The sequence below is a fragment of the Sphaerodactylus townsendi genome, linkage group LG06 (genome assembly GCF_021028975.2).
Source record: "Sphaerodactylus townsendi isolate TG3544 linkage group LG06, MPM_Stown_v2.3, whole genome shotgun sequence".
NCBI lineage: Eukaryota > Metazoa > Chordata > Lepidosauria > Squamata > Sphaerodactylidae > Sphaerodactylus > Sphaerodactylus townsendi.
The window spans coordinates 78,433,954-78,541,480 of NC_059430.1; the positions used below are offsets into that span (position 1 = coordinate 78,433,954).

At 40.6% G+C, this 107,527-nt stretch overlaps 5 protein-coding genes across 15 annotated transcripts; 4 read left to right on the forward strand and 1 right to left on the reverse strand.

Moving 5' to 3' along the window:
• The first annotated feature begins 205 nt into the window (after window positions 1–205).
• Window positions 206–13,136, forward strand: LOC125435386 (secreted frizzled-related protein 2-like). The gene is made up of 6 exons (XM_048501586.1): window positions 206–239; window positions 4,727–4,814; window positions 5,360–5,674; window positions 7,784–7,953; window positions 10,863–10,955; window positions 11,855–13,136. Exons 1-6 carry the CDS (start codon window positions 206–208, stop codon window positions 12,163–12,165), a joined length of 1,011 nt encoding a protein of 336 aa, XP_048357543.1. The 3' UTR covers window positions 12,166–13,136.
• Window positions 13,137–17,634: 4,498 nt separating this feature from the next.
• LOC125435596 (phospholipase A2 inhibitor and Ly6/PLAUR domain-containing protein-like) lies at window positions 17,635–28,871 on the forward strand. The gene is made up of 5 exons (XM_048501817.1): window positions 17,635–17,726; window positions 22,142–22,258; window positions 24,540–24,695; window positions 26,957–27,100; window positions 28,338–28,871. Exons 1-5 carry the CDS (start codon window positions 17,672–17,674, stop codon window positions 28,544–28,546), a joined length of 681 nt encoding a protein of 226 aa, XP_048357774.1. The 5' UTR covers window positions 17,635–17,671; the 3' UTR covers window positions 28,547–28,871.
• Window positions 28,872–31,400: 2,529 nt separating this feature from the next.
• Window positions 31,401–57,886, forward strand: HDAC10 (histone deacetylase 10). 7 transcript variants are annotated; one of them, XM_048499583.1, is made up of 22 exons: window positions 31,401–31,509; window positions 32,010–32,648; window positions 32,896–32,986; window positions 34,973–35,107; window positions 37,529–37,625; window positions 39,844–39,941; window positions 40,032–40,136; window positions 40,221–40,289; window positions 42,083–42,209; window positions 44,251–44,316; window positions 45,177–45,236; window positions 46,435–46,524; window positions 47,207–47,313; window positions 49,145–49,212; window positions 50,368–50,620; window positions 52,672–52,762; window positions 53,400–53,485; window positions 54,193–54,246; window positions 54,856–54,937; window positions 55,347–55,532; window positions 56,154–56,313; window positions 57,026–57,886. In XM_048499583.1, exons 3-22 carry the CDS (start codon window positions 32,922–32,924, stop codon window positions 57,049–57,051), a joined length of 2,025 nt encoding a protein of 674 aa, XP_048355540.1. In that variant the 5' UTR covers window positions 31,401–31,509; window positions 32,010–32,648; window positions 32,896–32,921; the 3' UTR covers window positions 57,052–57,886. The 7 variants fall into 7 exon arrangements, with proteins under 7 accessions (XP_048355540.1, XP_048355541.1, XP_048355539.1 ...); XM_048499584.1 differs by having other exon boundaries at window positions 32,010–32,133; XM_048499582.1 differs by having other exon boundaries at window positions 32,010–32,071.
• Window positions 57,887–59,368: 1,482 nt separating this feature from the next.
• TUBGCP6 (tubulin gamma complex associated protein 6) lies at window positions 59,369–89,152 on the forward strand. 5 transcript variants are annotated; one of them, XM_048499576.1, is made up of 26 exons: window positions 59,369–59,539; window positions 62,394–63,219; window positions 64,804–64,967; window positions 66,312–66,522; window positions 67,409–67,582; window positions 68,892–69,013; window positions 72,012–72,075; window positions 72,610–72,719; window positions 73,264–73,355; window positions 74,362–74,501; window positions 74,863–75,012; window positions 76,202–76,283; window positions 76,383–76,471; window positions 76,628–76,743; window positions 77,484–77,622; window positions 77,858–77,974; window positions 79,486–80,743; window positions 81,241–81,299; window positions 81,720–81,915; window positions 82,861–83,029; window positions 84,544–84,685; window positions 84,976–85,170; window positions 85,392–85,524; window positions 85,845–86,058; window positions 87,468–87,667; window positions 88,656–89,152. In XM_048499576.1, exons 2-26 carry the CDS (start codon window positions 62,488–62,490, stop codon window positions 88,745–88,747), a joined length of 5,160 nt encoding a protein of 1,719 aa, XP_048355533.1. In that variant the 5' UTR covers window positions 59,369–59,539; window positions 62,394–62,487; the 3' UTR covers window positions 88,748–89,152. The 5 variants fall into 5 exon arrangements, with proteins under 5 accessions (XP_048355533.1, XP_048355534.1, XP_048355536.1 ...); XM_048499577.1 differs by having other exon boundaries at window positions 81,244–81,299; XM_048499579.1 differs by having other exon boundaries at window positions 79,489–80,743.
• Window positions 89,153–91,035: 1,883 nt separating this feature from the next.
• SELENOO (selenoprotein O) lies at window positions 91,036–104,976 on the reverse strand. Its single transcript, XM_048499714.1, is given in 9 exon segments — window positions 91,036–92,980; window positions 95,347–95,503; window positions 95,914–96,099; window positions 96,331–96,481; window positions 97,987–98,273; window positions 98,716–98,846; window positions 101,124–101,322; window positions 102,103–102,306; window positions 104,432–104,976. Coding segments are annotated over 9 exon segments (2,019 nt in total). The 5' UTR covers window positions 104,959–104,976; the 3' UTR covers window positions 91,036–92,803.
• Between the last annotated feature and the right edge of the window lie 2,551 nt (window positions 104,977–107,527).

The window sequence follows — 107,527 nt, forward strand, 5'->3', positions numbered from 1 at the left end:
TGGATTCAGAGGATGAAGATGCCAACCACAGAAGATGCCAGCCACAGATGCATGTTAGGAACAAAATCCACCAGACCACGTCCACGCAGCCCTGAAAACTCACCAGAACCATTTGAATCCGGCCGTGAAAGCCTTCAACAATACATCTTAATCATTATTTCATTATTATTTATTTATTGAATAGCTAGTTAGCCAATTCCGAAAGATGAAGGAAGAGAAAGCAGAGAAGAACTGGCTGAGTTAGTTTCACTGCTGCCAGCTGATGCTTAGTCTGGGTGTAGCCAGAAATGCATACCCTTCAGCACAAGCCAAAGCCCTGGGCTCTCAGCCTGTGTCTCACAGACTGGGGTCTGTGTTATCTGCCCCATTGAATCAGAATATGTCTGTTTAAACTGTATTGTCTGTTTAAACTGTACTGACTGTTTAAATTGGTTGTTTGTATTGTATTTTGGTATTTTCTGTATGCTGATTGATAGTGGAATTTTAAACTAAGTTACACACTTTTAAATCCGCTGAGAGGATTGCACTGCAAGGTCCCTCTGTGATACAAAAGTCACATGAAATGCCCAAATAAGTAAATAAAATATGGTCAGGATTCATGCTGACAGAGGGAATGGAGAAGGTTTGGACTTTTGCCTCTCAAATACAACTCCAATGCAATGTGGCAAATCACTATTGAAATACCCAAAGCAATTTGTAATATGGCTGTAGGAAATCTGCTGTTCAGAGATAGGCATGGGAGGCAGATGAGTACAATATTCCCACTAGTTTGTGCAAACATTTTTATTATAGCACTAAAACTGTGCAATTCTCTCGCCAGCAAAGTTCCTCTCTCTCTCCCCCTTTATCATTGTCTTCTGCCAGTGGGTGTAGACTTTTGTTGTTTATTTGTTTTGGCATTACCTTATTGACCCTTGTAATGGACTTCAAAAGAAAATGTGATTTGAAAAGTGTAGGTTTGTCTGAGGCATTCAGAATGAGGCATAAAGGCCTAAGAACAGGGGGAGCCACCTGATTGGCTGTGGCATCCTGGACTCTGGCTTAATAGCTGGATGATTCAGAGGAGGTTAGCTTTGTGATAGAACAATTTGAGAGGCCTTTGGACTTTAGAATTCCTGGAGTTAACATTTAGCTGCCTAACTGTGTTTAAAACAAAACATCTCTGAAGCAGGTAGTTCAGTCAAGGTGTGACTGGATTTATTGATATCACCCTGCCATCTGTGAAATGAAAGTGATAACATACACCGACTGAGAGAAGTGGTGGAGGGGTTTATGGAGGGGCTAAGCTGAAGGGTCAGTAAGGAATATCTTCAAGTGAGGGAAGAAATCCTGGGTACCAGTTAGTTTGCAGTATTGGGTTTTGCTTTGTGTTTCCTCAGTAGAGTGTTTTATATTTTAGTTTGGGTTTCCTAACTGTGAAAGCTGAATGAGGGTACTTAGTATATGTATTAAGTCTGCTAGAACCCTGTGTGTTTGAATAAGCCATTAGCCATTAGCCTTACACATAAGGAACGATACCATCTAAGGCTGATTCCATACGGGCCAAAAACAGCAGTGTGAAAACGGTGTGAAAATGGTGTAAAAGGGTTTAAAATGGTGTAAAAGGGGTTTATACTGTTTTTACACCGTTTTCACACCGCTGTTTTTGGCCCATGCGAAATCAGCCTAAGAAACAACTATATAACACCTAAGATGAACTGTAACTGATAACTGTAACTGAACAATCTTATTAAGTCTGTGCTTAAAGAACTAAATACTGAAATCTCTGTGCCAAGCTCTAGTGTATATGTATATTTCTCCTGCCTTATTTGTCTTATCCATTCCTTATCTCCAAGTTATTTATTTCCCTTTTCCATCTCACCTCTGTTAAATAAACCTTTTATTCTGTTTAAGTTTAAAATCTGCTTCAGTATTATTATTTTGTGTGCCTTATAAAGGAATTTACCTAGCAAAGGTTTTAAATCAACAAGCATCCTTCACCTTTTAGATAAGTTGCCTGGCTAAGAAAAAGTGTTTATATAGTTTACCATATGTACCATTTCTTAAGCTCTTCAGTTCTGAAGAGGAAAAGGTGGGAAAAATCTGACACACAGATCAGTGAGTGGTTCACTGCTTGAAGAAATTAAGAAGGTATGGGGGTCTGTCTCAGCCCTCTTTCCGATTCATGTTCTAAATGTGTGTATTGCTTTAAAGTTAGGATTGCCAGCTCTGGGTTGGGAAATTCTTGGTGATTCAGCAGCGGAGCCTGAAAAGGGCAGGGTGTGATAACATACATTCTACCCTCCCCAAAGCAGTGATTTTCTCCATGGAAACTGATCTCTGTCACCAGAAGATCCATTGTAATTATAGTAGATTTCCTGGCACAACCTGGAGGTTAGCAACCTTACCCTGAAGCCCATTCAATGTTTTGTTTTAAAACATTCTGTTTTAATAAATGTTGTAAAATAGATCTAATGTATATCCAGAGCCATCTCTTGAAATCAATTCTTACATAAAATCTATGTAGAATTGTTTGGCTGCATCAGCCTCATAACCAAGGACAGACATAAGTTCAGAAGGATGCCTTCATCTAAAATGTGTGGGCGGACCCATTAGAAAAATGTCTCCATTGGTATAGCTGGCAGATTTCTGTGCCTATGTAATAAAAACTTGTGGCAAGTTTGGTCATATGGCATTTTAAAACTAAATATTATTATCATATAAGAAATACTTCTAGATTTAAATAGTCTCACCTTATTCTTGGTTAATTATATTTACCTCTTATTTTTAATAGTCATTTATAAATGGTTAACAATTTTATGGTTTTCTTGGCACATCTTTCATTCTATTATTCTGGAACTTATCTTATTTTATTCCATTTTTTACTATTAGTCTTTGGCCATAAATAAATAAATCTGACTGTATAGCTGTTCATAATAGAATATGAGCCATTCTAATCTTCTTCTGTTGCTAATGCAGATTCCTTTTTTTTCTTTCAAGAGAATTCCAGGCCCTTTTCCTATAAGAAGGTGCTGATTGGTGGCTCCTGAGTAATCTCTGCCAGTCTCCCAAGGCGAAACCAAAGGAAGTGAAAGAAGAGGATAAGAGAAGGCCTGGCTCCAAGGCATAGACAGGTTATCAGGATCCATCAGCAGGCAACAGTCTCTCATGCCCTTGAACAATTAAAAACAAATGGGCTAAGGGGACAGGCCCAGCTATCATTTGAAAAGTCTAGAAGACAATGAATATAAAGGCAGAACCCTTAAGAATGTCTAAAACATGGAAATAGCTTTTGAAGAGCCAAATGGCCCATAAGAGAAATCCCTGATTGGATTCCCAATGGTTAATTTAGTCACAAAAGGGTCTTATTATGTATCAGAATTGTAATGTTGGGGATTAACTCTTTGCACCTGTACCACTGTCTCAGTACAAATGTTCCACATACTTCTTTAAGACCAGGTAGTATGAAGAAAAGGTACTTTAATAAGGGTTAAAGCCAGTGGTTGGATTCAGCAGGTTTGCACCACTTCAGCAGAACCAGTTGTTAAAATGGTGCTTGTAGACAACCAGTTGTTGAATTATTTGAATCCCACCACCAGAACCGGTTGTTAAATTATTTGAATCCCACCACTGGTTAAAACCTTAAGAGATGTAGAGGTGAGAACATTGTTTAGTTGGGTAAAATTGCACAAGAGTAAACAGATTGTTGTGAAGATACTATCAACCACACCTTTGCATAGCAAGTTCCACCCAAACACTTACTGATTGGTTCCCTACCTGGGGACATGACAATTTATACCCCACTAAAATATTCCCTTCTCACTGGACACAGCGTGTAACAGACTTCCCTCTGTGATACACCTCTGAAGATGCCAGCCACAGATGCAGGCGAAATGTTAGAAACAAGATCCACCAGACTACGGCCACAGAGCCCAGAAAACCCACCACAATCAGTTGAATCCGGAAGAGAAAGCCTTCGACAATACAGAAGAAGAAACGTTTGGATTTATAGCCTGCTTTTCTCAACCATAAGGAGACTCAAAGTGGCTTACAAACCTCTCCCCTTCCTCTCCCCACAAGAAACACTTTGTGAGGTAGGTGGGGCTGAGAGAATTCTGAGAGAACGGCAACTAGACCAAGATCACCCAGTAGGAGTGGGGAAACAAACCTGGTTCACCAGATTAGATTCACCACTCTTAACCACTGCACCATGCCAGTAGTAGAACCCAAATCATAAGATACAGACTATTAAGATGTTTTTCTTTTCTATGCTTCCACTATGAGACACCTGTGTGTTTTCAATGGTGATAGAGACACTGTTGATCAGCTCTTGGTTTTCATAATTTTAGTTTCAGGAAGGTTATTCCTGCTGTCCAGATGGCCAAATGTGACAACAGCTCCATTTTAATCTTTGCATACTTGCAGAACATTCCACACCAGATGCTTACAAAAAGCCTTAAGAACACATTTTCCTACATTCCTCTCTTTTTGAAAAAGCACCTAGCCTGGTGAAGAGTTCAGTAGAATATGGAAGCTCAAACTCTGGTTTGTGCTATTTAGTTGCTTTGGAATTTTGTTTTGGATTCATGAGGCTATTTGCCATCTGCTGAGAATAGAAAAGAATTTTTACAAATCGTTATTTGTAAAGTGTTTATTTAGCATTTATGACCCTTAATTCAAGTAACATTTCTTAATGTGCATATGCAACCAGAGTCATATTTTTTATTTATACATTTCCTATAAACAGAACCTTACAATTCTGTAGCCACTACAAGTGTCATTAACATTCTAGAAAATCTGACATTTGTCAGAGGACCAGTCCCTTCTGAAATGAGGTATGTTTTGTCAAGTGTTTCCTTGTGAGCAATATCCTCTTTTTGGCAGACCGCTGTCTCCTTCCTGCCACTTGAACACATCAAGGAAAGTCTTCTTGGATGCTTCTAAGTACAGCACAAGAAGACATTGGGGCAATTAGCAAAATCAAAATGTTTTCACTTGATAACCCAGCTCCTTTGTATTTTCTAAAGCAGTCAGGTCTGAAACCAGCTGAGACAAACCCAACCCAGGAGACAGGCTGTCTGCCCCCACACTTTTCCAGAAGCCTTAATTCAAGTCTTGTATGCCTCAAGTCTCGTATGCCAATCACAGTTTCATCTGATGTGCCACCCTGAAAGCACACACACTCCAGATATTATAAGTGAAAAAAATGAGTTAAGGAAATTATTCCATATTTCTGGAACTGTCATGCTGGTTATCTTCACATCAATCACTTAAATGAGCAAGAGGCGGAACTCTTCCCTTGAGTGTTTGATAAGCAGTTGATAAAGAAGAGAGCCCTGGTAGGCTATAAAGCCTGAACTAAGGGTTGCCAGCCCTATAGAGGAATTTTGCATCCCCTCTGCATTTTGGAACACAAAAAGATGCTTCTGGCAGCATTTTTGCTCATTTTTGCTCTGAGGTTGGCAGTGGGGTTGGACCTAGGGCTATCCACAAAGTGTGTAGCTATTCCTCAGGAAATGAGCATCTGCCATGATGTCGGATACTCAGAAATGAGGCTCCCCAATCTCATGGGACACACCAGTTTGGCAGAAGTTGTTGCAAAATCTGCTGGATGGCAGCGTCTCATGCAGACCGGCTGTGATCCTCATGCAAGGACTTTCCTCTGCTCTCTCTTTGCACCCATCTGTTTAGACACGTAAGTACAAAGCTGTGTGTAAAGAAGCTGTGTAAATGACTATTTTTAAAATATCATTTGAAAGGTACCTAGGCAGGAATGGTACTAGGGAATAAACCAGAGGCAGTTGAATGATGATATTTTGCCTCATTGTAGCAGATAAACTATACTGAGTGTACCTTTAGGTAGTGTCTTTTGCTAACTAGAATTAGTCCTACTTCAGATTGACTAAAAGTGTGTAGTGTCTTTTAAAAAAAGAAAAGAACTGTCTGAAAGCTAGAAGTTCAAATGTCAATCTATTTGGAAGTTTGAGAAGGACAATTTTTAACTTTTAGTTGAAGGGCAGATTTGCTTGATTCGATTTTAATAATTCTAAAAGTGATGACAAAATAGTAAAGATAATTTTTATTTTTTCATTGAGTGATAGTTGCTTGTTAAGTTGTAAATTATTTCTAAAATTATTTCAAAAACCCTCAATAATCTGCCTGTATTATTGCTTTGATGTCTGGATTTACTAAAATTTAATGTATTAGTTAATGAGCAAGGCTGTTAATGATAGGACATTTTGGAGAAAATTAATTCATAGGGTCACCATGAGTCGGAAATGACTTGATGGTACAACACCCGCATAAAACAACTACTTGGACAGTCTCTCTCTCTCTCTCTCTCTCTCTCTCTCTCTCTCACACACACACACATGTACATACAAATCTAGTCTTTAAAAGCCATTCATATCTCACTGATGCCAACTTTTTCTGAGGGAAAATGCAGAATCAGTCTTTTTATTCTATATATAAATAATGAAATGCTACTCAGATTGAAACAATGTTTCTTCTAGAAAGTGAAACAGATGACAAGGCAATTGGTTTGTTGGGTTGAATGACATCTAAATAGGCTTAAATGTATCTAGTAGTGACAGTGATGGTAGCAGTTTCCCTGTTATTTACTTTCAGTGCTGTGCTTGGTGCTGTACTGAAAGGGAATGGTTGTTTGCCTAAATGATCACAGATGATGCCCCCAATATTTACATAGGTATATCTGGTTGCTATTTTAGCTTAGCATTATTTTCCTAGATCCAGGCATAGCCATTTAAAATACTTAATATATATTTGAGACCATATCCAGTTGGGAAAGTTCCTCTCTGTGCCCAGTTCCTCAGCCTCTTAAATACTTCCTTATTTATAATATATAGGAAAGAGATCTTATCTGCAAGCACAAAAGCTTGTATATACAGACTGGAGTGTCTCATTAAAATAAACAGGAATAGGACCGTCAAGAACCACTTTGCCCCTCAACAAAGATTTCATCTGCCACTCTTTCAGTAAAATGCACACACAATGCTTGATCAAAACAGGCTTGCTGCTTCTATTCTCCAGTGGTATCCTTCTAAGCTCTCTGTGACCCATGAGTGATCGAGCCTTTTAGAATATGTTATCCCCCTCCTCCTTTGGCAGATCTGAATGGGGAGACCCAGTTCATGTGTGAATGGATCAGGATGCAGAACTGTAACATGAACAGGATTGATTGCAAGAGGATTGAAGAGCACAGCTTTTTATAAAATAGTCCACAGTAGAAAAGGCAGAAGAAAGGCAGGTACCATCAGAGGAAGCAAATGGCTGTCAAAAACTCCACTATGCGTATGAAAGCTTTTGAAATTCAAGAATAGTAAAAATGAAAAAAATAAGAACAGCTTTTAGGGTTAACTTGATAATTAAATTAAATGTCAGTTTTTAGCAGGTAATTATAAAATCTTTTTTTAAAAGTAGCTATGTTGACTAGTAGCAAAATAAAAAATGTAAAGCTCCATATGTTTTATTAAAACCACTCTCTCCATAAAACACACAGCGCAGTATGCAAACTTTTGAGTTCTCCAGAGTTCTTCAGCAGGCTGGATGTAAAAATGCAAAGGGTGGAGAGGTTCTCTGTATTCTTTGTAGAATGCTTTGATGTCTCCAGTGGGCACAGTATCTGGCAAATACCAGGTAAACTGTTTCCTGTAATAACATGATTCTGTTCCGCTTTACAATCACAATTAGAAATGGGAGGTTTCACAGAAGAGTTTGCAAATCCAAGTATTTGAATGAAACTGCAGAAACTAATTTGGCTATATCTAACATGTTTTTCAAACAGTTTCATCCAGCCTTGCCGAAGCATGTGTGTTGCAGTTCGAGACAGCTGTTCTGTGGTCCTGGGATGCCATGGAAGTCACTGGCCCAGCAGTCTGGACTGTGATCGATTTCCTGCAGATGAAGATGTATGTCTAGGATCCCTCAGCGAAGAACAGAAACACATTGTCAAAGGTACTGTCTGATTAAACATTGATTTTTCTAATTCCAAGGAGCTTATGGTAGCCTATGGATCAGGAACTGGGAAACTCAGTTTTGAATTCTCATTTTGTCAGGAAAACTTGTTGGGTGACCTTGACTTGGGCTAGTCACACTCTCTCCCTCTTAGCCTCAAGAACCTCACAGAGTTGTTGTGAGAACAGAATGGGATTGGTGTTAGGCTGGTTGCATGGTTGTAGCTTAGTAGTATTATTTCCGAGCCTGTATTTAAGTATCTTCAGAGGATCCTCTGAAGATGCCAGCCACAGATGCAGGTGAAATGTCAGGAGAAAATGCTACTAGAACTCAGCCATGCAGCCTGGAAACCACACAACACTCCAGTGATTCCAGCTGTGAAAGCCTTCGACAAGAATGTGGAAATGTTGTAGGTCACTTTGGATCCCCATTGATGAGAAAAGTGGGATTATAAATGAAGTAAATAAATAAAATAAGACTTTAAGAGAAGTGAGGCTGAGAAGTTCTGGCCCCAGGTCACTCAGCGAATATTACAGCTGAGTAGGATTTCAGTCTCACTTTCCCCAACCCTAGTACAGCAATCTGAACTGTTGCACATCACTAGGTCTATATGTTTGGTACACATATATATATTAGCAGAGTAGAACAAAAGAGAGATTCTCAGTTGTTTTTTATATATGAGTTTACTAGCTATAAAGGGAGGGTTACATGGAGATAATATAAGAAATTCTTTCTTTCCTGTTACACATCTACGTTACTGTATGTTTGGTTACATCTTGCTACCTAGCTGCTGTCTCACATAATGCCGTCTACCTCGTGTCTGGTGTCATGTCTGCTCAAACAAAGAAACAAAGTTAACTTTATAACTTCAGATGTACATACTCACTAGCATGTAAGCAATGGCTATCTCCCTGACCAATAGCTAATCAATAGATCAGGTCATAAACAGTGACTTCAGCAACTTGTTTACATACAGTTAACCCTTTTATAACTGAGTTGTGACAGATATTTGGAAAATCACAACACTGTATCAAATATTATATTGAAAAACACAGAGTATTTCCTCATATAAATGGGAAATAATCACATTAAAGCTAATGGTTTTAGCTTTAACATCTCCTTTTTTGCTAGTTTTCTACACGCGAAAGACTTGTTTTAAAATGTAAGTAGAATTAAGTATATGACCTAGTTCTCAGTAGAGTGAAATGGTTCACTCTAAAAAGAATGCTATCATGTGGCTTGCCTGAACATGCAGTTTTGTTTTCAGGGGCAAATCACATGTTATACGCAGAATGTATATGAGAACATGGACAACTTAAATTTACTTAAGAAAGGTAGTTTCAGAAAGGTGAGAATGAAAGCCAAGAAGTGGCACAGTGAGATGTAGAAGTTGCCTGCCTTCCGTTTCCACACTACAAATTGCAGCACATCACAATCTGAATCCTCAGATCTCTTTCCCAGTGAATGGCCATTCATTAGAAAGCCTCCATATCAATCTTGATGCTCAGATTAAAATTATGCAATACAATAACATTACCTGCTTACCGAATCCTTAGTATTCTTCTTCAGTGTTTCAAAATATGAGCCAAAGTTTATGGATGGTCACAGGAAAATTACCATGATTTTGGAATATGCCTTGAATTTCTATGGCCGTTTCCGCACGGCCCCCCAGGCGCCCCCACTCCAGCAAGAATTCTGCCGGCGTGGGGGCGGAGGCCGTTCGCACGCAAGTGTGCAGGCGGCCTCAAGAGAGGCCGGTGGATGACAGGCGGTTCTCCAGGGGTCAGAGGACAGTGAGGGAGGGGTTTCAGAGGCCAGCAGGCCGACGACGGGGACAAGGTGAGTGGGACAGGGAAGGGAAACAGCGTGTTCCTGGCGGTGCTGTTCGCACCGCGCCGCCGGGAAGACGCTGTTCCCTCAAAAACAACCCTTTAAAGGGTTGTTTTTTAGGGTGGCCTGACGCCGCCCTGAGGGAGGGGAAGGGCAGCCAGGTCGGTGCTGCTGCATTTCAGCAGCGCCGCCTGTGCGAACGGTGGCCTGGGGGCAGCGTTTTTACCGCCCCCAGGCCGCCGTTTTTGGCCCATGCAGAAACGGCCTATGAAAAACAAAATTGGCACTTTCTAATTGGATCCTTTGGAAAAGTACAGCTTAGTGGGCTAGGGACAGGTAAGCCAAATAGAAAGTGATTCATAGAATTGGAGACTGGCCCTTTGCAGAAAAGTTCCCAATAGGCTAGTGTCCTGGAGCCAACAACAAACCAGTAGTCAACAGCAAACTAAATTAATTGGCCCCTATGATGCTGGGAGCGCCACAGGGTGCAATCACTTCGGACCCAGATCATTGTTACCATGACAGTGGATGCGACTATGCCTGTGTTCATTGCTACAATATGAGACCAAACTGAGCATGTTCTAGTGCTCTGCAGTGGCCAGTTGGCTTGGCTTGCTCCAGGGCTGTTTTGACATTGCAGTGTGTTCCTGCATATAGCATATAACATTCTACCATGGTAATCACTGAAAAAGTGCCATGAGGTACATATGGATCATGATTAGGGTTGCCAATTTTGGGAAATTCGGTGGTGAGGTTTAGAGAGGGTGGGGATTGGGGAGGAGAGGGACCTCAGCAGGCTAAAATGCCATAGAGTGCCCTCTAAAGCAGCTATTTTATTTGGGGGAACTGATTTCTCTAGTCTGAAGATTACTTGTAATACCAGGAGATCTCCAGGCCCCATGTGGAGGTTGGAAGCTCTAACTATGATTCCCATATTATCCCCAGTTCAACCATATGGCTGCACAAGAACTCCTGACTTGGGCTTATCTTTGTTGTTACTGCAAAGTAACAGATCTTATGGTTTAATTATCTAGAATCCCATGTATACCCATCATCAAAACATCTTCTCTGCTTTCCAGCCTTTCCAAAGCCTACCTGTCAGATTTGTCCAGCAGTTGAGGAATCCCTTTCATATAAGAATGTGGTGGACCTTCTTTGCATCAATGACTTTGGTAAGTTTTTATATAAGCAGACTTAGAGCGTGAATGCATAGGCTTTCATTTTGAAACTTATTCAAAATGGCCATATACAATGGTTTGGTGAGGGAGGGTGAGATGAAAATTGGATCTTATTGAAGTTAGAGGAGGTTGTAACCAGGTGTATAAATTTGATGCAGATAAATGTCAGAGTATTTGAGACATTCTTATACATGCTAGAAATGAACCAAAATCTTTTCATTGGTCAGATGCACAAGAAGAGCTCAGTTGTTGTATTGCAGTGATTTAGCAAATAATACGGCAAAGGTGCAAGTATGCTGCTTTGTAGAACTTTACTAGATAACAAATAAAGTTACACTAAACATAGGAACAGCCAACTCTGTTTCTGCAAGTGTTTAGTCTGGGTGTATGTGCAGTCTATATGTGCCTGTGTCTGCCTTTTGCTGCTTTGGCTGAAAGAAGAAGCAGAGAGACATTTCCAGAAAATCATATGATTCCAACCATGTGATTTCAACAGTTAACTCTTGCTTGACTGAATGAAGCAGGTACTTGTAAAATCTTAACATAAGTTCAATATGAAAACCTCCTTTTGTTTCTAATACAAACTATTGGCTTGGAACCAGCAAAGGTTGTCTGCAGATGGCAGGGAACAGTATTCACTAATTTGCCAAAAACCTCTTATGCTGTTCCTGGGAGTCCTCTGTCCCAGCAACAGCATTTCAAGGGCCATTGGGGCTGGCAAGGTGAAGAAGAAGCATGAAAAACTTTCTCTAGTAACATAAGTCCTTTATATCAGTGGAAATTACTGCTAATGCAGAATTGTCCATTATTTCTTAACTAGCCACATTCACAGCATTCTGCAAAACTGCTATAGGAGAAGTGGCCCACACATTTCTTTCTTTTTCCTCTCACAGCAATGAAGGTGAAACTTTCTAGGAAACGAATTGTCTTCAGCATTCAACAATATAACGTCAACTGCCAGGCAGTATTCATTACTCCAAACTTGGTCTTGCCTTATGATGCTTGCAGTGTGATGGAACAGTGGCTGCTGGTCAATGAAGATTGTACTCAGAAGATGACCCATTCTCACCATCCCATGGTGTACCTCATTGTGGGGTCAACTGTGGAAAGTAATGTGTTAGTGCACCGAGTGTACCGCTGGCCAGAATGGAATTCCCAGCTAACCCTGTTAACATGGAAGTTGAGGCAACATAAATGTATATAGCTTATAATTTTAGGTTTTGTGATTTGTACACTTTAGAGTTCTACAAGCTTAGCATGAAGCTATGAAGCTATGAACATATTGAGGACCCCCACTCATTTAAATTAAAGGAGCCAATCTGAAGATCATTTTCTGTTGATTTGAGTGAGGAAGACACTGAGAGAGAGCAATTACTTGAATCCAGTGGAGAATTTCTGTGAATGGAAAGGTCGCTCATTATCATTGAGCTGACCCTCCTGTTGCAGAACTCCGACTCTCCATCTCACTCCGTTCCTGGGATTCACTTTTCTACCAGGAGAAGCATTTCAGGGGATATTATGAATTACAGAGGGAATGGGGAGGAGGGAAGTCGCTGTCTCCTGACAGAAAACCCTATGGAAATTACCAGTGCATCAAAGCCTACATCCATATTGGATCTCGTTGCCTAGAACAGAGCAACAGATCAGGACAAAGACAATTTTGCAAGTGCATTAAAAGTTGAATGTAAAACTTTTACCACAACTTATGTTTGTGAAGTAAGATAGAAGAGCAAAAGTTTTCTGCCTTGGTAGCATTCTTAGTGTGAACATTTTTCTGTGTGTATGCTTCAGTAAGATTTCATTTTAACAAAATGTATAGATATTCTTTCATCAGGATCTTTTTGGGAAAAGTACTATATATTTATAAAGTATTGTTAGAAATACTTATGAAATTCATAATGCTTTGTGTTACCTTCATAGTGTTGAGATATCTACTATTTTATTTATCTGTCTATGAAGTTTACAATATATTCAAGTACGAAAATGGAACAGCCCTCTCCTCACATATACCCCTGTTGACAAATTACGCACAATGAGCATACAAACAACATACAACACTATAACCATTACACTCAGCTAACTGTAAATTGTTTACATATTGCCACATACCACTAAGGTTCTTGTGGTGGTATACAAAAAGGAAAGTAGTCAATAAAATGAAAGATGATTCATGTATGAAAAATGTGTCACTCTCCATATGTCACATGTCCATGGACAAATCAGCAACAGAATTTTCTTGTGGAAGTTAAAATGAGAATCAATCCTAGCCCTAATTATCACATTACTCTAAATTAACCCTTGAAACAAGCAACATCTGTAGACAGTTGCCTGAACAAAGCACTGACTTAAAGTATATAATCAATATATTTTCCTCAATGCAACCTGGCAACCAAATTCAACCATGTGACAACAACAGGCAATAGCTACCTGCTGCAGATTAGCATTTCTATTTCAAAATATTTTGGCTGAGGTTTTGTCAGGTTAACACCTGTATAGTGAGTGAAACAAGTAATCCCAGAGGAGATAAAACAGAGTTCTGCATATGTATTCTTCATAGGACTGATGTTTTCTTTGCTCAAGAACCTGAGACCACAGAAGGTGAAAGCTATTGGAAGATGGCAATTTTAAAAAACCCAAATTGGTTAGTTCCCCTCTAGCTTTCTAGAAGAACTCTGTAGTATCATTGTTAGCCGTCTTAGGTGTTGATACTGGGACTAAACTGGGATATAAATAAGAGCTCTATAAAGAAACAACCATATACATCACATTTTTATCTTCCACGGAGCTCAGGACAGCGATAATTATTCTCACCTCCATTTTATCCTCACAACCATCATGTGAGGTCAATCAGGTTGTAAGTGTGACTGCTCCAAGGTCATCTACTAATCTTCATGATTAAGCAGGTCTCAATGGTTCTAGGGGTAAACAGGTCTACCCACCATGACTGTTTCTATTGCTGAAAATGATCCTGGAGAGCAGGGGCGTACCTAGGCAAACTTGAGCCCTGGGCAAAACCTGAGTTTGATGCCCCCCCCCCCCACGGGTGGCCCCCACCATGACCAAACAATAATTTTTTCCACCAGGTCGTTTCAAAGTCACCATCACATTATAGAACATCCCCCAACTCACAAATCTGAACATAGCAATGGGCCATGCCACACAGTCGAAATAATATTTGGAAAACATTTTTCAAAAATGCTTTCAAAATGTTTTATTACTGCTATGAAGTAAACATTTTGTATGGTGTGTTGTATCCAGTCCCCCCAATTGGGGGAAACAGCATCACTTTCAATGTTATTTAGACTGGGGGGGCCCAGACTCCTCCCTTTTAAGGTGGATTTAAAAGGAGAATCTGGGCTCCCTGGTTTAAACAAGTGATGCTGGAATCCACCCCCAAACAGCAATTTCATTTTTTTTAAATGGTGTTTAAACTGGGACCCTCAGATCTCTCCCTTGAAATCCACATGCCTAAGGGGTAGATTTAACAACAACAACAACAACAACAACAAACCCTTTATTAGGGCACTCGAGAGAATAAAAAGAAAAGAAAGAAAACAAGCATTGGTGGGAAGGGAGTGAATTTTAAAAAAGAGAATCTGGGGAAATTTAGGGGTGCTCTGTTGTCAGGGGTGCAATTAGTTAAGATATAGCACCAAAATTTCATCAGAGGTGTCTTTTGTGAGACCCTTACTGATGATAACACCCAGATTTGGTGTGAAGTTTGTACCAGGGGGGTCCAAACTGTTATGGACCCCTCAAAGGTGTAGCCCCCCCATCTCCTATTAGCTCCCATTGGAAACAATGGAGGATGGGCACTCCCTTTGGGAGTCCATAACTTTGGACTCCCTAAACCAAACCTCACCAAACCTGGGTGACATCATCAGGAGAGTCTCCCAAAAAATCCCTGAAATTTTGGTGCTGCTAGCCTAAAATCTGCGCCCCCTGCAGGCCAAAAACGGAAAAACACTGAAAATACAAAATCCCTCACAAACCTGCAATTTTCTCGCCCACCACAAGGTGGCGCCCAGGGCAGCTGCCCACTTTGCCCAATGGGAGGTACGCCTCTGCTGGAGAGAAGCTTGAAGCTCTTTCTCCTCCCTCACAGTACTCCCAAACCTGATGGTGTAGCAAAACTCTTTGAAGATGAATCCCCCCATCATACATGTATCCTGAACCAAGACCAGCCGTGTGTCACATGTGTTGTGTATTTTGGATCTAAATAAATACATTGTAAAGTGAAGGAAGGAGTGAAGGAGTAAAAAGTGAAGGAGTAAAAAGTGAAGGAGAAAAAAGTGAAGGAGAAAAAGGAAACAACCAAAAGGAAACAACCAAAGCAGGAGGAAGAGAGGGAAGGAAAAGAATGAACATAGGCAACTAGGGTTGCCAGGTTTTACTGGCCATGTATGGAGTGGGGTGGGGGGTAGGCTGGTCAGATCCATGTTGGGATTTGGGGATGGAGCCTGAGGAGAACAGGGACCATAATGAATACAGTGCCACACAGTCCACCCACTAACACATACATTTTCTCCAGGGGAACTGATATCTGTAATCTGGAGATGAGCTGTAATTCCAGGAGAGCTCTAGGTTTTGCCTGGAGGCTATCATCCCTATAGGTAACACAAAATAATTGTAAATGGTAAAAGCAGACACTCTGCAAAACCTATTCCCCTGCTTTGAGTCAGAAATAGATAGTCATAGAAATACATATAGAATTAGGATAAGGGTAAGGTACAAATTCTAGGATATTTGAAGGCCTCCAATTTTTAAATTCAATTATTGCCACAAAGACAGGAAAACCAGTCCAATCTATTTTGACCAAGATAAATTCACTACTTTCTAAATACAGGCTCACTTTTAAATTTGTAAGCGCACAGTGAGTCAGTTGTGCTGCTGACCTCAACAAAGAGTGCCGCACAAGTGTAGGCACACCTGCTAAACTGACCACATTCCTCTATTAATGTAGAAACTGATTACATTGAGGACACTTGGACAACTGGCAGCTCCAGCCAGGATGTAACTCTTCCACAATTAAGGGCCCTGACATGCCTGAGGAGGGAGGGGCCAAGGTGGAGTGCAGATCAGGGCCAGATTTCCTGTTTAGAAAGAGGTGGTATGTGGGTGGCAACAAGGGAGGAAACTGATGTTTTATGCTCAGGAAGTCTCAAGCTTGTTTACATGTGCCTGTCTGATTGAAAGGAAGGAAGACTGGGATTCCTTGGTCTTTATACTCTGAGCATAAAATTCACACTGACCTGTCTGTATCCAGTTTTGAAGCAATATTGTTTTAATATAAATGTCACAAAAAGTTAACTAGGCAAAATTCTAGGAATGTTTTGCTAGTATTAATAGCCAGCATGGCATACTGGTTAGAGTGTCTGGCTAATATCTGGGAGATCCAGGTTCAAATCTCCACTGTGCTGTGGAAGCTTGTCTGGCTCTCAGTTTTATCTACCTCCAGTAAAGCAATATAATTACTGCAGCAGTCCCTTGTCAATTTCCTCCTGCAAAAGCAAGTTCCATAATCAATTTCACTTGCTCCTAACAGCTGACACATTGTAACTTCACCTTAAGGTGACATCACTCATTTGGGATGAAATTGACAAAGCTGATTCAATCAACCTGGCTTGTGTCTGTGCCATTATATTGCTACTGTGACAGGAAATTTTTAAAAAATGCAAAAATTTTGGATAAGTGGGAGGAGAAAATGACTGAAAGGGAGGTTGGGCGACTACCCAGGAGTGTAAATAAGGTGTTTTGTGGGGCAGGTGTTTTGTGGGGCAGGAAAACAAATACTGTTTCAACCTGATCCCATGCTCAAGGGAAGCTGGCTTTGAAATGGATCAAAAAACATTGTGGTAAAAGTGCCCAGGAGAATAGCTCGTGTGTGTGTGGGGTGTGTGTGTGTGTGTGTGACAAGGAAATGTTTACAGAACCAAATGGAGGAAAAAACATGCAGAATCGAAAGAAAAAAACAGCATTTGGTGGCAAGATACATTGTAAACAACTTATGTGGAAAAGACCCCAGTATGGAGGGGATTCCAGAATGCATTTCTGGACATTACAGAGAAGTGCAATGAACAAAAGTTTCACAGAGATTCCATTTCTTTTCCACTTGTATTACTCTCCATAATACTTGGGCAGCTGTACCAGGTGGGCTCTTAAAAGACAGTCCCAAAATGTTTGTCCAGATCGCAGTTATTACAAGAAGCACAGGAGGATTTGGCCCTCAGTCAGTGCAAGGTGTTGCCAGTAGTACAACTGGAGACATTGCTCCCTGTGGTATTTTAAGAATATAAATGTCCCTATTGACGAATTACATAGAAATTATCAGGTTTTCTCCAAAGAAACCCACTATGGATATTTTCATGGAGCCATCTGCCTAAAGAACTCAGTCGCTGCGGGTTCTAGTTCTTGAATGGCAGCTAGCTCTGGGTGACCCTAGGTCAGGCCTTTTCTCTTAGCTGTAGCTTCTTCACAAGATTATTGTGAGGATAAAGTAAGGCATGTACACTGTCCTGGAATCCCTGCAGGGATGCTGTAAAATGTAATCAGTAAGGTTTTGTTGCACAATTTCCTCTGTCAGCTTGCCCTGAGGAGGAAAGATGTTTTGGAACACACCTTTCTCATTTGCAGTAATTGTTAGTATGACTACAACTCCCAGTGAAAGAGGTGGCCACATTTGAAGTGAATCCAATTTTGATCCGGCAACAATGCAGACGATTCTCAGCTTGAGCTTATGCCTCTTCTTAACACTTTTAGCCAGAGGTGAGTATCTCATCTTATATTTTATTTTAAGTTGAAGTCCTATGCAGACTGTGTTGTTCAGATCCAGGACAAAGGTTCTAATTCAACGATATTTTTATTTCAAAATTTGATCATTGTCAGGTTAAATTATGTCTCCCAACCCCCAACTGAGCAGTGTCCCACTATGGTAAATTGACTGTGAAATTATTTTAAAAGAGACTTTTGAGGCTGTTTATTCTAGCTTTTCTGATGTGCACTTATAAACCAGCTAAAGCAGAAGCATTACTGCTCCCTCCCATCTGTTGGCATGGGCTGGTAAGCTGTTTTGAGCATTTTGGGGAAAATGTGGCTAGCAAATGTTCTCAACCCATAAATAAAATCTGAGTTATCAGTAATGGTGAAGGGCCTTGCATTGCATTTCTGGGCCTTCTCTGGAGTCAGGAGACAAATCCAGGAGTAGGAGTCTGAAAAAAAAAGCTGTGGGTAATAGATTTATGGATATGATGTCAAAAGGCAGGTAATTCTTGAAAAAATTGGGTGGTTATCCCTAGATCAGATTTCAAGCTGATACCTATCAGTTTGGTTTCACTATACCCATTAGTGGGACTGCTATGCTCTGAAACAGAGTGTGTGGTTTGCCTAAGGGCAGCCACCAAGCATTACTTAGTTCAGTATATCTGTTTTATCACATTTCATCCTCACTCCCAGAAAACAAGCAAGAGTCCGGCTTCCTTCGCTTTCTTTCCTTTCTCTTCTTCTCTTCTTTCTTTCTTTTCTCTTTCCTTCTTCTTCTCTTTTCCTCTTTCTTCTCTTCTTTCTCTTTCTCTTTCTCTTTCTTCTTTCTTCTCTTTCCTTCTTCTTTCTTTCTCTTTCCTTCTCTTCTTCTTTCTCTTCTTTCTCTTTCTTCTTCTTTCTTTCTTTCTTTCTTTCTTTCTTTCTTTCTTTCTTTCTTTCTTTCTTTCTTTCTTTCTTTCTTTCTTTCTTTCTTTCTTTCTTTCTTTCTTTCTTTCTTTCTTTCTTTATTTATTTCTTTCTTTCTTTCTTTCTTTCTTTCTTTCTTTCTTTCTTTCTTTCTTTCTTTCTTTTCTTTCTTTTCTTTCTTTCTTTCTTTCTTTTCTTTCTTTCTTTCTTTCTAAGCAGACTTGAAAATGTATGGGGCATTTAATGACAACAAGTCAACATTTCTGAAGCCAGAAAAGAGACATGGGATTTTTAGCCACTGAGTAGGGGGAAGGACAGGGCTTCAATGGTTCTACACAGTTTACAGCTCTCTCCCTGTCATTAGGAAGCTATATAAAGTATGAAAATTGGTTCAAATTAATCTAATTTGCATAATATCACAGGTCTTGGTGGCTGAACATTCTCCTATACATACTGATTCTTTCTTACAGTAAGCATACACGGTTCTGGAGACAATTTTGAGAAATAGGTTTACAGAATGGCTTGCACAAAGCAAGACAGAATGTTTAGTAGCTGATGTTGAATAGGCATTTGACCTCTCCGCTGATTATGAATTTTCATTTTGCCATGTTTATTTAACTTGGATTAATCATAACCTGATCATTCAAGTTTGCCCTGTTGGAGTGATCATACATGTCCTCATCAGAACATGCACAAGTGGGTGATTCACAAAGACTGGGGGTGGGGGGATCTCATTTTCCTTTATATCCCTTCTCCTTTATATCCCCTTATATCCCCTTTTCCACTTTCCCTGGCAGCCCCAAAGCTTCTCCACAGTGATGTATGTATAGATTTGTTACCGGTGTGTGTGTGTGTGTGTGTGTGTGTGTGTGTGTGGAGGGTGAGGCCACGCTCCCACCCGCCCCTGGGGGCATGGCCACAGCTCCCCAAGCCCCTCCCCTGGCCTCAGTGATTATAAAAGCAGCTCCCCAGGGCCAGGGACGGCAGACTCCCCTGCCCTGCCCGCCCCTCCACTAGCTGGGCTCCCAGCTAATAGCTGGCAGTCCCTTCTCCCTCCCATCCAGGCAGAGGTGTAGCTAGGGAAAATAGAGCCCGGTGCAAAATCTGAGGTTTGCACACACACACCCCCCCCCATGGGCAGCTGCTGTGATGCTGGAATCCACCCCCAAACAACATCACTTTCAATGGTGTTTAAATTAGGGAGCCCAGATTCTCCTTTTAAATCCATCTTAAAGGGAGAACCTGGGGGCCCCAGTTAAAACAACATTGAAAGTGCTGCTGTTCTGGGGTGGATTATCCCCCACCCTGAAATAGCATCACTTTCAATGTTTAAACTGGGCACCTCAGATTCTCCCTTTAAATCCATGCCGAAGGGATGGAGTTAAAAGAAGAATCTGGGGAAATTTTTTTGGGGGGGTGCCTGCTGTCAGGGGTGCAATTGTTAAGCTAGCAGCACCAAACTTTCAGGGTATCTTTAGGAGACTTCCCTGGTGATACCACCCAGGTTTGGTGAAGTTTGATTCAGGGGGTCCAAAGTTATGGCCCCTCAAACGTGTAGCCCCCATCTTCTATTATCTCCCATTGGAAACAATGGGGGATGGGGCACCCCTTTTGGGAGTCCATAACTTTGGACCCCCTGAACCAATATTCACCAAACTTGAGTGGTGTTAGCAGGAGACTCTCCTGATGATGCCACCTAGGTTTAGTGAATTTTGGTTCAGGAGGTCCAAAGATATGGACCCTCAAAAGAGTAGCCCCATCTACTATTAGGTCCCATTGGAAACAATGGGGGATGGGGCACCCCCTTTAGGGGTCCATAACTTTGGACCTCCTGAACCAAACTTCACCAAACCTGGGTGGTACCGTCAGGAGTGTCACCTGACGATAGCCTGAAATTTTGGTGCTGTTAGCCTGAAAACTGCGCCCCCTGCAGGCCAAAAAATGAAAAAACACTTTAAAATACAAAAAACTCAAAAACGGGCGGGCGGAGCTTTGGACATGCAATGGGGGGAGGTTGAACCCGAGAACCCCCCCTTACCTACGTCCTTGCGAAGTTCTCCATTTTCCTTATTGCCTTTTTTTCTTCCCAATTACCAGCCAACCTACCACAGCCACACAGCCTGGAAAAGCCACCACAACTACCTTCATCTATTCCTGTCCTTCTCTCCCCCTGCTGGCAGACCCAGGAAAAGTGTTGACTTGTATTGTGGATACAATCATTGGCCTGGGTTGTATAGGTAGTGAGTTTCAGTGGTTGTCAGTGGGCTTGTCCCCAGCATCCTCCCCCATCAGGTGATGTGACAAGGAGAAGGATGAGAACTTTTCCAGCAATAGTTTGACTTCTAATTTATAGAAATGTAAGCTTGGAAGGCTCAGCAGCAGCATTGTTGTGGTTGTCCAGAAAACTCCAAAATGAACATAGAGAGTTCAATGTGCATTCTTTTAATAAAATTAGACATTGCTTTGATTATTATTATTTTTTTGCAGACTAGGGACTATCTGTTCTCATTTTTTTGCAGACTAGGGACTATCTGTTCTCATTTCCATTTTGTGGATCTATTAATCATATATGCTGTGGTTCAATTTGAAATTTATATATGAAAAGCAAAAGTTCCACAGCTCTCTTTCTCCAATTTGCAGTTCAGCCTAGCCTAGCCGAGAGCATGTGCCAGGTCTGAAGGTGAGACTGTTTGAACTCAGTCTGAGCTCATAAACATGCCTGTTTTTTGAAAGAAAAATGGATTGGGACTCATTTGTAGGAACCCCCCCCCCCACACACACACACACTGTGATGCACCTTTTGCTCCTAGTAGAAACCAAAAATAATACCTCATGATGTCGCTCTAACCTAAGGGAGGTAAAAATCAGTCCTCTGTATTTTCACTTCTTTAATGTTAAATGCAATCACAAACAGTTTATGTAACTCACTTTATTTTCCTGTCCAGCACTTAAGACACACAATTATATACTCAGGTTGCCAGTCCCCACCTCCATCCCAAGAGACAGGAAATCCTCTGCCCCTGGTTCTTATTTCTGGCTGCCACTTGGAGTAAATAAAATGGCCTTTGGGCTGATGTCATTTCTTGGGAAATCCCAGAAGCGGTGAAAGTCTTCTCTAGGAATTGCAAGAAATACTGTGGTTTTCCAACATAGTTCCTGGTGATTCCTAGGTAAGATATCACTTCCAGGTTTCTTCAGAACTGACATCATGCCATCAGCCCAATGACCCTCACCGTGTGCCTGTCCACTGGTCTCCCGCTGGTTGTTAAGCCATTCCTGGTAACCCTAATGCACACTCATCTGTTCAACTACCAACTCATCTGTTCAGTATAGGGATAGTTTTGTATCTATGGTTCAACAAAATAAATGTAAGACCTTAAGAGAAACTTCAGACCTTTGTATCTAGTTACATGCTGTTATTTCTTCCCAGTAGGGTAGCGAATACTGGGGAAATATCAAAAATAAATAAGGTAAAATGAAGCAGGATAATATGTAGCCATTATTTTATTTCCTAGGGACTGCACTGCAGTGTGAAATCTGCACAGGCCTAGGCCACAACTGTACTGGTAAGATAGAGACCTGTCCTCCTGATCATGACTTTTGCGGCACCACATTGTTTGAAAGTAAACATGGTAAGCAACTGAGATAAAATTTCTTTCTTGCTCAGATTTGGATATGTTTTTAAGGTTTTACGTTTATAATTTGAATTTTTAAAACCATAACTACCTGAAATAGTAATATTGTTATATCTGTTTAAGGAAGGATTGGTTAAATGCATAGCCCTACAACCATTTCCCCAGAAATCCTGGGGAAAGTAAAAGCAAGAGAAATAGTTCAGACCTTAACAGCTAAAGAATAACAGCTGGAGAAATGTCAATTGAGAACATGACAGTTAAATATAAGTTTACACATCAGGAGACATCTGGGAGCGGGGTGCCACTGTACAATGCTGATAAAACCATAGAGATTTAGGATATTGCTAGAGCATCACAATGATACATGATGTCACTTCCAGTTATCCAACTGGAACTGATGTTGTAGCTTCTTTTTGGAAAGAATACTGTCCTCATGGTTTATAATGCTATAGTGTTATAGCAGTAATAAAAAATGCCCTCTGGTGGAGCATTAGGGAAAATAACTGTAAAGAAGAAAGTGCATAAAATTCCACCACCACCACCACACAGTGGAAACTCCATTGGCAATATGCGTGCTTCTGCATTTACACCAGCAATGAAAGCCACATGGAGAACCTTCACTGGGTTGAAGCATTCTTTTGAGTTGTAGGCCGCTTTCCGCACGAAAGGCTGTGTTATGAACGGGCCGGGTCGGCGCTTTCCAACGCCGACTCGATGTCGACGCTGGGACCGGGCCCGCGACGATCGACGTTCTTGAACAGCCGGGCAGCCGGGCGCCATTGCAGAGCGCCGGGCGCTCGGCCGCATTTCAGAATATCCCCGGGCCTCCGGGTTAGTCAATGGTGTTCGACACGCCCCTGGTCTCTGCGCCGCCTGCTCCAGCGGCGAAGGTCCCAGGCTCGCGACGCTTTCGAGGCCCGGGACACTGGCTCCTGCGCCGCCTCAAGCTCCAGCGTGCAGGGTATGTGGTCCCCAGGCCTCCGCGACGCGCCGGAGGCCCGGGGACAAGGTAAGTGCCGGGTGGGGGAGGCGCTGTGAAGCCGCTGCCGTTTGCTCGGCAGCGGCTTCACGGCGGCTTTTCCCCAAAAAGAGCGCTGGGAAGCGCTCTGGGGAAACGCCGGCTTCAGGCCAGGCAGGCGGCACGAGGGCGGCACGGCTGCGTTGCAGCTGTGCCCCCCGTGCGAATGGCGGCCTGGAGACGGTGTTTTTGCCGTCTCCAGGACGCCATTTAATGCCTGTGCAGAAACGGCCTCAGTATATTGAGATGTGATATAGTTAATTTACATGGCTGAGAAATGTAGATGTAGAAAATTGAATGTTAACTTCTGGAAGAAATTGCTCATGGTATTCTGAAACAGCTTTTAATAGTAATATAACCCTGAATATTTTATGTGCATTTCTTTATAATGAATTCTTTCCTGTTAAAGAAACTGTTCAAGAGTAGCTTCTTAACCTCCCATGCCTATTGAATTGTGTGCAGAAAGTGATTTGTCCTTAGAATGAAACTTGTACAGAAAACTTGACCAGGGATAATGTGGTATACTCAGAGACACAATGTAAACAAGTGCTTTGAGAGTTGGCAAGAGAAAAGCATGCACAGTTGAGTAGTATGAGAAAAGCATCCTACCAACGCAAAACAATGGCACAGAACTTCTGGCTCTTTTTCCCCCGGCAACACTGCCAAACTGTCTTGTACAATCAGTGTCTAATTTTCAAAACCACAGAATGCAAACAAAATTGAATACTTTTCCAAACCAACATTTCATTGTTGTAACTTGTAACTTGCTGGAAATAAAGCCTTCAGTATAATAGCAGTTTTTCTGCGCTATTTCCTGCCTGGGAGGACCAGCGACTGGAAATGTGTGTGACTGGAAGCCACCAATTGCACAATAACAAATATGTATTTGTAATATTAATTTTAATTATTGTGGCTCCACCTTCTAGGTTCCTAGTCTGTTTTATGGGTTGGGTATAGCTCCCCACTTTTGTTGTTGGTTTTAGCTTGCAATAGTCAAGGACTTTTTCACATTAGCTCATTTGATTTATCCATTTTCTGTGTGTTTCTTTTATGGTTTGCTTGGTGAGCTGTTTCACGGTCTGAAGGCTGAAAATCAGATTAAGTATATTAGCAGTAAATAACATTGCAGCATTACAGAAGAGGTAATGGAAGATAGCAAAAACAGCCTTTAGGTTTTGCATTTGGAAGAAGTTATTCACTTTTTAGTCTTTGTGTCGCATCATTTGCTAAAAATTCCAGGGGTTTTTTGTTTCCCTGCAGATGACAGATTAGTTCATGGCATTATTAAGAATTGCATTTCATCCAGTGTCTGTGCAGCTGGTTCTGCGGATATAAACTTGGGCAATAAAGGAAGATCGAAGAGTCATGTTTTCTGCTGTTCGGGTGATACTTGCAATGCAGCCATTGCAGCCAAATGTAGGTATTTAATCATGTCCTTCTTCCTAACCCTGCTCTTGCTCTTCATGAGCAGCAGGTGAAAAATGGGGGTGAGGTTTGATGCTGCTGTTTCTTTGATGTCACTTTGGGTCAAAGATCTGTAAGTGAGATCTCTATCCCACCATGATGTGCCAATAACTTACCTACTGTTCATGGTATTTACTATAGAGTTGTAGGGGATTCCTAGAACTTCATGATGTCAAAGCATCAGTAGTATTTTCCCCTCCCTTGTACCCAAACATTTTCCAGGGAATGCAGGTGTGGGCCTGTTATCTTTACTGCTTAGATTGCTTCTGTTGTCAAGCATCTGACAACAGAAGCCAGTGTGGGGTAGTGGTTAAGAACTGGTAAACTCTAATCTGGAGAACCACTTTTAATTTCCCACCCCTCCATATGAGCAGCAGACTTTAATCTGGTGAACCAGGTATGTTTCTCCTCTTCTACATATGAAACCTGATGGCTGACTTTTGTGTAGTCATAGTTCTACCAAAACACTCTCAACTTAAGGTGTCTGCTGTGGGGAGAGGAAGAGAAGGCATTTGTAAGGTGCTTTGAGATTCCTTATGCTTGACAAAAGTGGGGTATAAATCTAACCTCTTCTTCTTCAACTCTGGAACCCTGTAGTGCAACAGAGATGCTTCTGAGAATGACATCCTCTTTGTGAGCAACTCTCCCTTCTTGGCTGTTATGTATAGTTGGAGAAAGCTTATGGTCAACATGTTCCAATTTTGCCAAATCTGACCCATGGGAATCAACCAATGGTATGGAGTAGAATAAAAAAGTACACAATGTCAGTAAGAATAGCAGGAAATTATTGGGTGAGGGGAAGGGTAGAACTCCCTACAAGGAGTGTTTTCAATACCATTTTAGTATCAATGTTATTATTGGCTGACAATAGGCAAACTTCCTTCTGAGTTGGCCGGAGTGGAAACAGCAAAACTGGGCAATTCTGAAAGGCTGAACCAAAACCTAGTAATGACCTCAGAGGTAATGCAGCTAAACTTGCTCCTTCTCTCTATCTATTAGCTATTGATCCATCTATACAGCTTAGTGAGGACACAAAGGAGGCCCATAACAGATCTCTGCAGTCTGTTTTTTGCCAGGATCCATTTGCCTGGTTGCTTCTGTGGAATCCCCAGTCCATAAAGGTGGACGTAAATGAAATTTAGATTATTAGCTTCTCAAAGGAGATTTTTTTTCCCTTTATCACTTGTAAAACTCCATTCATGTCATTATATAATGATTTGGGAACCTGTAAGGAAGTTGTAGACCATAGTGAAGAGGAAGAATGATTGATTCTTTCTCTTTATTTTTCCTCTACTGTTTCCCCAAGCAGGTTAACACAATTTTTTTCTATTTATTTCCAAGCCAGTTTCTCTTGAGCATATGACTATGTTGAAACAGTCTTTATTTCTCCACCCTTCCAAACACTTTGCACTTATCCATGCCCCTACATAGTTGTCCAACTTCCTCTTCACCCATAAAGGTTTTTTTAAATTTATTTTCTCTCTTTGTCATACTGTGTTGGCAAAATAATATAAAGGCACACACACACAAGCCAGGTTGATTGGCTCAGTTTTGTCAATTTAACCATATTAGATAGACTGTGTCTGCAGTCAGGAGCAAGTGAAATTGACCATGGAAGTTGCTTTTGCAGGAGGAAATTGACAAGGGACTGATGAAGTAACAATTATGTGTTACTTCAGCTCCATGTTGGCTGAAAAATGTGTGTGTGTTTTGTGGGGGGGGGGGGGAAGGACATGTTTATGTGCCTTCAGGTAATGGCGCCTGCTTTTTTTGGCTTCCAGAGGCTCACACTTTCTTTCTTTCTTTCTTTCTTTCTTTCTTTCTTTCTTTCTTTCTTTCTTTCTTTCTTTCTTTCTTTCTTTCTTTCTTTCTTTCTTTCTTTCTTTCAGTGATAGAAATGGAGACTGAGAGTTTTTTAAAAATTGTAACTTCAAAATGTAATTGCACAGTAATGCTAGGGCATCTGCACTAAAGAAAAAGGGGGTGAGTGACAGATGACATCCCAGCACCATTAGAAATTATACATTTTCAGCAGTAGCATGTGGGATAAATACAACTTGAAGAGACAATGTGAAAAATGATGGGGTGAATCGAGGTATGTGGAATGATTTTAAGGAGAATGTTTCCAACACACAAGGTTTGATTGCTGGAAAAATCTGTGGTAAGTTATGCAAGTAGAAAAGGCCACTGACTTTCTCTTTCTGTTTGTTCAGTTTTGCCTTCAGAAGCCAAGCACAATGGTCTGCAGTGCCCTGCTTGCTATGCTTTGTTCGGTGACACATGCAGTGATGCAGACATAGTCAACTGCGTTGGATCTGAGTTTCAGTGCATTGATTTGGCTGGATATGTCCATTATGGTAAATCAGATTTGTCTATTAATTTGGCTTCAGTTTCTGTCATTCAACATTAACTCCAAGTCTGTGTGACTCTTCAGTCAGATAACAGCCAAAGACATTCTTCTGTTAAATGAGGATCCTTCTTTTGAGAGAGGGAAGGGGTCCTCCATGGGGAAGACTCTCCATGTAGTGAAGTAAAGCTTTGGACTTATCTCACTAACTTCCGAGTAAACAGGTTATTGGGATTTATGGATTTGATGTTCTGAAATGTTGTCACATGCTCAAAATATTTGATGGGATAGAAATCAGTACCTCTTGCCCTGATCTAGAGTTTCCACAAGCATTCAGCTCTCTTGTGCACAAAGGTTTCTCCCTTCATTTCATCCAATTCAATTTGCATGTCAGGAAATGAATATACTAATTATGTTTCTTCTCTGAAATTAATAAGGTCAGGTGAGCACTGCATTTATGCATAATAGTTCCTGTGACCCAATGCAAGTGCACAGCTGGCAGTACCTTCCTAAGCAGAGTTACACCATTCTTAACCTAAGGAAGTCAAAGGGCTTCTTAGTTGGTTGTAATTCTGCTTCAGGCTGCACTGTTAGACACTGTTTTTTTCTAGCACAGTGTGTATTCAACAGAACATTTCTTCTCCTTTTGATATTATTTTGGCATCACATACACACAACATATACACACACATACATGTGTAAACCATTTATAATATTATGCTGAGAAGATAATTTGCTGGGGAGATAATTTGCTCTATTTTCCACTGCAACAGAAAACTGCAGGGGTAAAACAATGGAATTGGATTGCTTTCAATATTGTTGATTATTTTATATTATGTAATTATGTAATTGCTATGAACCCAAAAGGGGAGGGGCAGTCTAGAAATATTGTGATAATAAATTCTTCTCACCAGTTCCCTGTGCAAAATGAAACAAAAGTCCATGGGCATTTTTCAAGAATAAAAACATTTACTTCAATATTAGCCACAGCTCATTTCTTCAGGCATGTGATCAACTATTCCCTCTGTGAAGTGATATCCACTGTGAAGTGATATCCATATGTTAGCACTTAGTTGCTTTGTGAACAAGTTTTACCTTGGCTTTAGATTCTAAATGAGTCACAGTTATACAACTCATGTGAGTTGCATGAATTTGAAAGAGGAAGAGAGCAAAGCAGAATGGCTAATGGGATTATTAATATTGTGACAAACAATCTGTTATTTTGTGTCTTGTTCTTCTGATACCAGGTGAATTGTCCCAGAGAATTGCCATGAAGGGTTGTGCCACCCATTCAGTTTGCAGTGCTAGTGTCGGAGGTGCGGCAGCATTTGCAGGCGTCAGTTCAGCGATAACGAAGCTTGAGTGCACACCAGCTTCCAGCACAGCCAGAATATCTTCTGGACCATTTGGACTCCTTCTTTCAGCAATTGTTGGGTTTCTGCTGGTGAAGCTCTGATCCCTTATTGATTGATTGTCTTTGCTAATGCATTGAATGGACATTCTAAGATAAGGCCTGCGCTGACATTAGGCTCTCTCTTAGTATAAACAGACAAATAGGGTGACCTGCAGTTCAGCCGTTTTGTACATTAAAGCCCGAAGCAGCAATATTATGATTTTTTAAACAGTCTTAGATTCAATTTAATGAAAGATTTTAATTACCCAGTTTAGTTTTATTTATTTAAATATATTATTCACTACAAAGATATTGCAGTGACTGTAGCGATGGAGCTCAAGCCCTATCACATTGCTATCACAGTGATGTTCACAATGACATTAATAAATAATCTACCCGCTGCTTGTCTAATGGGATCATATGTGGCATATTATAATTATTTTATCTTATTTTATCTTTGATACCTGTTAAGCTATTTACTTAAAAAAAAAAGGTGGCGAGGAAGAAAGGTGCTAGCAGCCACATCTTGTAGCCTGAAGATTCCATCCCGTAATCCAAGAGGTTCTGGGCATGGCTGAGGTTGCTCATTGTTGAGGATTAACATTTTGCTCTAGAAACTATAAACAATGGCAAGATTGTTACCAAGGCAGCTTTACCTAGAAGTCAGAGTTAGAAAAAGAACACGAGAAAGTAGAGACACTGAGTAATTCATTAGTTTATTGATATAAATTCAGCATGATCTAGATTTTAATTGCTACTAGCGGGATGTTCCCTGGTTGGTGGATACCTCTCTGGAAGATTTACATGATTCAGTCTTTTTGACACAGGGTGGGTGGAAAGAACCAAGTAAAATCACACATTTATCACCCTTGATTTTGATTAATCATCTCGGTAATACCTAAATTATAGGAAAATCCTCCTTCTGCACCTCAAGTTGTCTGTTACTGAATGTTCTTCCAGCAGCTGACATTCTCAAAGAAAAATTCATCTTAATATTTTGAAATGTGCAATTGAGTAATAAACGTACAAGCTGACTTTTCCTCTCATTTTATCTAAGGAGTTTTAGTATATGCACATTTCAGTCACTAGGCACAGCTTGTACATGACACTCTTGCTGCCACAAAACACAAAATGGCTTCTTAGAACTAAAATGGATTCTTCAGTCTTCTGGCCTGTTCTTCAATCTGGCTAATAGTAGCTGAGTTGGTATATTGTTGATTAGCATAAATATGAGTTGTTGATTAATATAAAATATGACTGTTAATAGGATGCTGCCTTCAAAGATGTAGACTTATCACAAATGCTTCTGTGCATACACAGATTGTTTCCCCCTTTACACTAAGGGCCAGTTCACACAACTTGTGACAGCTGTCGATTTTGACAAGGCTGTTCTGCTAGCGACGGAAGTGGTCATTGGCCTTTGCAACACCAAGCACTGAAGCCCAACTGTGCTTTTCCCCAACATCAGCATTCTCCAGCTTTTTAAAATGGGCTATGCCTATATCTGTATGGCAATAAAGCATGGCCACAAATGGATCAAGGGTTGTATTGACTATTGTTTGGATTCTGACCTTTTCTTTAGCTATTAATTAAACAGTAAAATCAATCAGAGAATGAAAATATGGGTGTGTATTTTACATCCTCTTTTCTAATTTGTAATTAATGTATCATTTGATAGATTACAACAATCAATTAAAGCTTTCAATTCTATTTCCCATTTCAGCAATCTATACTGAAACTCAGACCAGAGCAGTCATATTAAACATATGAGCTTTCGATTTACTATTTGAGAAAGATGTATAGCGAAGCCAACCATAAGATGTGATATTCCTTACAAAGTCCTGCTTCTGGCTACCATTTGCATATCAAATGTATGCCACTATATTCCCTGTTTATAGTCACATGCTGCCCAACTGGGTATTTGATGGGCGTGGCACTCAAGAGCAAGCCTCAGGCAGGTTCCATAACTGTGAAATCTCTTATGTGAAGTGGGATTTACATCAGTTCATTAGTACCGCCTTTGAATGCTGTCTGTTATTAATAATATAACTCACTCAGTGAGACTTGCGCAAGGCTAGGTTCACGAAGCATATTCCATTCAAGTAATAGGTATCAATAGAACAGAACACTCAACGAAGCCAGCAGCTATGTGAAACATAACTGTGATCCACTTAGACACATTCAAATAAACAGCAGTCCCCTTTCGCAGTCCCCCCCCCCCCCCGTTTCCTGCTGCAGCTACCAATTCAGTACATTTGCAACGGTCGATTTCTTTGCATTTTCCCTGCTGCAGCCACACCGCCAGCTGCCATTCTCTTATTTGCCCCAGAGGGCTTGAAAAACGGCTCTTGATAGATTACTACAGTATTTCACTACTTCCTAGTGTTCTCTTTAAGTCTCTCTCCTATCAGTAGTTTTTGTGTGTTCAGATACAAAACCGAAGTGCACCATGTCAGATAGCAAGCGTATTTTCCCTTGAAAATCACCGTTATGGTTGAAACCCTATTGAGGAACGGTTGCAGGAGTTTAATTCACGAATCGTTAAAAACACACACACACACACATACACACACACACACACACTGAAAAAGAGAGAGAGAGAGAGAGTCATGCCTGTTTCGCCTTTCACACACAAAAACCATTATGTACGTTCTTGTAGGAGTCAATCCGGAGATGTTTCCAGCACATGTTTCAGGCAGTATCATAGTGATTCTGTCCAGGAGACTTCAGTTTCGGAGGCGGATCTCTTCCTTGTGGCTATCGGCAGAGAAGACTAGCTGACAATCCTGTGGCCCAATCAGGGATGGGCTCACAAAGAAAGGGGGGGGGGAATTCGCTAGTTTTTCTTTAAAGAAACCAGACCATTTCTTCTCCCCGCCTTCTTTTCTGCTTCGCATTTCTGATTGGCCTTGAGTAGTGTCAACCAAGTATTCTTTATGCCAATCAGGAAGTGCAAGGACTTTGTTTCTTTTGTGTCTTACCGCCGCTGAAGTGGTCCGTCTTTTGTTCTTAAGTTACTTTTCTGGGTTAGTATGTCATTATTTTAAAATGGTGTTAGAGAGGATTATTGGTTTCTAACGGGGTAGGGTGAGGGATTTTTTAAAAGTTAGCAATAAAATCAGTAATAGAAAAGGAATCACTGGCTCTGAGAAGCCGCCTGGCTCTCGCTGTGGTTGCTTTGGTTGGATCTCCACATATGTTGCATTATTGCAGTTTCCACCGTGGTGGCGAACCTATGGCCATGCTGGCAGGGGCTGATGGGAATTGTAGTCCACGAACATCTGGAGTGCCATAGGTTCACCTCCACTGGATGGTATCCAGTCACATCTGGATGCAGCCTTAGTAAACAGGAAGAAGCACTCTTTACATGCTTAGAGGGACTCTTCCCATGATGAGTGTTGTTCAGTTCAGGGAGTCATCCCTGCCTCGGACCGAGTCTCAGCCTTCAACGAATTTGGTGACATAATAAATGCATAAAATGCATGCACCATTGCAGATCCTTCTGTCTTTTGTATCCCTATTTTAGCCTTGAGCATTCCTGCCTCTATTTCAATCTATGAGGAGTGTGGTTTTGAAGATAAGAAAGAGGTGGGCGTGGAGTCATCATTCCTTCCTAAGTTGACTGGTGGCCAGTACTCAAGGAGGATGAGGTTCAAGCCTGTTTGAAGACATTCATCCTACTATTCTATTGTCAGGGCTATGTGGGCAATTTGTACATTTTCTGTGATCTATGGGGAATTCCTCAGCATATGGGGAATTCCTCAGCATATGCCAGTGGTGGGATTCAAATAATTTAACAACTGGTTGTTTACAAGCACCATTTTAACAACCGGTTCTGCCGAAGTGATGTGAACCTACTGAATCCCACCACTGGCTCAGAAGCACTTTCCCTTTAAATTAACCGATACTTTTGGCAGAGGTATTGGAAGTCCTCTCTTAGGGACAAGCCTTGTGAATTGTGCCGAACAGGTAAAATTGCACTTAAAGGTTGAGATTGTGCCGGAATTCTGCACCAGTAGCATTGAGAAAACTGTCATTTGCTCAGGCTGCTTCACCTAGGGTGAAAGGGCATGAAGATCCTGATGATATTCTCTGCCAGAAGATCAAAATTTTGCAGCCTCCCCCCTCCTTGCTCCAGCCCACTGATCTCAATCAAATGCTACCGGTAAGGAACAGGGGATTCCCATGAGCAGCATGAAAGATAGATTAAAATTCTGGAGGGGAGAAGCATCAAAAATTTCCCCTTTCTGTTAGTTAACTTGAAAGTTCTCCAACTCCCAGTCTTCAGGTAAGGTAACTATTTTAGTATCTCTGCTTTCCAGCATCTTTTGTGGGAGTGCTAAACAGAATAAATCAAGTGATTTTTAAAATGTTCTTTGTTTTGAAATATGTCTGATCTGAAACTTGTGCAGACGATCCTTGTTCATTCATTACAACCATGGTTTCTGGAACAGCGTTGGTTTACGATGATGAAATGACCAGCCATAAACTACTTTGGGAGGAGTAAGTCATTTTGTTTTTCTAGCTTGCAGTTTGAATTATGGCAGTCATTTCTTTTAAAAGAAAAGAGTTTTAAGTAGAATCCTGTTTTCTGCTATGTGATGTTCAACTGAGTGTCAGCTTTTGGGTCTCTTACAGTGTTGTCCCAATAAAGCTTTCCCGAGAATAAGTCTCATTGAACAGACAGCACATAAAAAGCTTGAAAGTGTTAGGTCTGAGTAGGCCTGTATAGATTGCTCTACTAGACTACAGTGAGGCCTGTCTACCTCAGCTCTGCCTTATTTGACCTTCTAATATGGTCAAAGGTCTGTTTTTATGGTTTATCTTTTTGTTCTGGGCTGGAATTTTAATACTTTTAATTAATATTTCTTCATTTTAGTTATTATCTTTAAAAATGACTAAACTGAGGCTGTTGTACTTTGGTCACATTATGAGAAAAGAGTCCCTAGAAAAGAAAACATAGGAAAATTGAAGACTGCAGGAAAAGAGGAAGACCCAACTTGAGATGTATTGACTATAAAGGAAGCCATGGCCCTCTGTTTGCAAGATCTGAGAAGGCTGTCGAAGGCTTTCACGGCCGGAATCACTGGGGTGCTGTGTGATTTCCGGGCTGTATGGCCGTGTTCTAGCAGCATTCTCTCCTGACGTTTCGCCTGCATCTGTGGCTGGCATCTTCAGAGGATCTGATAGTTGGAAAGGAAAGCAAGTGGAGTTTTCAGCCAGAAAAATCAGCAATAGCAGAACACATAATAAACCAACCTGGACACAGAATATTATTTGAAAACACAGAAATTCTGGACCACTCTGACAACCACTACATCAGACTACACAGAGAAGCCATTGAAATCCACAAGCACATGGACAATTTCAACAGAAAGGAAGAAACCATGAAAATGAACAGAATTTGGCTGCCAGTTTTGAAAAACACTAGAGTCAAGACAGTGACTAATCAGCTCCACACAGACACAGGATGACTAAAGACAATCAAAGGGAACAAAGGCCAGACTACTTCTATTCCAATACCTCACCTATTGACCTTGGTATCTCCATTGTTACTCACATGCTACACTTCATGGTTACTCTCTTGCCAGGCCATTCCCATTCAGATGCCCTCACCTATTGACCTTTACTCACAGGTATATATACTCCACTTGCTTTCCTTTCCAACTATCAGATCCTCTGAAAATGCCAGCCACAGATGCAGGCGAAATGTCAGGAGAGAATGCTGCTAGAACATGGCCATACAGCCCAGAAACCACACAGCACCCCTCTGAGAAGGCTGTTCGATAGACTATTGTGGACATTAACTCATAGGCTCTCCATAAGTCAGAAGCAACTTGAGCACACTTAACAGACCTATGAAGTTTGGTTTTTACTGTTTTTATTTTGTAAACCTTGGTTGCTGGAGAGCTGGCATAAAATTTTGTAAACAAATAAACATAGCAATCCTATACAGAATTTGTGCCGTCAGGTTGCAACTGACTTACTTATGACAACCCAGTAGGTCTTTTAAGGCAATAGACCAACAGAGGAAGTTTGCCAGTGCCTTCCTCATCATAACAACCCTGGTATTTCTTGGTAGTCTCCCATTCAAATACTAACCAGTGTCAACCCGGTTTAGCTGCTGAGATCTGATGAGATTAGGCTAGGCTGGGCAATCTGGTATTACATTCTGCATTCTTATATTCTAAGACTACTGACCTCAATAGAAGGGTGTATTTCCTACTCAGAATTACACCCTTCTATTGAAATCAGTGGTCTTAGAATAATGAAATTCTGCTTATAGTGAACAGACATGACAGACATTATGTTGGGGAGCCAGCATTCTCAAACTCAGCATGGCCCAATTGGACTCTAGAACAAAACATAATTGAAGTGCCTCTTCCCACTGTGTCATGATTCTGAGCTGAATTGGGCCTTGGATTGCTTGGGAACACTAATTCCCTGATACAGTTCCCTAATACGGGCTTTATTTGTTGTCTTGTTTAGCCCCATTTGTGCCATTGAAATCCCAGAGAGGCTTTCTTCCTGCTTCAACAACCTCCAGCGCTACAGTCTGGTTGAACGATGCCTGGCTGTACCTGTCCGAGAAGGAACGGAAGATGAGATCACATTGGTCCACAGGTCTGCTGTAATGGATTTCCTCCATGGTTCATATTAGTGAAATAATAAGAAAGTCATTTGCTCCTCGGTTTAATGATTTTTTTGTTCAGTGGACCTACAAAATATAAAAACAGTATCTTGTACAACATATATCATACATCCAATTCAGTTAAATAGAAAAAACATATTTCTAAAACCTGTAACATTTACTATTCATAATTATACATTCATAATTTTACTGCTGCTGATGTCTTAAATCTAATTTTTCCCGATAGTTCAGAAAGAGAGAGAGCATGGTGTCCGCTCCATACACATCTCCTGCGTTCAATGTAGCAAAATGCAAAGTGATGCACATAGGGGCAAAAAATCCAAACTTCACATACACGCTACAAGGGTCAGTTCTATCAATCACAAACCAGGAAAGGGATTTGGGCGACTTAGTGGATAGTTCCATGGGAATGTCAACTCAATGCATGGCAGCTGTGAAAAAGGCAAACTCTATGCTGGGGATAATTAGGAAAGGAATTGATAATAAAACTGCAAGGATTGTCATGCCCTTATATAAAGCCGTGGTGCGACCGCACTTGGAGTGCTGTGTTCAGTTCTGGTCGCCACATCTCAAAAAGGATATTGAAGAGATAGAAAAAGTGCAGAGAAGGGCAACGAGGATGATTGAGGGATTAGAGCACCTTCCTTATAAGGAGAGGCTGCAGCGTTTGGGGTTCTTTAGTTTGGAGAGGAGACATCTGAGGGGGGATATGATTGAAGTCTATAAAATTATGCATGGGGTAGAAAATGTTGACAGAGAGAAATTTTTCTCTTTCTGACAATGCTAGAACCAAGGAGCATTCATTGAAAATGCTGGGGGGAAGAATTAGGACTAATAAAAGGAAACACTTCTTCACGCAACGTGTGATTGGTGTTTGGAATATGCTGCCACTGGAGATGGTGATGGTCACTAACCTGGATAGCTTTAAAAGGGGCTTGGACCGATTTATGGAGGAGAAGTCGATTTATGGCTACCAATCTTGATCCTCCTTGATCTCAGATTGCAAATGCCTTAGCAGACCAGGTGCTCAGGAGCAGCAGCAGCAGAAGGCCCTTGCTTTCACATCCTCCATGTGAGCTCCCAAAGGCACCTGGTGGCCTCTGCGAGTAGCAGAGTGCTGGACTAGATGGACTCTGGTCTGATCCAGCAGGCTAGTTCTTGAGTTCTTATGTTCTTATGTTACTAAACATCTCTTGCACCTTACTTTTTTCTCCCGGATTTTCTTACATATTGTGATTTTATTCATCAGCACAATATGCCATGTTAATGCAATAGGCTTGGCTGCTTGCAAGCTTCTGTTTGTGCTGCCACAAAAAGATTTTTAAGCACATACTTTTTCTTTGTGGTGCATCTTCAGACAAAATACTTAGGTGAGCTTTCGTTCCTTATTAAAGGGCCTTAAAGTTGAAATATACCATTTGTTATTTATAAGAAAAGAATATGGCTTTAGGCCAATTGCGCTTGGGTGGGGAATGGCTGAATAGAACATACCCTCTTGTGGGAAACAGGGAAACCTACACAAGGTCAAAACAGAAAATTAGGCCCTTTAAGTCTTTCTCCATAACTTTGGCCCCCCTGAACCAAACTGCACCAAACCTGGGGAGTATCATTAGGGCAGTCTCCAGATGATACCCTGACATTTTGGTGCCAATACATCAAAAAATGCGCCCCCTGCAGGAACATCCCAGAAATTTGCCCAAGAATCTTTGTTCTGCATTGAGTTTTCTGCATTTCTGTCAATGGGGGTTGCAGGCTGCGGGGGGTGGGGGGGGCATTTCTGAAGGCACAGTTTCAAAACTTTCAGGGTCTCGTCAGGAGACTGCCCTAATGATACTCCCCAGGTTTGGTGCAGTTTGGTTCAAGGGGGCCAAAGTTATGGACCGTGCCCCCATTCCCCATTCTTTCCAATTAGAGCTAAGGAGATGGGGCTACCCTTTTGAGGGTCCATAACTTTGTCCCCACTGAACCAAACTGCACCAAACTTGGGGGGTAGCATGAGGACAGTCTCCTGATGAGACCCTGAAAGTTTTGGTGGCGATATGTCTAAAAATGCACCCCCTGCAGGCACCAGTGACCTGGTGTAAAAAAAAATTTGGGGTCATGGTGGAGTGGCTGCCCATGCGGGGGGGCATCCAACTCAGGTTTTGCACAGGGCTCCAGTTTGCCTCGTTACGCCCCTGAATCTTACAATTTGTTTTAGGCTTGTAACCTTGAGACTTGTTTGAGCTCTCAGTTAGTGGGTGTCTGTTTGAGCCATCTGGGGACTATCACTGAGGTTCAGAAGCAGTTGCTTGTGTTTTGGGGTCACTATCACTTGACTGTCTGGCCACCATAACTGATGTGTTCTTCACCTGAACTAGCTTTTAAGCATTGAAAATATTTTCCTCTTTCAGTTTGAATTACTTGGAGGTTGTGAAAAATACTCAGAATATGGATGAAGAAGAACTCCACAAAGTCTCGACTAATTATGATGCTGTTTTCTTTCATCCAGTATGTATACATGATAATGGTAATTTTATATCAGAGTTCATATGTCTTAACCTTCCTATGTGGTTTTCTGCATTTTGAATTGCTTTTCCTATTCAGCTTAGTAGCACGCTGTCAAGAAACTAGTAACAGACTGCATATTGGGGAATCTTGTGACTTTTTCACTATGCTTTCATTGTAAGAGTTGCAAGGAGCAAAATCACAGCAGGGCTATCTGAATGCATGGATGTGAGCAACTTTAATAGCAACAGTTCCTCCCTGTTCATCAATCCTATTTGCCTGCTTACAAATCACTCACTGTTAACTGGCAAGTAGAAGCTGTGCATTCTGTGCAATTAAGGTACAAGGCTGCATCATAGCCATCTGGCCTGTAGTTCAGTCTAAGCCACATTTATCGACTGATGCCAGTTTTGCACTTCAATTGAGACTAGTTCTCTGCCACACTGAAGCTCAGAAAGGTGTAGCAAACACACTGGGTGACCCATCATGCACACTCAACCCTATGTACCTCACAAGGCTGTTGTAGGAATACAATGTAGGTGTGGAGAACAGTTTAAGCCACTTTGGATGCCCATTGGGGAGAAAAATGAAGTTTAAATTAAGTAACTAAATAATGCTTATTGTTTGTACCACCGTGGTTCTCTTGGAGCTCTGTCTTGAAGGTCGGTAGTTCTCACTTTCAGGCCATGGAATGTCCCCTGCAGCCACAGTGGAATGCTTTAGAGAAGACCCTGCACATTGAGTACAAAGCTCAGTCCCATATTAATTGAAGTGAGCAGCATAGAAATTGAAAGCTCACCTAAAATGCTACAAGCTGTTGTAAAGCGAATAGTGCTTAACTGAGAGATTAGCAAAGGAGATTGAGAGATGGCCAAAGATGACCAAACAAGTTCTTGCAGTTTAGTGAACACCTTGTAGTCTTAGAGGTAAAAACTGTCATCGTAGCACTTTTTCATTCATTGACCTTTAATGGCATAAGTAAAATTTTACATCAAGAGCTCAGTTAAAATACAGTAGGCAAAATTGAAACAAGGAATCCAGCAATATCATTGGTCCGACTTTTACTAGTATCATTTAGAAACAGTAATTCCTAAATTTGAAGTAGGTGGGAGGCTATTAATATGGAGTTCTATATATTGGCTTCTCTGAACTTTATGTTTAGTAGCACTTAAAAGATTTTAATTTTTTAATTTAGTTTATTTATAGCCTACCTTTCTTACTTTTACCCAAGGGAGGTTACAGCATCCCAAAAGAGAAAAATGTCACTATACAGTATAGAATCTCTGATGAACAATTCAATAAGACCAGAAGTACAAAGTCAGAGGATAGTGAAAAGTCATTTTGGGGACAGCGCTGACTGCATGATAGCTGACAGGACCAGGGGTGCTGTGGAAGTTCACAGGTAGAATCTGAGTAGTAAAAGGGCCAAAGGAGAAAGTAATCCAAGGAAATGAATGCAGTGGTGCAGAAATAGCTAGGCAGCTGAAGATGAAAATTATTACCCCTTGCTTTGTAATTTGTGAGAAGTCTGAGGGCTATTCCACACTTTATAAAGTCCCTGTCCACTAGAGGTACTATTGGAAACATGTTTGAGTAGTTCCTTGCCTAGAACTTAATTCCCAGATGTATGTAGGTTTGATTCAGATTGGGCAGGCAGAGTGGACAGGCCCATTGCTATTTTCTTGACCTGTAATGTCCCCAGGAAGCCACCCCTTGACCCATTGAGGAAACTAATGTGTAATTTATCAGCCCATCAGTAAAGGTAGGCTTCCTCAATGATGCAAGCAGTAGCTGCCTGGGGCTATTTCAGTTTGGGAAGACAGCATGGGGAAGGAAAGGATTAACTCCAATGAGGAGGGAAAGGATTAACCCATGTGACATAGTCCTTCTGAGTCTGGCTCCTGTGTATTTCGTTATTAAGTTCCAGGCACAGAAGTTGAAATGTGCATCTGTTGACAGAACCCACAATGGGCATTTGGGAGGGGGGGCAGGGCAAGGTGACATTCTAACATGTGAAGTTACCATAAGTCTTTAGGAGATCTCCAATCTTAAGAATTGTCTGGGATTTCAAAGGCCTGCCAAAAAATCACATTATAGCTGGATGAGATATGTAAAATAAGCACAACGTTTATGCCTTTGTATGCAGGCACACTGTAGCAATTCCTGTTAAATGTAACATGGTCAGCATTATCTTTTTAATTTCACTAATGAATTTCCCCAGACCACATATCACTGTGCCAAGTTAGCTGTGGGAGCAACGCTGCAGCTGGTAGATGCTGTGATGTCAGGAACAACATGTAACGGGATGGCTTTAGTAAGGTAACAGTTTTGTAAGTGCCTAACAACGTAAAAATCCTTCACTACCTCTAGTTCGGTTTAATGAAGAAACTAAGTTATGTTTTCTTACAGGCCCCCAGGTCACCACAGCCAGAAAAATGCTGCCAATGGTTTTTGTGTGTTCAATAATGTTGCTATTGCAGCAAAATATGCCCAAAGGAAATACGGTGTACAGAGGTAAAGTCGATGTCTATTGGTCCATATTTATTTCACATTGTAAGGCTTTCCAGCTCTTAAAGTGACGGTTGTTGTTTCATGCAGGGTTCTCATTGTTGACTGGGATGTGCATCATGGACAAGGAATTCAATATATATTTGAGGAAGATCCAAGGTTTGTCCTTTGCTTGTTTGTGCACTCTGGAGCCACCTTGTCAGGGCACAGTGAGCCCAGGCCCAGTGCAAATGAGCTAAACATGATGAGACCTTTACCCATATTTGGTCTGTCCCAGCAGAACTTTTTCCTAAGGTAAGGGAAGGAGGGGAAGACAAAGGCAGGCATTAAGTTCTTGAATACAGGAGTACAGGTAATGTTTATTTAGCTCCCACAAGGAAAAAAACTATCCCAATGTATTCCATTCATACACAGGTGTGCCTCCATACACACCTAGGCTAGCTTTATAGGCTTCTGACACAGTGTGAATTGAGGAATCCTGTTAGGTAGTGAATGCAGTTCTGCTCTTCCCTTGCTTTTTGATGGGTTTATACCTATTTGTGTCTCAGACCCCACATGGTTTGCATCCTTCTCCTTTCTAGGAACAGGATCAGCAGATTCAAGTGGGAATTGCTTCAGCTTTCTTGGGTCCCCCCTGTATTTTTCTCTCCCATTTGAACGGGGCCACTTGGCACAATACCTGTATTGCTTAATAAACCCTGTTCAAAGGAGAGCCATAATGCTCGCCAGGTTTAATGTTATGCCTTCTGCCTTGTTACATGGCAGATTTAATAAGCAAGAAAAGGCTAAAAGATTGTGCCCATGTAACGATGGCTCAGTTGAATCTCTGGCTGATCTAGCTTTCTTGGGAAAAAATGGCCTTCTCTTTGAGATAGCCTGGTGAAAACTGCTTTTTTTCTTATCTGAAGGTTGTGGTGGGCCGATTCTGGAGACTTGGTGACACCTGATCCAGGGTCACTGTCAGTATCTCAGCCAAAGGTTGCCTGTACAATAGCCAGGATACCATTATAGAAGGGCTGCAGTGGAGGAGATAGTCATATGTAGTGTCCTTTTGAGTTCCGTGAAAAATGGGGAAATAATTGTCCACTTGTTAAAGCTTATCATTGCAAGCCTTCAAGCGGACATAATTGCACCCAGCCACACTTATCTACATGTTTATGCCTTCAGCCTAACATTCCATGAAACAAAGATCAGCCAGTAATGAGAAACACAGGCTAGCAGGTAGAGTTTTTAAAAACATTTTTGGGCTTCCCACTCCTCGGGATAGCCCTCTGGAGTGGGCAGAACGGCGCTCAAGCAGTGCCGGCCCCATCCACCCAGCAGCTCTGGATGGAGCTGTAATAATGCTTTTTAACAAAACACAGTCTTCAGTTGTAAATGTGTATGTTATTAAACCAAATTATCAATGTGTCTGTATGTATTAATTTTAAAAATATGATCAGTTAGCAATTGTGTATTTTTTGTTTTCTGCCCAGTTTTTGAAAAAGAAGAATTTTCATCCGTTTTTGTGTGTCTAGTTTTTACCTTGAAATTCTTCTGGAAAACACTGTCTTTTTTCATGCAAGGGTATATAGTAAACCATTTCTAAGGTTGACCTTTGTTTAGCCCAGAGAATAAAATTCTGGGCTTGTGGATGTTAGCTGGTCTGGTAGGAGATTAACAGTATAATCCTTTGATGATTTACTCTAGTGTAAGCCTGTTGATTTCAGTGGGCCTAGATTGAAGTTACTCTGCACAAGATTGCACTGTCACCCTTGGAGAAAATGGCTTATTGATTTCCAAAATGGGAACAATCATGGGGGAACTATCTGTGGTTCTTATGACAACAAGTACTAGTTGTAAAATATGTTGTACAAATTATGTACTACAGATTCATTTTCCTTGGTGATCCAGCATGATAAAATGTTTCATTTGAGTTTTAATGCTTACTTTTGTTTGACTCTTTCTTTCAGTGTTCTTTATTTTTCCTGGCATCGGTTTGAACATCAGAGATACTGGCCTTCCCTCAGAGAATCTAATTATGATGCGGTTGGTCGGGGGAAAGGAATGGGATTCAATATAAATGTACCCTGGAATAAGGTGAACCTTACTTAATAGCACAGTAACGTAAAAAACATAAGAAATTTCCTTCTGGTTCATACTAGTGGTTCTTTTAATTCAGTTGTCCTTTTTCATATAGTGGTCAACCAGAGGCGTAGCTGGGCCAAACTGCGCCCGGAGCAGACTCTGTGTTTTCCACACACCCCAACCTCCCGTGCCCCCCCACCCCCCACCGGCGGCCTTCCCCTCTACTTACCTTAGTTCAGCCTGAAAAAAATTCAGGCTGAGAAACCAGCCTATTCAGTTCAGGCTGCAAAAAGCACCCTGGTGGGAACTTCATTTCCCAGGAGCCGTTGGGGCTCACAAGGTCTCCTGGGTAGTGTAATTCCCACCAGGATGTTTTTTGCAGCCTGAACTGAATGGGCCAGTTTCTCTGCCTGAACTTTTTCAGACTGAACTAAGGTAAAAGTGTGTGTGTGTGTGTGTGTGTGTGTGTGTGTGTGTGTGTGTGTGTGTGTGCGTGCCATGGGGGGAGGGGTCAGGGGACGATTTTCCGCCCTTCAGGCATGCACCTGGTGCGTGGTGCACCCCCCGTCCCCTTATAGCTTTGCTACTGTGGTCAACAAGTTGTCCTGGAGGACCAAGAAACAGGGCATAGAAGTCCAGGCCATTCCCTGACGTTGCCTTATAGAACTAGTATTCAGGATTTTATTGTCCGTGGGTATGGAGATTCCCCTTAGTCACTATGGCTTGTAGCCCTTGTGCTCCATGAATCTGTCTAATCTCCTTTAAAGCCATCTGTGCCCAATGGTACTGACTTGCAAGTTTATTGACTTAATGAATGAAGAATTTCTTCTCATTTTTATAGGTCTCTGTCATATTCCTCCCACTTCCTTAGTCACCATTTTTTTCAAATCTGAATAAATCCCCAACACTGTACCCTTGCTTTATAGGAAAGATTTTCCAACACCTTAATAATATTGGTTGACATGGCAGTAAGCTCTAAAGTGGCACCTCTTGCACATGCTAATGGATTTCCCAGAAGGTGGTGTACTAAAAATAAGTAGAACTATCCCTGTTCCATTTCTTCTTGTATGTTGTCATTTGTGTGCTTACTTGTGTGCTAATTTTATGCATAATACCTTCCCCATTCATAAGAACATAAGAACTAGCCTGCTGGATCAGACCAGAGTCCATCTAGTCCAGCACTCTGCTACTCGCAGTGGCCCACCAGGTGCCTTTGGGAGCTCACATGCAGGAGGTGAAAGCAATGGCCTTCTGCTGCTGCTGTTCCCAAGCACCTGGTCTGCTAAGATATTTGCAATCTCAGATCAAGAAGGATCAAGATTCAGCACACAATGTTAGGATATGGCCATATTGATAAGGGCAGAAGCCACAGCTCTGCCTTTCTATATCAAGCTTGCCATTTTCTGTAAGATCTTAATAGAATCTCCAGAATGGTTGACTGCTGTCTTTAAAAATATTGTTATTATTATAGAAGAAGGGGGGGAATGTTGTTTTTCCTTGCCAGGAAACTACCTTATACTAAGGATTCCTTGGTAAATATCCACCACTCAAGGACATCTAAAGAACATCTAGATCAGTCAGGGTGAGCCTATTGAGTTCAGAGTGTCAAAAATTCACACACACATATCCCGCCAAATAAAAGAGTCACAATTCATTACATATTCATGTATTTAAAAAATACATTGCAATCATGTTTGGTGGTGTATTATATAAAAGAAATGTCAAATAATTATAAAAATTACTCAGACAGGGAGAATAGTTGTTGTTGGGTGTTGATGAATGCTGGTGTGTTGTTGCAAATGTTGTGGTGTGTCACCCTTGACACACGTGTTACAGGTTTGCCATCACTCGACTAGCACATTGAGAAGGCATTCCTTTAGTATGGTACTAAAGCAATGATGAAGTGACAGGGCAGAAACCCTAGCAAATACCTTAATGGTCGATTATATAGGGTTATGTGGTGTAGCACACAGGAAAAACAGAGAAATATCACATAGAAGTAAATTGCAATAAGTGAAGCCAATAACAATTATCATTGCTCTTTGCTTTGCAGATTGGGATGAAAAACTCTGATTATTTAGCTGTATTTCTTCATGTGTTGCTTCCAGTGGCATTTGAGGTAACTTTTTCTTTATCCTTACAAACAGCATTTACATCATAAAAAAGTGTCTAAAAGCTGTTGAACCATAATCTTGGTACTAAGAAATAATGTGTCAATTTCCCAGGTGTCAAAATAAAGGAAAACAAGTGAAGTTTCAATTTGATATTGTTTCTAGAAGTAGTGTTTGTGTGAACCATGGCAACTGTTGGATGAAAAATGTCATCTGTGTTTAGCTGGTATGACCTCCCACCACCAAATATGCAGATTTGTTATTAGGAGGCCTTGAGGTGTGTTAATACTTTGAGTGGCTGCTTATAGGTTCCAAACAGGTTTACTGTGGGCAGGACAGTGTCTATTGCACAGCAACAAAATCTGCATTTAGCATTTGCAGTGCTCAATGATGTGACAACAAAACTAATGATGACAAGCAGTAAAGAGAGTTTTTACAAAGATTTTAGAAAGATTGCACAGATGCAAAAGAAGGAAATTTATTGTCTAGTGCCCCATACCCCTAGAAACGTTTGATTAATGTTTGCACACCCTACAAAAGCAATATCACATTTGAAAATGAAGAAGTCTAATTTCTAATTTTTGAACCACAAATTCAACCACGTACAATACTGTGGAGGAATAAATTGAACTTAAAAAATAAGATAAATATTCCATTATGTGGGTTCTCAATCTAAATATTCCATTATGTGGGTTCTCAAGAAATATGGTAAGATATTTGCTCCTGTATTCTTTACCTGACACTTGTTATCAAAAGTCACAGTATAATCTAATTCTTTCTGAATTACTATCAGTTGTTTTGTTGGAATACAAAATGGCACATAACTATATCTTAATTGACAAGTTTGGTTTTTTCTTGTAAATCACAGTTTGATCCAGAGCTTGTTCTGGTCTCTGCTGGTTATGATTCTGGAATTGGTGATCCAGAGGTAAGGAATTGATAGAGTCTCTCCCCCGCACCCTGGTGTCCTTTTTCCTGAATATAGTTTTTAAAACTCCACATGTAAGAAGGAGGGATATAGTGATGTAGTTGCATGGTCATGGAAAGAAGCTATTCTATTAAAAAAATAATTCAAAGGGAATATACAACATGAAAGTCCTGAATTAGCAGTCATCAAAAATAAAACACTACTTATCATCTTGACTGAAAAAGAGATTTGGATAATCTTGCTACAGCTGTAATAGACAGGACCACTTTTTAGCAACTTAAACTGATGGTTCCTAACATATCATATTATAACCTTGTAGTGATATCAGTAGTTTTTTTTAAGTTCGGAAAGCTTCTTCCTGATCAGTTGTATTTATCCTCCTTCATAACATTATTTGTTCCCCCTCTGACCCCTTTCACGATTCATTATGTGTAGTCTGTCTACTCCCTTACACAAAGAATCATGCTTGCAAGGTTTATTATGATGGAATTCACACCCCTGTCTGCCTCATCCCCTCCCAACATTCTGTAATTTTCCCCATAAGATTTCCCAAAATGATTTTCATCTATTAGAAGTGAACTGTGACTTATTTATTTATTTTATACCCCACCTCATACTAGTGTCCTTAGGCAGCTTACAAAGGTTTAAAAATGATAAAAACATCATGAATAAAATATAACAATTAAAACAACCACATTAAATAACCCCCACCCCAACCCCTCAGACCAGTTGTAGAAGAGGTTTCCAGGGAGGCTAACCAAATGCCTGGGTGAAGAGAAAGGTCTTTGCTTCAGAATCTCTGAGGGAAGACTATTCCAGAGCCTAGGGGCAATCACAGAAAAAGCCACCCCCATGTGCCCAGGCTGGTACATGCAGGTACAGGCACTCCTTCAGGCAGGCAGGGCCCAAGCTCACAAAAGTTAACATTGGAATTTAGTCTCTAAAGAGCCATTGGTCTTTTGTTTTATGTAATGGTAGAGCATCTACTTTGAATGTAGAATGTCCCAGTTTCAGTCCCTGGCAACTCCCAATTAAAAGAATCAGGTAGTGGGTGATGGAAAATCCCTTGGAGAGTGGCTGCCGGAGTAACACTGCTGACCATTATAGACCAATTGTCTGTCCAATAAGGCAGTTTCTTGTGTTACACAGGTCAGGCTTATTGAGACGATGAATCCTCGGTTTGTTTTCAATTTTCTAGGGTCAGATGAGTGCTACACCAGAATGTTTTGCCCATCTTACTCATTTCTTAATGCATTTAGCAAAAGGAAAATTGTGTGTGGTCCTTGAGGTAAGCTTTTTCAATATAATGATTCTCTACATACTCCTTTCCTACACTGTTTTCTTCTTCGTCAGTACACATTGGCATTCACCACATTTGAGATGTTCACATTTGAACATGCTAATTAACCTGGTTTCTAGAGTTCCATCAAACTTTTATGTCATTGTTAGAAACAGTTCAGAGGAATGACATGCTCATGAGGGGATAAGGGCTATGTAGAAACAGCTGGCTCAGTTAACAGGGACTTGCTTTGAGTTTTACAGGGCAAATTAAATCAGCTTGACTGTAGGACATATGGTTGGAGGGGACAAAGATTGTGTCTTGGTCCAGAAACTGGGTTATAAGTTTTTTGTTTCAGCTTTTCTCAGTGGTCATCTCAACTTCTGTATAGTACAATAAATGTTGTCTGAAGGAACAGCATTGCAGTGTAAGCAAATACTGTTTTCTAACCCTGGCTACCTCACAAGCCATTGGGTACATGACTAGGCCTTCCTGAGGGTGGCATTAGTTTCTGCACAGCCAGTCCTTACCATAAATTGTTGTGGTTGTCTCTTGGAAGCTTTGTGAATAGTTCTTGTTTGTTATATAGTACTCAAGTCATTGCCTACTGCAGTATTCATGCTGGAATTTATTGTGTTTGGAATGCGGTCTTATGCTTTGTGTCTAAATGAATAAATGTTTGCTCCCACAGGGTGGATATCATTTGCGGTCACTGTCTGAATCTGTATGCATGACTATAAAAACTTTACTTGGGGATCCTTTACCCCCTTTGTCTGGAGAAATGAAACCATGCTTCAGGTATCCGTGTGTGTATGAACATAACTGTGTGTATATGGCTACAAATCAAACAATGTTAAGCGTTTTAAAGACCCTATTGATCTGTTAGGAAACTGACCATATTCTATTATAATTATAAAGATTATTTTTGACTGTATCATAGCCAGTGTTGATATACCAAAGTTTCTGGTGCGTGAAGGACACTAGTAGTATATTTGGAATCAATATGCTGTTTAGTAAATGTCTGATTCTTCGTTTTATGGCCTTAAATGCATAAATCAAACTTCTCCAAAATGTAAGGGGCAAAACAGAAATCAAATTTTACCCTGAATGAGATTGTATAGTAGTTAGAGAATTGAGCTAGGATCTTGGAGACCCAAGATCAAATCCCCACTCTACCATGGAAGCTTGATCTTGGACCAGTAACACCCTCTTGGCCTAACATACTTCATAGGGATATTGTGAGGATAAAATGGAGAAGGAAAAAATGTTGTAAACCACTTTGGGTCCCCACTGGGGATAAAGGCAGGGACAAATGAAGTAAATAAATAGGGGTGTTCATATATTTCCCACTGCGTCTGTAGCACATGGTGTTAGGAGTTCTGTCATCTTTGTGTGGATTATAGTAATGATTTGTTTTTATTCTGTTCTTTATTCATGGAGTTCAGGACAGCATTCCCCCCTTCCTTTAACCTTACACCAACTGCTTAAAATATGCTAGGCTGGTTCAAGGTCACCCAACAGATTTGTTTGTTCAGGGGTTTGAACCAGGATCTTTCTTTCTAAATCCAGCATGCAAGCTACACTGGCCGTCAGGATCAGGCTGGGGCATAAGAAACAAAGGGACCTCTGTTATATTTATGAGTAAGTAGGGCTGCCTGGTCAATGACTGGCTTAAGGTCGCCTGGTAAATTTAATGGAAAGCATTGATTGGAACCTGAGTCCTAAGATTTTAGCCATGGATTCTAACCACAACATCACAGTGGATCTCAGTTATCATTTTATTCCATTGTTAGGATGACACAAACTCTTGTAAGATACAAAATTCACTGCCTTAGGAGTGCTTAGTGTGCTTAGTATTTGTGTGCTTAGTAGTTTTAGCACACAATTCTAAAATAGAATGAAAATATGGGAAGAGTTTGAGATCTCAGAAAAAAAAGGAGCACTGGCCAGGTATCTTCAGCAGTTTCCCACCTCTCACCATTTTCTGTTCCCATGTACTCCCCACATCTGTTACTTTCTTCTTTTGCACTCCTTCAAACTTTGTGCAAACTGACTTTTTTGCTCGTTATCATTGGTATGTAGTTTTGAGCACTGCTCAAAAGTATGCCAAGTACAGTTTTTGTTGTTTTGTAGTAGACAATACTTGGTTAATTTGCTGGAAAATGTATTTTGGTACCTGTAATCATCCTCAAGTATAACTTGTTCAGTGTGATCTAACTCCATGATTGTAGGAAGCACAGTCCTATGTTTGGCTGTCGTACCAAATCCTGTGGATTCATTCTCCTTGTCTGGGGGTGCTAGGCTATATATAGTGCCATCCTACACCATTTTACATCCATAGATGTCAAGGGGCTTAGAAATATGTAATTCTACTTAGAATACAATTGTTAGTTAATATAGTCCACATAAAACAAAGCCACACCACTAGCACTGCAGTGTTCAAATCTTTCAAACTGCATTTACAAATCAAGTAACACCAAAGTGCTAATCTCTGGGCACTTATACAATAGGTTAGTAATCTGTATTGTTAAATCTTAGCAGATCCTTACTATGTTGGGTTTTTCTCAACAATGTAGAGATCAGGTAGCATTTTAAAAATGAATAACCTGTTTTGTACTTTCTTTTGCAGTGCGATAGAGTCCATGCACAACGTTAGAGCTGCACATCAGTCATACTGGAAATGTTTGTCGTATGAAGGTACTATAATCTTCCACTATGATCAATGGGTGAATCTAAATACCTTCACTGGAGGCTTCTTCCAATTGAAGTGTCTTGTCCTTTGTTGGAGCTAGAACAGGGGTAGGGAACCTGCGGCTCTCCAGATGTTCAGAAACTACAATTCCCATCAGCCCCTGTCAGCATGGCCAATTGGCCATGCTGGCAGGGGCTGATGGGAATTGTAGTTCCTGAACATCTGGAGAGCCGCAGGTTCCCTACCCCTGAGCTAGAACTTCCTTGCTCTCCCTTTATACTGTAGCACAGTTGTACCTGGAAAACCCATTTCTAAGGTCTGACTTTTGGGAATGGTGGAATGCAGCACAGGAAACTGCCATGGGCTAGAGAGAACTGTGAAAATATATTTGTCCCCCATGTGCCTTGCACAAGCAATAGCTCCTTTCATTTATGCAGGGTTGGTTTAGGTCAAAACTCAATACAATGCGAGTTTTTTAAAAATCTCATTGAAATTATACATGACACATGTTTGAATGCAGTAGTAAATATAATTACTTGTGTGAGCAGAATTGTGGAAGACCTGGGGTCTCCAAACCTTTTGATCCTGCAGAGACCTTTGGAATTTTGAGAGGGAGTGGAGTGACACACCCCAAAATGATTGCAACAGGAGATGGAGTCAGATCCCAAATGGATTCTGAAGGAGCTGAAGCCAAATGGAATGCCTCTCTCCTTACACTTCTTGGAAAAAGGAACATCTGAAGAGGGATGGTCCTCCTGATCCTCCAATGAAAACCCTTTCCTGTGAGGACAGCCAATAACAAGACCTACTGCACAATGGCCCTGCCCACTTTATGAAAAAACTTGTCAGATACCAAGGGAGCACTGGTAGATGTGTCATAAGGCCATGTTGGGGAATACTGTACAAGATAAATGCCACTTACCCTCTGTCATTGCTGCTTTCAATCCCTGCCAAACTGTGCTTAAGAGTGTCAGTGATTCTGAAGGAACAGTGCAGGGAACAAATTGAGAGTCTTCAGGAAGAATAGTAATTGGCAAAAAAATTCCCTCCCTTCCTTTACATCTGGAAAAAGCCATGCCTGCCTGGGGATCCAGCTTTCAGTTTTCCCACAAGTTGTGTTTTGTGTTTTCCAAAGATGTATTTTGTGGTGTTGTTCTCAGATCTGACTCCCTTGAAAAATCTCAGCACCAAATTGTGCCAGTTGGAGCAAGTTCAAACTGGTGTACCACTTGTGGATCCGCAGGAAGCTGGAAAGGCAAACAATGATGAAGCCACCAAAACAGATACGTTTTTGGAACTGCATATGAAAGATATTCTGTCTCTGGAACCTCCTGCAAGAACATCAGTAGCTGTTGCTGAAAGTAATGTTGACCTCGATAATGGGGACATCGATGAGCTGAATGCCATAGTCCGGTTAGCCACACTTTTGTCTGTTTTACAACTGGGTAGAACATGAAGGATCAACCTGAAACCCTTTTACATACCACTGATTCCCGTGATCCACTGAAGTACGTGTTCAACTCTCTGTCTTGCTGGAATCAGTGGAGCTAAAAAGTGTTTATGAATTTATATCCTGCACCATCTCTCCTCAGGGGACTCAGTGTGGTTTAAACTGTAGTTGGTCATAACAGCCATTTGAACCTCCAATTTGTATCACCCAGTTAATGTGAAGCCTCTTCTTTTAAACCTTTGATTGTGTTCAGAAAAAGTTACAGCGAAACACCAAGTGTAAATTGAAACGAATTATAATTTCCCACCAAAGATCGGAGCATTCTCACACAAATTAGTCTTGGTGTGTCGAAGTATAAATGTCAGTATATCTTCAAGGAGGTTTTATATGCATAGTTCATAGTTGTTATTTGTATCCCATTTTTATTCCATCAGAGAATTCAAGGCACCATATGTAGACCTCTCCCATCAAGGCACTAACCAGCCCCAGCCTTGCTTGGGTTCAGCTTCATGTAACTTTATAACATATGAATACCAATAAATTTTATCATTGGTAGTTCTGGTGACAAATAAAACTAAACAAGTAGGCTATATTGTTTATATTTTAATAAGACAAACTGCCTTTTTCTTGTATATAATACCCAGATTATTTCATACCACTGAGCTTTTGTAGACAATCCTATTTTAGTATTTTTTTTAAAAAAGCAATGAACAATAATGTCCAGACTGCATCATTGTATTCAAAAGTGGTTATTTATTTATAAGGAGAATGTATATTTTGCTTCTCCACAGATCTAGTCAAAGCAGGTCTCAAGTATAAATGAGACCATAAAATCATTACAAGAACAACATAAATTATCAATATTAAAATCCAGCCAAGGGCATAAAAACAGCATAATACAACCTTTGGGCAGGCTAAAAATAATCCATAAATCCTTGCTTAGGCTGTGTGCGTTCAGCATATTGGTGATACCCCACTCTACAACCACAGGGTAGACCTCTCTGTTCCACCACCTGTGGGTTATTACTCTGAAGCTCCTGGTCCTCTTTCCCCTAGCCTGAGATTCTGATCCTGAATATGAACCTTGACTAGACAGAAGCGTTTGAGGAGAAGGACTGCAAGGAAGTAAGCCATCAAATGTTGACTGTTTAGCCACCAATTGACTATATAACCCTTCCTTCTGAAATCAGACCCTAACACTTTCCTGCTTTCTGTGCCTCTGTCCTGTCTAGTGTGGTCTGATCAAGCACCATTCTTCATGCAATAAAAGTAATCTTTTAAAAAAACGCAACCCAAAACCTGAAATAGCACACAGCAGGTATTCAGAAGGTTCCAGTTCGATTGCTGACATCTCCAGTTAAAAGGATCAGGTGGTAGATGATGTGAAAGACCTCAGCTTGAACAGCTGCTGCCAGTTTGAATAGGCAGTACTGGCCTTGATGGACTCTGGATGGACCAAGAGTAACTCAGTATAGAGCAGATTCATATGAAAATGGTTGTGAGAACTTCTTTTCCAAATGTGCTAGTTCTCTATTTTCAGACAGTTGTGTAATCAGGAGAGTATTCAAACATGGTATCACCCACTGATAGACTTAGGTGATATAATCTATTATTTTGCCTTAATCAGCTTGTACAGGCTGGTCTGTTCTCTATCTCTGCTTATTCTCAGAAAGGCTTAACTTTTTTGACAGTTCTTTACTGAGAAAAGGTCCCAAGCTGCTTATGACACCTTTGCCTTGTGGGACGTTGCTGGCTATTATGAAGTTCATCCACAATTTCTGCTGCCATGAAATGTCTCAGTCAGTTAATGCTGAAGCAAAGAAAGTGGATATAAAAGGCAGACCTGCTGTGACCTCTGTGAACTTGTCTGGATTACTTAATTTTTTTCTTGCTTTGTAAAATGGGCAATAGTAATAGTTCACATTCTATAAGTGAAGTTTTGTGTGTTGATCAGCATGCACAGCTGTTTCAGTCCTTCAAATTTGCAACCTTTTTTAAAAAATGTATTTTTCAGTGAGTTTGCTGGTGGGTTTGTAAAAGAAGAAAAAGACTTAAATGCGCTGAGGAACATGTTGGCTATCCTTGAAAAAATAGTCAAAAAGAAGGTAATGAGTAGTACATCCTTTTTAAAAAAATCCTTCTTCAATTGTAGACTCTGAGCAATTATTGCAACTTTTCTATTATTTTTAGAGATGCTGTAGATAAGCAGCTGTTCACAGTTACAGCTGATAGTTGTCCGTAGATTAAAGACAAGAGAAGACCCTTCACCACACCACTGCCTTTCTTAATCGGGTTCACTGATTTGACATATTTGGAATTTAAATGTATAATCATGGCTGCATCAAGCCTTGTGTGCCAAGGATAGTGGAAAATAACATACCACATCTGTACCTGACCTAGGCATAATATATGTTTCAAAAGACCTTGCTTTGATACAACAGTACTATATTTGCACCATAAGCATTGTGTTGGCCATCCCTCATTCTTTGTTTCAACTATCTGTTAATAATGAAAGTTATTGCTTATGTCTCAGTTTCTATAACTTTTGGGCATATCATAACAACCTTGTGAGGTAGGTTATGCTGAGAGTGTGCGACTACCCGGTGAAATTCCATGGCAGAGATTCCATAGGGATTTGAATCTATATCCTAGTCCAACACTCTAACCACTATTTTCTCTTCCAATGGTTGAAGTCAAGGCATCAACATTCTGTTGATTAACTGTTTTATTTTTGATTTTCAGGTGACCAGTGGGCTTGTAGTATCTCGAGAAACTTCAGTTTCTTCTGCTCTTGCTCTAAAATACTGCCATAACCAGAGGCTCCAAAAGTGGGTAAAGGTGCTGTTTTTGTACAGTTAATGTGGTGCAATTACCGTAAAAAAGCCACCTCTTTAAATTTCTGCTTATTATGAATATTAGAATACTGTACAGTGGTGCTTGCTGCTGTTTTGGGGATCAGTCTTGACAGTGTTTAAAAGTTGTAGCTACTTTGTAGTATGTGTTTCCAATATGGGTACTGAAAAAGTTTCAGAACAATCCATCCTTTATTTGCAACTCTATTTTGGGTAGATGGGCCTCAGAGATGAGAACAGATGGGGGGGGGGCGAAACAATTTTGCTCCTTTACAGTATGTGAAGAGCCTTGACAAAAATACATGACTCACAGTGCAACCATTCAGGATGGCCATGGATTTGAGAACATTGTCTCAGTGGTCGTAATCCTGAGATTTGGTCGTAATCCTGAGATTTGAAAGCACATCTTCAGAGAAATGTCTCTAGTGTGTAAAAACAACTGGTATCCCTGCAACTTGGGAGAGAAGAGAGGGGTCATTTATTTCTGTGCTATATTTGTTTGGTTCCTTTTTTTCTGCAGCCTACTATGCCACTCTTTACTCAGATCTTATGGGAAGATTTTGTGTTTGTCCTCACGCTAATTTCTATCGACATGCTATATATTTTTATTGTACTGTTGAAAAGCAAGTTATACATTGTCAAATGCATCAAATTTTATAATATTGGCAACATTTGCCCCATAGAGTCCTGTGCATATTTATTGGTGAAATGGATATGAACATTGATTTGGATGATGGGTAAGCATTTTGGCCTTCTCTCCCCCCTCATACACACTTTACATTTGCAATCTACAAACCATTTAATCAAAAGCTATGTTGTGGATGTAATGGAAGAAAGAGACCTATTATTAGAGCTGTAATCCTGTGTCCACTTGCTCAAGAGTAAGCAAAATCAGCAGGACTTACTTTTGGGTATGTGCAGGATTGAGCTGCAAATCTGTTTTTCTGTTGTCTAAGCAACTACTTTCCATCAGTGCCAACTGAAGCAATGCTCTAAGCCCACTGCTTTCAATGGACGTAATTGTATGATGTATTATGAAAACATGCTTATAAGGAATGATCCTGTTGGCTGTCCAGTTTTGTTGTGGCAGTTTCTCCAGGCTCTTCTGCATCTCTTCCCCAAATGTGTAACTTATCCAATCTGTTTACTGTCATTTCTTTAAGATTTGTTTCACATGTAAGCATTTTTAGTTTCTCCTATATAATTCCCACAACAGTCTGGTTGGTGATTCTTTCATGCATGCAGTATTTCTGTTGCCTACAGCAGAAACCATTTTTGTTAAAATCATTTAGAGTAATGTTTTCATTATAAATTTCAGCATTTTGAAATACTACTTTTATTTGCAGAAAAGTCCTCTTGATCAATATTTGTGGTAAACAATCTGAGCAAGCTAACACAAAATACAATATTTCTCTAAACTGGAAGGAGGTAAGCTACTGTAAGGGGGTTGCTGCCTTGGCTAGCGAGCCTGCAGTGAGCTTGCCTGTCGAGATCAGGACTGGAGAGGGGGAGTGGCCTTGGCAGGTTCAGCAATGGGGGGAAGGGATTCCCTTGCGAGTTTTGTGGGTCCTCACTTATAAAATATAACACTCATTTGATGTTAATTGATACGCGATTGATGCATTTTATGTTGGGATGGGGGAAGTAGCAAGGGGTTATTTTGTACAAGAGTCTCAGAATTTAGAAGTGGGTTCCATTTCAAAAAGCTAGTGAACCACTATATTAAATGGTTACAAAATGTATATTTTCCTTTTTAAAATGTATTTTATAGGAAAAAAGACAACACTGATTATTTTCATTAACTTTATACAACTACTTTTTGAATTTCTTCTTGAAGGATGCTGAAGGAAACACTTTCTCCTCTGTTCTGTTTGGATTCATCCTTCCAGTAGTATACAGCTATCAGCCTGACCTAATGGTTTTAGTGGTTGGATCAAACCAGACCTTTGGCACAAATGGGATTTTGTTGCTTATTAGCTTACTGCATGGGTTAGCACAGTCTCGAATTTTTGCTCTGATCCAGGTAAGGCATTGTCTGGTGATAAAATTAAGATAGTGATTTAAAACACATATTAAGGTGAAAAATCTTGAGAGAATGGATCCCTAGTGAGAAAAGGGCTTAATTTTTCATATCCTTTGAGTCTGCAAAAAGTTGGATGCCTCAAAGATATTGTTTTGTTATTTATCCCACTTACCTGCTAACACTGGAAAACCTTATTTTTGTGTTCAGAAATCTGGATAGGGAGATAGCACTGCTTTGTTTCTGAACCATCTCTGCCTGTCTCTTGACTGAGGTCTGATTAGCATACATATGGGTAGAACTCAAGGTGCTGGGTAGGCCAGGGGTCTTCAGGAGTGGCTGCCTGCTGAACCAGTTACTGAGTAGGGAAGGCTGCAAATGTGGGTCAGCCATCTGTTGTGGTTTCTCTAGCTTTGGATCTCCTGCATTGGGTGGGATACCCGACTGGTTGACCTGTAAGACCCCTTCCAGGTCTAGGACTCTGTAGTTGCTGAGACACTAGACTCATGTGTCCCATATACTGCAACACAATTACCAGATGGTATTTTGGATAGCATATCTTATTTTGTTGAAGCTCATCTGTTTTGAGCCGTTGTGTTATACAGTTGCTCTGATTTTTGGAAGGATACAGAGGTACAACTTTTGGAAGATATATCTAAACTGTTGATGGGCGACATTTCACCCTGCTTTGGAACCTATACACCAGCTTCCCAAGAAAAAATACAAATGATAAAAAAATTAAGAGAGCAACTTCAACAAGAATGGGAAATGCTTCAGTGTTCAGGCAAGTAATCAGATACTATTAATTATAAAAAGGGTTTTCAAATATATAATCCTACTATTCAACATAATTCAGTCACCGTTGCAAGACTGAGGCCCCTTCCGGACAGCAAATGTGTAACAGGTTGCCTTCAGGATGAAGGAACCTATTTTCCTGTTTTTGCATTCACATGCATCTGTGCAGGCATTGATTGGAGCCCATGGAAATAATCCGGATTGCTGTTGTGCCTTTGCAGAGATGCATCTATTTTTTTAAATTACTTCCCGCCCATGCATAGCTATATAGGGATGCACAAATGAATCCCCAGAGCCATGCCAATGTCCCATGATACGACCATCTGTACCTGCGTAGCTGTGTAGCTATGCAGATGCAACCCACAAAATAAAAAAGGAACACAGAGACAAATAAAGCACCTCCTGCCCAGCCATTTGCTTGCTGCAACCCAAGATTTTTTAAAAGACTTGCTTGTTTAGCAATTCTCAAAAAATCCAGGTTGGGGGAAGTAACATGGGGCAGACTTGTTTTGGGAGCAGGATCTGTGCAAAGTCCCTCCCCGCAAAAAATGGGGTTTTTAGTGTCCTACACCCATCTTTATTGGCCCGTGCAGAACGGGCCTTAGTTACCTTTCACTGTAGATTTAGACAGTAGATGAGATGTCTGGAGTTTTATGTATCAGAAAGTTTGACTAATTTTATTTTATTTTCTCCTTGTGTAGTAAAAGTCCCTGTGACTGAAAAATGAAATTGCTTGGCTGCCATTTTGGTAATTTCCTTCTACCTAGAACTAATCAACAGTATCACATCAATCCTTATAATATGCAAATTGTCATACAAAGAAAAACCATAATTGAGATCAACTGCAATTCAGCTGCGTGCATAGATCAAGAAGACCTGAACGATAAAAAAAAGAATAAAGGCAGTGCTATGGAGAAGGAATTATACCACAAGAAACCTCACTAATTTTATCTTGAAACATTAGCATGTTGTTAAATGTATATGTATGTTTAAAATTTTGGAAGTCTATGATTATAGCCAGTTGTAGAAATGGGAACCATTAGTCTGTGATGTCCCACTTGTTTTAAGTGCTAGCAAGGTAAAAAAAGAGTTGGAGCAAGTGTGCATACAATGCTCCTAAATGCACGAGCACACATAAAATTGCTCTATACTGAGTTAGACCACTGACCACTATCAGGGTCAGCATTGTCCCTTCTGACTAGCATTTGACTCTCCAGGGTTTCAGAAAGAGGTCTGGCCCACCACCTACCAGGTCCTGCTAACTGGAGTTGCCAGAGATTGAAACTGGGATCTTTTGCATGCAAGGCAGATGCTCCATCACTGAATCATGGACCTTCCTCTTAAGACGAATGACTGAGATGCCATCCAAGGACAGCTCTTCTTACTTGTTTTTGTTTACTGTGACAAAATGTTAAGGCAAGGGAAGAAACATTGTTATAAGGTCATATTGCTCTCATGAAAAATTACAGCAAAAACAGGAATCTTTCATGTAACAATCAGGTCTTTCCTCTATGTAAAGAATGTAACTTCTCATAGATAATTAAAACTCTTACTCCAGTGTATTCACTTTAGCTGGTATTTGGGCTTTTTGGAAGTAGACTTGCAGAGAAAAATTTACATGGGAAGAATATGAAACCTGAACATTGCTTCACATCTCACACTGTTTGAAACTAATTTTTAACTTGCAACAGAAATTGGAGGCTGTACTGTAAAGTCAAAAGGACTAGTTGCAAAACTTTTCTTACAGAAATATATTTTAAATCAAGCAAGGGAAAAATGAACCCATTGCGACCAAATGACTACATTTTTCTTTTGAAGATGTATACTACCGTGAATACTATTGGCATACAAGCTTGTTGAGCTAAACCTTAGACCTTCAATGGGCCTTTCTCAATATAAAATGTGAAGCAGTTGGTTTCCTGTTATGGATTGATCCTAACAGAAGACACATTAACAGAGCTAAATTATGATCTAATTAACTTCTTCTAGCTTGTTTTTTACTTTTCATGCAACCACAGATGGATTCATCTAAAAAAACAGCTGGATCAATAAAACATCTATGAATTGCTTAATAATTGAGGTGGGCTTCTAGTTTACCACTGTGCCATTCTAAGCAACTGTTTTCCCCAAGCCAGGAAACAAAGGAATACATGGAATGGCAGTTGCTAAACATTTTTCTTGTTTGTATCCAATTTCTGAAAGATGGTGGTTCGCCTTTTTTCTTTTTGAGCACCTAAAATGTACAGAGAAGTGTCTGCTGTAGCCCTTTAAAACTGAGCTATTAGAAGTAAGTTCTATCTTACTGCTGGGGTGGGGGTTTAGAGAAACCATTAGAAGCCACAGTGCTGTGGTAATCTGCAAAGTATAGACAAAAAAGTCCCTAGGAATTTGTACTGTTTATAGGATGTTATCAACATATTTTCTAGTACTGTTTTCTGTTCTTCTGGAAGGCTGATGATACATCAGTGGAGCCCTAAAGAAGTGCTGAAAGAATGTCCTATTGCAGGTTCTTTCTGAGCTAGGGATACATACGGGGGGAGGGGGGATCCAGATTTAAACTCTAGTACTGCTCTGGATTTTTTCAGTTCAGAAGAGTTAGAACTAGGAATGATAACGAGAATGCTTCTGACCGTGTTTACAGTGCCAACTTCACACTTGTAAGATTTCAGTACTCGCCTGCCAGCTGGGGTTTACAGGGAAACCGTGTATCCATTCCATCCGTTTTTCTTCTGCGCTACCATCACAATTTCTAAAAAAATTCCAGCCCAACTTCTCCTTATTCAAACTTTAACAGCAGTCTTACTGTCTTTTCTTCACTTCTGCGATGGCCCTGTTCAAATGTGGCACGTGCGACCTAGTGCTAAACTAGTATCCTTCTGAGCTTGTGCCATGCATATTCTATGGCATTAAAAGTTTATTTAGTTTATCGCCTACAGAAACGAAGCACAGCCCCATGAGCACTTATTCTCGCCTTCCGACCCTTACAAACTGATACTCTCGCCCCGCCCTCCTTCCTACGTCGCTTTCTTGTGACGTTAGAATCTTTGCGACTCACTGACGGAGTCCGCGTTTCCATCTCTGTGGCGATACCGAGGGCAGCGAAGCGGGAGGTTTTTTTTGCCGGTTTCTCCGCTATGGCAGGTGGAGGAAGGAAGATGCGGAGGCCCGTCGGAGGAAAAAGAAGCGCTTTCCGCACGGAGCGCGGAGCCTGCTGGGTAGGAGCGGTTGTCATGGAAACGTGTTTCGTTGGTGAGTGTTGGAGGTGGCTAAACGAAAGTGGATGCCTCACAGCATATTTATTACGAGTTCATTTATAACAGCTCATAAATATGCTGTGTGGAATCCACCCGAGAAGCCGTTTCCTTCCAACCCCCGTGCGGGGAGCCTCGTCGTGGCTTCTCGATGTTGCTGGACAGATCCTTGGCGTGAAAAATAAATGGGAAGCTTGTGGCCCCGTTTTTATTGTCCCGCAAACTTCCGTGGACAAGAATTGATGGTATCGCTCCCTCCCTCCATCCGAAGAGGTGTGCTCTGGTCCTCGGAAGCGTCTGCTGGAATAAGCATGTATTGGTCGTTAGGATATCTCAAGGGCCCCATTTAATTTTTCTGCAGCAAACCCACGCGGCCACTTCTCTTAAACTCTTATTAGTAGATTTCTTTTTTTTTTTTAAATGTAGCTTGTTTTCACGGGTTTCAGAAATGGGAAAAGGGGTAACCGAATAATATAGGGCATCCAATGAGGGGTGTAATAGGATTGGGGATGCAAGACTGAATTCCTGAGTGAACATCAAACTGTCTGGGCTGGTGTGGTGAACCAATGCAAAATGTGGGATTACAAAGATACAATATAATGCATTACCCTCTGCCATATGAAGGCACTGATCCAGTCTGTTCCATCTCAATTCAGTTCTAATTTCACTCCAGGAATGCTGTGCTGAACATTTCTGTTTTGCACATTTGGCATATTGATAGTACTGTGTGGGCCTTGATGTGCTGCAGGATTGAACCCTGTTGTTGAATATTCCTCTTAATAAACGGTAGTTATTGTCCTAAAGTTATAAATATTTTTGTAACTGTATATAACATCATTGTTTTATGAAAGCTTCAGGAAACTAGCAAATGCTGATATAGAGTGTTGGCAATAATTTCCCTATTACTTTTCAAAACACTGTCTGGTATACTGTATACCAAAACAATCTGCCGGTGTGGGAGGGGGTCACATTGGCGCCGACCTCCTCCTTCAAGAAGCCCACAGCCTGGGGGTCCACCTGGATTCGGCTCTTTCAATGGAGACCCAGGTGGCCCATATAACCCGGGTTGCTTTTTTCCACCTTCGACAGGCCCGTCGGTTGGCTCCCTTCCTCTCCAACACTGATCTAGCCACTGTGATCCATGCAACAGTCACCTCCAGGCTAGACTATTGTAACTCGCTCTACGCGGGCCTTCCCTTGCGTCTGATTCGGAAACTGAAACTGGTCCAAAATGCGGTGGCTCGATTGCTCACAGGTGGCGCCTTTCGAGAACATATTCATCCTGTGCTGCGCCGCCTGCATTGAAGCCACCGGTTGAATTCCGAATCATTTTCAAGGTGTGGGTACTCGACCTTCGGCGCCTTACGCTGCCTGGGAATTCTTCGTGACCTTCGGGACCGTGATACCTCTTATGTTCGACTCGCACCTCTGGGCGTCAGCAGAGGCCAACTTACTGGAGATCCCTGGCCCCTCAATGATGCGGCTGGCCTCTACTCGGGTCAGGGCCTTTACAGCTCTGGCACCGGCCTGGTGGAACACTCTACCACCAGCTATCCGGGCCCTGTGGGACCTTGGAGAGTTCCGCAGGGCCTGTAAAACCGAATTATTCCACCGGGCCTTCGGGGAGTCCAGCCACTGATGGTGCCCATGCCCGTGCCCGTACCCCTGCCCCCCTCTGTTTATAAGGGTCTTTAACACCATTGAGACCCATCGTTCTTCTCTGAGGGGGGCTGTTTTTTGGGTTTATATGTGGGGTTGTGGGCTACTATTTTAGGATGTAACTGTTTTAAATTGTTATTTTACGATGTTTTATATTGTTCACCGCCCTGAGCCCTATTGGGATAGGGCGGTATATTAAATCTAATAATAAATAAATAAAAATAAATACTCTGGAGCCAATCCCATACACATTTACTCAAAAGTAAATCCCACTTTGTCTGATTGGGACTTGTTTGTAGATTAACAGAAAAAGGCTGAACAAATCTAATTCTTTCTTGGGGATGGGGTGTTGATCTATCTAGCTGCTAATCTACCTACTTATATATATGATGCAGCTATTGAAATTACAGCTTAGAAGATAAGACTAGGGAGAAATGGGTATTTTAACACCCACTTTGTGAACTTGTTTTATGTTGCAGCCTTCCTTCCAGCTGCTTTACCTCAACTACAGAAAGCAGTTTGAGCAGTAATGCGCCTATATTACATAAAAGGAAGTTCCAAAAACAGTCATGGAAATACACATAATATGAATTTTTGCTGTTAGCGTGACAAGCTATTTGTGAGAGTGGTTAAGATTTGAACAGTTTCTTTGTCCAGTGGGTGGCAATTTTGTGATCTCAGAAAAAGAGACTTATGGCTGCTACGTATTTTGAAGCTTCAGAGTGCTTCAAGTGTCCTGTCATTTATGCTTCTGTAGAACAGGACTGTACTACAGTTTGGAAATGTGAGCCTTGACGCACTGTTCATACTGAGGGCGGTAATGCAGTGATTAAGAGTTCAATAGACTGTGCAGTGAGTAACACTCAGCAGTAAAGTAACTCTGCAGTGCTTATTGTATGCAGTGCCTCGCTTTGACTGCATCTTCTATCTTTGCAACTCATTTTTTGAATTATGGAATGTCATGCCTTATGCTGGTTTTGTTTATTTGTTGTTTGCATTATATAATCTTAGTCCTACTCCGTTATTATTGGATGTTAATTTTTTAATTTACCTTGATTGTCAAGGAAAAAGGAAGGCAATTATGTAATAAATAAAATAGGATTACACTGTAAAACCAGTAAAGGAGGAATTTCACAGTTAACTCTTTTTTTTCTCCTAGCCTTCCAGATGCTGTAAAGGAGCTCTATCAGATGCTTAGAGCTAGATTCACACGAATGTATCTTTAGGAGGATAGCCAGTAATTTACTACTGCCATGGAGAGTATTACAAAGCTATTTGGTGACTTGTGTGAGGCCCACAACACGTCAAAGATGGACCATCTGGGCAGAAGGAGGAAAAAGTCAAAGAAAAGTCTCAAAAGGATTGCATATAATGCTTTATTTGCAAATCTTTTCTTGGATGAGGCTCAGAAGATACAACCTCACATTTGCCGACTTCCAGTGAAGAACAAGATTTTGATGTTGTCTTTCAATCTGAGAGTTGCTGGAATGAGCCCAGAAGCAGACAGGATGGAAGAGCTCGTAGATGAGCTAGAAATGTCTGCTTCTTTACCATTTACCGAAATTAACTCTGTGTTGGATCTTCTAGTTCAACTTGCAGGAACGGGGCCACCTCAGTGTGTACCTCCCAAAAGGGATTATTTTATGAATAACAAGTATGTTGGAAGAAATATTAAATATCAAGGTTATGATTATTATGATGTCAGTGTATTTGAAGCCAATGTACAGACATTTATTGTTAATCAGGAGTGTCAGTTTAATGATACAATTCAAAAGATGCTGCAGGTCATGGAGGCAGCACCAGGCACAGGTCTTCCTACCATGGAGTCATTTTCACAGAGCTGCCCGATAAGTGACAGGTTTGAGAGGGAAACTCGTGTCTCGCTTTTTGGTGCTCTTGTCCACAGCCGCACTTATGACATGGACATCAAATTGGATCTGCCGCCAGTGCCTGACAGTGCAGATTTGTCTGGACTTGCAATTAAGGTGTGGACCTTCTGCTCTTCTTTTTATTTTATTTATATTTCAGGCAATGGTACATGAGGATACATTGGGTTGGATCTAGTCAGCTTTTTGCTTGGTGAAAAAGGAAGCCATGCTGGGGCTCACAGAATCTTTATGAATAAAAGCCATGTGGGAAAGGAGTTGTAGTTGGGAAGAGAATTGAGCGAGATTAAGTGAAAAAGCTGGCTGGATCCAAACCCCTGTTCTAGTTGTATTAAATTATGGCTCCTTATTAATATGTTCTTTTGATTTCAGTGAAACTTTCATGAGCAAAGCAGTCAGCACGCTAGTCTTTGTAACTTCATTGTTGTTCATTCATTCTGTTGTCCGTTTTTACATTTCTCCTTCTGGATCATTCTTTCACCCTCGATCTCTTACCACAATATAGGGATTCCTAATGGGTTTGAACTGACTGACTGTTCAAATCCTTTGCCTAGTGTAATTCCTGTTATTATTAACGTACCTTTAAAGTCTGCAGTGTCTTGCACTGTAGCAATAGTTTTTCAAGTGTTATGTTGGATTTGTATACATACAGACCCATTTTGTTACCTTTGTATTTTTTCCCTCCTCCTTGTCATACCAGCTCATTTGCAAAGCCATTTCAGGAACAGCTTACGATGGGCAGGGACAGTTGTATTATTGGGGGGGGGGGGGGATCTGTGCCAATCTGCATGTGTGAATGATCTTCTACTCTTCTTATTGGTCATTTTGGATCATAGTCTGAGTTCTCCATAATAACCTTTCTCACACTCTTGTTCTAAAGATGCAGTAAACTAAAGTTGAGAAACTGGCAAATTGACAGCTATTATGTCTGCATGGATTTGGACCGCAAAATGTATAGCATGAAGAAGTCTGAGAAGTTTTTTTCATTTTTTTTCCTATAGAAAAATTGCAGCAGAGCACTGAAGAAACCCTTGATGAAATATTTTCTCTTTTCAAGAGAGAAAATCCTTGTCTAACAAAATATTTCACTCATTCTATATGTACAACATGAAAAGGATTGAGAATTTAGCCAGTGGGGAAAAACACTTATATTGCAAATATATACAATATTTTCCTAGATTTTAAACATTGAATTAGTTCAGAGGGGAGGACTCCACCTAGATACAGGACTATCAGCCCCTGCCAGCATTGCCAATTGGCCTTGCTGGCAGGGGCTGATGGGAATTGTAGTCCATAACATCTGGAGTGCCAAAGGTTCGCCATCACTGAATTAAATGATTTGGTAACAATTAATATGCTGTAATGTTTTCAGTGATAATACATTACCATTTTATATGCTGACTAATGACTCATTTTATGTTGTACAATCATTAAAAGAAGTTTAGGTTTGATAGAAAAGGTATTGTTTTGAATATTTCAGTTTCCCTCCAATTTTCTGTTTTTTCCCAATAGCTTCAAAACTTCCAGATATTTTATATGTCTAGGTAGGTGTGCAAAGAAGGTGATAATTAAAGGAGCTGACATTTTCTCTCCAATGATGGAAATGTACTATACTGAAGGAGAATGGGAAAATAATAGCCAATAGTTTATGTATATGAGTTATATGGCTCATTTAAATTACAGGTTCCGCAAAGCATAGATCCTTCGGAAGATGAGGGATTCCAGTCTGCATCAAACCTCACCCCTGACTCTCAGTCAGAACCCAGTGTGACTCCAGATATTGACCTCTGGGAAGCAGTGCTTACCTATGGACCTAGTAAGCGAAGATGCTGGGAACGGATTGGCTGGTGGGTGCCTGGCTTTAAACGTCACAGCTGTTGCATTTGTAATCTGAAATGATTGATGGGAAGTTTGTTTGACTAGTTGTGTATCAAATTGGAAAGGTTCAATTCCCAAAATGATTTCCTATGCCATCACTGAAGGTCTGTTGTTTCCAATCTTGTGAGGATCTGGGAGTACCATCTGGAAACAGACTGGGATTCAAAACACTAAACATGTATTTGCACTTTTTAGCCTCCACCTGTTCTCTAAAAATTGAACTTGTATGGCATCCTGGAACGTATTCAATATATCGGTAGTTCAAGTCACCATTGTAACAGAGCTCACTGGCTTAGGGCCATGGTATCTAAGATTGAGTGTTTATAATTCTGGTGTTAACCACTCTAATTCTAAGTTGCTTAAACAGAATATGTCCTAAGCAATGACAGCTTGATAGTTTTTAAGGTATTGTGCAGTTTGTTGAATGTTTAATAGAATATTTGAATATTTAATAAATAATGCACATGAAAATAAGTGTGCCCATGTTAGGTGCTTCTAGCCAGCAATGACTTATTTGTACAGTGTTGTGTTTCTGGACAAATCATCAGGTTGACTTAGCTTTTCAGTAGCTTTTGGTGGTGTGTCTCTGGGTGGTTTTTAAAGTTCTGATAGCTTCCAGAACTCCAGACACAGTTCATAGGTGCTGCATTATGTATAATGTATTCTGGTTTCTACCTTGTGAAACTGCCTGCCCGAGAAGGCTGGGACGGCTCCCACTCTCCTGATTTCCTGAAAACTATGCAAAACTGAATTATTCAAAAGGGCTTTTCTATGCAGGCAGTAGGTTACAAAATGATTCACAGTATTCTATGCAGTGATTCACAAAATTACTTATATAAATTATTAAGGACTATGATCTACTACTATGCATAGCTTGCTATAAGTAGAATCCTATTAGGTAATTTTTGCATTATTTAATGTGTGAAGTTAATACTTAGATTCTGCTTCAGTTCTGTTTTTAGATTTTTGTTTGCTTCTGCAACCTAATTCTGTTACATAGTTTATTGAATGTCCCCTCCCATTGATTATATTGACTCACTCTGTAATCTGCTTTGAGTCTAAGTGAGAAAGGACGAATGTAAATAAATAAATGGCCAGATACCTGGTTATTGGTTATATTTTGATGATTGTATTCTGATTATTTTCTCCAACCTGCGAGCCAGCTTTTATTTACTTTAAAATGTCTATCCTGCCTTTTGCACTCAAAGTGGCTTAGAGAATTAGTCTCCAGAGTGTTAGCACAATTGCTACAATACAAGAATAATTGCTTGGGTTTCACAATCTTGATTTTTAACTTCTGTGATTTTTTTTAGCCCGCCTGGAAAAAAAGAAGAACCATATCTTTCTGAAGCTGGAAGAGAAGCCTTTGACAAGTTTTGTCGTCTTCAAGAAGGGGAGTTACAACTCTTCAGCAGCACAAAGCTGCAGCTTCCACAACGGGTGCTAATAAAAGAGCTGGAACTAGTGAAGGATGTTCTCAATGTCCTTATTGGAGTTGTGTCTGTTTCGTTCTCATTTAATCAGGTACCCAGAAACATCTATAGATAAATCACTGCTAAGCATCATATGTCATCTCAACCTTAGTTGTGCATGTTTACAGCCTATGGAATTAACAGATGGTTAGTATACACGTACATTCCTGAAAGAACACATACTTTTCAGATTCATATTCTTCAGCAGATGCATGTTCTTGAGTTTTGTATATCAGCAAAGGCTTCTGGTATTTGGGGGGTGGGTGGAATTTATTTTTAAAGCTACAAATACAACTAGCAAACTCAATTTGTTTTTTTTGAAGAGCTGCTAAGACACCAGACTTAATTTCACTACTTTGAAATTATATGTTCAGTCTTGTTACTATAGCAGAAGATTTTAAAAAGCACCCTCTTTCACTAGTTGTTATTTTTAGATTTAGGTGTAAATAGGGTTGCCAGTGGGCCTGGAGAAAGAAAAATTGATCCTTCGAGTCTCAAAGGTGATGTTATTTATCTCCATGTCATGAAAAGCTTTAGCTGTTCATTTCCATACATTAAGCTAGTTCTCCAGACTAATTGGCAACCTTTTCTGCAAAAGACATCATACATGTGAGAGTAGAGCTCAAACAATTCTGCGTAATTCTTCATTCACTGCTGTAAAAATGATTTGTTAGCTGAATTATAAAGCACAATGCTTTCCATGTTTCTAGTTGTGGATTTTTTTTTTGTCTAATCGCAACCTCACATAATAGATGTTACCATATTATCTTAAGTGACGAACCCCGTGATTACTTAGTTAGTTTCTGGCAACATATTTTTCCTGAATCAAATTCTCGTTCTGTTTAGTAGCTGTAAAATGATGGTGTCAAGGACATGTACATTTATTTTGTTTTGTCTTGTATGTTTTAATTGGTGACTTCTGTCCTTTAACTCTGTAGGCAGCTCAGATATTTACAGTCAAGCAGGGCATATATGTGTCTGGAACATCACCTGAAAGTATGCACCAGCTCTTGTCAGAAGTTGCTCAGTATGGAACTTATTATACACGCCTGAGTCATTTCTCTGTCCAGCCAGTCTTAGACTCCTCATACAACAAAGGACTGGTGTTTCAGGTAGCATGCTTACCATTTGTCTTGATCTAATGTTCATGAAACATTTACATTCCTGTATTTATTTGGGTATACCTCTTTACATACTTTTTGATTACACCATTCAAGTCAAGCTTTTGCAATACAAAGGTGTCATCACTACTCTGAATAAAATTTGGGATGTCTAGAATCCATGTGTACATTTATACACTCACCAGGTAGTGCAATACCTTGATTTGTGTTGGGGTGGTGATGAAATGACAGCTTAGTTCAGTGAGCATAACAGTGGCCTGTTTTTTAAGAGGTTGTTGTTTCCTTGGATCTTAACAACAGGATGTATTGTAAATGACTTTCATTCAATAAAACTGTTATTTCTCTTTATAAAGATGGATTGTTTGATTTTGGGATGATGGAAGGGAAGACTTAATTTAAGGATCTTTTGAAGTTTCAGGGAGCAACATAGATGGTGATGCCTGTGTTTATTCAAATCAGAAGGGTGGTTTTGATTGCACTGGCGAAAGTTAAATGATCAGTTGCCTCTGTAGCTTGGGCTTAGTGCCTTTCTAGCAGGGATGGTAAGTTTGTAAAATTGATGTACATCTATTGCAGGCACATGCGACCTATTGGAGTATACAAATAAGTGTGATGGTGGGGAAAGACATTTTTGGGGAAGCAAACTCCAAAGAACTTAACATACCTGGAAAGAGGAGGGGAAGAGTTTTGTATCCTAGGCCCCTTCCGCACACGCAAAATAATGCGTTTTCAAACCACTTTCACAACTGTTTGCAAGTGGATTTTGCCATTGCACACAGCTTCAAAGAGCACTGAAAGCAGTTTGAAAGTGCATTATTCTGCATGTGCGGAATGAGCCCTAGAGACAGGATGTTTTTCAAAGGGTTAGTGGACCTATTTAGAAGATATGGAAGTTGTCCTGGGTAAGAGGGAGATTAGGCACACTGGGGGAAATAGCTGGTGAGTTTTATGGCCCTTTGCTCTTTTTGGCTCTTTGCAAGCAGCAACCCGAGACCTGAATCTTTGTCTGCCAGAAATTCTACCATATCCTGGTATGGATCACATTAACCTGAAAAAATCTGCTTTTCTCCTCTTTTATTGTTTAACATCTGGCCTGATTAAGAGTCCTGGGGAACTTGACAGCTTGCTTATTGTTATGTGTCATTGTGTTAGTTCTCATAAAATGTATTAAATGAATGGCAGGCTTGGCTTTTTAGTGGTCTTGTGCCTGTAAAGTACGAAGAACAGTTTCTATTTCAAGCATATATTAGATGGAAACAACTGTTAATAGTGGAACATCTGCCTTTTTTCCTCTTGTCAGGCATTTACAAGTGGATTGAGGAAGTTCCTCCAGTACTACCGAGCATGTGTTTTGTCAACGCCATCTACTTTAACTCTTCTAACTATCAGCTTTCTCTTCAGAAAATTAGGACGCCAGCTAAGGTAATATCATGGCATGAATTCATTAAAGGAGAAGAAGCTTTCAAACCTGATCTTTGATCATAAATACAGATGTTCTTTTTACACTTTGGCAGCATTCCTAAGACTTAGGCATACTTGCTAAGGCAGGACCATATAGGTAGCTTAGCTAATACCAAACACTGTACTGCCTTGGCCAAATTCCAGGTTGAGTTGTATCATATTTATCTCTGTCGTCTGATTCAGTGTTAAATAAATCACTTAAAATGGTATGTTCTTAGATGAATTACTGTATATTCTCGCATATAAGTCAAATTTTTCAGCACATTTTTTGTGCTGAAAAAGCCCCCCTCGACTTACGAGCGAGTCAGGTGTATTTTAAAAAATATTTTAGGGTTTTTACTTTGTCGGCGGCCAGGGGGCACAGTTTTTAGGCTAGCAACACCACAATTTCAGGGATTTTTCATGAGAGTCTCCTGATGATACCACCCAGGTTTGGTGAAGTTTGGTTCAGGGGGTCCAAAGTTATGGGTGCCCCATCCCCCATTTTTTCCAATGGGAGCTAATAGTAGATGGGGCTACATTTTGAGGGTCCATAACTTTGGACCCCTTGAACCAAACTTCACCAAACCTGGGTGGTATCATCAGGATAATCTCTTGCTGATAACAGCCAGGTTTGGTGATGTTTGGTTTAGGGGGTCCAAAGTTATGGACCGCCAAAAGGGGTGTCCCATCCCCCATTGTTTCCAATGGGAGCTAATAGTAGATGGGGCTACCCTTTTGAGGGTCCATAACTTTGGACACTCTGAACCAAACTTTACCAAACCTGGGTGGTATCATCAGGAGGGCCTCCTAAAGATACTCTGAAATGTTGGTGCTGCTAACATAAACATTCCTCTCCTGACCAAAAATCCAGTTTTGAAGGATTTTAACTCTGGTGTTTTAGCTTGGTTGCTGGTTGAGCTAAGGTTTTTGTACTTTTAAAGTTATTGTTGAGACCATATTGTTTTTGTTGACCCTCTTTTCCACTTACAGAGCTAGTTTACTGTTTTTCTTTGAAATAAATATTCAAAAACATTTAACCTACTGATGCCTCAATTAATGTAATTTTATTGGTATCTATTTTTATTTCTGAAATTTACCAGTAGCTGCTGCATTTCCCACCCTCGACTTATACGCGAGTCAATAAGTTTTCCCAGTTTTTTGTGGTAAAATTAGGTGCCTCGACTTATATGCGGGTCGACATACACGAGTATATACGGTATGTTTTTAAAATGACCAATAGCTTACAGTTTATTCTATGAAGGGTGGTCAACTTCTGTGTTCTCAGGGGCCACTCTATTCTGCATAGGGTTAGGGATGTACTTTCCTGGACATTCTGATCTATTTACACCTGGTAGCTGCTTTCATAACACAGTAAGATCTTTCTAGCTATGAAGCACAAATGCTTGCAGATAGCACGATGTACACATTTTCTATATTGCTTATAGGTTATATGCAAAATTACAGCATGGAATGTGATTTATTTTGTACAGTCAGAAGGTATTCCTATCTTTTTAAGAGTTGCCATTGTTTCCAGCATGTCTTCTTTAACATTTGGTTGGCTATAAGAGGCCCAACAAAATTGGTGGTCAATTCTGACCTACAAGCTGCTACTTGCCTAATTTGGTCTGGGTACAAAGACTTAGGGAAGCACAACAAGACATGGAAAAGGCTTATGAATGGTATGTTGAGAGCAGATATAGACTGATTATGCACAAGGCATCTGTTGCGCTTTGGGAGCAAATGTCACAGCAAGTTTTCTTGTATTTCCTGAAGCTTTGTTTTCACTTTCTAGCCTTGCTTTGGCAAGTGAGTCCACTTGTAGCACGAATTTAATTTTGCTTCACCACCAGAGTGGGAAGATTTTCTAGTGAGCACAGCTTTGCCCCAGACCTCTTTCCTTCACCCACAGTCAGCCTGCCCAGCTCCACCCTTCCTATTCCTCGCATTGCTGCACATGTCTTCCCCCTTGTCCCGCTGTTACTGGCTCCTTCCTGCTTCTCTAATGCTCATTTTGATTTATCAAAGTACCAGTGTAACCAAGTTAGCTTTTGCAAAGAACAACACAAGCAAAGCCTGTTTCTGGCTCCAGCCCACCTCCCCCGCTCTGCTTCAGCCCTCCCTGATGATTGGGAAGACAAGCTTCTTTTTAAAGACAAGTCTCTCTCCTTCTGCAGCAGTGAGAGAGAGGTTGGTGGGGGGAAGAGAGAGTTTGTGGAGGGCAAGTGCCGTGTGTGTGTGTGTGTGTGTATCAGCTCTATAGTATTGGGACTACTGAGTGTCATGAGACCTGTGCCTTTAAGAGGGGCAGAGTTAAGAGAACCGGGAAACACAGACTCACTGAGATAGAGAACTGGCTTGCCTCCTCACATATAAGCGGAGAAACGCGAGGAGACCACACTTCAGCCTCATTGCCTAGCTCAGGGGTCTGCAACCTGCGGCTCTCCAGATGTTCATGCACAACAATTCCCATCAGCCCCTGCCGCATGGCAGCATGAACATCTGGAGAGCCACAGGTTGCAGACCCCTGGCCTAGCTGAAAGGCCCGAGGTAAGTGTTCCATGAGTAATGGGCCATGGAGATTTTTTTTCCTCTACATGTAAGGTGAGAGTCATCCAACTGGACTAATTAGCAGCAAGCTAATAACAGACTCAGCAAAGTAATTAATCACATGGCGCATGTATCAATTACTATTAAGATGTGTAAACTACTATTTTATATGGCTTTTAAAAGACTTGCACAAATTCATGGATCACTCCATGAAAGCCAAACAGAACCTCCACGTGCAGTTTACCTGTGAATATCAAGTGCTGGGGCCATCACTGAGAGATAGCTGTGGGGTCTTGCCTTCCTAGTGAACTGCCCAGAAGCATTTGACAGTTGTCTGTGGGAATGCTAGAATAGCAGTTGGATGCTTGTTTAGATGGGAATGTTAAAGGTATCCAGCGTATGTAACCTGTTGTTGATGTTTGTTGGTAAGGTATTTAGTTGAACTCTGTGGCATTGGAGGAGCTGCGGGAGATGCTGGTGCTTCATTTCCAACTGTGAGTATGATTTTGCCTCACTTCCAAAACTGTAGGGGACCAAGAGCTATGTGTGCTTTATATCAGCAGAAGCATTATCAAGTGATAGAGTGTGTTTACCAAAGCCATGTGTTGTTGACCTAAACATCTTACTGGGAATTCTTTGAAAATGGTTCTCCCATTTGGTGACTTTCGCTTTTAATAATGTGATCTTCACAAGTGGTTCAGCTTTTAGTGAGTTTGCCCATTCTTCTGTAAAAGCTTATGCCAGACAGTGCACATAAAAGTTTAAAAAACACTTCTCTCCAATTAGCATCTTGCACAGAATTGTCTACTTGGTTCCTGTTAATGAGCTCTGATAAATAGAAATGTCTGCAAATCATCAACAGCAACAAAAAGGCGCTTTGCTCAACCATGGGAGCAGGTTCTAAGTGACTTCTTCAGGTGAAAAGATAGCTTCTAATAACACTGTTCAGCTGTATGAACAGAAGTTGTAGTGTACATGTTTGAGATTTCTTTTAAAATGACATGCATTTTCTGATGTATTAATTTCAGGGTGTGAAACTTCTTTCATATCTGTATGAAGAAGCTCTTAATAACTGCAGCAATGAACATTACCCAGTTCTACTGTCACTCTTAAAAACAAGTTGTGAGCCTTATACAAGGTAAATATTTTAATTTTAAATTGTATTTTGCAATGACACCATAACATGCTTGGATTTCCTGTATTTGATGATTTTATGAATTCAGGTTCTGTGCAATAGATATCACGATTTTCAAAGCGAATATCAGCCTATTTTAATACACTGAAATAAAGCTGAACTTTGAAAGAGTCTCTGTTTTAATGAGATGCATCAGGCTGCTTCAAGAAGTAAAACTACTATCTTTGGCAAAATATAATGATTTTCTGAAATCGCCAAACTTTTAAAAAGCTTCCATGCAAGGATCTTTTGGGAATTAATCAGACGTTCTCCTTGGCAGAATGGAAAATTCAGCTGTTTAAAAGCTACCTTATGCTGAAGGCCTTTGTTGTTGAAATCTTCCTTGTGGTCAGTACTGAACATGAGGCTTCTATGTCTTTGCAGCTGCTATTTTGTTTTCTAAACAGACCTGTTATTGTTGGTAATCTATTAAACTGCATACTTTAATTAAGAAAAATTACTTTGTGAAATTTTTTTCAAGTGTGGTGTTTAATATTCTATCTTTTAGGTTTATCCATGACTGGGTGTATAGTGGTGTATTCAGAGATGCCTATGGTGAATTCATGATTCAGGTCAATGAGGATTATCTTGGCTTCAGAGGTATGCTGCAAATTAAGGGGCCATCTTTTGAATGCCTGTCACATCGTTTTAGTAACCAAAAGCCTTAGCATCTCAATCAGAAAAGTACAGACTGACCTGTCCATTATATCTAGCAAACTGGTTTTTGCAAGGTCTGACCAAGGAGGAGAATTGGTTTTTTCTTGACTTAGCATGATGGAGGGGATAAAGGGTTGCTGTAGTGGAAAGAAGAACCCATGTTTGTGCCTTTATAAGCGCTATCGTAGGTATGGTTGTCCTTTCACTCAGTTTTGGGAGGCACTGAAGTCAACATAGAAACTTGCCAATGGTGAATCTCTTATACCTTCCAGAGCTGGGTTCGGTGTGTAAGTGTCATGCTGTAACTATCAGTGTCATTGAGATGGGAATTTGAACTGGTAGAGTTTCTGAAATAGGATGAAAAATCATATTCAGCATTCTGGTGACATTTGGACTCCACCCCAGACCCACCTCCCACCATGAGCGTTCTCCTGCAACTGCCAAATCTTAAAAATCTGTAAGATATTTTCCTTGTTGTGCTGCACTCTGATGAGCCATTCTAGTTACCTCCATGATGACTCCAGGCGCTGGATGGAGTGAGTTCAGGGTGGAGCATGCTTAATCTGGTGATGTTGGCATGGATGTGGCTGTACAATGTAGGAGTACTTTCCAGTCAGCCCACCTTTCCATTCCAACACTTGGTACTCCAAGTCACTTCCCTGGACTGCTGTGACATTTAAAAAACATATTCAAAAAGGCGAAGGCATGAAAGATACACTCTTCTCATTCCTGTATATACTACTGTGAGCTTCTCTGTAGCGCATCCTGTCATTGTGTGAATTTGGATAAAGTAGAAGAAAATTAGTTACGTATCTCATTTGGAAGTCAGTATTCGCGCACACTTCCCCAGTGGCTCCTAAAACCAGCAGCACCCCCCACCCACCCCACAGTGCCGAAGGCCTTGAATGTAGCCTGCTTTCTGACCCTTTTCAACTTATTGAATATCTAGATAAACGTTACTGGACCCGTGGGTACATTTTGATTTCCAAAGAAGCGGAAGACTGTGTCCCTTTGTTCTTGAAGCATATTGCTAACGATGTATATATTTGTGGAAAAACCATAAATTTATTAAAGTTGTGCTGTCCCAGGGTAAGTACTTGTTCCTTTTGGAAATCATTGATTAGATATATTCCAAGTTCCATTTTGTAAATTATCCTACATTAAGTTCTGCTAAGGCATATCTGAACTGCTGGAATACTCTCCATTCAGTATATTGAGTCTCATACAACACAACAGTCTGAAAGTGAGAACCTGTTGGAAACTTTTTCTATAGAAATGTTTGGCACAGAACTTTTCATAGAGAGTTTCAAAAATGCTGTTACTATAATGAGCAGCTACCATTTGTGATATAGTAATTGTTGTTTTTATCTAGACAGTGTAGGAAAGATTAAAAACAGAATGATAGATTTGCAAACTGCAGTTTATACTTCAAAATATATTTATTTTACAGCACTATATATGCTGGTCAGATATCCCTGTTCCTCGGATATCTGTAATTTTCTCCCTTGAGGAATTGAGAGAGATCGAGCGAGACTGTGCTGTATATGTGGGCCGAATGGAAAGAATTGCACGTTACAGTTCCATCAGCAAGGAAGAAAAGGTAAATTGACCTGTAGCACAGCTAATTTTATATCGTCCAAAATGTATATTTCTTTTCTGGAGAGGCAGATATGTAGAATTGCATCTTCCTGGTTGGTTTCTCTTGAAGAATGAGTCTTTTTGAGGTTTTACTAAACTTTTAACGTTGATATTCTGCTTTTGACAGATGCAGGGGTGCATTATATTCAACTTTTGGGGGAAAGGCTCCAACTCCATAGTTTTGCATGTTGGAGGTTCCAGGTTCTATCCTTGGTGTTTCCAGTCAAAGGATCTCAGGTGCTGGGAAAGACCTTTTTTGGCCTGAGACCCTAGCAAGTTGCTGCCAATCCAAGCATAGTTGATGGTGAAGTCAATGGACCAATGACTTGTCTTGGTATGAGACAGCTCCATTGTTTAGTGAAATACAAGATCCATTTGCTGTAGAAATTCTGTTAGGATACCCAAGATTTATAAGCAAACTGAGGTTTAAAGCACTTGGAATCTGTCCCCTCGAGTGGAGAAAGGGAGGAAGCTGAAAGTTCTGCATTTTTAGTCTTTTCCTTTGGGGAAAAACAGGAGGGAAGCAGGATAATAACAAAATTCTCAGCATGATGTTGTATTTACAATAATGGTGGGCCTTAGAGTATGAATAACAGGTAGAAATTTATCTGTACAAAAGCTAACTTCTCTTGCCATATATTTAACCTTTCTGCCACAGGCAATTCAGTGGAAAGCACATTTGCAATACATTTGGTTTCAATAGCTAATTCAAAATGAAAGTTATACATCTGTACTTAGAGCTTTCTGAATTACTAGGATTTTGTCCCAGAAATTTCAATGTGCCAGTCTAATTTCTGGTGTTTGTCGTGGTAAAAATATATTTGCTGCTGCATTAATAACCCTTAAAATTATGCTGTTAGAGTAATTTAATTTGAATGTACCGTTTCTTTCAAAGGACAATATTATTATAAACTATGATGAAATTAAAGTACTTAATTATGCAGTCAGCACATGCAATGGATACAGTTACATAATTGCTTCCATTAATCATGCAATTAATATATATAAACAGATTGTCTTGACCCACTGTTTTATACTTTGGTTGCATAAGTAACTTTTTCTTTGTGAGAGTTCACACTGATGTAAAACTGCACCTAATTTGTGATTTAAAATCTGACAATCCCAGTAAATCACATGACTTTGCCTTTTAGGAGCTGCGTATGGAAATTGAAAAACAGGAGTTAATTGTTCATGCTCGAGAAACAGCTAGCAAAGCTCTGAAAGCCATTACTGGTAAGTTTCACCTGGGTTTGATATCTGGTTTTTTTTTTCAGGGATTGCTCCCCCCCCTCCCCCATTTGCAAGGCTACATCATTCTCAATTTCAATTTAGATCAGCAAATTGCCGAGAAAGCAGCATGGGATGTGAAGAAACGAGAACAGTTTCAGAAACTGAAAGAACAATTTTTAAAGGACCAAGAGGTATTTGTATGAAAGCAGAATGCACCTTTTCTGTGAGTGACCACATTAAGGATGCATGTATTTTTAAGTCACAATCGTGCAGCTGAGAAGCTTGTAAGAAGGCTTGGTGTGGGACTCTGGACTACACTTTCTAATGCTTTCTGAATCTTTACCTAGCGCCGACGTGCTCTGAAACAGGAAGAGATTGATGATGATTTCAGCTATGCTCGGGAACTTAGGGAGAGGGAGAGAAGACTGAAGGCTTTAGAGGAAGAGTTGGAAAAAAAGGCAAGGTAAGAGATCACTGAGCACCACATATGGATGAAATCTACATTTTGCATGCAGGGACCTTGTAAAAGTTCCACCACAACCTTGAAATTTTAGATCTAGTAAACAAGCAGCTTTCTGGCTGTAACTGGAAGAGAAGCTTATTTAAAGTATCCACAAGCTCCTCCCTGATACTTCTCCACTCACTTTTTTAGAATATCCACCCAGGAGTCAGTGTCCCAACTCATCACTGTAGCATGAGCTTCTGTCTGGTCCCTTGCAGCCTAACTGAACCCTGACTGGTTCAGGAAACAGAGTGACAGAAATTGATGATTATCTCTATTACAAGAGCAAGAAATGGTACAGTCAGCATGCAAAATGTGTTTATTTACTTATTTACTTCATTTTTACCTTGCTATTCTTTTCAGTGAGAGCCTAGAGCAGCTTACTTAATTATCCTCTCCTTCATTTTATTCTCTCAACGACCCAGTGAGGTAGGTTAGGTCACCTAGGAATCTTCCATGGCAGAGCAAGAATTTGAACCTGGATCTCTCAGATCCAAGTCAATTGCTTCTCCTCACAACAACCCTGGGAGGGAGGTTAGTTGGGAGTGGCATGCCCAAGCTAGTCTATGTCGGAGAGAGCGGTGGAAGATGAATGTTTCATATCCAAATCTGGGTTAACAGCTGTACTGCTGTGACTTACAGTAGTTACTACAATCTAAATTCTGCTTTTGCTTTAGTTATATTCCTTTGCTATTTTGTAGGCAAGAATTAATTGATCACTACAGCAAACTCTCTGAAGATGCAGCACGTAGAGAAAGAAGAGCATTATGGAAAATTCAGAGACACAAACTGGAAACAGCCCGTCTCACTTTTCTCTTGGAAGATCAGAAACGTATTGAGGTACTTGCAGCAGTGGACACACTGGGTGTGCACCAGTGTGGAAGCTTGGATGGGCGTGGCAGGGGTGTTCCAGGGCGGGGGGCATGGCAGGCACGCAGGGTGCATGCTGCCCTGGGCACAGTTCCTCCTCGCTCTGGCCCTGACTTTCGCTTCCCTCTATCTAAGGCATGTTGATAACGTACATATATATGCATGGCCATGGTTCAGTTGTGGTATTTTCAATTTTCGTGCTTAGGGCATGCTTGAGAATCTGTTTAATGGGAAGTACAGGAAGAAACTGGACATAATTCCAGAATACCGGTGTCAACAGATTTCTCCTGCAGTTGTTCCTGTAAGTGATTCCAGCCTTCAGGTCAGTTTTGGGGTGGGGGACACAGGTATAAATTGACTAATGGCATACATTATAAAAGCCATAGTTGGATATAGGATGCCATTTTATGTGAGGCCTGCTATTTTCTGAAAGAACTGGCCAACTACAGAGTTAGTACAGAGCCACTGCTCTATGAGGAATTGGCCAGTGTAATTGGAAGTTAGTTGCTGCCTTTGAAATCTGGTCTAATAAAAACACTGCCTGTGGTAAAATGGCCTCTAAGGCCCCTTTTTTACCACTCATGGTGAGGAATTTGTACAGCTGGCACTGGTGTCAAGTTGCTACACCTCACAGCAGTATATAAATCCCTCATTCCCAGTGGTAAAAACAATGGCCTGAGAGCGCATTTTACCACACTGCCTGTTCTGTGCAGTCAACATGGTCTCAGTTTTCTGTACTGAAAATAAAAGGCTTGAGTCATCACTGATCACTGCTTAACCCACCAACTATGCATTCATGTCATTGGATGGCCCTGGAGCTGCATGTGAAAAATCAAGACATTAAATAAGGCACTAAAGACAAGGCAACGCTGTTATTGTAGATACATGCAATATGCATACAGTAGTTGGATCTCAGACATTTATTCAGTGAGATGATTGTACCTAATGACCACCAGCCAACTTCTTAAACTAGGTTTGATTCCTGTTTACTGTGTGTCACTTTTTAAGTGCCTGTTGGAAGAATCTGGTCAGAATTGTGTGGGGCAGGTGGCTCCCCCGCTCCCCAATTTATAAATAATTTTCTGGGCTACCTGGATAAACACACTTGTGTTATCCACATTGCTTGTGATCCTGATTTTAAAAGTCTGAATGTCATAATCCTGTCTGCATGTCACAAACTGGGATCATAGTAAGATCCCCTAAAAATCTACTCAGTAGGCCTATAATAGATACATAAACCTGTAAATTTTGTCTAAGTTTGAACTGAACCAGTGTGAGGTTGAGATTAAAGTGTCAGAGTAGAACTGGAGAAATCCATTTTCAAATTTCTGGCTGATCATGAAACTCCATGGGTGACCTTGAGCCAATGTTTCTCAGCCTAAGCTAACTCACAAGGTTGATATTAGGCTGAAATGGAGAGGGAGAGCCCTGGGCTCCTTGGAGGAAGGATGCTTTACAAGTTATAAGATTACCTGGCCAGGTGAGAAGGCCTCTGTTCTGTTCATACCTGAACTGTTCCTGGCGTGTGTAAGAGCTGTGGGTTAGTCTGTTGTTGACCATGTGCGCTGGTCAGTGATGGCTTATATGATTTTTTTTAAAGCACAGCACAGATACATTTAGAATACAGTCAAGTACTAGTTGTTCCCATAGTAAGTGATCCAGTTGTAGGATCATCCTGAAAGCTTTCAGTAGAAATGGTGTTCACAAGTGGATTAAAAAATGTTACAGTGAAGAAATTTCTGAGGCTAAAGAAAGGGCGCAAAGACATTCCACTTGTACAAATGACTGATGTGTCCATGTTAACAATTTTTTTTTTTTGGCTTTGCATTTCAGCAGACATCTGCAACTACTGAAGATCCTCATTCTATGAATGTTGTTGTCAGGATTGCAGAATCTGGAATGGCAGGTGATGCTTTGGATGACAAATCACAGTCAACAAATGTGCAGTCTGATGACCATCATGAGTCAGAAGAGGAAGAGACTGCTACTCAGGTACACTGTACTGAACAAACAGTGGATCCATTGGAGGGCATGCTTGAACTTAACTTGGACTTTGAAGATTTCTTGCCAAAATCTCCAGAAGAAATGCCTTTCACTCCAACTGAGCAGGAAACAAGTATATTGGACAGAGCTTTGCAAAATATTAGCTCAGATCTTTCCTTGACTGACTGTGCAGACAAATGTAATCTTGTGCAGAAAAGCACAGCAGATGAGGAAACCATTCCCCAAGTTGACCCACACAGTCAATATGATTTTAACACCATTCTCAGGCCTTGTGCTTCGCACAGCCATGTCCAAGTTGGAGAGAATGTATTTGATGTTGAGACAAGAAGACCTCGCTGGAGTGTTCATGGCCATGCATCTGATGCAAACATTAAAGTAGGAGAATATGTCCCTCAAACCCAGCTATATCAGTCACATGCCAATCCTCATGGCCATTCCTCAGATGCACATATTAAGGTTGGAGAATATACTTCTGAAGTGGAACCTAGCCGACCCCGCTGGAATGTCCATGGGCATGCCTCTGCAGCTCATACTCAAACTGGGGAATATGCCTCTGAAGTAGAGTCCTCCAGGCCTAGATGGAATATTCATGGGCACGCATCAGATGCCAATATAAAGATTGGTGAATATGTGTCAGATGTAGAGCCAACTAGACCACGGTGGACCATTCATGGTCACATATCCAATGCCAGTATCAAGATTGGGGAAAATGTATCTGACGTTGTGTCTTCTCGACCTCGTTGGAACATTCATGGGCATGCCTCCCAGTCGCACATTAAAATTGGAGAGCTAATTCCCGACATGGAGGTCTCCAAGCCTCGGTGGAGTCCTTTTGGCCATGTGTCGCAGTCCAATATTCAAATTGGGGAGTGGACCCCTTCAACAGAAACTGACCCGATTCCTCATCATAAAACAACCTCTGGTCCTGCTTCTGACTCTACAGTTCAGACTTTCCTATATGGCCAAGAATTCTGCATGACCAAAGGGAGCGATGAGGGCCAGGAACAGGTCTTGCAGCAGTCAGAATTATTTGGCAGGGCACTGGCTGATGATTTGGATGAACAGCAAGAAAAAGGTTTGGAGAAGGGTGAGTAGCCTTGAGTACCATAGTGTTATTTGGCAGACTTCTTATGGTATAGGAATAGGAATCAATTAAGTCTGATTTCTGAATCATGACATAGATATGAACCAGCTGGTACTTCCTTGGATTGAACTCATCTGGCTTATACCTGAGAGTGTAAATAGCTTGATGGGTGGGTTTAGCTGAATGAAAACTGTTCTGTATGAGCAATTAAGCAGGAATTAATTTATTTCATGTGTGATCTAATTGCATGTGTCTAATTGCAGTGCAACTTGGTGGATGGACTGGATAAAAAAATAACTGGGGTAGACCAACCTCCCCTTGTTTTACTATTGCTGTTAAGAGCAAGTAAGACTTGACTGATTATAGATCAGGAACATTTTCAGTTTTTTTGGTCCAGTTCTGTGTGTCTTAAATGTGATAAATATCCAAGTATTTAATATAGTAAAATTTGCATGTTTTTCCCCCTCTAATGTGATTGTATTTCTTCCTTTGGTTAATAGCAGCGGTTCTGAGTGATGATAACAAAGATCTCCCCTTCAATCCTCCTGAGAACTTTCAGGTAAGAAAGCAGAGATTTTACCTGTGGCCTACATAAGGGGATGAGTAATTTCAGTGTGCTTTCCTTTGATACCCATAAAATGTTCCTGGACCAAGAAGATAATATGTTGCGTTAAAACAGTGGCGGTTTTGCAGTGTTTTGACCCTTTGTTTGCTATGTATTTTTTTTTTTTTTAATATTCTTTATTAGAAATTTTTTGGCAAAGTATGTATTAAGGGTAGGGAACCAGCTGCGCATTTCCCAATACCTGGAATCTTTAAAGCTGTGTTTCTACATTTCTGTGAAAAATCATACAAATCCTGGTAACGTGAATATATTTTAATTTTCATTAGGTCTTAATTATGTAGAAGCTGTTTGAACACGGGATTTTTTAAAAAAATGCAAGCATTAGAATAAATGAAAGGACATGCTTTTCTTCAGGGAGAAGAATCTGGGACATCTATTGACATGGTCCCTGGGATACAACCCACTTTTCTCACTGAAATTAATGCCTCTGAAAGGCCAGGAGGAGGAAGAGATACTACTATTGCAATATGGAAGAAAGAACAAGATTACCTGAAAGTGCTGTCTGATCAGTATCGCCTTGAGAAATATCAGGACAGCTATGATTTGATGTGTGAGTAGTTTCAAACTCTCAGAACGTTGGGCAGTAAAAAAATATGACAACTTGCCATGCTGCTAGCCCTCAGGAGGGATGAGGGTGAGTGCGTTGCTTCATCCTACATTTCAGATGTCATACTTAGACATTTTTTTCTGCAGTAACTTCAGAACATTAACAGAAAGTTTTTCTTGGGACTCTTTCAATGTTAGCCAAGTGGGAGCTTCCTTTTTGAATATCCTTCTGACATGTGTAGCATTTGAAGTGGTACAATGTTCCAGTGTATGCTTTTTCTCCTCATTCTCTGTATATTTCTCCCCCCTCCCAATTATCTCTTTTCTATCCTAAATCTTGGCGGTATACTTTTATGTTTTATTTCAACGCCCCCACCTCCCACTCCTTATCAAAAATTCCTTTGCCTTGTCTTCTCCATCAAGGACCATAAGCAATTTTCTCAATTACAGTTTTTGTCATTTTGTTACTTTCTTTCTCTTCAGTTTTGATTCTGCTTTATTTTAATGAGCGATGATGTGCAGCCATTTCAGGCTGTAGCCCTGAAGGGTAGCCTGTCTCGGATCAGGGTACCTTACAGTGACTGGGGAGGAATTCTGTCAACAATTTTTTTTCCCAAAATAGAAAATGCATTCCATTTTAGTTTTATTTCATTTTGTAGAAAATTTTGAAATTCTAAAGATTGTTTCATAAAATTAATAACAGTGAATGGATAAATATTCTAATAAAATATTTGGCAAGTTTGGCAGTTTCAACATTTGAACTCCTGCTTTTTCCAGATCATTATCACTTGGAATTGTCCAATAGAGTATTCATAAACTGGTGGAAGGATCCCTAAATACATGTATTAATCCAAATAAATATATGATTTCACCAGATTGGTGATCACAGTATCTTTTCTACAATGTGAGGGGAGACATATCAGTAAGTGTTGTTTTTGCCCCTGTACAGCGGAGCTTCCAGTTTCCCATCTCCTGCATCACGTGATTCCAAGATCCTACACTTTTCCTGTGGATCCTTCAGTGCAGTCGGGAACAGATGAAACAGCTGTACAGCTGAGTGAGCTCTTATCTCTTCCAGTGCTAATGAAGCGGTCAGTTACTGCTCCCTTGGTTTCTCAGTAAGTACTGTTTAGGAGCAACAGGGTTTGTTTTGCAACCAGTTTTGCATTACTGGTTATGTTTCTTGAGAAGGGGGAACATATTCATGTATTAATTGGCTGTCTTTCCTTATCAATGTATGCAAATCGACAACTGCAACAATTACTGTAAACTGAACCTAGTAATTGTTGACCTGAATCCTTTTTCTAAAAAAATATAGTCGCCTTTGGCACATCTGGAAATTCTAAATCACATTTCTTCTTCCTTCCTTTCATTCAACTTTTTGTGCCGAAGTATTGCTCTCAGTAGTCTTTTCACTGTAGGATTTGTTTTTGTACTGGTTTGGTTTAAGTAGTGGTGTGAGTACAATGAGATTGGGCAAGACGGTATTCCTTGCCTCCCTCCAGCTGCCTTCCCCCCACCCATGCCCCCAAATACCTACTGCTGAGAATTGAGGGGGAAAGCTCCATAAATAAAATGCACTTGTCAATAGAGAAACCTTCTAAGAGGAAAATTCCTGTTAAAACTCTCATCCTCTAGTATTCCTCCTGCTTATGGGTGTCAGCCAACCCCCCTGAGACTGATGGTTACTCATTAAGGTCAGTTAGTTAGTTAGTTAGTTAGTTAGTTAGTTAGTTAGTTAGTTAGTTAGTTAGTTAGTTAGTTAGTTAGTTAGTTAGTTAGTTAGTTAGTTAGTTAGTTAGTTAGTTATTTCACACAGTTCAGCTGTGAATCTGGTATGGGAAAGGGGAATACACTCATCCTAGAAAGTTACATGGAGACAGCCCTGGATTTGTTGTGAAGGTCAGCAGGTTATTGCCAGCAATATCTATATTATGGACTATTAGCAGAGAGAAAACATTCCCTTCTCATCCCCTTTCCTCCAGCCACCACCCTTGTTACCTGAGGATACTCTGTAAGCAATGGCACATCATGCTTCAGCTGCAACAACCAGTATTGCTGCCATTAGAACCAGTAACTACCGTAGAACAGTTAGTCCTTTCATATTTTGTGCAACTATGACTCCACTGAACTATATACCTTAGTTTTAATAACTTGAATTTCTTCAATAGTTTTTTACTTCATTTTTGTGTGAGTTAATTGGGCTGTGATCTGAACCTACCTGGGGTCAGAGTTTGGTTATGTTATCACACCAAGGCAGGATCAGCCTTGACCAAGCTACATTATGGGAGGACTGCAGTGTGGAGGGGGAATAAGGCATAATAGCACCCCAAAATAGTGCCAGAGATCTTGCACAAGTGGAATAGCACTAACCTCATTTATTTTTCTGCTTGGATATTGCTGGATCCAAGCGATAAGATATAATGATATGTTTTAAGAGATTCAGTTGGTTTTTCATGACTCTGGTATGGAAGTGTTGATGCATCTCAGCTGCCTGCCCAGGGATTGCTTATGTGTTTGGTTTGCCTGTGATTACTAAAGAGGGGCTCTGTAACAATTGGTGATTTAAGTTTTCATTTAAGGAATTATTTTTGAAAAAGAGTAATTGGACCATGTTTTCATCTACTGCTAGCGTTTCCCTTGTGAACAAAGCCATTGTTGACTACTACTTTGTGGAGCTGAATGTGGAGAAACATTTTGAAGCATTAAGACATTTTCTATTGATGGAAGATGGAGAGTTTGCTCAATCACTGAGTGATTTGCTGTTTGAAAAGGTAGTTTGCCCAGCTTTTTCTTTAACCTCTTGATATCTGGCCATTACCAGTAGCTAGCCAATTAAAAATGGCATTGCAGTTTCTTTACAGCATCTGCCACATTAGTATAAATGTTAGCTTTGGTAATCATACTGGCACAGTCTGCAATAGAGTTTTAATAGCTGGTCAAAGCAGTGTTCTTTATTATAGAAAATGAGAATTTTGCCCTGGGCTGTGGGCCTCAGTAAACAACATTAAATACCTGTTATCACCTGAATTCTCTGCCTCTAATATGACATTTCTAATTCTAGCTTGGATCTGGACAGACTCCTGGTGAACTTCTCAACCCACTTGTCCTCAATTCCATCTTAAACAAGGCGCTGCAATACAGTCTTCATGGAGACACCCACCTTGCATCCAATCTCTCTTTTGCACTGAAGTACCTTCCCGAAATGTTTAAGCCCAATGCACCCGATGCCCTAAATTGCTTGGAGCTACGATACAAAGTGAGCAGACGTACAGAAAGACACAATTAAGTGTTTTTATAAAAAATAATACAGAGATCTGATAAATTAGGACTGATTAATCCTGATAGTTTTCTCATGTCATTTGGATGTTTAATCTGGCTAGCCAGTAGCAAAGGTCTTCAAACCTTAAAAGGCAGCAATATATTCCAGCAATAGAGGAATGTACAGTAGTAATAATAGAACTTGTTTTTTCCCCCAAGGTTGACTGGCCCTTAAATATTGTCATTACTGAGACCTGTATGAATAAATATAACAAGATTTTCTCCTTCCTGCTACAACTGAAGCACATGGTGTGGACCCTTAAGGATGTTTGGTTCCACTTAAAGCGAACTGGTAAGATAAATGTGTCTACTTATTTGCTTAGCCTACAATACAGAGCGGTCAGAGATTTTGAATAAGCATGTTCTGTACACATTTCCAAAGTGTAATTCCTGTATCTATGATCCATGAGAGCTGTTGATTATTACATTCAAATCCTAGTAATTGAGGGTGAGTACATACTGGTTCAAGAGATTTCCTCTTCTCTGCCATAGAGCATGAAGGAAAGCGGTTTTCCCAGGAACGGTCTCCATTTTCCTCTGAGTCAGGGACGTAGGACGTAGCTGTTACTTTGTTGAACTTGTAATACTTTATCTTTTGATTTTTTTCCCCAGCTTTAGTGAAACATACATCCAACTCTGTTCAGTTTCGACAGCTTCAGCTCTATAAACATGAAATGCAGCACTTTGTTAAAGTGATTCAAGGTTATATTGCCAACCAGATCCTGCATGTGACATGGTGTGAATTTGGAAGTAAGCTGTCTTCTGTTGGGAACTTAGAAGAAATTCACAGGATGCATGCAGAATACCTCAACAAAGCAATCTTCCGGTGAGAGGATTGTTAAATGGGGTACAGCGCTTTGGAGAGATCAGCCAACCTAAAAATGGTTCTGTGGGTTCTCTTCACCTGGCATTTGCTTCCTGTCTGCCTGCTGTTGAGATGTTACCAGAGACATGAGTTGATAGGCTTCATTTCTTGCACGTTGCAAAGACTGCAGTTAAAATGAATGGCCCACTTCACCACTTCATTGTGGTGCCCAAGGAAGAGGGAGCCAAGATGACCAGGACTCTCTCTGTCTCTCCACTTCTGTGAGATGGAGAGCCAGTTATACATGTGGGTATGGAAGATGGTGTGATGGAAAGAAATCTTGCCAATCAGGCAAATTTGATGTTGGCTTTGGCCTGAATAGGTATTTTTCAGGGAAAATCAATACTTAAAGGTTTAATTTAACATTGAAGACAGCTGATCTACAGAAGACTATTAAAGAGTGGTATATTGTAACTTAATGAAAAATAAATTCTCCTATTGTGTAAGTAATGTTGAAAGCTTTTCAGCTGCCAAGAGACGAACAAGTGTAGGAAATAACATCAGTCTATGTGCATTGTGGAACACAGGCTATGGGTTGAAGTCTCTTTGGTTTGTAGGAAGTCACTTGCATACCTAAACAAAGTTTTCAAGTTGAATAAGATGCAATTAAGAAAAAGAGGCTGATAGAAAATGTTACATAACCTTTCAAATAGTTGTGAATTCTTGATGAAATGGTGGGAAAGGCTGAAGAGGAGTGGGTACAGGGGTGCTAGGGAAATAATTAGAACTGGGGATGAAGAGGTAGAAGAAACAGAGGTGGAAAGAGTTCTTCACTGAACTGGAAGATGGAGTCTGGAAGGGAGAAAGAAATCTCTTCTAAAATAATAGGCAAAATCTAAGTGCAGCAACTTACAACACCTCCAGTGTTAGGCAGTGGGAGAGGCAGCATCTTGCCCACTGAGCAGTGGTGAGATTCAAATAATTTAACAACTGGTTCCAGTGGTGGGATTCAAATAATTTAACAACTGGTTGTTTACAAGCACCATTTTAACAACCGGTTCTGCTGAAGTGGTGCAAACCTGCTGAATCCCACCACTGCCACTGAGGATATGTCCCAACAGCAAAGTAACCAGCAAAGTAACATTTAGTGATTGTACAGGCTGAGGAAAGAATGTTTGGGAGGCCAAATGTGCAAAGTGTTACAGATGTTTTAAAATTTACTCAGAATTACTTCAAAGTGGCTTCTTTATGCATACCCAGGAGGGGCTAAATGATAAGTCAATCAGAATTTGCTGACTGAAAACATTAAGTTCTCCTTCATTGGGATTTTAAGTTTCTACAGAGGTTTGTTTTTGTACCGCCACTTGTCATATTCATAACTTCAAAAATTATCCATTTTGTGTTTCTCAAAATATATTTTGTTTCCACAGGGGATTATTAACTGAAAAGGCAACTCCTGTGATGAATATCATTCACAGTATCTTTAGCCTAATTCTAAAGTTCCGTAGCCAGTTAATTTCTCAGTCATGGAGTTTCAGTGCTGGCAAGCAAATGGCGGTTCACCCCAACTTCGGTCTGATGCAGCAATCCTACAATACATTCAAGTATTACTCCCATTTCTTATTCAATGGTAAGGATGTGGTAAGGTGTTTCACTCAGTAGGGAGGAAATACACTTGTATTTTTGTCTTGCTTCACACAATATTCACCCTTTGGGTATATCTTGAATTTCTTAGCACCATCTGACAGCCAGTGTGATAAAGTGGTTTAGAGTAGCAAACTCTAATCTGGAGAACCAGGTTTGATCCCCACTTCTCCACATGAAGCCTGCTGGGTGGCCTTGGCCAGTCACAGTTCTCTCAGCCTCACCTAACAAAGTTCCTTTGGATTATTAATGCAAAATTTTTGAAAATTATAATTTAAGTAATTTTAAAAACACAAAGTTCCTGATATGGGGAGAGGAAGAGAATGTGTTTGGAGCCACTTTAAGACTCCTTACGGTATACACAAGCGGAGCATAAAAACCTACTTTCATTGTAAGAAATAAGTTTTTTTGTTTTTAATTTTTTGCTTCCTCAACTGAATGAGATTTTAGCAGTAAAGATTTCAGTAGTTCTCAGCACTGTCTTTGTTTCCTCTGGCATTTTGAAAGAGATGTATCATAATGGTATTAACTGTGGGTAACTTATTTTAATATTTTGACACCTTTGATACTTGTGAAAGTCAGCCAGCAAGGGATTCACCAACAAAAAATATCACTGTGAAGAATAAATACAACCCTCAGTAGCAGGTTAGAAGTCGTGTTTGCGATTTTAGCCTCCCCACGCCACTGGAAAACCCCCTTGGGAGCAGCGGGCCAGCGCAGTTGCGCGGCATGTCTGGGCGTCCTGCTGTTTAGATGGGGCTGTGTGTTGTGTAAGTACAAAAGCTATTTGGTGTATGATATGTTCAACGTAGTGCAAGGTATTAGCATGATGTAAGCAGAAATATTTGAACTTCCAGGTTAGTTCTGAGGAGACACTATTGCACATCCGTATATTTTAAAATAGTTCATTTAAATGTCCATCTTACTGAAGTGTTTTAAACTGTTCTTTTCTTTTCTCCTCTTTCTGCCTGCAGTTGTAACTAAATTAGTAAACAGAGGTTATCAACCTCACCTAGAGGATTTCCTGTTGAGAATCAACTTTAACAACTACTACAAGAATAACTGAGCTTTAACATTGTTCTACTGTTAGCTTGTACTACAGGAACAAAGACAGCACTATCATGTATATATGCTTGTTAATAAAAGCCTGTTTTGGTTGAATGCTGCTGCTGCTAGAATGCTCCTCAGAGAAATTTTCATTAAATACCCCCTTGCAGGAGCAATGGGATTCATAACAAATGGAAATCTGGGAAGATGCTCCATTTTCTTCCATAGCATGACAGAAGTTTTCAATATGGGTGTAGAAAAGCATGCAGCCAGTGCCAATATGGCAATGTGTGCATCAGTGTAAATTTGCTAACATGTAAATTATTTGTAGCATTGTGAAAAATTCTCATGTAAATGTGCAAGCAATAAAAAACAAAAAAGCCCATGACTGAAATTAATAAACAAATGTAATTAAAAACTTTAATTCAGACATCACTCACATTCTTTTAAAAGATTGAGTCAAAAAGGTTTTTTAATGGTTGCTCTTGTAGCCAAGTTCTTTACTTGTCAGTCTTTTGCAAACAATTTGAGACATCTTCCCAGGTCTGTTGGAAACTTTGCATGTGATACATATGCAATGAGGGGGAAAGTAAGTTTTCATCACTATTACCAAGTAATGGGCTTTATCATGTTCAGAATCTATTTGAATTAGGGCTGTGCACCATTTTTGGGGGGCTTGGGTTTAAAAGATCCGGAAATTGTTTGAAAACAAATGAAAAAAGCCAAACTCCTTACTGGCCAAGCCCAGCATTCAACATTTTGCCACCTCTGAGTCCATGTGGACTGTAACAGGGTCAGCAGATAACGGAGGGAAAGGGGAAGGTGTTTCCCCATCTTTTAAAAATGACATGGGGGGGGGGGGATTCACTTTTCTGATCCCTTATATTGCTGCCATATTTTTTTCATGAGAAAAGACCCCAAGAAGGTATTTCTTGTCTTTTGGTTTGGCTCTGCTAAGTGTGCACTCCTAGTTTGAACTTTCTATTACCAATGCTGAAGCTACCTCAAAACCAGTTTTGTTTCTGTCCATTGCTAACAAACGAAGGTGCTTGGAGCCCCCTTCGGTGGGCGAGGACAGCAGGACCACCCCTTTGTATGTACTGTGAAATAGGTCCATTATTTATTTATTTCTTAGTTTTTTATACCGCCCCATCCCCCAGGTCAGTTGGGTTTCAGTTGGATCACCATTGAGATTCTGAAACTGCTCCAGATTGTTTTGGAAATGCATTGGATCCATTAGTCCCTAACGAACGACCCCCCCTCGCTGGTTTACCTTTTTTGAGAAGGAATTTAGACACAACAGATCATGACCAGGCTATGACACCTACTTCTCTAACAGGAACATTAGAAGCGATTCAGTACAAAAACAGAAATCAAGCCTGCAACTGCTCTGACGTTGTCTCTAACACAGCCTGGGACTGTCCCACGATACCACAGGGGCCACAAGTCCTCCTGAGCAAGGCCTGACCAAGCAACCTCAATACAAATGTTTGGAATCCAAGAACTATCATCTTAGGGCAGGGCCATCCATATTTGTTTTCAGTACTTGGCCATATGATGAGAAATCCTTGTATATGGTGGTGATGTACATTTCTAGTTTCTCTCAAAAACATGTTAGTAGGGTTGTGTATTCCACCGCCACAGGACTCAACATGCTATTTGTAAGGGTCAAAAAAGTGTCCCACAGGACCCTATTGTGTATTGTAATTGTGAGCATAATAAGGCAAGCTATTATGGGCCTTTCACAAGTGTAGATGACTTTATTTGTAATAAATGCATATGTGGTTTTGACACTTAGCAGTTTTATATTTAGAGGCCTCTTTAACCATTTCTTGACCTTTCAGATACTTAATTCTAGTTTTGTAAGATTAAGTTTGTTCTCCCTTTTTTGTTCGTTTGTTTTTGAGGATAAGAGGAAGCCAAGCAGGCAGAACGCTTCTCATCTCTGCAGGGAGAAACAGGCTACATAAAGTTGAGCTTCTCTGCCAGGAGGCTGTAACAGCCTAGCCGTTCAGCTGAGCAACAGATTACTGTAAAGCTAAACTGACAGAGCACTCTTTCTAGTCTCATTCATTTACTAATGCCTTTGAACAAGCTTTTAGAATCACTCCTCACTCATATATAGATGACACACAGACTTTGTGGCTTACAGAGAGCCATTTTATGTTCCAAGCTTTGTCCATGCTGTCACTATATCTGTTTCTTACACTCTCAATGTAATATTTAGAATAAAAGCAATAAAAATAACTTCACATATTTTAAGGTGAGATTGCTCAGCAAAATTAATACAAACACACACTTCAAAGGTAATATTGATTCTTTTACTCAAAAAGCACAGCTATTAATATGAAAGTGGTTACATTCATTTGTTTTCAACAAAACAATTGCCAGACATTGCTCTTGAATGCAGAATGAGAAAAGCAATATCATCAATACTAAAGTGCCATACTTAAAAATTGCACATAACGTTTTTTTTATTGCAAATCCAGACAAAGGTTAGTTCAAGTTATATTGCGAGGAGCAGAAACTCCATTCCCATTACTTGCCCTGGGCATGTTTTTAGAAACCTATGTACACAAGATCATTGAAAGCCATGACAGAGACTTGCTAATTAAAGTGAGAAATGAATAAATCCAAAGTTGGGTTCTTTGCAAATATTTCTCTTGTATACTATGTCACCATCCTCATGCTCATTCAATATGCTGAGTTCCTCAGTTCTTGAATGTTCACTTTCATTAACACACAACTTACAACATTGGAGGTTTACCACCGTATCAAGATGTCCAAATTAATGAAATTATTTGGTTACGTCGTCCAAGTCCCATTGATTTTAATAGGAAACTACTTAGGATAATAGCCAAAGTCATCAACCACTCAGCCTGGGCACTGACACTTAAATTTCTCTTTGAGATACAATTCATTCCATCTATGTTTTTAAAATTCAAATGTTATTAAAATAGGATCCAGCAACTGCCAGCATTAGCGAACAGTTTGGCGCATGGAAGACTTTTTAGAGGTAGAAAAGTTGATACACAGGAATAAAGTATATGAAGATGCAAGTAAGAAAGCACGTAGTATGTGAGCATGAAGAACAAATAATATGCATTTCTGTTAAAATTATCCTGCTGGAACAGTCTTGCTTAAAGTTACATCCATAACAATACAGTCTGGTGTCTGTATGGATCACCTACTGGAACAAGAAAAAAGAGGCTTGATAGTTCTCAAGAAATAACTGGCACTATTAGTAGTGAGCATCTTCCAGGGGACTGTCTTCACTACTCTCTCATTTGCTTAAATAAACTGCACTTGCAGCTCCAGAAGCTTAGATGCAATCCTGAACCACAAGCACAGTACCAGTTTGTACATCTATCTCTTTATCCAAACAGAGATGCATACCCCTTGCTTCCATATGGATGACATTTTAGCAGGATCAAGGCTCTATGCATAAGAGAGAGACAGAGAAAATCTAATTTTCTTAGGTCACCTGCATCCGCTTTCACAATGCACATTATTGCTGTGTTTTCCTCAGAGCCCCGTGACAGTGTTTCTAAAAACATGATACAAATTCAAAAGTGTTCACAATAAATGAACTATTCAGTTAAATGAAACACAGTCCAAAATAAGCAACAAGCTGAAACCCTCTCCATCAAGAGAGAATCCAATATCCCTGCATAATAAAAGCATTATCAACTTGGTTAGTAAGTACCATTAGTTCACCTTCAGACAAAAATATATCCAATATTTGGATTTCTATTTTTGTCTTCACTAACACAGATGTCACTTGGATGTTCAAAGAGAGGTGGTATATTAAATCTAATGAAATAAAAAACAGATGAAATACAATAGCACTGTGATACTATGGAGAGGAGACAGAACCATAGTCTGCCCCCAAAGCCTTAATAGTGTGTATGGAACAAGCGATTTGTCACATTTCATAACATGAATATGGTTAAGGTGAGACTGCGAAGACATCCAAACAATCTGTCTGTGACTTAACAGCACTTTTATTGTGCCTTGTAGCATTCTCCACTCATAGGAAGATCAAGACCTCTCTGTGGAAAACACTACGAGGCATTTACGAAGATCATGTGACACAGAGCTCAGAAGCCCAAAGGGGCGGTTTACTACTGTATGGAAGTCTGCTGCTAGTGACAGAACTGCAGGTAGCAGCAACAGCTTCTTCCTCTGCAGGTTCCTCACAACATTCTGCGTCTTCGTATGGTCTTTCCAAAAGCTTCAAGACTTTTTGTACCTGAGAGGGTATTACAGCAAAATTCTGAATGTCTGTGTGCGAAGTTTTTTTTAAATATACAACTGTAGTCAAAATATTATATAAAAATAAGTCAATAGTATGCCAACAATAAAAAACAAAGATCACACAATAAAATCACACTACAAACCCATTCACACATTTTTCAGTAAATAATTCCAATTATACATAACTGGTATAATAAAAACTAATTAGCTTATTAACTGAGGAAACACTCCTTAGTTGAACAGCTATATAAGAGTCCAATAGTACCTTAGAGACAAACAAAATGTCCAGGGTATGAACTTCTGAGAGGCAATGATGCACCCTTTGTAGACTTTGACTTGGAAGTTCATACCCTGAAAATCCTGTTGGTCTCTGAAGTGCTTCTGGACTCTTATCCAACTGTTCTACAGGAATCCAGCAAGACTACCATCTGAAACTTCTTAATCCAATCACTGTTTCCAGTGTACACCTGGCTGCGTTATATTTGGAATCTCTTGCATGACTGTAAGCCTAACTGCAACACCAAATTGTCTATCCTTCTCTAACCACTTGCTTTCTGGCAAAGACTACTCAAATTGTTGTGGTTACATTTAACATTATCACCTGATGCTGTTTCAGAAACTCTAACAAGTAATAAAAGAGAAAAAAGACTGGGAGACCATGGCACCTTAATGTTCTAAGTACAGTGGAACCTTGGTTTTTGTTGGTAATCCGTCCGAAAAGAATCGATGAAAACCGAAACCGATGAAAACTGAGGCAAACTTTTCCACAGGAATCAATGTAAATCAAATTAATTCGTTCTAGGCACTCCAAAAAATATTCCAAAAACACATTTTTGGTGAATAAACATAGTGCTTAATTCTGAAAACAGTAACAAACAATAACACTAGGACCAGCTTCAGAGCTAGTGGACCAATGTTGCACCAGAAAGCTGTCCAAAGAGGTCTGTTTCTGATGCCTCTTTAAGATTTGTCTGAAATGGGGCAAGACATTGTCATTAAACAAGTTGCAGACACAGCCTGCAACACTTTGTCCGGGTGATTTTTCTCCACAAACCCCTGCACCTTACTGCACATCGATGAAAACCAAGACAAATTTTCACTGACAAAATCGATGAAAACCGAAACCGATGAAAACCAAGGTTCCACTATACTAGAATTTTTTTTCTTGCTACTACTGTGTAGATTTTTTTGAGGCCTGGGGAAAGCTGAATTAGGAGAAACACTTATTGTCCAAAGTTACTACTATACTCTTTTCCACTGAAAGATTAAAGTGCAGTCAGCTGAGGTGCAGCAGAAGAGGGAAAGGTATTCTTCCGCATTAGAAAATAAACCCGAATGAATATGAGAATTATCATTCATTTTTAAGTGCTGCCTTTGTTAAAACAGTTATTTCGTACATATTTAAACATGGTTTGGAGGAATGGGGGAGCAGGAACCCCCAGGGGGAACAATTACTACTGTTCAAAGCCTACAAAGGGTGCATTGCCTCTCAAAAGTTAGGCTGCCATGCTGACGAGGAAGTGGCAGCAAGGCTCAGCAGGCATGGGAAGCAGGAACCCACCAGCTGAAAGAATCTTCAGGCCACCTCGCCGATGAGGCAGCATCAGCAAGGCTCAGTGGGCAGGGAGAACAACAAGGTGGGAAGCGGTGGTGGGCAGCAAGGCTTGGCAGGTGGGGGGGGCGGCGGGGAACAGTAGACAAAAGGGAATGCATAAGCAGCACAGATGACCGAATTCACCCCCAGCCAGCCCCATGAAGCGGCAGAGCTGGACAATGTCCCACACCCAGCCTCTTAAAGGGGAAGAAGGGACAGCAAAAGACGAACAGAAGGGGTGGGGGGGGATAACTAGGTAGACACTAGGATGCAAGTGGAACATTCTATGACGAAGAAATTCCAGCACATGGCGGATGAATATAAAACTGAACTTTAATCTTCCAGTGGAAAAGAGTATAGCATGCCCAAAGATTATAGATGCATAATCCACAGCAGGTAGGATCAGCAGAAATGGCACATTACACTTGCAGGTGGATACATGGGAACTGAAAAAGAGCAAATTCTCTGTAAATTGTTATAAAAAGCATGCATTCCAGAGACTACTTCTGCATCCCACTAGTTGAGAACCACTGCACTAGAATACGAACAATTACTACTGTTCAGATTGTGTATCTTTGCAATTTTAAGCAGCTGTAGATGCCACTGAGCTGCCATCTTGCAGGTGTTCTCTTTTAATACTAAACTTACTGAAAATGCAGTGGTTTTAGTAATCTCTGTATTTTTAAAAGGAATATTGACAGCCAATTTTATATTGGTTTGAATACTACATGAGTTTTTATTTTGCAAAGCACAGTAGCATGACTTACCTCTGAAAAATCACCATTTTCTGCTGCCTCTATAGCATTTTGAGCAATGTAATTTCTCAAGATGTATTTTGGATTGTTCAAACTCATAACCTTCACACGTTCAGCATTCCAAGCACCAGCATCACTAATGTGTTCTAATTCTTTTTCTAGTCGAACTCTGAAAGAACAAAAAAACAAGAACAAGGAAATTCAGGCTAATGGAAAAGTTGTTTATTGTTTTTTACGCACTTCGCGTTACCTTCCCAAAACACGCTGTGACTATAGTTTATAACTGCCCAGTATGGAGATTTCATATTTTAAAAGTCTCACTTTTTAACGAGTAAATGCTAATTTTTGATGACTTATTTGTAGTATAACACGAAAACAAATATACAAAACAATAGCTTTAATGACTAATTTATAACACTTCTCTCAATAGTGTGGCTACTTGAAAAAGGAGAAATGACATTTCTGTGCACATTGCATATATACAAAATGGCATTTGAGTTTCAAGGAATTACTGAATGTAAGCAATTTTTAAAAATCTCAATTAACAAATCTCAAATAAATGGAATTTAATTGTCTCACCTGTATTTCAGCAGCCAATCTTTCCAATGTTCTTTATTTCTGCTGAGCAATTCAGCTGCTGTTAATTGCTGTAGTTTAGAGAACTGCTCTATGCGTTCCAATTCTTTGTTTATGTTGGATTTTGTTCCAATCAAGGCAAAGAGCTGTGGGTTAGACTGTGCTAACATCAGCATCATTGAAAGTTGTCTAGAAAGAGTGCAGAAGGAAAACACAAATTGAATAATGGATTATGTTAGAAATAACAGGCATTCTGCAAATAATCTGTAATAGTGGCGCTGGTGAACTCAATTAGGCATACAAAATAAAACAAGTACAGGTGTTTGGTTCAACTACCGAATAAATACTCCGATCCTCCCCTCCCATATGCTAGGTCTAAATATTAAATGTAGTGTATGATCACTGCTTTGAAAAAAATACCTGGGATCCATTTGAGGCTTGTAAGCAACTTTCAGTTCTTCTATAGAGGCACACTGCTTTGAAATCTTATCTAAGAAGTCTTCCAGTGCTGAAGGATCAGAGTCTACTGAGAAAGAACTAAGCAAGCGGAAAGTGTTTGTAAAATCTGCCCCTGGAAGAATGAATGGAAAGTAGATTCAGCTGTGCAAAACAGCTGCTTTAATTTAACTGTTCCTACCATACTATTTGGGATATGGAAGTATAGCTGATCTAAGCTAAGCAGGGTCAGTACTTGGATGGCAGACCAAGGTAGACTTTGCAAACAAAGGCAATGGCAAACCATCTCTGCTGACTCATTTTCCTTGAAAACCCTGTGGGGTTGCCATAAGTTGGCTGCAACATAGTGACACTTTACACATGCACACACACGATTATTTAAACCAAAGACCTCCATAGTGCCCACCAATGGATTTCCTGGTGCCTCTCTGCTTCTTTCTTGAAGTCAGCAGCTTTCCTCCACCTGACTGGATCACGAGGTGCTTTAGAAGAACCCCACTGTTTTCAGAGAACATTCATTTGAAAATAATTACTTATGATGCAGGAAGATGCTTGGTTCGAAACCTCCCCACATTTGGTGATTGCCTCCAGCAACTTTGTGATTAGTTAAACTTTCCACAATAACCATTCTGTCACAATGATTCCCCTTGATATTATCTCTGTGTCTCTGCTGACACTTGTGTCTCTGCTGTTACACATGAATCCTGGTGAGTTGCCTTGGGCTAGTCCAGGGGTAGGGAACCTGCGGCCAATTGGCCATGCTGGTAGGGGCTGATGGGAATTGTAGTTCCTGAACATCTGGAGAGCCGCAGGTTCCCTACCCCTGGGCTAGTCACAGTTCTCTCTGAACTATTGGCCCCACCTACCTCACAAGGGAGAGGAAGAGAAAGGAGTTTGTTGCTTTTAGACTCCATACAGGAATGGCCAGGTATAAATCTAAAACTCTTCCTCTTTTATTTCCAGTGGGGACCCAAAGCAGCTTACAGTAACAAACTGGAAAATCCTGAAGGACAGCCCATTGGCTCACACTTCAAGGCACAGGCCAGCTTTCAGCAAATGGGCAGACTCAGGAACTTCAGATCTGATGCTACTCAAGCCAGCCCAGCAAAGAAAGATCTTCCTCATTTTCTCTCTTTCATTTCATACAAAAAAAATGCCAGCTGTCCATCAATTGCCTCCATTTTAGTAACAGGTTCAAAAAATGCCCCTGCAAAGAGTTCTACTTTTCAGGACAAAAATTCTCATAACTGTTGTCACAAGTGTAATTACTCTTTAAGAGCATTCTTATGTCAACAGGCAACTGAGCATCAGCATTGAGTTTTTTTCAGTAGACATACATACTTTAAACATACCTACCTTTTAAAAAATCAGTTGCCTCCAGCAACTTTGTGATTAGTTAAACTTTCCACAATAACCATTCTGTCACAATGATTCCCCTTGATATTATCCAAATTCTAAAAGCATTTACAGACTCAACAAAATGTGGACTGCTCATTTAAAAGGCTTTAAGTATTTCTCAAGTTGTTTTGAAAGCACTTAAATCCATATTGCTAGTTTATGGATTTCAAATGACTATCAACTTGTATTTCTTTCAAAGATGAAAATATAATCCCCACTCACCTGTAACATGCATAGTTTCTAGGAAGTCAGATATCAGTTTATTATCACCTTCCAACTGGAGCTGAATGAATCCTAGCTTCTTTCTCATTGTCTTAATATAATATGCCTCAAATTCTGAACTGTATTCTTTTTCCAGAATGGACATACTGATATCCAAGGGTAATTCTGGAACTAAAGCTTCAGCCAGTTTCCCGAGATTCCATTTTTTTTAGGATCTGCAGTTTTGCTTATTATAAGCATAACGCCCAGTGTTATCAGACCCATTGCAAATATATTCAGGATCATATCTATAGAAGCAAAAGAAAACTGTTTGGCACAATAGTTCATCACTAACTTAAAAAACCGTGCTGCAGCAAAGAAGAACTAAACAATGTTAAAGGATGTGTAAAAGATCATGTGTCTCTCATGCTGAAGCATAATTCTGTACTAGTTCATTTAAATCTGGGGGGGAGGGGGGAGCTACCTAACACAGGTAGCTAAAACATGGGACAGCTATAAAATTAACAGAACTTGAAAATATTAAGGCCGCAACAGATTCTTGAGCAATCATATCAACAAGCTTATTCTAATTTAAGAATTTTAAGAGATGATAGTCCATAATATATATATATATATACAAGCTCCAAGTTCTTTCAAAAATCTTTTGAAAATGATTGAAAAAAATTAGTACAACTGACCTTTATTTTGTACAGTCAATGTAGAAATTTCAAGCAAATGATTCATACTCACCTGTCCATAAATCCAAAAGGTCCATAGTCAATTGTAAGACCAACAATGCTCATATTATCAGTATTGAGCACACCATGACAAAACCCAACACACTGCCATCCTGCAACCATCCTTGCTGTCCGCAGGGTCACCTGAACACACACAATTTGTTTAGTTTTCAAGCTCTTCCAGCCTCTGAACATAATATCTGCATAAGCATCAAATTACTGAATTATGTCTAGCAGCTGGACACCAATACCTAATTGACAGAATTTCTTCTCCCCTATATATCTGGCCTATTTGTCAAAGTTGTTTCTGAAACACCTTCTCTGTCATCTCCTACTTCAAAGACAAGATGAGGTCTTCTCAGTACAGGGCATTCTTTTAGCATCTTATTTGTGGAATGCTGTTCACAAGGATGTACATCAGATATCTTCACTGTCTTCACTGTCATTTTTCACATGGCAAGTCCAAAACTGTTTTTAACAAGGTATTTGACGGATCTTCATTTTGGATGGTCTTTCTTGATGATATACCACAATGCCAATGTGCACTGGCTCTTTTAATTTTTTTGCATTAGCAACAAATACAGAGACGATCCATTGGTTCTGGGCAACACATTCATGGGAGTTCATTTGTTGGGTTACATTTTGGCCAGCTAAACCCAAAAGCCTTTGCTTTTAAACACATCACAAACTGTAGATGCTCACATTTGCTTGGTTCCACAATCGTGTTTCCATAGGAGCAAACCCTTGCACCTGCAAAGCAGGAACCTGCTATCCCGCTGCACTGCAGCAGTCCTAAAATCCTCTAGAAAGCCTTTTCTTGGGGAAAGGATCCCCAAGAACAGAACTTGGGAGAAACACTGGGCTACTGAAGGAGGAACATCATGTTCTGCACGAGCAGATACTTGATCCTGTGGAAATGCTAGTGTCACTCCAAGACATTTTAATGAATATAGTTACAGAAGATCAATGACACATCCATCTGGGCAAGATGACCACTGGCAGTGGTATCAACTATACTGTGACAAAATAAAGCGGCATGAGAAGTGTAATCAGTGTAAACGGATTACGGTAGAAGAGAAAGATTAAAAACCCATTTTGTTCTTAAACACTTTGTTTCAATTTAATTTCTACCCAACACACTTTCCAGCAATGTTGGACTCATTGACAGACAACTCATTTTATACTAAGAAATTGTAAGTTATTGTCAGAGAGTAAAATCCCACAGCAAGCTGTATGCTTAGACTCATTTTTGAGCAGGTGGCAAGCCAGGGATTAGTTGTCCCTTCCATATTGTGACTTTTGATACTGTGATTTGGGGTGATAGTTCAGGTTAATGGTCTCACCTCAACCCATAACCTTGTTGAAAAAAGGAAGGCGTATGTCCCTTGCCAACCTGATGCTTTTGATCCCGCTGTCCCGGCCACTGTAGGAGCGCTTAGCTGCTGGAAATGGGCAGCTTGTAAAATTTTTATGCGGTTTTCCAATGATTTAAAGAACTGTAGCTTCTAACTTACAATGTGGAACAACTGTACAGCTAAAATCTGACTTCTTCTATACAGCTAGTGGCTATATAGGATAATGAGAGAATAGACATAAAAAGGATCTGCAAGAATCTTGATGATGAATCTTAAAATGTGATGTGACAAAATCCCAGAGAGATTCTCTCAATTGAAAAAAAAAGGTTTCGATTCTTGCTTAGTTATAAAGTCCACTGAGCCACCTTGGGGTTAGTGGTACTACTCTCAAATCGTTCTTATACCTACAGATTTGATACAAGATTAAAAGCCCAATCCATGGGGTAGATGGGAGGTGGACAGGAATGGCGCAGATGTGCCATTTCCTAAGAGGAATGCAGAGACACAGCAAAGTAAAAAAGGAAAGAAAAATGATCAGCCATCCTGAAATTCCTCTATCCAGCCATAAGTCAACCCCTGCAAAAGGGGGCATTCCTGGACTGAAAGGCATGAGGAAGTCGACTAAGGTCAGTTCCATCCCTGGGATCTCCCCCACTGGTGCAGGCACAGGCTTCTGAACCAGAGATGTTCTGGCACAGTAGCAATGTCGACCACCCACCCCACCCCATCCAATCAAGGATGCCACTTATACAGCGTAAAGTGGCAATAGTGCCAGGGTCACACCAGCTCCACAGCCCTTTTACCCCTCCCTCCCAGTCAGAGGCATAGCACCGCAGGCGGGGTCAGGCGACGCCTGGTGAGGAGAGTCTCAGTGGAGCGTGGCGCGGAGAGCTTGGTGGCCGCGAGGAGGCGTTCTGAAGGAGTGTTCGGCACTACTGTGGGGCACAGGGGCAGGTGTGCCCAAGGCAGAGTTTCATGCTGCCTCATGCCAGCATACAAGTAAACACACTATAAAATGTTATCTGTACCAACCAAACTGCGGGCCATAAATTTTACATACACATACAATAGCACTTGACCTACCTCTCTGAAAAAAAGCTGCATTCCTTTGAATATTATCGTCAGGGTGTGCTTGCAGAATCTCTGGATAAAAAGTGCTGATCACATAATCAAGCATTTGTATTCGAATGTCATTTCTGTCAACACTGGGACCTTTTCGTCCAGTATATTCATCAGGCGACTTAAAAATTTCAAATGATCCAAACCTATTTAAAATAAATTGTTTATTACTAGAAATAATACATACAATAAAATATTTCAATCACGGGGGGGGGGTTAGTATACATGGTCAAAGAACTAATGCATCAGAAGAACATAAAATACAGATTACAATAAAAAAATTAAATGAGATTAAGATACCATATAAAACTCTAGTCAACATAAAACCATAAGTTTTACTACAACGCATGGCTCCAGCCAGAATTTTCATGGTAGTTGGGTACCACAATGATGCCTCATAAGTAATGTAATGATCTATGTAAGCTAGGAGAAATATAATTTTCTCAGCAATGTATATGAAATTGGTTAAAATGGTGGTGACGAATTCAGATATGAGCTTGGAATCAAGAGAAGAGAACAGAGTATAATAGAACTCAGGTGCTGGGTGACATCCCATTAGCCAGATTTTCCTCTAAAATAAAATTATGAGTTTTTCTGGGTATATTTTTTACAAAACAACAATTAAAATGCATTTTGGTAACACTTACTGTAATAACGCTAGTGAATAGCTTTACTGGACTAATATAAACTTTGAAGCACACCACATGGAAGTGCTTTGAAGCCAGCATTTCATAAATATTTTAGTCACATCTTTTCAACAGTAATTAGGAAAAGTTAGAGCTGTGGAGCCAGGAAATGGTTGCAAATGCTGCTGGGGTAAAACCAGCATCCCTTCAGAAGCGATTTCCCTGCGAACCACTTTATGTACTTAAGTATTTGAATACCAATGTACTTTTCAATACAAAAACAAAGGCCAGTATGTTTACCTGATAAATGTTGGTGCTATTCTCAGGACAATTGTGCACTTCTCTTTCTTTGGATTTCCATTATAAAATATATCACGAACAACTTCTGAATCAGATGTTACACATGTTCCTGCCCGGGTTGTGGGTATTCCCAGATGAAACATTGCTTCACTGCAAAGGAATTCTCTTATGCTTGATCGCAGAACTTTACGACCATCAGCTTGCCTGCAGTTTTAAAAAAAAGGTTTTAAGAGAATTAGAAACAGGATTTTAGCAAAGACTTCAAGCTACTTTTAATAAAATCAAATGGGAAATGTGGGGAACAAAGTCACTAGGAAAAATGTACGCAAAGAAACTTCAGGTGCATGTGCACCTCTGCTTTCAAACTTGCTTTTGTACTGCTAATGAAGCAAAGAGCAATTATTCCTAATTCTTTTTATCTTCGTGCATTTACTAAAATGAAAAAAAATTGCAAGAACTTGGTAAACAAGCTATAGAAAAATATGAATTTATACATGACCATTCTGAAATCTTTTCAGACTTCAGATCTCAAGGGAAAAAAAACATAAAAATATGTGTGTGAAGAGGGAAGAAGCAGTAATGGCGAACATTAGAAAATACATGCTTGCAAAAATGGCTCTATTGTGGAGAAGTGACTTTTTTTCTGGAAAAATCTGAACTGTAATATTTTCTAGGTAATTTTCGGATTCAAATTTAGATGTTAGAAAGAAGGCATACATATCATGTACAAGCACATTTAGGTTATCTAACTTGATAAACTAGCAGAACAGCCCTGACAACTACGGAGAAACAGACTATATTTACATATGCGGGGTGGAAAATTTTCCTTGGAAAAATAGAAAAATGTCCACGCCTCATCACTACATGGGAGACAATGTTGGAGTTTTAAACTGAGAGAGAGGTGAACACATAGCAAGAACAAATGCAAGCCAGCACAGTGTTTATGTTGCTATGATTTGGAATTATAACACCATTGGTACCACTAGTCAGAATTTAAGACCCTGTTGGATTACACCAGTGGTTCATCTGGTCCAGCAACCTGTTTCACAAAGCAGTCAACTGGCTGCCATAGAAGGCTGAACAATTACAGAATGGAGTCAGAGGTCCTCCCCTGTGGCTGCCTCTCAGCCCTGCTATTAGAACAGGTTTGCTGTCTCTGATTATGGAGGCTCCCTTCAAGCACCACAGCTTCAATCATCCAACGTCTTTTTAAAGCGATTGTGGCCGTTACTACTTTCCCAGACAGTAAATTCCAATCTATTTACTTGCTCAGTCTGTTCTGAACCTTAGTCTGCAGTCGCAGACACCAGTTTGAGTCTATTTTGTCCTGTGGCAGAACAGACAATAACATTCTGACCACCTAGATAATCTTTATAAAAGTTTGTAAAAAAAGTGTGCCCAGGCTTCGTTCAGAACATTTCTTCCAGACAATTCAACGAGTCGCCATAATATTATGTGCTGGAACAACAGTTATGCCACCGGGGTATATCAGGGTATGAACTGGTAACATCAGTAAACATGCTTAGATAGGACATGTACCATGTTTTCTTAAAAAAGAAAAAAAAAGGTGGGAAGGCCTTTTTTTTGTGCCAGGAGAGTCATGGGGGGAAACACTGCAGAGAGTGATGGAGGAAATAATTTGTGCACCTGCTCAGAGAAGGTGCCAACTTGCACAATTCAGGTAATAATCACTGGTTACAAGAGCCACACAACAGGGAAAGGGCAGGTGACAATGCCAAGAACACTATAGCCTATAGGCTGTGCTGGCATTTTATTTTACATTTTATTTCATTTTATTTTATGATTTTACATTTTATGTTTTCATTACTACTGATTGTTTCCTGATTGCTTACTAGACCTATATGACAATCATTAAGTGCTGTACCTTATGATTCTTGACAAATGTATTTTTCTTTTATGTACACTGAGAGCATATGCACCGGAGACAAATTCCTTGTGTGTCCAATCACACTTGGCCAATAAAGATTCTATTCTATTCTATTCTAACACTTTTCTGGGAGAAAACTCTACCAAACAGACCAGAGTTAAGGGCTGCTTAGTGTAAAACGCTATGCAGGCACCAGTACTGATTCAAAGCAAAATCTCCAAAATAAAAGCCATGTAACATATTTTATTATGACCAACTGACACCACACAGCATCAACGGACTAAGAACCGGAGATTCGAAGCCTTTGGATTCAGTCCCCGTGCAAAGAGACAAACCGGGCAAGTTTGCGTGCCTGCACTACACCTCCGGCTCCCCTTCCTGCTTTGCACGCGCTTTGACGAAACCCGACGGAAGAGATCGCCCCGGCCGAGGCGCCTTTACCGGGAGAAAGGGGTGAGCCCGGCGCCCTTCAGCTGGACCTCCCAGCGCTCGCCGCGCGGGTTCAGCACCTCGCCCAGGTACATGGCGGCACCGTCGCCCAGCTGCCCAGCGAACGAGCCGAACTGGTGGCCGCAGTAACAGTGGGCGGCGGGCTCTGAGCCAGGCAGCGTCCGGTTGCCGCTGAAGTAGAGCTCGGCCTCGGCCTCCAGCTCGGCCGCCTCCTGCGGCGTGCGCGGCTCCCGCACGCCCAGCAGCGCCAGCCCCGGCAGCGACACTGCGACCAGTCGCGAATTCTGGACGGGGCTAGGCCGCACACGGGAAAAGCAGGCGCCCCGCACGGCCCGAGGCACGTTCTCCTCGCTAGGGTCCACCGGCAGAGCCCGTAGGGCCCGGTTGTCAAAGCGGAACGTCCCCAGCCACCGAAGGGCCTCGCTGGCAGGAGAACCTGAGGCGACCTGCATGACGGTGCGTCGCAGCCAACTGCAGAGGCAACGACCGTTGCTCCCCACCGCCGCCGCCACCCCCATTCGCCTACCAAAGGGGGCGCCCGCGAGTAGGTAGCCAGGGGATATTTACCCGGCCTCTAATTCCTCGGAACGTCATCCAATCACAGAAAGGTATATTTGCATAGCCCGCTTTCCTCCAATCAAATTGACGGAACTTCTTTCCTCCCTCATTTCTTCTTTAAGACCACGCCTACACTGGCGACACCTTGGTGGAATTCGAGCTCGTGGACGGCGGGGTGGGTGTGCTTTAAGTGCTTTCATTTTCAGGTGGACTGTAGTATCCTTCTTGATTGCAAATAGTTGCGTAATTCTACAGCAAAAGAGATCTCTGTGAATGCCCAGGGCCCCCGGGAATGTGTCTTCGCAGCCTCAACGAAACAAAATGTAGTTTCAGAGGATAGCCGTGTTGGGCTGCAGTAGAACCGGATCCACACCTTAGAGCTCTACAAGAGTTTCAGGGCTTTCAAGAGTCAAAACTTCCTGAGACATTTGAAGGAGGGAATTTTGATTCTCGAAAAATTACATCTCGACAGTCCTGCTGGTCTCTTAAAATGTTGCTGGACGCCAACCAAATTGAAACGAATCGGAGCACATTTACTACCGGAGCACTTGGTTTGAAGGGGGGGCGCGGGGGGGGGGGAAGAGTATTTTTAGGGTCGACTTTTTGCAACAGGGCAGGTTCAATTCTAAGGAGGCGCACATCCATATACCGTCAGGTTAACTGGACTTGGACAGTGAACAATTTCATAAACATTAATAAGTAAAATTGGGTTTTGCATAACATTAAGGCAGCATTCTAACACATGGTATTTATTAACAGACTGAGTCTCAGAATGTCTGAACTAATGAATGTAGCATTTTAATAGTCAGATAGGGCTGTCAGCTTCCAGGTGGCACCTGGGGATGCCCCAGAATTACAGTTCATCTCCAGACTAGAGATCAGTTCCACTGGAGAAAATGGATGCTTTGAAGGGTGAACTCTATGGCATGGCACCACAGTGAGGTCCCTGTCCTCCCCAGGTTCCAGCCCCAAATCTCAAGGAGTTTCCAGCAACCCTATCCATCCCATCCCATTGATGGCTGGGGAGACCTGGCAACCTTTGCTCAGATGAAAAAGTATTTGAAGTCATCTACTGCATAGTTCCATGTGAAATAGGAAGTACAATACTCTTGCAGTTTCAACAAGTGAATGGCAGCCTTAGGTGACAACAGCTTCTAACAAAATAAAATTCAGCACTTCTCACCCTAAGAACTCCAGCAGTTTCTAGGGTAGGACCTGTTGATCTCTCTCTTGACTTCCACTTGGTGTATATTGCTGCGTCATGTAGTGGTTAAAAGCAGTGGACTCTAATCTGGAGTCCTGAGTTTGATTCCCCATTCCTTCCCATGAGCGTCAGACTCTTATCTGGTGAATTGGATTTGTGTCTCTGCTGTTACACATGAATCCTGGTGAGTTGCCTTGGGCTAGTCACAGTTCTCTCTGAACTATTGGCCCCACCTACCTCACAAGGGAGAGGAAGAGAAAGGAGTTTGTTGCTTTTAGACTCCATACAGGAATGGCCAGGTATAAATCTAAAACTCTTCCTCTTTTATTTCCAGTGGGGACCCAAAGCAGCTTACAGTAACAAACTGGAAAATCCTGAAGGACAGCCCATTGGCTCACACTTCAAGGCACAGGCCAGCTTTCAGCAAATGGGCAGACTCAGGCAGATCTGATGCTACTGCCAGCCCGCAAGAAAGATCTTCCTCATTTTCTCTCTTTCATTTCATACAAAAATGCCAGCTGTCCATCAATTGCCTCCATTTAGTAACAGGTCTAAAATGCCCCTGCAAGAGTTCTACTTTTCAGGACAAAAATTCTCATACTGTTGTCACAAGTGTAATTACTCTTTAAGAGCATTCTTATGTCAACAGGCAACTGAGCATCAGCATTGAGTTTTTTTCAGTAGACATACATACTTTAAACATACCTACCTTTTAAAAAATCAGTAGCACAATGCCATCATACTTCTTTGCCTCTTCTGAAAATGTGAGCGATCCTTATTAGTCTTTAACATGTCTCAAGTTAATTGTCGACTGGATATAGAAGTTTGTGTCCGCAGAAATTTGTATAGGGTGGTATCTTTCCTGCTCTTGTCTACCCTTGCTTTGTATCTACAGAAGAACAGTGAATCACATGGATACACAGATATGGCAGCCATGCTCTACCCTTCTCCATGGCCCTGGCTACTGCAGTGCTGCCAGTGCAACAACTGCTTGGCAGAGGACCTGCCCAGCATGCCAAGTAAAATGGACTGGTGTACACTGTTTGCACACATGCCAGAGACAATAACATCCGGTCTAAAGAAAGGTAAAATCAGGATGGATCAACGATTCCCTCTTTGTATTGTTGAAGGCTTTCACGGCCGGAATCAATGGGGTGTTGTGTATTTCCGGGCTGTATGGCTGTGTTTCAGTACCATTTTCTCCTGACATTTCGCCTGCATCTGTGGCTGGCATCTTCACAGGATCATTCCCTCTTCAATTATAAAGGGATTCTATTCTCTTTTAGAAGAAAAAGCGTCTCATGAATTAAACAAATTTACTCAAG

Bases quoted from the DNA above. Each gene is read 5' to 3' on its own strand.
- LOC125435596 (XM_048501817.1), top strand. From the start codon at position 17,672: ATGCAGACGATTCTCAGCTTGAGCTTATGCCTCTTCTTAACACTTTTA. The intron at 17,727-22,141 runs GTGAGTATCTCA...TTTATTTCCTAG, and splicing joins CTTAACACTTTTAGCCAGAG to GGACTGCACTGCAGTGTGAA. The intron at 27,101-28,337 runs GTAAATCAGATT...TTCTGATACCAG, and splicing joins GGCTGGATATGTCCATTATG to GTGAATTGTCCCAGAGAATT.
- LOC125435386 (XM_048501586.1), top strand. From the start codon at position 206: ATGAAGGAAGAGAAAGCAGAGAAGAACTGGCTGA. The intron at 5,675-7,783 runs GTAAGTACAAAG...TTTTTCAAACAG, and splicing joins GCACCCATCTGTTTAGACAC to TTTCATCCAGCCTTGCCGAA. The intron at 7,954-10,862 runs GTACTGTCTGAT...TCTGCTTTCCAG, and splicing joins ACAGAAACACATTGTCAAAG to CCTTTCCAAAGCCTACCTGT.
- HDAC10 (XM_048499583.1), top strand. From the start codon at position 32,922: ATGGTTTCTGGAACAGCGTTGGTTTACGATGATGAAATGACCAGCCAT. The intron at 40,137-40,220 runs GTAAAGTCGATG...TGTTTCATGCAG, and splicing joins AGGAAATACGGTGTACAGAG to GGTTCTCATTGTTGACTGGG. The intron at 56,314-57,025 runs GCAAGTAATCAG...CTCCTTGTGTAG, and splicing joins GGAAATGCTTCAGTGTTCAG to TAAAAGTCCCTGTGACTGAA.
- TUBGCP6 (XM_048499576.1), top strand. From the start codon at position 62,488: ATGGAGAGTATTACAAAGCTATTTGGTGACTTGTGTGAGGCCCACAAC. The intron at 73,356-74,361 runs GTATGCTGCAAA...TTGAATATCTAG, and splicing joins GGATTATCTTGGCTTCAGAG to ATAAACGTTACTGGACCCGT. The intron at 83,030-84,543 runs GTAAGTACTGTT...ATCTACTGCTAG, and splicing joins ACTGCTCCCTTGGTTTCTCA to CGTTTCCCTTGTGAACAAAG.